The following is a 123,384-nucleotide window of genomic DNA, read 5'->3' as shown; positions in this document are numbered from 1 at the left end:
CGTCCACTTCCAAATATTTTGTTAGAGCTAGGGGCTGTACTTAAACGCCGAAGCGGTGATACGCAAGCTGTCACTATTTCGAGCAGAACTTCGTAATCCAAGTAAACTACTTTCATGTTGATTTCTGACACATATGAATATTAGAAATTTAAATAAGGATAGGTACAGTGAGGTAGTTCTGCGTGAATCGGATTGTCAATAACACAAGGGAACAAGATTTTTGTTGCATGAAATATTACGACTAATATTGTATATTTTTGGGCTGCTAATTGAAGATCTGAAGTCAGAATTTCTGTATCAGCTTTAGTTTTTGAGATATCAACAAAACGTGATTTTCAAGAAAAACACAATTTTATTAACAAAAAACAGCAGAAGAACAACAATTAAGCATCAAAAAACTTTCTTTTATAAGATTTTCTAGCTTGATTCGGTTCACTAGGGCTGTCTTTAATGCTGCAACAGTAGTTCGCCATCATGTTGGCATTCCAATGACCCTGGAACCGCTTATCCATAGTCCGAATATCTTGATGGAACCATTCATCTTGTTCTTCATTGAGATCAAATAGATTTTCAGGGAAATGGTCGAAATGGCTAAGGAAGAAGTATATCTTGATGCTCATATTACAACCAAGCCGACAACATCTGTTCAAAGTGATTTGAATAAGCTTTCATCCTTTTTGTTTGACAGAAAATTTTGTGCAATCCAAACGAATTCGTTTCAGGCATTTTTCGATATATTTCATGTAATTATGAAACTTACACTTACATCAACCACCTTATTTGTGGACCATCAGGAATTCCAGCTTTTAGTTTATCTATACTCAAATTATGGGACTTTTTAGATATGTATTGAGCATTTTTGTTCAGAGCTTTTACAAATTGTTTCATGAGCCCTAGTTTGATGTGCAAAGGTGGTAGCACCTTTATTAAGGTAAAGTAGTAGATAACAAGTTAGGGTAAATCCATTTGGACCGTTTTTTTTTTGTTAGTACCGTTCATATCAACCACGCAGAAAAACTACTTAATGATTCGAGAGTTCTCGCCAGATCATCGGTGTTTGTTACTTGAAATGGGGTATTTTCTTATTTTTCCATAACCTTAAAGACTCGACGCATGTTTTACATACCATTTTAGACACCCAGTAGGTACCTGTCGCAGGTGTCCAAAGAAAATCCAAAGAACTCAAAGTACACCCATTTCAAGAACTCCGACACGCTTAGTCTACAATCTTTAAATGTATATTCACCACAAATATTACAGAAATAGTTAGTATAATTTTTACAATATTTTGCAACATAGAAATAGTAAAAATTATATACTTTTTAAATAAAATGCTCTGTTTTATGAAATTTAAGTGTAACTAGTTCGAAAATACGGTCTATAGCTGTATATATCTCCAAAACTAAAGCTGTTAGAAAAAAAATGTGGGTAGATTTGAAATCAGCGACCTCGAATTAGTAAACAGAAGTCATAAAATTTCATGCAACAAAAAAAAAGTATTATTTTGTTCCCTTGTGTAATCAACAAAATGTAGGGTAGCTGTTTGTAACTTAAACTTCATTCAAATTCGGGTTCAAAAGATTTAATTCATTCGCATAATCACAATTAAAATTGACATAAGATACATATTATTGTCGTCAATGGTGGCCATGGTTTACGAAGACTTGGCGCCCTGACGCGACCATCAGCGGAGCCACCATCATCGCCTTCTGTTTATAGGTCTGTATCACTTGCTGAAATACAGAAATAATGTGTTGTTACTTTACAGTTGTTTACACCATTTTCAGGTAGTAAAGTTTATTTATTTATTTAATACTAGCTTTCGCCCGCGGTTTCACCCGCGTCCCGCAGCCGGATGGTGACAAAAACTATCCTAAAACCTTCTCCCGGGTCTAAGTTACCTTCCCTCTAATTTTCAGCTAAATCCGTCAAGCCGTTTTCATGTTATGTCGTGACAACGGAAAACGGGTTTCATTTTTATTATATATTTATTTAATATTTCGAGCACAATGGTGGACACCTTAGGCGTTCTCTACTAGTCTATCTATGGGTTGTGGAAAATAGGTACCTATACAAAGACGTTTTCTATAATTTAATAAGAATGGCTTTCTTTCCGATTTGGCAAAACATAAGGCTCGGATTAGTTCAAAGGTTTTCAACCTCCTAATACTACTTATATAACTTAACATATATAATACTAATATATTAATTTTATTGTTATTGTAAACTTAACTTAATAGAACCTATAGTAAGTCAATAGTTTAGAAATCTGATCCAACAGATAAACTGTGTATACAGTTTTGTTGGACATTTTATACCTTTTATAATATAAAATGTACCTTCTAAGCAATAATAAATAAATAATTCAACTATACTTACCAACACCAGTTTGATGAGGAACACAGCGAAGGTCAAGAAGGATATGGTCATGAGCGCACTCTCTGAAGACGGGAACTGCACGTGGCCGCGCGGCGACGCCTGCGCAGATCGCGAACGACGACGGGAGTTCGCACTGTCATCGTCTGGCCATGTTGAGTCTATGCGCTGCTCTAGAATTATAACGAAGTATCGTCGAAATATTATCGATCGTTTCCAATCAATATAGTAATCCAGAGGCCTAGGGCCTAGGATTGCTCACTACGAGTACGCATTAGATTTGTGCAGTGCCGAGGGGATTATTATGATTTAGGTACTTACTGGATACTAACTGGTACTATAAAATGTACACTCACCAATATTGGCCAAGATAGAGTCCTTCAGTTCATGTAAATACTGCATCTTGCCTCCGAAGCTTCGCCGAGAGTTCTTAGAGATAGTGTCTGCAACTACTCTCATGAATTTTATTAAATTTTCCATCGTGTTCACTTTAATCTTCTCTTTTTTCGTACCGTTTGTTGGTTCACCTTCCTTATCTGTAACATGTTTTATTTTTTCCGACTTTTTTTCGCCTTTAGCGAGGTCGTCTTTCAATTGAACGTTTTTCAAATTTGCTTTTATGTCCTGATCCTGCACCTTAACATTAGATTGTTTGCCCTTGTTTCCAGCGTCATGAACCTTAGTGGCAAATGATTCGGTTTCAAAATCATTAACGTTTCGGTGAACATTATAATCAAAGGTTGTTTCTGTTGTAGATTCTGTAAGCTTCGTATTTTGTTTAGAGACAATATTTTCATCGGTTTCAATGATATCTGTAGTTAAGGTGTTCATGTTTTCTGTGGCTTCGGAACTTTTACTATTCGTAATTTTTTGAAATCTATTCAATTGAGATTCATAGGTAGTAAAGTCTTCAGTTTCGGTGATAAAGGTTGGCTTTGCAGTTGAAGTATGATTTCTGTATCTCTGACTTGAGCTCGTATCAAAAGTATTGACTTCTGCAACAAATGTCCCCTCTTCTTCATCTTCTATGGATGTCCCCGGCCTTCCAGCATTTTGGGGATTCAGGTTAAATTTTCTTTTTATTGGTCCCGTAATCTTTTTGTCTTCGAATTCATTTCCTTTCATGTGATAGTTTTCATGTCTGGTTATTGAATATTTTTCTCTATCTCCCTTAAAATAGACAGCAGGCGATTTTACAGGGCTGCTATTCAATTGAACACGTTTGATATTTCCCACGTTCGACACTGTTTCTATCATACCTTTTTGTTTAACACGGTCATGTGTGTCTAAAGTTGCTCTCGTTGGTCCATAATTTGGTTTTATTTCATAATCTACCTCATCTGCATCAAAGTCAGCATCTTCATCTTCTAATTTGACAACATCAGTGGCTCTCACAGTATTTGCAATATGTTGAATGCGTTTCACGTTGCCGATGATAGGTCTCGCTGGGTTTTTGTTCCAGTTGTACTCCGTTAACGTGCGGTTGCTGTACGCCCAGAGTTTTGTGGAGTCTTCGACATCTTTTGACTTTTCTGTCGTGGTGTACGTGCTATGTGTCCGGAGTGGTTTCCTGTAGTGGTGCTGGGAGATCTCCACCCACTCTGCAGTGACTCGCGTGAGGAGCAGTAGTGTCAGTAGGCGCGTCATGGTCGCGTGTGCCTCTACACATGTTTGTCTCTCTGTGAACCGTCGTGTGACGTGTGACGCGCCTCGCTTCGTGAACTGTTGTACGGTTATGTCAGGGGTGCTCTACCGCATAAGATTTTTGTAGTTAATACTTACAACTCAAACCCACTGATGATATGAGTAAATAATAATGATCTTCAAATAATGATGATGATGAAAAATTATAAGAGTCACTGCTAACACGTGCATACTCTAATTAAGTACTTCGATGCAAAAATAATGATTGGATTGAAATGAAATGAAAATATTTATTCGCCGAGATATGGTTTACACAAAAGGTTGGAACCTAAGATGATTGGCTTACGTTTAAATTTTTTTCGTTATTACCTATGTAGCTGCGTTGCTTTCTTATAATGGTGTATTTCAATGTATTCAAATTCACAATATTATACATCTCTTCTTAGTTTTACCGGGAAGTATTTTCTAAAGTTGGTGATAATGGCAGCTATTATCCGGTGCGCGCGCGCAGTTGAACACTCAGCCACCGTGAAGTTTGTCTACCTCACGTGAGTAAGAGACATTTGTGTCAATCTCGGGACACTCGGTGACTGATCAACATTACTGTTTATAGATAACTTACTGTATGAATCTGTTTTGATCATATTTTTTTCGTAGGTGTTGGAACCAGAACTAATATCAATGAAAGATAACATTATATTCAAAACGGCATTTATTATTTAAATAATTAATAATAACACAATTTGTAAATCGATCTGTCACAATATTAATCTCTTAAGCTAAAACATCAACACTTGGGCCCGAAGGGTTGCACTCGCCTAGTTCAAAATCTAAAAAAAAAAAACAGTAAATGCAAGTTTCCCGCAGTATCTAACTGAGGTTCTATAGTCCACTTTTTTAAATGAAACTTTGACTTCCCATAGATCAATTTGTCACAATGAAGATTGACCTGTCAGTTGCCATTGTTATTATTAATTTATGAACAATTGTAACGAGTACTACCTACACCCGGACCCTCCCAGTATCAACAACCTCTCACCCAGTATTATGCTTGTAACAGCATGATGTGGCAATGCTGTGTTATTGCTGAAGTACACAATGGCTTTCCATGGCTCTCCGTTCTTTTATATTTTTATAGCTCCACTAAGCAAATTGTGCTATCCTCCATTCCAATGTGCATTAACAATTATTTAATCTTGCGAGAAAAGAACCTTTATATAGTTCTCCGCAAACTCGACGGCGGCTCGGAACCAATTTCCGAGCTCAAGTGCACGTAGGTATGTGGCCTAAATTATCCGTTCATATCTAAAGATGGTTTAGAACCATACACGGCGCTGATAAGCCATGCAAAAGCCACTGTGTATTCTCGCCATTTGTCACATTGACAACAATCATTCATTTTGACACTTGTTAGATGCTGAATATACATTTGCCACCGATGCGTCCGAATGTGTCAGCCAAACTTATCATGTACAATTCTTCCGCAGGACCTAGAAATATTCAAAAATTTGAAAAACCACTAATTTCCTCCCGCGGTTTATATATTAGTAAAATAGTAGGTTTAAGTACTAGGATTTGACACATATACCTTTTTGAAATACAAATTGAAACTATGAGGATTGACTTGTCAAAAATGTCTTCTAAAAATTATAATCACTATTATACTTGGCACAAAATTGGCGGCATGTCATATTCTTAATTTAATTATTTGTTGGAAGCAAATATTAAAATCTTGACTGTAGTGGCATATTCTCAGTTCACCCTGACACATTCGGATGCGACACATTTGGATGATATATAAATATGTTACAACTATACACTATACGATTACAATTTGGGGTTTGGTCCAAAATTCACCATTCATAACATAACATACAATTGAGTCAACTATATTGAACGAAATATACAACATTATCAGTTTTTGTCCGTTATTTTAAAAATATTAAATTACATACATTTGTAAAGTAAAATGATAAAATTGTATAAAGAACAGAACAGCATATTTTGCATACATTATTGTCTGTTATCGTAGAATTTATTTTATAAGTATTTTTGACTCAAAATAACAGACACAAACAAACAGAAGATACGACAATAATAATACTAATACAGCGAGCGTCACCCGGCGTCGCTCGCGCGGGAACACTCGTGTAACACAACGAGTACCTACAGTAACAGGCCAGAATTGACGATTGAAATGTATAGATAGTACGCAAACTTGCATATTAAGGGTCAATTCCCACTGAAAGAGCAGCGGCCGGCAGCGGCCGTAAGAGCACGGACAATGTAAGAGCGCGGCGCGGCGCGGCCCAGCGCGGCGCCGCGCTCAATCACTTGCATTTACGGCCGCTGCCGGCCGCTGCTCTTTCAGTGGGGATTGACCCTAAGCGACACACAATATGCTCACGTAATACTTGTACGAGCCCTCACTGGTGACACGTGTACCAGTAACGTGCTTCTGTCACTTAATACGCAAGTTTACAGAAGAAAAGTATTAAATATAGATTAATTACAAGATTAGCACATTAACGTTACATAGACAACATATACACCTAGATATATAATTAATTACAAATAATATTTCATGAGCTAGCTGCGAGTAACGTAACGCCGTAAAGAGATCACAGAAAATGGAAGCTTGTATTGCAAAATATTGTAAAATGTATAAAAAATAAAATAAATGTATAAAAATCACAGCTTTGTGTTATATGTGCTACCGGGGACAGCCATGAGGATCAACTCATGATCAGAATTGTTCAAAAGGAGATACGTAAACTCGATGTCCTGGTATCTATACTATACCAGGGCTCGGTTTCAATGTAAGTTTCAAGATTATCACGAGGACTATTAAACAATATTTGATCTGTAGAATAAATACCACATTTAAACAAAAAATAATGTTTGAGTTAAGCTAAGAGCCCGTGGGCCATCCCCGGGTCGCTTCTCTCTTGGAATGACGGCTCGACAAGAACAGTACAACAATAGTGACATGCAGACACACACACGACGTATACACTTAGCAAAGGTCCCTTCTGTCCACTATCCCTAGATTATAACCTATCTCCGATGAATTACTTCCAATTCTACCACCCCGCGTACAATACCCAACATATATGTCATACAATTTTTACTTGTTACATATATGTATTGCCAATTATGTTAGTCTGTAGGACACTTAATTTTAAACTCCATTTATTTATTCTAAGTATAACATCAATGTTCGCTCCTATCATTTTTAAAATTGGTTTATCGATAAAATGTTGTTAGAGAGATGAAATGAGAGCTTTATATCGATAGGGAGTTGTGACAACACTGTTTAATTCCTCATTAATATAATTTTATCGACTTCCGTCAGCACTATAAAAAGCAAGGACTGATCATGATTTATTAAAGCTAAATGTATTTTGTATCGAGTGTACTTATTCGTAAAATTAAGTAACAAAATGGGGGAAGACTGTTTTTCCATTTAAATGCATTTATAAGTTTTGTTAAAATATTTCATTAAACCATCTCTCATAAAAATGGCCTGTGTATAAAATAGCTAGCTTTTAGGGAAATTTTTAAAATGTTGGCACTTTTACTTCTTTTGCAACCTAGGTTGATAAAATAGGGTTAGAAATTGATTTCCTATTTAGTTTTTCATTTCTATAAAATTTCACATTTCGGTTTCTGGTAACAAGTCATCTTCAAACAAATTATTTTAGATAAGTTCTAGAGTTACCAAACACATATTATTAGGCCGAGTTTTAGACCTTGTCCTTCATTTTAGGACTAACAAGGAATCCCACAGCCGCACTAATTTCGTTGCTACTATATTTTCTAAAACCCAATCCCGTGATCATTTGACTTTGATATTTAGGCCGTCGGGAACGCTGTTTTTCATACAAATTATATGGGAATTATATTTAAGACTGTTTGAATTGATCTACAATTATTTCATTTTTATCAACTGTTACTATGTTTGGAAGAAAAGATAGGTATAGGAGAATAATTAAAGTTCATTAGAAACTATCTTTCTATGCATTTGTTCTGTCTTGTTCATGTAATAGGTTAAAATCTAGCGTTCACGTAGTATCTCTACAAAATCAACAGTAGTTTAGTTCGTAACTTAGAAGATAGAGTTAAAATCCTTATAGACTAGGAGTTCGCTTAACATTAAGAAGTGAGTTAGAAACAGTTAGGCTGAACCCACAGGCATAGACTCCACCAAAGTGGAGCGGACCGGAGTTTTTCATCAACCAATAGAATTCCATTATCTCTTCGCTGCCGGAAATTCTATTGGTTGTTGAAAAACTTCTCAGGTCCTCTTTAGTGGATTCTGGGCCTAAGAAAAGTCAGCTCTAGTTACACCTAAAATTAATTATAGGTAGGTACTTTAATACAAGAAGAATGTCTACTCAATTGCTAAGAGTTTGATGATTGTTATACTATTCACGTAAATGTATATTAAAATAAAAGCTGTGTTTGTAAAATGTACTTTTGTTTGATTACTCATGTTACATTACCCAGGTAGGTAAACTTCTCTAGCATATCTATTTGTGACATAAAAATATTAGGCAAAAGCCCTCTCTCTTCGTAACACTTAAAAATAATTAACTTAAAATAATATTTGTTCACAACACGTCAACGCAAATTTTAATAATTTTAATTTAAACTACGTAATGTGTAAACAAAAATAAATAAAAAAATAGCTAAGTAAAAGTAAAAACAATAAAGTTTTGTTTAAAAATATTTCGCTATTTAGGAATGCAGTTACTAGACAACCATTGGGTACCTCGACATGGTAGGCTTTGTGACAGTAGTAGCTTGTCAAATATTAAACATTACAGATTTTGTTTTATTTGCTCGCTTTCTCTCTTTTCATTTAATTTAATGATTTAAAATATAAAATACATCTTAACTATGTTTATACAGTACGAGTATTTGAAATACGAACAGTGAGAAACGTAACACTTTAATAATCATGTTGATTATAAGTTTATCGTCAACACATTTCTACTCACTTTAGTCCTATTTCAAATATCCATCCCGTATTTACTCAATGTACTTACGAGTCGAAATATCTCCAGTGCAATTATTTAATTCGCTTATAATTATATACCACACGGCAGTGACTGGTATTCATGTCTGACACCGTGACAGACCGCGTCTGACGTACTTAGGCGAGTCGGAACTGAGCCGAGCGGCGGCGCAGTATATGATTTTGTTCTTGTAGAACGTAGTGCGTATGTAGACAGCTTGTTTGAGGTTGGCGATGACTCGTCGCACGTGGTGTAGTAGTGTGGGCGTGGCGGGGGGACCGCTGCTGCAGCTCGCCGGGGCAGCTGCTTCGACGGTGCTGCTGCCGGCCGGGCTGCTACCATCTGTTAGTAGACAACGTTAATGAGGGTTTAGTTTATAAGAGTCTTTTCCAGTATTCATAATGGTTTTGTATATGTAATGGAGTGCATTAGACAATATGAAACTTATGGACACTCTCAGAGACATTTAATGGTTACTTAAACCGTTTCTTAGTGTAGAATTAAAGTAATCATTAAATATCTCTGAGTGCGGTAGTCAGTTACATTGCAATATTAAAGTAATCATTAAATATCTCTCAGTGCGGGAGTCAGTTACGTTGCAATATTAAAGTAATCATTAAATATCTCTCAGTGCGGGAGTCAGTTACGTTGCAATATTAAAGTAATCATTAAATATCTCTCAGTGCGGGAGTCAGTTACGTTGCAATATTAAAGTAATCATTAAATATCTCTGAGTGCGGGAGTCAGTTACGTTGCAATATTAAAGTAATCATTAAATATCTCTGAGTGCGGGAGTCAGTTACGTTGCAATATTAAAGTAATCATTAAATATCTCTCAGTGCGGGAGTCAGTTACGTTGCAATATTAAAGTAATCATTAAATATCTCTGAGTGCGGGAGTCAGTTACGTTGCAATATTAAAGTAATCATTAAATATCTCTCAGTGCGGGAGTCAGTTACGTTGCAATATTAAAGTAATCATTAAATATCTCTCAGTGCGGGAGTCAGTTACGTTGCAATATTAAAGTAATCATTAAATATCTCTGAGTGCGGGAGTCAGTTACGTTGCAATATTAAGTTGGAAATATGTATTTATTTATGACTAGCTTTCCGCCCGCGGCTTCGCCCGCGTGGAATTCGGTTATATTGCGGTATAAATCACAACTATAAGAAAACTCATTCCCACGGAAAAATCTAAGAAGCGCGATGTAACGCTGGATACGATGAGCTACAGGTTAAAGCGCGAGATATCATTGCACTTCTTACGTATCTTAAAAAAAACAACGTCACCACGTTTTAAAAAGCTATCATTCCACTTCTTACGTATTTAAAAACACATCGTTACCACGTTTTAAAAACACCCAGCGCCATCTATCGCATACCTCAAGAACTAAATAACTTAACTAATACTTATACCAATTAGTAATTCGTTGAATTATAGTTATTTCAGGATAAGTAGATGTAAAAAAAACAGTTAAGACGATAAAACAAATTGTACGTCATCCCTCGGGAATTCCTCATTTTCGGGGATTCATTATCGTATCATTTAGCTTCTAAATTTACATGTTTATATTCGTTTGCAATATATTACCTTGTTTTAAACGACACACAGCGCCATCTACAATCCATCCATCAAGCAAACAATATTTTTGTTTTCCCTCGGGAATATCTATTTTTTTCGGGATAAAAAGTACCCTATTATTTAATCCGGACTTCTAACTTTACGTCTGCAAAATTTCAAAGCAATCGGTTCAGTAGTTACGGCGTGAAAGCGGAACAAACAAACAAACAAACAAACAAACTCACTTTCCGATTTATAATATTAGTAAGGATAAATGTGTTATCATAGATTTAGTATTCTATTACTTGTTTAATAGATTGGAAATATGTGACATTATTATGAGTTGTGTGTGTTCATAATTACTTGATTGCCCATCACTGTAGTATTCTGAATCTACGGTATTATGTGTTTGCATTATTGGGTATGACTGTACCACGCGTAAATGACTTTAAAGAGAAATCAGCACAACTGAAGAGAATTTCTTAGGACACACGTTCGCCAGAGGGGTTCCTTCTATCTGGCAGAATTTTATTTGGCCGAATTTTATTTGGCATGCATTAACACACTTGGCATAATTTTTTTTCAACGAATGTTTTTAAGGCATAAAAAATATTTAGCATAATTATTGTTTCACCGAATATTTATATGCCCGAATTTACAGTTGCATACTTTTAAGATGGCAGAATTTTATTTCGCATAATTGCTTTTGGCATAGTTAGAGTTTCGCATTATTTCGTTTCGCATAATGTATATTTTGAGAAACTATTATTTGGTATAATCTCATTTGGCGTACTATGAAGATGGAAGAATTTAATTTAGATTCAATTTATTTAGCAAATTGTCATTTATAACCTTCAATTAAAAACATTGTATTAAAAATTGAAGCTAGTAACGAAAACGAATCGCTGCAAAACCGACACCACGTAGTCTTGTCTGTCCTACCCCTAGAGTGCAATTCAAAACCGCGTAGGCGCGGAGGGGCGAGGCGGCCTGCGAGCTGAGGCGCAGGTAGTTTTAACGCTTGCCGACGCGGCTGAGGCTGGCCGGCTCGCCGGCCAGTAAGCCGAAGCTGCGGTGGTGAGCGTGAAAACCATCTGCGACGATAAGCTCGCATGGTACCGCCGGAGCCCCGCAGCGCCGGAGCCGTGACAGAAGCCATGCTTGCTCCATGTTGCATGCTTACTTCCATACTGCATGCCTGCTTGCATTCTGCATGCTTGAAATTCTGACTGACAACTTTCTGCTAAATGATGTTTCTACTATTTAAGTATTATGAATATGAAATTTATGCCTAAAGATGATTCTGCTTGCCAAAATTATGCGTTTTTAAATTATGCGAAATGAGTGTATGCCACACGATTTTCTGCGAAATGAAGGTTATGCCAACTGTTGGTATGCAAAATAAGATTATGCCATAAAAAGTTCTGTCATAAAGGGGGGACCCTCGCCAGAGTTACTGATTAGTTCAGGGTGAATGAAAGATAACTCATCTTTCATTCACCTTTAACTTGATGTTTGATTTTAAAAATAAATAGTTTTTTTAAGCCGGACGTTTATATCGTAAAGGTCTCGTCACTACGTACACGCGGTGTGATGTCAGCGCTCGGCGGGCTGCCAGCGAGCGTCGTCGCTGGGGTGCGTGAGGTAGCGCGCGCCGACCCGCGCCTCCAGCGCGCGCAGGTCGCGCCACGCCGTGCGCGTCTGCAGCCACGCGTGCGACACCGACTTGTCCACGGACAGCCGCTTGCGCTGCTTCACTTGTAGCAAGTTGTTGATTAGGTCGATCGCTGTATGCAAAAAAAAAATGAAATTATATTATTTTTTAAATGAAAAAGTTACTACGGCCCTGGTACTTAAAAGGCCTACGAAGGAACATGATGGGCTTTAGTTAGTAACAGTCTGACACTCCTTTACCGCTACTAACCCACAGCAGGAGGAGTCACTTGATGATTTCCCATAAAAATGTGGTATCAACCATCTTAATTTTTCTTTATAATCATAAGTTTTACTTAAATTATATCACTAACCCTTAACACACAATTATTTAAAAATCAAAGGACAACTAAATTCTTTTCAAAAATCAAAGCTAACATCTCAAAAACCTAACCAGATTATCATTCACATTTCATGGTGATAAAAAATCTCTAATAAATCAGAATATGAGTCGTTACCCTCAGCAGAGATCTCCCGCCATGGCGTGGGCGGGTACATGAAGGCGGCGTTCTGTATCTGCTCGTTGATGTCCTCGTCCTCGTTGAAGGGGAAGGTGCCGGACAGCGACACGTAGATGATGACGCCCACCGACCACATGTCCAGCGAACGGTTGTAGCCCTTGTTGCGCAGCACTTCCGGGGCTGAATAACAAGGTTAGGTTTTATTTACTAAGAACTTTTGTTATTTTAATCATGTACGGGTTGTGTGACCACGATACATAAGATGTCAATCTCGCGATGAGATGATGTCAGCTAATCAGAGGTGGTTGTTGTCAAGAGGAAACGACCTTTTTTAGCGAGTGTCTTTAATTCACTGATCATACAAAATTAACATAAAATAAAGTAATATAAAATGTAGGTCGCGCATGAACAATGCTATGCGATGTCATCAAGATTAAATTATGTATATAAAATAAATGTACGTTCGTCCGTACATACTGCCAACACAAAAGAGAACCAACTTAATTTAAAAGTACAACTATGTCTAACACTACATAAGAATTAAGTATAAAAACAACAACACATGTATTTATGTAAGTAAAGTGCATTGATGAATATTGGTGCTATTGTTACTATTATTAGTTATCATTAACTACACTGAAGCTAACTGTTCTGTTCATAGTTGGCGATGTAGCCTTATTCACACTTGTCACACTATATGCTTTGCGCATCACTGGTGAGAACGTCTCACTATTGTTTGAGTTGTTCTTTTGCCCCGGAGATGAGATCGGCTGATCTCTGGTCACCCTGATATTCACATCACTCTCCTGTCTTGTCATCGATGCTGCTACTCCGACCCCAGGCTCAGGAACTGATATGGTGTCACCTGAAGGTTTCCGTGTCTGTGTATTGATTCGCCATTGGTTCACTTTGTACCCCATGACAATAAGAACGATCAGAAGTACAGTACCCAAGATGCCGTAAATTATATAGTAATGCGGAGTATCATCTAGTGGGCTTTCTTCCAATTTTTGTTTCTTCAAATTGGAAATCTGTCGCTTTATTTCATGGAATTCTGCCGTGTGGTTGGTAATCTGAATGATGTCTTGTGGAGTTACAGATGTATTCAAAATGTTGTTTAATTGAGATATGTTCGGAAGTCTTTCCACAGTGGGTTGAATGAACATCTGATTCATATAGTTATGATGACTATGTATTGTAAACATATCACCTTTCAAAACACAACCTTGCCCGATGGTAATGACCCCACTACCAATTAATTGTTTAGTCACTAGGCCGTCTGGGCATAAAATGCGGACTGAGCATTCCTCGCAACACGAGAATAGCCACGAGTCTCGGGTGTGTAATTTGATCCAGTTGTATGTGCATTCCTTGATTTCAGTATGACAGTACTTATTGTCACTATTTTGTGTATATTTGATTTTACAAATGGATTCTCCCATTTTTAATGTGTAAATGGGATGATTTAATGAACAGATAAATTCATTTTCAGCACGCATGGCGCACGATTGTACGTCTTGTTCTGTCATGGGTATAACTGTATCCTTATTAACATTGACTGCGATGTATTTTGATTCAGTTTGAGTATACACAGTACTGGTTCCTTTTTGCAGTGGAATAGTGATGATTCTGTCAAGTTCAAATTTATCATGGTTCAAGAGAGGAATTCTGATTTCCATTAGCAAAAGTTTGCTTGTCACCCTCGCTTTGATTTGCATTAGTCCATATAACTCTTTGCTGTTCGTCCCTGGTATTTTGAGTTCGCCGTGTATTTGACTGGCGATTATGGTGAGTTGTTGCTGAATCTGATCCGGAGACAGTAAATGTGAATTTATTCTGCCATGGTAAATGTCAGTTACGGTATCTATTAAGTCATCCTGTAAACGTTGTATGTGGGAAATTATAATATTAGCCGACATGAGTGCTGTCAACAAGGAAACTTTTTGTACCGTGGTTTGAATCTCGTTTCGAAACTGGTGCATGTCAGATGTGATACGTTGCATATGTTCAGTGATAGCGATAAAGTTTTTATTCATTACAGCTTCATTTCTTTTTATGATGTTGTTTTCTGCTTCCATTATTGACGTCTGATTTTTGAATAACGAAAATAAATGATCTTCTCTAATTTGTATAAGTTTGATGTCTTTTTCATACCTTTTGGCAAATCTTTCATCCAAGACTCCAAATAAACTATTTGCAACATACCCAACTCCATTAATCAGACCTCTTTTCTTCCTCGACGTTTGTATGTTCGTCAATAAATTGTTACGATGTGTTATTTCTTCCAACTGATGGTACAACTGTGCTGCAATAGATGTGAGCATAGGTTCCTCTCTACACGATTTGTTTATTTGCCGAAGGAAAGACTCTATGTCGACAATGCTCTGCCAATAGGAGGTCATATTATAGAAAACCACCATTTTCCATTGGTCTTGTACAATATTTATGTCAGCAATTTTGTCAAAATACAGAGAGTTCGAATTGTGCAATGACGTCACGTGTACTGTTTGTTGGAGAGAGGGAGTTACGAATGTGAGCAGTAATAGAAGAGTGGTTGCGAGAAAGTTCCGCTTGATTCTTCTCGCAGCTCTTGGTTTTATTTTGTCAGATTCTTGAGTGTTGTCAGATTCTTGAGTGTTGTCAGATTTACATATCGTCTCGTCTTCCTGTACGGGAAGAGGTGATAATTTAATAATTGGCCTTTTCACTGTGCCTGATTTTGTTTTTACAGTCACCACTCGCACATAACCATCTTTTCCGGGATGCAATTCCATTATTCGCCCGAGAACCCATTTTGAAGGTGGCAAGTTGTCTTCTTTTATGAGCACTATATCATTGATGCAAGGGGCCTTCTTAGGAATATTCCATTTGTATCTTGATTGCAATTGTTGTAAATAGTCTGAAGACCATTTTTTCCAGAATTGTTGATGCATATGTTCTGTTAATTGCCATCTTGTTTTTATTCCGCATGCATCATAAACTGTCAGGGGTGAAGACAAAATGTTTCCACCAGTTAAAAAATGTCCTGGTGTAAGATATTCATCTTCTGGATTTTCTGTCATAGCGTAGAGAGGTCTCGAATTTAAACAAGCTTCGATCTGAGTCAAAAGTGTCGAAAATTCCTCATACGTCAATTTTTGTTCTCCTAGAACTCTTTTAAGGTGATGCTTCATACTTTTTACGGCAGCTTCCCACAACCCACCTGCACTAGGCCACGCAGGTGAGTTGAAGTGCCAAGTTATGTTCATGTCAGCTATGTCATTTAAAAAGTGTTCATTGATCATCTGTAAGGCTTCTTGATATTCTTTCTTGATGACACGGGAAGCTCCAACAAAATTCGTCCCATTGTCACTATAAACATGTTTAGGAACGCCTCTTCTAGAACACATCCTCTTAAAGGCGGCGAGGAATGTTGGAGTGCTCAAGTCAGATACGAGCTCCAAATGTACAGCTTTGGTTGCAAAACACACAAACACTGCGATGTATCCTTTTGTCATTTTTATCCCTCTGCCTTTATTCGCTTTCACATCCACGTGTCCAGTGAAGTCAACACCCGTGTGAGTAAACGGACGTGAAGGTGTCACTCGAGGTTCTGGTAGATTCGCCATCAATTGATTTTTTTGTACGTTACTAAATCTACAACACGTTATACAACGACGAATATGTTTTTTGACTGTTACATATCCGCTTATAACCCAAAACTTCTGTCGTAAATACATCAAGGTAAGTCTAGGACCTCCATGAAGTGTCGTTTTATGTGCCTGGTTAATAAGTAATTCTGTCAGTCTTGATGTTTTCGGAAGTATGATGGGATGTTTGGTGTCGTTTGTCAAGTTTGAATATTCCAGTCTCCCACCAACTCTCAAAATACCTTTCTTATCCAAAAACGGACTCAGTTTAAGTAGACTACTACTGCTTTTTACCGATCCTGTTCGTTGTATTTGTGCAATGTCATCATGGTACTCTTTAACTTGTGTCATCCGAATAAGTATGTTATATGCATTTTCTATTTCAGACGATGTCAGGTAATTATTGTCGTTAATTGTTGGTGACTCATACCTTGCCTTTTTAGTTATACGATACCGAGTATTTGTTATGAAACGCGATACCCAAGACAAGACACGTGCCGCATGAGTAATAGAACTGTATTTTTCTAATATGTTTTCAATAACTTCATATTTTAATTGTGTAGTCATTACTTGGGGATTTCTTTTAATTTCAATCTCCGGGTCTTCTATATTTAGAGTATTTTCTTTAACGTCATCCTTTAGCCACGTAGGTCCCTTCCACCACAATGAGTGCTCTCTCAGCTGGGAAGGGGTAAGGCCTCTAGTTGCACAGTCTGCTGCATTGTCAGATGATTTTGTATGTCTCCATTGTACTGCGGGAATAACGGCTGTAATTTGTTGTGTACGATTTGCCACGAACACATTCCAACGTGACGGATTCCCATGCAACCATCCAATCACCACCATGGAATCTGTCCAAGCATAAGTCTGTGCATGAATTTTATTGATTGCAAAAGTTTGTAAGACCTTTGCAACAAGGTTTGTCAATAGTAGGGCTCCACAAAGTTCTAGCCGTGGTAATGTCAGTTTCTTCTTGGCAGGCGCTAATTTTGTTTTAGCTGCTATAAGTTGTATTGTTGTCTGTTGAAACTCATGTCGGGTTTTGGCATAAATAACACATGCGTATGCCTTTTCTGAAGCATCACAAAATCCATGTATTTCGATGTCAGTTTCTGTTGTACCAATCCATCTCGGTATCTCAAGGTAGTTGATATTGTCCAAGTCATCCCTCAGTAACTTCCACTCTTCCTGGATTTCTTGAGGAACTGTATCATTCCAGCCTATTTCGGTGGACCACACGCGTTGAAATATGAGCTTTGCTTTCAATGTGACAGGCGATAACCAACCAAGTGGGTCAAAAATCTTCGATATATCAGATAACATAGTACGTTTAGTGTATGTCTCGGTTGCGCGATCTATTTTGTTTTGATATGTAAATGTGTCGGTAACCGGATTCCATCTAAGTCCAAGTGTTTTAGTAGAGTCAGCGTTCTTGAAGTCCAATACCGATGGATTTAATTGGTGTTCTGTCAAATGCATTAGTAACTCCGGCGTGTTACTCGACCATTTTCTTAAGTTAAATCCTGCTCCTTTCAACATGTCAATTACTTCCGCTTGTATATTTTTAGCCTGCTCTATGGTATGAGCGCCACTAACTAGGTCATCAACAAATAGGTCATTTTCCAAAATTTTGCCTGCAAGGGGATATTTCTGTGCGTCATCACTTGCTAACTATGGCGCTGCTTTTGTACCATAGGTTACTGTACACAGTTGATATTCTTCCAGCGGTTTCATTAGTTGGTCCCGCCAGACAATTTTTTGCAGATGCTGCTGGTCTTCTTGAAGCATCACCATACGATACATTTTTTCGCAGTCTGCCGTGAATGCAATTTTATATATTCGCCATCTCAGAAGAAGAGACAGGATATCTTGTTGGAGCTTCGGACCACATTCCATCAGATCATTCAGACTGAACCCTGATGTATGTATATAATGTATATATGTATGTATATCTATAAGTCAATGTTGCCTCATTGTGAAAGATTAAATAAAAAATAAAAAATGTATGTTATATAAAAATATTGTTGACAATGATTCACACGTTGCGCAAAATGTGCGCAACTTTTGCGCAAATTGTTACTCTGAACAAAGGTCAATTAATATTTAATCAAATAGACATTTGTAAAACATCGCATTATTCGTATTATTAGCACAGTTGCCAAGAGTGAATAAATTAAATTTACATGATTTTTAGAGTAATTCTAAGCACAGATATCTTAAATAACAGACAACTCACCAAGATAAGCAGGTGTGCCAACAACGGACCGCCTGAACGACTTCTCCCCGATGATCCTGGCGAAGCCGAAGTCGCAGAGCTTGACCTGCGGGAACTCCTCGTCGGTGGACAGCAGCACGTTCTCCGGCTTCAGGTCGCAGTGCACTATGTTCTTCTCGTGCAGGTGCTTTAGGGCTACCAGGATCTGAAAAAAATATAAAATTCAGCATTGAGGCACAACCGTATAACCTTTTCTGCGGGCACATATACTACTGCGGTACTTTTAAATACTTTTGCGTATGAACGCGAAACTGTGATTTAATAATCACGTTACGTTTACGTTTTCACGATAAGACGACTGAATCGTTTGAGATCAAATTTGGCACAGCAATATATTCTATCAGGACGCGAATTATACTGTATCTGTAATTTTATTTCCCCAAGTCACCAAAATAAATTGTACAAAAAAAATGTATCCCTGTTACCAAATCATCAACATAAAAAAACATTTAAATTCATTTTTATGTTAAATACCTGTGCCACCAAGAACTTGGTAATCCTTTCCGTCAATCTCCCATTCTCGTGTGACAGAATCATCTCCAGCATATCTCCCTTCAGCTTCTCCATGACCACGAAGATCCTCTCGGGCGTCTCGAACATCCTCTCCAGGTTGACCACTCCTGGGTGCGACAGGTTCTGCAGGATGGCTACCTCGTTCTTCAGCTGGGCTTCTTGTTTGGTTGGGAAACGGAGTTTGTCTATCACCTGCAAGATAAGATTTTGATAGTGTAAATAAAGTGCAAAGTTATGTAGAAAGAAGCGCTGAAGTATCAGATAGTCCAAGAATTGAAAATATTTATGTTCATCCAAATGTTCATGAAGAGGCTTAGTGAATCATCTGATGTATTGTTGAATTTTGTATTTCCATTCATTATGGAATCGCTGGACTTTCATGGTAGTGTTTGGTTCATTGGCCACAGTATTCGTTTCGAAGAGGACATCATGTTGGACTGTTTTTGAAGACGGCCAATTTATTATTCAGGAACTAGTAGTTACAAGTGACATACTTCTTTGAGAGGTATATTTACCTTGATAGCGACGGGTCTCTTGGAGCGTCTGTGCAACCCGCCGTACACGATGCCGAACTGGCCGGAGCCCAGCACCTCGTCGGGGTAGATCTGGTAGAGCTGCGCCATGTCCGTGACCCGCGCCTCGCCCTCGCCGCCCGCGCCCGAGCCCTCCGCCTCCGCCGCCATGCCCCGCGACTCCGCTACACATTCAAATAAGGCGTTAGCGTTTTCAGATCTTGCCTTACTATATGCATATACTTTACCCAACTATACCCAGCAGTGGGACAATAAATAGGCTGTAACTATAGATATACTATATAATGTTTAGATATATTTGGTTATAAAAAATGAAAGTTAAGTATATTCTGATAGATCTCTGGAAACCATAACCATTATTATTTTCAATGAAAGTCAGTAGTTGGAATGAGAATATTGATTTTTTATTTTCACAAAAATGGTGGAATCCTGAATTCGTCGTCACCTTTTTTTCTGAAATTTTAAAGTAGAAAGTAGAACGTACCAGTATGATGTGTGACCGGCATGAGCGCATGCCTGAGGGCGGTCTCCCAGGACCTGGCAGCATGAGCACCCAGCCCGGAGTCACGCGGCGCAGCACAGGCCTCCTCTACTCCCACCAGGTAGTCCACATTCGCCGTGCGGACTTCGAAGCAGTGCATCACGTCTGCAAAGTGTAAATAAAAAAATAATAAATCATGTGAGAAATTATTGAAAATCAATAAAAGTCAAATTGACAAATTACCAAAATACAATACCCAAACTTATTATAATACTTTTTTTACACCACGTTCTGGTGGTGCTAACTAAGTGAGTGATCTGGATGCGAACGCGAAACGACGTAAGACGCAGTGCTTTTGGTAGGGAGAAATGGCAGAATGAACTTCCCTTTAGCACCATAATATTCTAAGTAAAAGTGAACCCATCTCACAATGTCCGAATAATGAATCAATTCCAAAGTAAACTGCTTAAATAACCCTGTTAATAAAAAAATCATAGCCTTGTCTGCTTTCCTTTACATTCATATCTAAACAGCACTTAGTTAATTTTTACAGAACATAAATTCCCACGAACAAACATCTACATCTACATACCTATCCCAGCATGCGGCTGCCTCGCAGTGTCGATGGCCAGGATCTCGTTGAGCGGGATCTCCTTGTAGTACTTGCTGCCCTGCTCCGACGTGAACAGCGTGATCGACTTGCTGTCCAGCCGCCAGTAGTGACGACGTAACTGAAATATATGGGTAAATGTCATGCACCACTTCTATGTACTTTAAGATCGCAGTTAATCAGCCTATATGTATAATGTCTCAATCTAGGGTACCCATTTTAATATTGTAAGCACCAAGTATGGCAGTTTTAATATTGAGTAAATAAAATGGTACATATTTTTTCAAATTAAGTGAAAGGCGCTAATGGTACATATTTTTTCAAATTAAGTAAAAGTAGCTAAAGTAATTAGCTATTTTCAGAATTCTAAAAAGTGTATCTTGCGAAATATAATCCTTTATGAAATTGTGCGCATCGGGACATATCCCAAAATATTGTAGAGTAATGATGTGCTTTCAGTAAATGTTTATCGACTATTTACCCCCTATAACAATGACATTGTTATTTAATTTTTTGTCTGTTAGTGTGTTATACTCACAGTTTTATCCTTATTAGTGAAGTGCACGAGCCAGCCCTCCTTGAGCCACTGTCCGTCTCTCTTCTTGGTGTGCTTGACGGACTGCACGATGCGCATGAGTGGAATGTTCGCGCTGGGGGACGATGATGAGCTGCAACGTGCACACGAGTCAGATCCAAAGGTACGGGGGATGGGGGTATAGGAGAGGGGGCGTGTGGTGGTGGGTGACTAGGTCTTTGTTATATTTTTGAAATTATTTTTACATATGTCGTTATGGTTTTAGGTATATAAAATTATTGGCAGGTTTCTGAGGACCTTTTTTGGTCATTATTCATGTTCGTAATTACATAAACTTCAAAATGTATCTTTACGACATTGACAGTTTAAACGGTAAGAAGCAATTATGAGTAGAGAGTTCATGCTGCACAATTTTCATAAGTAAATATGTAATTTTGTGAGTATTCTTTATATGGATTGCTAAAAAAATGCTATGATGCAACTTTGCCGTAATCTGTCCTAACTGGAATGGTTTGGCTGCGACCTCCCAGCGAGAGAGGTTAGCGAATCACGCGCTTTTTTGCAGCGAGACAAAATTATTTCCAAAAAAGATAAGAATTATAACGGAACCATTGAGTTTTTTCATGATTATTAAATTGTGTGTATTTTATCAGTTGTGATAATGAATTTGGTATTTTTTTGTCACTCAAGGCAATTTGAGTTATCAGGATCAAGAACTTTATGAAGTTATATAAAAAATATATAAATAGATGTGAAGGAAATTATTATTTCTGAAGTTTCAAGTCAAGTTAACTTAGCTATAACTACAGTGAAAACCAACACCAACGTAATAAACAGACCATATTTACATTACAACATATATAAACCCGCCCACATAATGATAATGATATAAATATATTCCATGTAATGCCTTCTCTTCGTTTTGCCCTCAGTTTTCTTCATTATACCTAGCTCTCGGCGTTTGTAATAATAATTTCGACCTTCTGAACGGGACATACCCCAGTGTAGAGCCGTTTGAGCAGACACAGAAGCATTTATCTTTCGATGAAACATAAATCTGACCCGAACGGAGGAAAGAAATCAGGCTTGACGTACTCTTCGAGACACTGGATTTTATATCACCTGTCTTGCCTTTTACCTACTATGTTGGAGTAAGCTTTCAGTACAACTGAATGCAACTGAGTAAAGTGTTTTGTAACAATACAGAATGTAAATATTATATGAATACAGATCACAAAGCGACTTGTACAGACAGAAACATGACAAAGACAAGGACAGAACAAAGATCCCTGGTACCACCACCACACAGTGAGCAGCATATAGCCTGACCTGCTGGGGCGGCTGGCGGAGCGCTCGGCCGCCGTGTCGCGCTGCGGGGGCTCCTCGCGGCGGCGCAGCTCCACCTGGCGTGTGAACAAGGGGTTTAGGTAACTATAACATTAATTAAAATGGTTCATAATTAAAAAGCCCACAAATGCCTGTAGAGTAGATAAAAGCAGTTCTTATAAAGTCTAAGTTTACGAGACCATTGACAATGTTCATGTCATCCTCATTGTGAATTAATCTTTAGTTAAAAAAGTAAATATACAAAATAATCAGTCAATTTTTTCCAGCAGTTACCGAAGCTCCGTGACGCAGCCCAGTTATTTTGGCGTTTTGATTCGGTATAATTGAGAACACTTAGGCAAGGCAGATGCTGAATTTATCAGCAGCTTGGTCTTCTGCCATAAGGACTCAGGTCCGTAAGGCACATTATTGGTTACCTCTCCATCATCCCCGGCGGCGCTCTCGGCGGCCTCGTTGCCGCCGTCGTCGGACTCGTCGTCCGGCAGCCGCGCCGTCTCCGACAGCTCGCTGCCCGTGCTGCAGCTGTCCTGGTACTCGCCTGTGTCATTAAGTCATCATATTATTTATTTTACCAATCTTGTAGGTAATGTCCCTTCTTTTTTACATTATATTGACATTATGGATGTTTAATGATTGAATGAAATTAAATGAAAATTAATAAAATATGTAGGTAACTAATATTTGCACGCCGAAATTACAGGCAGAATAAGAGAACCATTGTCAACAATTTACCAACCTTCTGTACCTTATTTGAGCAAATAAATGATTTTGATTTTTTTTTTTTTTTTTTTTTGTAAGTTTTTGTTTGTGTGTGATGGTGCTCATTCTATAACTTTATTGTGCGAGATAAAAAGTTTCTAGAGACGTCAGTCGTGGCTTAGTTGAGGACAGCCAACCGAACTGTCAATCAGAAGCATTGAACTGCGGTAATGATTTAAATAATCCTGTTGACCACAGGTTCAATATTGTGACAGAGTGTACCTACTATGTATTTTATCGTTTCGTTGGTAGGTATTCTATTTTTTATGTATCGATTCCACATGTCTTGATATTCTTACATAAATAAGCAATTGGACTGTTATATCACCTATTTATAATCAAAAGCTGTGTTATACTAACTGTGCGGATCCCGTATCTCAGCGCCACAATCTTTAGGCACGAAGGGCAGACACTTGCGGTGCGCGTTGTAGTGGCAGTCGCGGCACTGCAGGCCCTGCTTGAACAGGCCGCGCAGCAGGCGCTTGCAGTGGCGGCACACGGTGGGCCGCGTGTACGAGTGCACCTCGAACGTGTGCGGGATGGCCAGCGCCCAGCCCAGCGAGCCGGCCCGCGATGCTGAGCGGGACTGCTTGCCGCTTACCTGCTCAGGGGTATATGTCAGATACTAGCTGTTTGCCGTGTCCCGTGGAAAGAATATAACCTATGTCGACCTATAACATAGCTTCCCATAGGTTCAGTAATTTCAGAGCCTTTATGATACGAACAAACAAGTCTTTCCTCTTTATTTATTAGAATAAATAATATAAAAGGCCCATACGCTAGCGAAGCTCTGACACGACGAAAGGCAAAAATATAAATTGACCAAAAGACCAAAAAGTACCTCACTGGTCTGATTGAAATATCACTTTTGATTTTCTTTAGGCTACAGATTTACTAGTCCTTGATACATAAACCTGTTTCGCATTTGTATCAAAGGGCAAGGGAATGCTGGTGACACTGCGTATCAGTTCACAAAGGTTGTTTTCAGTTCCATACGTTATGAATAAATACTTTAGCACAACTTAATTTGTATATGAAGTGTATTCTCAAATTCTATTTAACTGAAAACTAAAACGGCAAATATTGATAGCCAGCAGATGATTTGCTTTGCCCAATTCTGGCCTAGTCTCACCAAGTTTCGAATTGGATGATGGGTAACATGGGAATTTCAAAATAAAACGAATTAAATCAAAATAAGTCATTTATTTTTTAAACAAAAATATATTTCCTCATAGCTACCCACCACCCGATTCGTGTTAGTTACAAAATAACGTAAACAATATTTGTTTAAAAATTAAAACATAATACTTTTAGTATTATAGAGAAAAAAAACTTTCAAAAATACAACATCTGTGTAAAACAATAATCTATGAAAATAGATAAGTATTTAATTTCTTTCAAAGTTGATTTGTGTTATAGTTCGGCCATTCAGAGAATGCGTTCCTGACACGTCGCGATTGAACTGACGACGTAACTTTGCAATGGCGTTGCAGTTACGATAAAAATATTTTTGCTGGTTGTTTACCGTTTTAACAATTGAGGAGCATTAAAACAACATTATTATATCAATAATCAATGAATGTTATTACGTCGTCAGTTCAATCGCGACGTGTCAGGAACGCATTCTCTGAATGGCCGAACTATAACAATACTACATAATTGGTAAATAATTGTGTGGAAAATTACTAGTTATGTTTTAGCCTAAACATTGAGAAAAATATCAACTTTTTCTTGCTTTTGTTCCATAAAATGTAAAAGTATCTATGTAAAAGACTCCTAAAAATTGTAAAGAGATTTTGTAAAATTGTAGTAAAAAAATATTTTGTTCAAAAATTACAACCATTATTATTTCAGGAATGTCAGTTTATCTTACATCAAAAATATAACTATAAAAATAAGCAGTTTTAAAGTACACTAAGTTAGAGCAAATATAACTATATAATGAAATAAACTAATGTTAATCTCGTGTATAACTATAACAATTGTAATTGCGTGTGTGACTATAATGATAGCATGTAAATGCAAAATATACTCGTTAAACACATAAATAATACTTTTGACACATCTGCTAATTACTGTTAATGTTCCTACATAGTGATTATAAAATGCTATTAGTATTGAATACTTATTGCTGCAATTAAATTGTCAGTTATTATTGATCAGATATTACGATACAAGTAATACGAAGATTAAGTACTTAAGCACGACTATAGGGATATGAGATTCTTTATAATATCATCGTTTGTTACTTAGAGATTCAACCTCTATTTATATCCCTTAAGCTCATTATTGTGTATATAAAAATAAAGATTTCAATTAATACATACTTAGCTGCCATTTGACTCTGTATACAGATCATGTTTCGTTGACTGAGAGATTCTATCCTCACTTTTTACTCCACAAAACCTAACAAAATTTAAATTTTGCATACATTTCATCTTTTTGAGCCCTGAATACAGTAATTGCCAATTTATTTTTTTTTGCCTGTCAATAGATTTTTATTCAAGAATTTCTCAACCCCCTTCCCTAAATCCCCTATTTCTGTAGACCCCTAATCCTTGTCAGTGACGAGCCTGGCGAGGCGCCTTACCAGCGAGTCGTCGTGCGAGGTGTGGCTGGCGGTAGACCCGCGCGAGGGGCTGCGCCCCCCGGTGCCGCCGGCGCTGGTGTTGCCGGACACGCGCCGCCCGCCGGCGCCGGCCGCGCCCGGCGTCACCGGGGACGTGCAGTTTGACGGGACCTTTACTGCGCAACGCTTGTGGTAGTTTAGGCCGCATCCTGGAAGTTTTATGGCGGTTTAGAACTGTTAGAAAGCTATGGCGGTAATTTCTGGATCTAGCAGCATCAGAAAACACCCATTTCGGCGCTCGAGCGAAAGGAATTGTATCGGACGTACACATAGAAAGAAGTTTCATCATGTATGGATTGGGACACATTGTCATAGTTAACTAATTTGGACGAGAATATACTGTAACAAGATGACGCGCGAAAAACATAACCGTTCTTGGCAGTCGGAAACAAAATAGACGAAACTTCTTATTTATAGACTTTTAATTACTATTATATTACTTTAGAATGTAAAGTACTTACCTTCACACTTGAGTCCCTGCCTCACTAATCCGAACAGCATTTCCCCGCAGAAGTCGCAGAAGGTGGGCGCCTTGTACGAGTGCACGGCCAGCGCGTGCGGCCGCGGCGCCGGCGCAGCCTCCGCACCGCCGTCGCATAGCAACGCTGTAACAAACCCATACATTTTAGTTGTATACAATTTCAGAAAATGCGCTAAACCCTAGTAACAGTTTCCTAAAATCTCGTTAGTTGTAGGTACAGGTGAATTTTTAGAGAAGAATTTTGGCAATGTAGCATCGCACTAGGACTATCAGGAGATATCCAAATTAAAGAAAGAATATGCCACGATGGATCTGTAACTAGTAGTGGCGAGTAAAATTGTCCTAGATATAAACATCAATCTGAAGCCCCTGCAAAAATATTATGACTGCACTACTGACATCCATACTCACGGTTGGCGGTGAGCACGATCTCGACGAGCGTCTCATCAGTGACGTCAGAGGCGGAGTTGATCAGCTGCAGCACGTTGGGCGAGCAGTAGTCGTGTCGGAACAGCAGGATCCGGTCTGAGAGACGGTTTAGGCCGTTATCTGGTATCTGTGGGTGTAAAAGGTTTGATGTTAGGGTTCGTTGATGTTTTATTTCAATTAACCTTTTGGTTGTCGACCTCCGTAATGTGCTGTTACGTGCAATGTTAACGCTTTTATGAATAAGGCAATAACGTTAGGTAGGCCTTCAGAAAAAGGAAGATTATACCATTAAATCGATAATAAGAAATTATAAATGATACCTTCCCGGAATCCTCATTAGTTTTTCTATCTAACAAAACGTAAACGTAGTGAAATAAAACTGACCTGACATTCCTGTGACGTGATATGTTTTCATTTTAATAATATTTATTCACATAACCTTCGCACTTTATCACAATACGTCGAATCCACAAATATATTCACTAAAATTACACTATAATACGATGGCACATATGTTTACACATTCATAACATACTAAATATCACTACTAAATACACTATTTGCACGACACAACAACTTATTCTGTCAACCGATAAAAATTCTGCGAACGCGGCGTGCGCCGGCGGCCATACACCTGGCGAGTAACGTTAACGTTTTTACAACTTTTTCTCTTTGACACACAATTATGATGTCAATACTTGATGGTTTAAGTATATATTGCTTTTATTTTTTTTTATAGGTAAAATGCTAACTACTTAAATGTATTTCAAACTATTTACGAGAATTTGTAGCAAAACATGTCATAACACGACGGCCATTATGGAAAAAAAATGTTAAGTCTAAACTTTCGTTACTTTTTTCGCCTATATAATCATCACTTTTTGAAAAACAATTACTAAATACGGAATCTACACTTATTTTTCAGTAATTCTATATAGATTTTTATAAGAAAACTTAGCGTCTACTGCCTCTATTCATTGTTTATTTCGCTGTTTGATTCGCACAAATTTACACTCTTTGACGTCGGCCGTGACTGGAATGTCAGATGAATTTATTTATTTTTTAGTTCGTTCAAAATTATGTTGCTGCTATTGAAAAATATAAAAATTAAGAGTGAATGAACCATTTCTTTCATATAAATACAGAACATATTGCTACTTGCAACACAACTACAGATATTTAGCGACCAATCCTGACAAAGCCCTTAAGTGTAACTGTCCGACTTAAGACATTTGGAGCATTTTTTTCTTATGTCGCACTGTGTAACATAAGACATTCAAGATCACTGTGTAACATAAGACATGATGATTTTGATAATGATGACATTATGTTATCCCTCATAATGGGACGTTTGATTCGCATTTTTCAGGCTTTTTCACTTGGAGCAGCAAGTAATCCTACATATCAATGATCATACATATGAGCTTACTTCTATAAAATCTAGTAAGCGAGAAAGCCGGTGTAGTCGCAATCCTTATCATTGAAGGTATCCACAGAAAGGTTGCTTGTAAAAGAAACTTCATGGTTGGGCATGGTCTTTTACTTAATACTGTAGGGAACTTAGATAACCTACGTCTTACCTTGTCATGCACGAACTTGACGGCGAGGTCCTTGAGGTGCGCGAGCGTGAGCAGGTGTGCGGGCGCCGCCACCGCGTCGCGCACGACGCCCAGCTGGAACAGGAACGTCACGTCGTCCTCCATGGCGCCACCCACCGCCGCTACCCTGCACAGGAGACGACATATTTGTTTTAGCACGAGGAATGTGACATTTTTCTCAAGATACCGAAGAATTTGAAAAGTAACTGTTGGGTCTGGTCTGTGAAGTGTATGTGATGAAGATTTTCGGAGATCAGAATAAGAACGAAAGCTTAATAATACTTTAGTAATTTCTTAGATGCGAGGTTATTTTTGATGAAAACTGTCATGGTTGGTATTGTGTTCCATTCAGAACAATTGAACATGATAATGTAAATGCGGAATCTCTTGCCCAAAATAAAAACATTGAAGGCCGCCTTATTATCATATCATTTACTTACTGATTGCCTCACAGGTAATTAATATAAAATGTGTTTCTTTAGATATGTTCGGGGAAGTACTTTTTAGAGGACAATCAGGGGTGTCTATTTAAGCCCGTGTGAAAAGTTATCACCTGCAGCTAACATAAACAATGACGTGTGAACTAGTTGAAAATATTAAAAACAATAACATTTCCTCAAGTTATCGTAGAGTCTCATTAACGAAAATATTTTTTGGCAATTATTTATAATTTGGATGAACCGGATCCTAGTCCGGTGACCTGGAGAAATGTCACTTTGTTGCATTTGCATAAACAATGATTGCACCTAGTATGTACACCTACTTTCTCTTTGTACATGCGTGTTATTTACTAAAGAAAGGTTAGAGAATATAGCACTAAGATATCTTGAAAGCAAAAAGGGACTCAAAGATACGCCCTCTGTTATAAGTGCAAGAAAGCTTCACTTGATTAATTGTAGGTACTAAGCGCAGCTAGTTAGTTTTACCTCATCTGATAATTTGATTAAAGGCGCATCTAATAAATGATCTTAAAGTGTCCATATTGGTCGACTAGACAAGATGTTGTCGCGCGAGGGAGCCGGGTCCACCCGTGTGCTCTATCGTGCGCCAATCATATCATCCGTTGATATTTCTATTATAGTGCGCTAATGATTAATTAATTATGGCTTATGTTTACCTTACCTTATTTGTAACAAATAGCAGACAAAAATAGTAAATGATCACCAAAATTAAACTCGCATTTTAATGTAAAAATTGTAACCAAAGTTTTAACACTTTGCTATCCTATTTAAGTAAAATTACTCCAAGTAAATCATGAGTAAGCCAAAAATAGAATATGATCACCAAAATTAAATCAACATTTTAAAGTAAAATTATAACCAAAGTTTTTATATTCTGCTATCCTATTTAAGCAAATGAGTCCAAATAAATCATTGTTATCCCAAACTTAATATATATGTTAGCAGGCATGCAGCATGGAAGCAAACATGCAACACGCAGCAAGCATGGCTTCTGTCTAGGTAATTGAGGTAGGGCAAACAAGACTACGTGGAGTCTACATACACATAACTGAATATAGACATCACTTAATTTGGCATCATAATACTTTATTTGATAATAAGCCTACATTTTATGGCAATAACAGTCATTTATTTAGGCAAAAATAATACACTAATTTGGTCGTCAAGATTTGGTGATCATTTACTTTTGGTGGTCGAATACACTTTAAAGTGGAGTCGTGACTAAAATAGCTGGTACTATTTTATTTTTAGACTTTATTTTTCTGATGTTAAGTAGATATTTTTGGTTACAAAACGAAGGGTATCAAAGCATTTTATGGTGGTCATTATATTTATTCCTATTAATTATCTATTCCTATTACGGAACATAGAAAAAGATCTCTATTTATACCATCATATGTTGAAGAAACCCTAAGTTTTAGGAGCTCAAGTTACGTGCAAAATTGAATTTGTAATGTACAGACTACCGTAACAAGAATCTCGCTCGTTAGAAAAATCACCCTTTTGCAGGTGTATAATTTCAATCAGTTTAATCTGCTTAGACAATTCCTGTAACCTGTGTACTGTAACCTGATCAAATGAACTTTCATTTGTCCGGCTTCGTCTGGTTTGTAGGGGAAATTCAAGTACTTTACGAAGTTGACCACCTTCATAGATCAGTAGTGAAATGTAGAAGCTCATGTTTACACATATGTTTGCACATATTATTATAAATACTCTTGGTATCACATGTTGTTTCTAAGATATTTACATTTCAAATAGATCGGTCCATCTTCCATTATAACTTATCAATTAATTAGAGTCTAATGAGGTCGTAAATGATCACTAATTGAGTCTGCGTGCTCATAGTAAAGGTAACTGAATCGAAGCCGTGTGATTGGTCACACAGTGATTAGGCTACTTCAATGTGAAAAGGTTAAATAGCTGGGGTATCGGATACCTTTGCTCTTTCCTTATATCTTGAGTAAATATTTTCATTCCATAGCTGATTAACTTTTTAATTTGCCTAATTGTCTTTATTTTCAGAACGATTATATACGATTGCTTTTCCAGGTTCTTAAGCGATTGGTTGGATAAAACTTCAAGTTTCCCTCCACTCCTCGAAAATCGTCATACGACAATACATTTACGACGAATTTTGAGTGCTAGTAAACATTAACAGCTGTACATAAGCCTGACGTCAGCTAATGTTTAGACGAGCGAGCCCATGAGCGACTCAGGCACAATTACATGGAGACTGTAGTGAGATACACGTGGCGCCACCAGCCCTGAACTCACGCCAATTGCTCTAGATAATGTGGACTGTAAACAGGACAGCTTACGCGATTCATTCAGTAGCTAAGACGGCCTGATAAAGGAATTGATGAGAAATGAGATTAGATAGTAGACATTGAGGAAGATAACGAAATTGGCGAAGAGGGTATAACAGTAAATAGAAGGAAGGTAATATATGTGCCCAAGTATGTAGGGAAGTTTTTCGGCTACCTACCGTACAGCCATCGGACTGGTGCACATTGCAATTTTCTTCCAAGGTTAGTTGTTTTGTCAAACACACCTATTGGTGTTCTGAAGTTAGTGTCTATTAAAGTTCTTGTATCTTCTGCTAAACTTACCAACTTTATCAAGGATTATGGAATTATTGGCACATGGCGGTATTATCATAATAACAATATCTATCTCAAAATAACTTATAATAATAGAATTGTGTCGATCAATATCAATTATATTTTCACTATGTTTGTTTACTATATAGCACATACACGTCACGTCACGGGTGACCCGGGAGCGCACAAACACGGGTTCGACTCCTGCGCATGTCACCGCGTCATCGGCAGATGTGGTCCTATCGTTGTTATTGTTTCTTGACGCACTGATTCGACAAGATTGGTATTATATTGATATCGAGGTTTAAGAGAATGGCTTAGTAAGTAATTTTATACAAGACTAGCTGTTACTCGCGGCGTATCCTAAAAGACTACCATAAGAAACCGTATAAAAAAGGTGACCATGCTAGGTGTACACAATTATCAGAAGCTTGATAGAATGTGTGCTTACGAAGTGTGCCGTGTCAGATAGTCACGAAACAAATGGCAAATCTCCATTGACTTGAAAAAGTGCCAAAAAGTAGCCTAGTTTTAAACGTTTTTGACTTTGCCTAGAAATTGGAAATCCCAGAAATTGTATCTTTCATTCAACAAATGTGGATTCTGATAAGAGTCTAATTCTAATCTAATTGTAAAACAACGAATTAGCAGCCTAGTAGAACTACCAAGGCTGTTGCTGGGCTTCCATTACCCCATATCTACGTAATTAATTACATGCGACATTTTCGGTATAATTAACCTAGATAGGTAAATGATTTAGACTACCGGATGGCGTATATTGACTTTTCAAATTCTCTTTAAGAACTCCAAAAATGGATTATGTACTTAGTGTCCTTGCAAAGGCTTCAATCTTTGCCTATTTAAGTGCAATTTCTTTATTGTCTGTAGTAAACAAAGGATACAATGGGTCGTGGATAATGAAGATAATTAGGTATTTATTTGTTGATGCACAAACACACAGATACCTCTCTGACGTATCCGCGCCAGATAATGCCTTAACGTTAATTACTTCACAGATAGCTAATTGCCAAATCACGTATTTGTTTATAAACTAATTTGTGCAATGTTTAAAATATTTATATTTAAACAACCTTGCCATTGCCAAATGTGATAGCTGAAAAGAGGGTAGTTTCGGTCGATAAAGAGCCTGAAATACCGCGAACACTCGATAAACAGTGACAGAAACAGTGAGAGATAAAGTGAGAACACTCTTTCTTAGCAACAATGAGACAATAGTTATAATATTTCACAGTATGTACTTGCAATTGATTGATAGCAATCACTGTTTGTCCTCGCAATTATATTATTAACATAGTGACCCAGCCCTGCAGGATCACGGAACCGACACAATGACCAGGTTACTGCAACAACCATGTAATGCTCAAGAGATAGTACTGAGTGATTGATGCACATTAGCAGTTCACTTCCTGATCCACTTTTATGTTGTACCTTTTTATCTGAGCAATAAACTGTACATGTAGTCTCTGTGTCTCCTCATTGAGTACTCAGTCAATGAAAAAGATTCTTGTATAATACAAATAGTCCTTTTAAATAGATAATTTAGTAAAGTCAACGATATTGACCAGTAACATTCCCTCTGCTCTCTTTCTTTGGGCATCAATCATAACTAATGCATTCATTCAGTAAACTTATAGTTTCAAGAACGTATAGAAATCAGTTCAGTAGTTGTAAAGATCACTTTACATCAAATTGCTTTGTCTGGGATAATATCGTCGGCTTCAAACGTCTCCGCCGCCTTTTCCGTCTAGAAACCAGATTTAGCAGACAGGGCATGTGCGATAACACCATTATGTCAGTAGCTCGTGCACCCTTCGAGTTGTTTTGTGCACTTCCTATGCACGTGCCCTCGATAAGGGAACATTTCGATAACCACTATTAGCGATATTCGGTCTGTTTTGCTTAAGATACTGCTGCGTGTGTAAGCTATTAAACTATATCTATCGGAAATTATCTTAACTATAAGTTATACATCCGACGTGTCCATTTATTTTATGTGGATGTCCTGATTTATTCATTAATCTTGAGGAAAAACTTTTTAGCATTTGAGTTTCAGCACAAGTTTACCCTGTTTGTTTCCAAGTTTACAAAGCTTACATCAGACATAAACAAGCTCATATGTTGATTTTTCCAACACATTTTGTTCACAAGCGTGTGTGTGCATGTAGGTTCAGACGTGAAGCAATAAGAATTGTATTTTTTTGGTGAGCTGATGACAACCCATCGTGTGGGAAGGATCAGTCATTCTGTGTTACCGGCTCGCTTCCCTCGCAGAATAAATGGTACAGCTACATGGCGTTAGGATTTATACGAATAGTGTAGGTATCCAGCTGGTGGCATATTGCAAATGTATGTAAAGAAGCCAGCTTTTGGATGTTTGTGTTGATGTGACCCATTTGCAGCGATCCCTGTCCGCCTCGTCATCTGGGCTACACACTGACCCTAGACCCCTAGGGTAAGGACGCACAACTACATAGAACAAATGTTTGTTTTAACTAAACCAATCTAGTTTATCGGCGAGCACATCATGTAAATATTAAATCATACCTAGTTGATAATATTTCGCACAAATATTAGGTACTATTTCTTGTTAGCCATTTTTTGTGCAAGTCTCTTTTTTATTTACTTATCGAGTAAAGTTTTTTACCACTTTTGACACTTATATGGAAGATCCTGAAGTTTAATTTTAAAATAACACATATTTGTCGAAATTTCGATATTTAATCTAGAAGACTATCTAGTAGTTTTGATACTAAATAGGTGTTTACAGAGACATCAAATCCCAGCTTACAGCTTCCATAGCAGTAATGTAATAACTCATCAAATCTTGTTTTATATCTGCCACGATGCCAGAAGAATGAGAATACACCAATAAACACACTAGCATCACCACGGAAACGTCGTAGAGAATCCTCCATATTGATTGATCTACGAACATTACGTAAGGGTTATCGTCCATTGTTGTTGTTTGCGGGCTGTGTGTTATGCAAGTGTACACGTGTGCCGTCGCTGTGTGCTGCCCACTGACAGCAATGAGGTTGCACGTGTCAGCTGGGGAAACTGTGCTAAGTCCATCTCTAGTTTTAATGTGTCTGTTGGTTTGTTGTAAGTTATTTTGAAGTACATCTATCATGCAGCAGTATTAATCGTGTCAAATATTTCCTCCGCATCCCGTGGAAACTAGTCACTGTAACCGGATAGAAAGTTATTCGTCATTCATTATATAACAGTTAAGTATATAATTTTTCACTAGAGAAGTTCCTGAGATTATCGCGTTCAGACAAACAACCTTTTCAGCTAGAATAGACTCGTAAAATGTTCTCAATATGGCAAAACTTTCCAGCATCGGGCAAGAAAAAGGAGCAAAAGTATTGTTAAATAGCAATACTTTTCCTTATAACGATATTTAGCATGATATAGTGGTTTTTAACCTGTAGAATCACGGGTGATTGACATGTCTTTGGGCTTAGAGTCACGCAATTTGCTTAACACTAGACATTAACATAATGTGTACATACGCATAAAATTTCGAGTGTACAGAAGAAAAACTTGTTTATGAGTACCAGGAAAAATGGCAATTTTTTTGGTCATAGTTATGGTACTTATTTAAAATTTTGTGACAAGCAGTCAGTTAGATGTCAAAGTTACACCCATTATGTCCACTCCCACAAGGTACAAAGTATATGCTTTACAAATATTGTGAAGAAATACAATTGTACGCATTTAACGCATTGTTTTATATTCAATATTTTGTCTACTTTGTCTCAACAGAGGTTGAGCACATCTTTGTCAGTAGGGATGAATTAATTTGAATGATTTTACGTACTTTTAGGTACTGGAGTTCAATCAAACTTTATTTTCAGGCTACTGTGCATATGAAGACAAGAAGGGAGAAAGTACGAACATAGAGAAGTTTAACAATAGCTGGTTTTCTTTTCAATAATATTCTCTGAACAAGCAAAATTACTCTAACAGCCAGTTTCTTCATCAAAAGTTAAAGCCAAAATAAAAGTCAAAGTAATGTCTAAAGTAAAAGTAACGGTCAAATTCAATTTTTCTATTAGTTTTGCTGTCACTTTAGCCTTGAAAAAACGTATTTGACCGTAACTTTTACTTTAGACATTACTTTAACTTTAACTTTTGATGAAGAAACTGGCCGTAAGACGCGAGTAAAACAGCTTTAAGGTAAACGTACCAATACTCGTCGGATTTCGGAAATCACCGACTTTGAAGCGCCACTGTGTGTTAAATATTCAATAGAAAATGAAAATTTTTGCATGACGTGATAGAGTATTTATTCGTTATTCTAAGTAACTAATGTTTTTTTAATAATTTTCATGGGTTTATGTACTTATTAAGGCAAAAGTAAAAAAAGAGCGATTTGTACCAATAGTCGTCTGATATGTACGGATACTCGTCAAATATTCCCAGTACTCGTCAACTTTTAATGCTAATGTAAACTCTCTGCTCTTGAACATAAGGTTCAAGTTATTTACATTTTTTTGTGCTTGAATTTGTTAAGCATACTTATGCCTTTGAAACATTAGGTAGATAGATAGAAAACCAAATCCCTATTTAGAATAGCAGGTCATAATCTGTTAGAAGAGCAGGTATTCAATAAAACAGATACATAGTTGCATTTTAATTAATATTCCTATCTATCAAACGCTTGGAATCACAAAATCAGTCTATAAATAAAATATATTTCGTAATCAATCATATAACCATGCAGTCATGTGCATATGTAGCACGAGTAAAATTATTACTATTAAAATATTTAAGAAAGAGTTTACTTATACTGTCCCCCACCTCCGGCCGGCCGGAGTGAAGCATGACGGGGGATAGGTCTCCCGCCTCTTGGCTTGCCTTCATTGGCCGACCAGAGTGGAGTCGCTAGAGCAGGGTTAGCAGCCCTGCTCGGAGATTAGGTGCCTCGTGGTAAGTGGCGAGTGGGCCGGTGGTGCTGGACCCACTGGGAGCGCGTGATCTGCATTTAAAGTCCGCCGCGGTATCCTCACCCTTCAGCCGCTCATGTACCTGTCGCCCTCTTGTTGCGATTTAGCAACTGATTCCCGGGGGCCCATTATGTGAGGTGGCGAGTCTCCACCTGCCATTTTTACATGTATTTAATACATTGTCATCGGCAGGTACCATAGTTCCCGTAGTTTCCCCATTCCTAGTCCATTATTAGCATCCCATCACAATAAAGGGCTTCAGCGTGTTGGCTTCGGCCCCACGTTCGCATTCCAAAAATCCGGAACTCTGTAGCCCCGAGGTCTGGAAGAGATATCTAATAATAATCTTTATTAGCCCCGCAGGACATCTGAGGTGGATGACGGGGAGTAGCGACCCCGAGGGGCTATATATACCGAGTACTCCAGGGAGAGCATACTGTCCCTGTCCTGCTTCACTCCGGCTGGCCGGAGTGAAACATGACGGGGGATGGGTCTTCCGCCTCTGGCTTGCCTTCATTGGCTGTCCAGAGTGGAGTCGCTAGAGCAGGGTTAGTAGCCCGGCTCGGTGGGTAGGTGCCTCGTGGTAAGTGACGATTGGGCCGGTGATGCTGGACCCGCAGAGAGCGCGTGATCTGCGTTTAAAGTCCGCCGAGGTATCCTCACCCTTCAGCCGCTCATGTATTGCCCTCTTGTCGCTATTCAGTGACTGATTCCCGGGGGCCCAGTAAGTGAGCTGGCGAGCCTCCACCTGCCTTTTAACATATATTTTATACATTGTCATCGGCAGGTGCCATAGTTCCTATAGTTTCCTATATCCTAATCCACTAACATCTCAACGCAATAGCCTTGTCCTTGGGTTCATTTCTATAGTATGTATATGTATACAGGGATAATCATCGGTTTTGTGTCACCATTTCATTAAAGTTGTCTTAAAAGGGCGTTTTAAATTTTCTTGCTGCATCTGATGTTGTGGCCCTTTGATTTACAGCTTCTATGACTTGTGAAAGGCCCTCTTGCTTGTATGTAGTTTCTTTCAGTCATGATCTGCTATTAAAATTACGATCATGCAATGACTAGGTACATACAATTTTAAATATAAAAATCTTACTTAAGATTACTCTTTACCCATCAATATCGAATACGACAAGCAAAGAAGTGACAGAGATGGAAGCTATATCTTAGTTTTAAAACTGATTTTAATATTTTTTGCGTCGAAACTAGTTGAATGACATAATTTTTATACAGGCGCTATTAAGGCACGTTAGGGAGACGCGGTACAATACGCGTGACGACATGCAGTTATTTCGAACGAAAAGCGTAGTGTAAGAACAGTCAATTTTTGCTTGCCACAAATTGTAATCCAAGCGTAGTAGAAACAAAGGCTAGTGGTAGTTGTACCCAAAGCGGTAGATGTGTATCGCGTGTCCTTAATCGAATGGCGGAGGCCTACAGCGGCCAATATATACCTAAAAAAAAACATGACTGTGTACTTGCATCTATTGTACAATACAATTTTGTAAAAGTCCCGATATTAGCTATTTATTCACATTTTGTACTGTAAAACACAAAATATCCTCATTATGACGAGTTTAGGTGCAATTTTTGAGCATGTCTCAGTAGTCGTCATAATAATTCTAAAATTGACGGGTTTTGGGTCAAATGGGAGTTTTAAAGTACCAATAGATGTCACATTAAAAAAATATATCTTCTATGTTAAAAGTATTCCAAATTGCATATTACATCGTTAGCAAATAAACTTAACTATCTAATTAAACAAAGAAACATACCACAGACCCCACTGGAGTTATGTAAATCAAAACACAAAACCACGTGCTGAGTTTCACTTTTGACAGCTGAACTTCACGAAAAAACTTTTTTGTTAGGGCACACACGTTTCGAATAACATATCTTGGACGCCATGACCGTTAAAACCCCGTATTGTCATTTCAATTGTGCAATATATTATCAACAATATGTTGACATATAAACCGGCCCATTTTAAGTTCAGTAGAAATAATAAATAAAAGTTTTTAGATTAATTGACGACTATTGGGGCATGACGACTTCACCCGCGTTTACCTTATTAGCTAGTACAAATGCAATCCTTACCAAAGTTCAACTATATTATACAAATGCGCCTTTCAAAACAAACACAACCTGTTCATTCTTTGTTGGAGTAACTCACGTAAGCGCGGGCGCATCTCGCGCCAACAGTTGGAGACAAAACATCATAGCAACGCTGGAGCCGTGCGCCTTGCAGCCAGTTATCATAACAGGTGCACTGTTGTGTCTGACTGTCTGCTTTGACTAGCCTCCGACCCTGGCGAGCCTGCCACGTGTCACAGATTTAAATGTGTTGATCTTATTATGAGAACTGTTCTTTATTTATTTTTTTACAGTATTATGACTTGTAGGTTGTCTTTATGAGACGGATCTGAGTGAGTCACTGCAGGACATTAAATACACCTATAAGTGCAAGGTAATAGAACTCCTGAAAAGTATCATCAGCACCCAAAATACAACGACCTAACGATTTGCTTTCTACTATATCGGAGGTCTGAAGGTATCACCTTTCTGAAGACCTCTGGTGACCCCAAGTGCAGACAAGACGACTAGAGCTGAGTGAATCACTTCTGCAGATCAGGCAGCATAAAATTCATTCCTATCAGTCTTCTAAGCTAATGTAACATGTAACGAAGCTGGAACATATTGCCAGCCACGTGACAAAGGTCATTTAGATGTTTACCGCAAGTTTGGTTAATGTCATCGTATACCTTAATTAACCGTTCACCCCTGACCTGATAAGCTATTATTGGCCATAACTCCCCGATAGTGCTACTACTAGAGCTACGATTAGTTTAATGACGTACCGGATCACTTCCCATAGACAAAAACATCGGGCCCTAATAACAAGTGATAATGGTGACATGACGATTAACAAATGATGCCAGGGGTACTTGTTGATGGTGGCCAATGTTACATGTACAATGAAGTTGGCTGAAGGACACCAAATTATTAGGAAAAATCCTAACTTTGCTGGGGAGTTCGTTGCGCAACTTCTTCTACTCAGCAAAAACACATAGGAAGTGGTGAAGGGTGGAAGGCTGTCTTAGGTTTTTTTGACGTTCGGAAAGTGCTGTTTTGCAGCCAAGTTTGAATAAATGATTTTTGATTTTTTTTATTGTTGGAAGCTGAAGTTATATGATTACTTGATTCCCGCTCGCGGGAGAAAATGAATACTTCATCATTTAGTTTGGGTGGTTACTAATCCGAAGATTGGATGTAAAGTAAATACAGTGTTAGGTTAAGGTACAGCTCCGGTTTTGATAAGTAGCCACGAGCCCGATGCATCAGATAGATCTGTTTCCGCATAGTAACGATCTCGGGTCATAAGTTAACATATCAAGCGATATATTTTAGCACAGCTTCATTGGTCTGATCGGTCGGTTATCGAAATGCAGTGGAATGTTTGTTGGCAAAATATTGCAGATTATAACAAGCAGTGTGATAGTGAAATAGGTACTATTTATTTCGGTCATCTTTTTGATAATGGAAAATTTTACGGCAGTTATATCTACATCCGGATTTTTTAAGATTACCGGACGCTGGATAAACTATATGCATTTAAATGCATCGCGAGTAGTTAATATTTCTTCAATCAGTAGTTTAGGTACAAACGTACGTCAGATGATGCAGTTGAGGTCACACAAACACATCAGACTAATAAATAATAGAAGTGAAATAATAACAAACTAGACGGTATGATAGAAGGCGTCCGGCCCAAGGTCAGGATAGCCTCGTGTGAATCACTTGACACGTGTACGCGAGTGGCGCTGCACCAGCACCGTGCCACCTTGAACATTGAGCTACCGAAACTATCTGATAAAAAAACTGCTATGACAACAACGCCTGCACTCAAATTGCATCAAATTAAGCCCTAAGTCTGAGCATTAAAGTACATAATTTCAGTGCACGATAATTTTTTGTCGATTTGTTTTGTATTTACAAATTGATTTCGTGGGTAATATTTCACCTAAGAAAGCCATATTTAATATTAATTGGTTGTGATAAAAACTTGGTCATCTCTTATTTTAGTGACAAGCGGTTCTCAAATCAGCTGTTTCATTGCGAGACAGATTGCGCAAAGCAATGCAGTTGATCACTAGGTAAACTTTTCTACATAAAAAGTCTTCAGTATCTACATAAATGATAGATAATAGTTAATTAACAGTTTTAAAAATATTGATAACAAATCTCCTACTAGCGTGAAATATCTGAATTAACGAAATGAAAGAGCAGAAACATAGTGAACTGAGCTGAAAAACACTACCTAAGTGGTACCTCGTTGGGAAGTCCCCAACTGCGTTTGTTTAAATATATTTTTTGCCTCAATATACATAATTACGGCGTCCCAGTCACCAATGTTTGCTATTTTGTCAACATCTAAGTACACTTGGAAAGTTGCGACGACCACAACGATACCCGGTTTCTATCGATACGTCATTCGTTTGGTCGTTTCGAAGACATGAGGTAATAAAGAATACTAGATACATGCGGACTATTGCGGACACACATACGAAAAACATAGCCCTTATTAACAGTCGAGTAGAAAAGACTAGTACATTTTAATTTGAATAACAATATTTTCTCAAAACTGCTAATACTTATTTAGGGCAGCTCTATTCCCTCTGTACCATAGACGAACATAAAATATTCAATTCCAGAATAACTTAGCAATAGAAACCTTCCTGGAACTGAAACTGAAAACCTACTTTCTGGAAATCTAGTCCTTCGACGAAATGGAAATGGGTAAAGGTTCCGAAAATTAACAACAACCAAACCTTTACGGAACCTGAAGGTCGAACAAGCACTTAATTTCAAGTTATTTTTGGACTCAAGTATAAAATAATTTTGGAATTCAATATTACGCGTTGTGATGTGAATCGAGCCATATGTCCTTCTGCAACCTTTTTGTAATCTTTGGATGAGGCGCAAAAGATTCCTGTTTGTTTAAAAAAACAGTATACAAAGCGCCACAGTGTGACAAACAGACGAACACACCCATCTGTGTGTCACTAACGTTCTTGATATTGACCTAAATAATTTGCCCAATATTTATGATAATGACAACGTAACGACCCACGGCGTGCGTAAGCGCACGCAACGAGAGCGCGCGTGTACAACCTTCCGCTAAGATACATGATATAATGAACCAGTAAAGAAATATTTTTAAGGGTTTTTAAAATGCAGTTTTAAATAGTAGAGCAAACCATCCAATCCGTGCTACATGCACTTTCCACACCATCTTTACTTGGTTAGTTCAATCAAGCGCGGATCCAGCCCTCAAAAAAGGTTGTGGTCACAGCTACTAGAAAATCGGAACTAGAAGCGGCTACTAGAAAAGTAAAAGTCGGAGCATGAACATACTCATTAAAAATTATGCAAGTCGTTTATGAACTTTTGAATGAAATTATTTCCTTTTTTCTGAGCATCAGGACTTTGGCATTAGAAATGAAAATAAACTTATCAGGAAGTTGGACCCGATAAAAAAAAATAGTTTCGATCCAAACCTATTTCAATCAATAACTTCTAGTAGCCAGTAAGCCAATATAGCGAGGGTTTGACGCATTTGGTGCACTTCTCAACTACCAGTGGCGGCATAGCATCGGGTGGCACCCCGGGCTGCTACCTATTGAGCACCCCAAAAAAAAAAACGACAAAATAAAATTACGAACCAATCTAATAATGCTAAAAAAACGTTTTTTTTTTAATATATCTAAACTCATATTATGCTCACTATCAGTTCCGTCTCTAGCTTATGTACCGAGTGCAATCATTACTAAAGCACCTCTATGTATGGAAAGATTGTGAGTAGTTTTGTTTTTTGCGCGAGCGTAGCAAGCCGGAACATTTTGTAGATTTCGTCGTAAGTTAAAAAACCAAAAGCAAAGACGTGGTATAAAACCGCGAGCGCAAAATTTTGGAGTCTTGGGACACGAAATCACAGAAACAAGTAAAAATAAAAGCCACTGCTAAGTGAAAAAACCGCGAGCGTAGCGAGCGTGAGATTTTTTGAGGTTTGGTACTGTTTTGTACAAAAAAATGAAAAATAGTGACTATTGTAAATAATAATAATTTTATTGTAATAGACAGCTGTGTTGCTGGGAAGTTTGTTTTGTTCTTCACCGCTTCTTGTTAACCAGAAAGTCCTGAAAGAGGGCGTTATGGGGGTGCTATCCTTTTCTACTTTCAATTTTAACTTAAACTAATCTAACGTTTTCGACATTGGACTTAAACCACCGCAAAGTGGAAAAGCCGCGAGCGTAGCGAGCGCGAATTTTTTTGGGTTTTGGGACACAAAAGTACCTCAAAAACTAAAGCTGTAAGAAAAAAAATATGGTGATCTCGAATTAGTAAACAACAGTCATAAAATTAAATGCAACAAAAAAAAGTATTATTTTGTTCCCTAGTGTTATCATCAGCCTATCGATTTAAAAAAAACGTAAAAGTGTGATGTCACAAGTCTAGGTAATAAGGTTGTGGGCATGCCCATCGTGCCCACAACGGTGGATCCGCCCTTGAGTTCAATCTATTGTTTGGGAGCAAAATCGTGTCATTTTTGATAGGATCTAATCTTTACTTACTTGTTTTCTATTCAGCGACATCTTCGTTTATTTATTATGTAAGCACCAATTGCTTGGGTACCGCTAATTAGCCGTATAATTTGGTTGTTTTCGTATCGGCGGGAGTCTGGGCTGGTTATCGGCTGCATCATATGGCACCTATCTGCGTCAGTGCGTTGGTCAAGGCCGCACGGCACGCATTGCCCCGCATTTTTCGGCCACGTAATCGTCAAAGATGCGGCTTTGTTTTATATCAATATTATTATGATAATCTATCTTTAAACTTTTGCTTGAACGCGCTAATTTTAGGAACTACTGGCCTGATTTGTCTTTTTTTCAAAGGTTTTAGATAGCCCGTTTTATCGAGGAAGGTTATTAGGCTATTCTTTATCAGTGTTCCCACGCGACATGGATGAAACTGGATGAAGCTAGACTTTTAATTTTTTTCTAAGCATTTCAAATAGGCTACAAACAGCAGAAACGCATCAGATCAGCAACAGAACGTGCCCTTCCAAGGTTCACGCAGATTTACGCGTGACAATGTTACTCACAGAGGAAATACGTACTAGTATGTTACTATGTAACATCTTCCGATAAGAATGTGCATAGCAAAGGCACAAGTAAGTATTCAATACTGCTGTCATGGGCTAAAAGTACCTACATTGTTACGTCTTTATATCTCGTTGCTAGTTCTAAGAGGTTAAAAAAAAATGTTAAAACGAGTCGCATACAGTGTTTTTTTCTCTTTGATTTAAAATACATTAACAAATTATGAAACAATAAATTCAGAAACGTTTTTTCGTAAGATTTTACATTTACGGTAACAATACACGAAAACTTTATAAATAAATATAAAACTTTATCATTTTGTATTAAAACCTTCTCAAGATTTTCACAATAGGTACTACATCATACCCGCCTTAAGCTAAACCGATAATGAATTATAACAATTAAGTCATTACGTAAAAATACATAAAAAAGGTGGCGTGTTAAGTGGCCCACTCCGCTTTCACCGGTATCCACGTGCAGATAGATAACAGTAATCTGCCGGATTTCAGGTCATCACACAATTGATTATTATTTATTATTAAATTATATTGTTTTCCTCTTATCTTATTTTTTTTATAATTAGCTTTTGTCCGCGACGATAAATATGCTTTCCATAATTTTCTAATTTTAGTATACCTACCATTTGCATCGTCTCGGTTTTATCAATATGTCTAAAATTAGTGCTATGGTTTTTTTATGTTCACTCTGACTCATTTTGGTGTTGCCTAATTTTCAGAACAGCAGGACAACAAGTTAGGCTCAACTTATTAAGACCATGTTTTTTGAAACTCTTTCTGAATAATGCATTATTTAGTTGAAAGATAGATGATGTCCTTTAAAAAAACTAACATACAACTATTGAAGCAATTATTTTGACGCTAATTCTGTGTTGGCACATTCAACGTCTGTAGATATGAATTAACCTTAAAGTTAAGTTAATTTAACCTGAAATCGATGTAGACTTCAAGATTTTCACTTTTGGAAGTTTTCAAGGCTACTTCATCACTGCCATGTTATTACCTAATTTTTGTCCTTCCTTTATTTAATTTTTTCCTCTGAATTTTTGTAAAATACCTTCGGTCGTTTGTGGATTCTGCAGCAGAGGATATACAAAGGCATCAACAATTACCTGAAAAGAAGAATAACAGTCAGTATATATTGCTGAATATTTTGTTCGAGTACTAAAATACTTCGACACTTGACAAAACGACTGCACTCCTATTTTGTGAAGTATGAAAAGAATTATGAAATAATTATTTCAATGGTACTCTATACATTAAATCTTTATTCATAAGCCGGAAAATGTCATGTTTTATTGCGATACTGGCTTATACAGTTTAATTAGCGAAGGAAGACATGATTAGCACCAGTACTACTTCTCATACATGGAAACAAATTAGTTTCCTAATGTTTCTTTTATGAGAGTACAGATCAGATAATAATGTGTTTATTAAACGGTTTTATTTTTAAATTAGATTTGACAGAACCAGTTTAAACTGGTTATGATTAGACATCGATAGGCGTGGGAATAAATTAAAATATCTTATGAATAATTACTGAGTCCAAGGATTAAAAGTACGTCAATATGACAGGGTTAGGACATAGTACAGACGTATGCACTCAGCTATTTTGGTACTTTCAATATAGTATTGCAGGTGAAAGTTAAATATTTCATGAGTTTTTATGAGTTGCTAAATCTACCAGTCCAAACCAGTGAAAAATATTGTTTCTTTCAGCTACCAGTATGCTGCGTGAAAAAGCTCAGATTGAGTAAAAGGGAGTATGAAGTTTTGTAACAAAAGGCTTTTCTTTGAATAATTACTAATTATAACATAAGTGATCATCAGCCTACATTGCTAAGCAGTAAACACGAGTGAGTGAGTGAGTGCAGACACGAGTACACATAAAAATAGTTGTAGCCTTCAATTTACTTCCGCCATTTTGATCAGTTTCCATGAATAAACAGAAATAAGTGCAAGTGCACGTGTGAGGCTACACGCTTGGGAAATCCACGTGGGCGCCGCAGCGTCACGCCGCAGACAATACCAGCGACCTTTTAGCTGTGACGTCACTAGGTGCCCTAACCTAGCTGTGAGGACTAGGTGACAAACCGATTGCTAATTTTAGAGGCAACTGGATGATTTTCGCAAATGATAAGACTTTTCAGGCTTTTTAAAGATAAAAGGTAATTTAAAGTGGTGAAAATCAGCTCTTTTTGAAACTACAGCTTACCTTTTGTAAACTTTACAAAAGGTAAGCCCCCAAAAACGTTCGCACTTCATCACATGCTATGTGTTTTGATAGTTTGTATCACTACCAAAAGAACAAACTAATTCAAGTGATTTATGAGTTGTTAACTTCTAACGTTCTGCAATTTTTGGTTTCGGAGGCTGAAACCTTAGACTGAAGGTATTTTTTAATAGTGGATTTGAAATTTGAATTGAACCAAACAACGCAAATGAGAACTCTTCGTTACGAGAATCTTAACGTATGTTAAGTAGCAGAGCTATACTTCGGCCGTTCAGAGAATGCGTTCCTGACACCTATCAGTTAGTCACGACTAGTGATGGGCACAACATAACACTGAGTTCGTTACCGTTCCTTCAAAATGAACCGCCGCATTATTTTAAGATTATTTTCGTTTTAAATTGGCGGAATCATTTGTTTTATATTTTAGTTATTTAAGTGGAAACCAAAAAAAGGTAATATTCATATAATAAAATTGTTTTATTTATTCTTTGTTACAAGTACATTGAATTGAATGTGCGAACAGAATATTAATCAGACTCCGATTTGCTTGAGGAGGTGGTGTCTTCATCATCATCTTCGCCTACATGTATAATTATATTATTATCAATAACAGAATCAATCCTGATATCTCGGTCTAACAAAAGCCGGGTAATCAAATAAAAACAGATCGAAAACACTTGAAAAACGTGGTCTATGCGCACGAAACGACAACGGACGACTGTTTTAGCGTCACAAAATGGCGGCCCATAACGCCATTTGGGGTTACCATTTTTAATCTAAGTATAAAAATGCGGTTTGGTCATAGTTTTATTTTTATATTTCATAAAAGTAAAAAGAAAATCAAAAGGTATTATTTTATATTATAACTGTATAAGAACAGATTACGATACTTGCCTGTTATTTTTAGCACAGCACTACAAAATATAAACCGCTGACATAACCTTGTAATAGCGCAGTATAGATTTAGAAAAATATTGTTTACCAAGTTATTTGACACTCAGTTTGGCACAAAATTATAACATTCATTGATTATTGATATAATAATGTTGTTTTAATGCTCCTCAATTGTTAAAACGGTAAACAACCAGCAAAAATATTTTTATCGTAACTGCAACGCCATTGCAAAGTTACGTCGTCAGTTCAATCGCGACGTGTCAGGAACGCATTCTCTGAATGGCCGAACTATAATACATAAACCATATAAATACTTACCTACCTCACGCACGAGAAAAGCTTCAGGGATACGTTCAAGCGAGTGCTCAAAGTCAAAGGGCAGTTTCAGTACAAAATTTTCTTCCATTTTCAAAGTGTGCGGTTGTGCGCATGCCTGGACGCGTGCCGCCGGCATAAATAGCGCGCGGCGGCCCTCGCCGGCCAGTCAGGTGCCCGACACCGCACAGACATGACATCACACGTACTCGCGCTCGCCTTCCTACTGCACGGTGAGTTACTTACGAAAGTGATTGGAAAACACGAAAACTTTGTGCTTTTTAAGTTAGTTTTTCGTTCTCGTAGTTCAATTTTCAGGAGAAATGAATATTGTTTATAGAATTTTCTTACGTTTCTGTGAATTTTGGTGGGTTTCTATTTTTGAATGTGAAAATTAAAATTAATTTTTTGTCAGTTTTAAAATATTCTGCTACACGTAAATACATTTTCATAAGCCGAAAAACCGCTAGAAGGACGATGCAGTGGCAAAAATATTTTTTTACGTTTACCTTCTTATTTTCAAGTTTAAAAAATGTCTAATGTAGGTAAATATATAAAGTAACAGATTACATAATTTTTCAAAGAGATAAATTAAAAATAAAATCAAAGGCAGTTTCGATAAGGTTGCAATAAATTCATCGTTACGGTAACAGCAGTGCATACGTATGTAGATAAGTGATAATATTCCACTCGGACTTGTAAACAAACGACACCTCGACCCCTGCTGACCCTGCTTGAGAAAAAGCGACCAAGCAAATTCATATCTTACAACAATTGTAACATTGTATGACATTACTGTGACGTCACGACCCACTGGGTACGCACCTCCTCTGCAGTTAATTATATGCAAAAAATAAAAAATATCATATACTGGCAAGTAAAGTAGAATACGTAGGTACTTCTGTAAAAATGTATGTCACCTTATCATTTTATGACTGTAAAAAATCGGTTATTGTTGCTGGCTATTATTACTACATGGCAACATTTATTCATAAAGTATTCAATGTATTTGCGGACGCGAAATATGATTTGCCAACCACAAAATGTCCTCGTAGGTTTTTCGTTATAAATCCAAACGTACTATTTTATTTTTTTCGTAAATCATCTTCTTATTTAAATACACTGTTATTTTTTACAAAACGAATTAAAATATTTTGTCAATAATAATACGTAGTTAAACCTAATTACTACTGAAAAAAAAAAAAACTCGGTGAGTTCGTTTCTAAGCGACGCGTCGCTCGTAGCATTCGTAGCGATGGCTACGGCTACGGCCTACGATCTGCGCTACGTCCTATACAGATAAATTATATCAGGTGCTTGGAACATGTATTTGTGTTATTAATTTAATATTTATGTATGTATGAAATATTATAATTTAATGTAAAATTATGTTTTTTTTTTTAAAAATTTGAAGTTATTTATACGATTTTTTGCGAATTCATATTTAGCGGCGAACAGTTCGAAAAACACTGTGCATGTTTTTTCACCATAAAGCTAATGAACAGGTCTTCAATAATATTTAATGATTTGGTCATTATGTTAATTATATTCACCACGTGTATTTTTTCCATTACTAAGCAAGCAGTCAGTGGCTTCTATTTTTAGTTTTTAATAAGGGTTTTTTAAATAATATTCTTGGTACAGTTCAAAAAGGAGCGATTTCCTCGAGGAGATTAGATCGGCAGTCGCTCCTTGTAAAACACTCAGCTGCAACCGGTTAGACTGGAAGGCGACCTCCACATATTTGGGAAAAGGCTCGGCAGATGATATGTACAGCTTCACGAATAAGCACAATTAGTGAAGATGATGAACGTTCGTAATAACGTGACCACATATTTGTACACACTGCATTAGTTCTGTAGACAGTATGAACCGGGGTTATCGAATAGAGTCAGCCTAGTGAGCCGTTTATGATATCATAACACATGTAATTACTCAATCACCTGTAAACACGGGTAATTAGCTCCAAGTTTAACTTAGGTTTATATTTGTTTAATTGGATTCTATTTTTGCCTATAAAAATACTTTTAAAATTACTGTCCAAAATTCTTAATGCGAAAGTTTGTAAGGATGTGTGTTCCTCTTTCACACAAAAACTACTAGATAGATTTTGATGAATCTTGGCAGTAATATAGCGTATACATATGTATATTAGAATATAATATATAGAATATATGTATATAGTCTAGTTGTCAAAAAAAGGGTCCAGCCATGCATGAACACGTGTAAGACTAAGACATTCGGTTACACGAGCCTGTCATAACAGCCAAGGTCGTTTTGTGGAATAATGCTCATGTTTGTGACTGACAAAAACTTGCCATTCCGTAGTGTTCCGAGATTAATGCCAGTGTTTATGGACCATCCTAGTCACATAACTACATAATATTATGTTATTTATTTAAAGGTCGCCATATTTAACGTGGATTTCTTTATGTTAAGGGTGATCCAGTTTTCACATAACATTTGAATTCATAACAGTCGAATTTAATCGTTTTATTTTTTATTCTACTGAATAAAACTTTCACTTTTCATAGTTTTTAAGTGACATCGAAAATTATATCGTATAATATATCGTTTGTCACCGATGACCATAGTCGTAATAAAAAACTTACATTCACATTTAATTCGGCTGTCAACGCTCTATCACTACATCCGTTTTTTTAACATGGCAACATCTAAACATAGTGTGCTTAAATCAAACATGGAGTACAATAGATACGTTTTTAGTGCATAGAAACAGCGTCCACGAGCATGGTCCGTAACCTCTAGACATTAATAAATAATATATTACCTATCGAATACTCAAGTACGGCAGAAGCTACTGTGTGCAGAATATAAACTATTCAGTTTTTATGCGCGTGCGCCAAATATGCGGAAACCGGATGGCGAGGTAACGCTACACTTAGCGGGATCGCAGGCGCAGGCTAATACTTTCATCGTATATGATTATCCTTTGAAGACATACAAAGTGTTTTCGTCAACAATTAGGTAGCCACTAAAATGCCTTATTTCCAAGAGAATAGTTTAAAATACCTACATAATATATGCGTTTTCTATCCGCAAACAGTCACCAAAACAAACCCGCGGCGTATTAACCAGTTTTAGAATTGTCTAATTCAAAGTGAGGTCGTCAAGTGAAGCTATAAATAACTATAGTCGCATGTATAATATCATATGTTATGTAATTCATAGGAACTTGATGAAAGCCAGTTTCGAATGGGTTTGACTCTTTTTTTGCCGATGACACGTGTATCTTTAATAACAGGAAAAACAAATCTTCAATTTGCTAACAAGAAACGACCTTACCTACTTCGAAAGTCGTCGTGAATAGACAAAAAATGTATCGTTAGTTTTGCTTTTTGCAGTAGGTGTAGCTAAGTATGTAAGTGAGAATAGAATATTAGGGAATGTGTGGAACACGAGGCACAAAATATTCATAACATTTTGGCAGATCGAACCACGCAGCTTCGCAAAAACACGTCCTTTAAACAAATACAATGAAGAACGTTTTATTCAATATGGGCTCAGTAACGCACAGGACATACACTTTTACATCGACGCATCAATCTTATCGAAATGGACCAGCAGTTTATGATCATTCTAAAACGAGCTTACAACGATCTTTATCTTTCAACGGATTAAAATACTTTTTTATGCTGTTTGCGGCTTGTTACTTTGAATATGTTTAAATGGCATTTGTTGTAAATATAGCACACTAAACGCAATATGTTGTGCCTTCCAGCGTGCACGGCGCTGGCGTGGCCGGGAGCGGCGTCGCGCAGCGTGGACGCCTATCTGGACTGCGGCAGAGTCAGAGGCGTGCAGCGCTCCGCTCATGGCTTCAAGTTCGCCAGCTTCCTAGGAGTGCCCTACGCTAAGCAGCCCGTTGGAGACCTAAGGTTTAAGGTACTTAATGTTTTATCTAAACACCTGCAAATCATGCAAAAATTAATGGCAAATGTTATTGATTCAATTGATTTGGGAGTATGTACATTGCTAATGGTCAAATTCTAACACAAAACCATTTCGTTAAGTGTTAATGAAATATTCAATTTATTAATCTACATATATCTGCCTGTTACAGGAGCTCGAACCTCTTGAACATTGGGATGATGTGTTCAACGCCACAAGTGAAGGACCCATCTGCTTCCAAACAGACATATTATACGGGAGGATCATGGCGCCCAGCAAGATGAGCGAAGCGTGCATATACGCTAACATTCATGTTCCACTGCACGCCCTCCCAGAGTTCACAGACCGACAGAGGGACTGGACACCCGGACTGCCAATCTTAGTATTCATACATGGTGGAGGATTTGCCTTCGGCTCGGGCCATCAAGATCTACACGGACCAGAATATTTGGTCAGCAAGAACACCATCGTCATCACATTTAATTACAGGTAAACCTAACTAAATATGATTCGTAAACGCTTACTCAGTTGTTATGTATTTTCAATGAAACGGTCAACAATGTAAGAAGAGGCAATAAGCTCAGCTTAACATATGGATTAGATAGACAATTAATGGGTAATAAGCTATAATAGCGGACAAGACTGACATAAGACACTCCAACGCAGTTTAATTTATATGTATAGACCACTATCCGTTAATAATTAACTAACTGTGCATTCCAGATTGAACGTCTTCGGTTTCTTGTCCATGAATACGACAAAAATCCCCGGCAACGCTGGTCTCCGAGACCAGGTGACCCTGTTGCGCTGGGTGCAAAGAAATGCTAAGCATTTCGGAGGAGACCCCAACAACGTCACCGTAGCGGGGCAGAGCGCTGGTGCAGCATCCGCGCATCTATTGACTCTGTCTAAAGCTGCTAAAGGTCTTTTCAAAAGGTTAGTTCGCAATTTTAAGTTGAACGTTTGGAAAAAGCCTCGTAATGATGGAAGTCAGATAGATTATCATGTTTTAAACAATGTAGCATTGTATGTATATCTAATGAACCTAGTAAAGATAGTAATGTATCGTACTCTCTCGTTACAGAGCAATTTTGATGAGCGGAACAGGAATAAGCTCATTCTTCAGCATGTCTCCAGCTTACGCGGCTCACATTTCGAATCAATTGCTGTTTGTCCTTGGCATCAAAGATACGGACCCTGAGGGAATACATAGGAAGCTCATCGACCTACCAGCAGAGAAACTCAGCGATGCTAACGCCGCTCTACTGGAACAATTTGGCCTGACAACCTTCGTGCCTACTGTGGAATCCCCACTACCTGGAGTTACAACCATTATTGACGATGATCCAGAAATTTTAATAGCTAAAGGACGCGGCAAGAACATTCCTCTCTTAGTAGGATTTACCAGCACAGAATGCGAGACATTCCGCAATCGACTAATCAACTTTGGTTTCGTCAATAAGATTAAGGACAATCCTGCAATCATAATACCGCCCAGAGTTTTATTAATGACACCACCACAGCTAGTGATGGATTTGAAAGAGTCTATTGAGAGAAGGTACTATAACGATTCAATAAGTATAGATAACTTTGTGAAATCATGTTCGGATGGCTTCTATGAGTACCCTGCATTGAAACTGGCGCAAAAACGTGCTGAGACTGGTGGAGCTCCACTGTACTTGTACCGGTTCGCGTACGAGGGTCAGAGCAGCATCATCAAGGAAGTAATGGAGCTGGACTACGATGGCGCTGGCCACATTGAGGACCTGACCTATGTATTCAGGACGAACTCTGTAGTTGAAGCGCCGGGCGCAACTGCGCCATCTAAGGATGACGTGAAAATGAAGAATCTAATGACGAGCTACTTCGTCAACTTTATGAAGTGCAGGTAATTTTCCTATACAACTAATATGTTCTAGCGTATAAATCATAAAACGGCACTACAACAGCTTAACCCTATCAGTAAAAGATCTACGTTAAGCAAACCAAATAATAATTACATAATTTAAAAAATAACATTATTTATGTTTCAGTAAACCGATCTGCGAAGACAATAACTCACTGGAGAAGTGGCCGGCGGGCGACGGCATGCAATACGAAGACATCGTGTCCCCTGACATGGTCAGATCCAAGGAGTTCTCCTCTAGACAGCAGGACATCATCGAGTTCTTCGACAGCTTGACCAGTGGGAGCCAGCTTTAATCATAAGACTGAACTTTTGTCCTTCGTGTAAATATGTTGTTAATAGTTAAGGGTTCAAAGTGCAGTGAGTGTTTGAAATAAGATCTTAGACGATCTAAGTTTGAACCTACGACATAAGTGTACAATATTTTCAGATAAGTGTTGCTGTTGATACTTTAATTTGCATTAATTTATTTAGAGTAAGGTTGAGGTCACAAATCTAGTCGGTTACTTAAGTAATTTCTTGCCAACATTGGTCTAACGCCTTTTTCGTAGAACTGCATAAAATATTATTTTTTCTATATATTTTGAACTGTAATTGTAATTTTCATCATAATACCTACATGATTAGCATTGCTGCTCTGTATGAGAAGAGGCCAATGCCCAGGAATATGAAAGTACAAAGGCCGATGATGTTGAATAAGCTTAGAAATTACTGTACTATTACTACACCGATGACATACTCGTACTTATATAGAAATCTTTGTGAGATTCGATTTCAGCGAGAACAAGATAACTTTAGTTTTACGATACGGATTTACCGTTAGGAACAGCTAGACTTTCTTTAGACCTAGTAATGTTTTACGAAGCAATTGTAATAAAACTTGGGCCTTAATAAAGATTACTCGTAGATCCAGTATTACGACTAAGCTTTGTTAGTGCCAGGAAGATTGATCTCATAAAACTACACTAGGCTATAGATAACAATCCGCCCGCAATTTACTTTTAAGTTAATATAAGTTATTTTGAAAATGATAAGTTTGTACAAACAGCTGCAGATCACGAGACATTCAAATGACTTTTCTGTCTCCGAATTAAATAGTTAATTTACTATCGTGAGTCATGTGTCTTCACGAGCGTCCATATTTTTTTACGAATTTCTGTAAATAAGGAATTCGTTCTTAGTCAAAGTCAAAATAGTCGACACTAGATAAGATGCACGGTGCTACTATCTAGATACATACATATCAGCTGTATAAATGAACTTTTTAATACTAAACCATCCTTATTCGTTACCTATTATAAGGAATGTCTCGTGATCGAAGCACTCAAGATGCGTAATGAAGCGACTGATGTAATGTATGTATTATAATTTAAGTCAATTTACTATTAGTTTTCAACGCCTTTGTAAATATTTCACTTTCTAATATAATTTTTGCATTCCGCACAATGACGCCAGAGTACAATGATCGGACGCGATCGCGTGGCGTTGCATTCAATGATTCAAATAAATAATTGCGACGGACGGACGTGGATATTGTATTTTCATTTCAATACATTCCTATTACATGATAATTTTAGGTGTTTTAAAGGTTTCTACATAATATCTAAGTTATAATAATATTGTGAGACCACTTTTTTTATTTGACAGAATGCATTTATGCATGATTCACTTCCACTAATATTATCAAAACAGTAAAAGTACTGGACAGAGATAATTGAGACGATGTATTTAATCGACTCGGATTTGTTAATAAAGAAGATGAACTAAGCATGTGAAATGCTCGTTAAAGGCGATTTTTGTAACACTGTATTATGTATGACACAAGTTTAGATGTGTGAAGACCCTAAACAGAATCAGCGATGCGGATAAACGAGAGAGGCCTAAACGATACTGAACATTACAGTTAGTGTCACATTATAATGTTGCAACTATAACGCAACAAACGCATTGCGTGAAATAGCTGGGGTTTTCCAGCACACATAAAATGTTTCGAGAAATAAAAGGCCAAAAGAGAAAATCGCAGTTTGGATCCTCACTTTGAGAGACATTGTTTACCTATCGTGTAATAGTTAATAATTCTTGTCAATGAATTGTGTTTACGGAAGATGGTAACATACACATTGTTGGTGATACTACAAATGACGATGGTGACAAGTCAGGATGTGATCAGCATTGCTCAGGGAATGCTGAGAGGGATTGCGAGAGACGGGTACATGTCGTACACTGGAATACCTTACGCCAATGTTACAAGCTCAATGGGGAGATTTAAGGTAAGTTGGACTTTAAATACGAGTACCCTTCCAAAACTTAAGTTTATGAATAAGTTTGTTACAAGCACATTCATACGCATTAACGCATAACATACAAATTAACTCTTTGTTATGTTCAGAGAGCAGGCCTCGCTCCTCGTTGGTCTGACATTAGAAACCCTAGAACATTGACCTGTTCCACGGTCTCGGCTGCCGAAGATTGTCTACAACTGGACGTCCACGTGCCGTCAGTAGTTGGTGGCAACTGGCCTGTTCTGGTGTGGATCACGGGCGGCAGTGGGCCTTATAATCCCGGCAAGTTAGTGCAAGAGGGGATCATAGTCGTGATTGTCTATCACAGGTGGGTGAAGTAATTGAGTCGTTAAGAATGATTTTTGAAGCTTTAAAAACTTATATCTTATTCTTCAGATTGGGCCCCGCGGGATTCTTATGCCTGGGTAACGACAAAATACCAGGCAATGCTGGTGTGAAAGATGTAGTACTTGCATTAAGATGGGTGCGCGATAACATTGTCGCCTTTAAAGGGAATCCAGCTAAAGTTGTAATAGCTGGACAAAGCTTTGGAGCAGCTATGGTTGAGGCTGTAACATTGTCTCCCATGGCTAACGGTCTTTACCATGGTGTAATACTGCAGAGTGGAAGTGCGTTATGCCCATGGTCTTTTAATTATGATGCAAAAGAAAGAGCTAGAGCTTTGGGAGATACGAGTGAGATTAGTGATGATTATATCAAAAGCTTACAAGATTCTAAAATTGAAGATTTAGTAGCGAAAGCGAATAAATTAGACGTGTCCTATTTTCCCTTCGGAATATGCGTTGAAGATCCGTCAAAAAAAGAAGAGAGACTGTTATTTGCAGCACCGTACGACTTACTGTCAAGTAAGAAAGATAACTCCGTACCCATGATAGTAGGATATAACGACAATGAAGCATACGTTTTTGTTTCAATATTGAAAGAAGCAAATGTTATGAAACGATTACGAATAGGAGCGAGTTTTTTGTTACCAGATGATTTAAAGTTTTTGAACGAAAGGGAACATAGACAAACTGGACGTCAGATTGCAGATATGTATTTTAAGGACAACATTACCATGGCATCTGTGTTGGCTTACCATAGGTAATATTGCGAATGTATTTATTTTCACAACAAAATATATTGATGTTATCCACAGCACATTAAAATTTATGATCGCTAGGGACGCGTTCTTCACGAACCATATACACCGGAGTGTCCGTCACCACGTATCAACATCCGCAGTCTTCTACTACCAGTTCTCATTCTCTGGTGACCTTGGAGTTCACCAAGAGCCAGGGGTTCGTAAGATAGGTGCAGCACATTCTGATGAACTGGCCTACTTGTTCTATGACGGCACTTTGGAGGGAGAAGAGGGTGCTATGCAGAGACGTCTTGTGAAGCTATGGACTAATTTTGTTAAACATTTGTAAGTTAAACCATAATCCACCAAATTAGGTCACAAAATATTAGGGAAATTGGCAAACGATAGTTATTGAGTTATTTACTTGGATTTTCAGAAACCCATCCTATCAGAGCGAAGTTACATGGGAGCAGACCAGACCTGACTCCTTCCGACTGCTGGACATTGGAGCCGAACTGAAGATGATCGACTACCCTCACTCGAGGACAGCTCGCATGTGGGATGATATCTACGAGAAATACTACTACACGAGGAACAAGATCGCTAATTAATTAATTATATATTTACTGATTTATGATATTTTCGACAATAAACGAAGTACAATTACTGTACATAATTCACAGCATGTTTAATTTGTAAATTGCTTCGCGCTGCATACAATCTGAACGAGCGGTTTCCTCAGAACAATTAGTTTATTACTGGAATAAATTAATGCAGTAAATACCTGGCTACACGATATGTTTGCCAGTTGATTAATGGTATCTATAAATAGTGAGTACTGCTGTCAGATTCTGATCAGATTTCAATAGTCGGGTCTGCACGGAACATAGACATAATATTAGTAAACAGGACTGCGCATATAAACCTAAAAAACGAGCCGAGTGAAACAGTTAGTACGGAGGCTGTCTGTCCCTTTCTAATAGGGTGACTATGAGATTAAGCTATGTGAGACAAATCCGAATTTGCTAAGATTATTAAACACAGATTAGTATTGAAGTTTTAACTTACGCAGTTTGTGACCTTAAGATACTAATAAAGGCTTTTAATAATTAGCGGAAATTAGCAGTATAAAAGCAGGAAGATTCGAAGTGAAGACTGTTTTTTTTGTATTTCTACTTCATATATAGACTGCTGAGCCATTTATGTCGCCTTTCTTCATTTTTTGGGAAGCTATAACAATAGTACAACAGTTTTAAAATCCATCACCCATATTTTGACTCGTTACAAGAATTCATGGGCACCCTAGTTGTTTGGTTTACGAAAATGTTATTATTAGCTAACCTGTGGAACGATATATTGCAACCACCATAGGATTCACTTTTGCAAGTAGAAACGCAACACTTTTTCACCATTTTAATAGTTTAAATTGATTGAATACAAAAAAATATAAACAAAATTTTAAATGCTGATTACGCGCCAAGAATGTTCAGGGTTACCGCTAGAAAATAAAAAAAAGCAAAATAAAAATTTATGTTGTTTATGTTTTAATAATAAATACGAATAAATTAATGCGATTGTTATTAATTTGTTGACTTACAATTGTTAAAATAAGATAAAAATATAAGTGATTCAATTGTTTTTAGGAAGACAAAACTTTTGATCACAACATTTTTTTATGCTGGCAATGTGTTAGAAAGAGACAAACAGCCTCCGTTCGAACTATCCCTCTCGGCTCGGATTTGCCTCTGTGTATTATGCAACCAATTTAGTACCTTATTGCGTTAGAATAGAGTTCATTTTCGTAAATATATATTTTGAGCGTGCGCAATCTTGTTTAGTAATATTATATCTATGGCACGGAACGATACAGCGCGCGGCAAGATCCAAGTCAGATCGCAGTCAAATGTTTGTATTTCAAATAGGACTTTGCAGGCTCTTATGAACCGCAACAATAGTTGCACGGTTCCAAAAACTTGGACTCAAAGAGAAGAGCCGGCAAGACATTCCATGGACACTCTTTATTTATAAGTAAATGTTCACAAGGACTAAGATATATAACGATAGTAAGCCGATAAAGTTATACATTTAATGCAAATGCAAGATGAACTACAATTCAATATAATGCTAATAAGCTAAATAAAACCGTTTAATAAAAACTAGACGTAGATGTGCCGCGGAACTCTAGACAGTTTTACTACCAAAACAAGAAATGTAGTCTAATCGTTTAAAAAGTTTAATTCGGACATATTTGCAATGTAATCAAGAACAAATTGGAATTTCGTTAAACAAGTATTGTGCCACTTCGAGTCTACTCTCAGCCTAATACATAGCGCAACATAGTATTTATATAGCTCGCCGGAATCAAGTGTATTAGTGTATTCATGTTATAATTGATCATACAATGATGTATAGCCGCGATTTAGTGCTGTTCATTTTGTTTTTAACGATTCGTGGTAAGTTTCAAATGAAGCCCTACCTACAGTGAAGTTTTATTCGCAAAAATATAAATGTGACTTGAAAAAAAGTAACCTGAGTTTAAATTCAGAAATTATGAAAACAGTGTCAGTACACTATGGGATGGGATAGTGAAATTGGTTAAAGTACTTCCTAATGTTCGTGCAGTTGCAGCTGTCGCCACAAACCCATCAACTGATGGGTTGAGATGCGAGGTGCGCGCGCACATCGACTCCGGCTGGCTGTGTGGTCTGCGCCTGCCGGGGGAGTATGACAAGGAGTACGCCAGCTTCAGAGGCATCCCGTATGCTCAGCAACCAGTGGGCGCATTGCGGTTCAAGGTAGGTTCGTGAAAACAGTAACTCGTCATCGTGTTAGTACAGTTATCGGCACGGATATTGAGCCCTGACCTTCACCTGTGCAGAAGCGATTTACTGCCTTATTGCCTTATGCGTACGGGTGCGCAAAGCGATCCCCACTCTTCCGCTGAGAGCTCAATATCCGTGCCGGTAACTATAATTAACTTGCAAGTGAGCCATCTAAGCAGTATCTGTGATATGTACAATCATTTAAAATGATGAGTGTTTGACATAGGCTTTGTCGAAACAGATAGCACTATGAATTAATTTACTTAGACTATTATATCAGTTAGTTCCACTTAACATTGTTGTATTGTATTAGTTCAGTTTTATTTGTAAAGTATTAGGGTTTGAATATGTTAAAAAGTTTATGTTTAGTAGAAATAAGTAGCAACAAAGTTGCAATATAATATATTAGACCTGTAATAATAGTCGTATGTTTTGGTAACATTCAAATAAAATTGCCACGTAGTTCACAGCAGGAGAAACACCGAAGAGAAAGCTTTAGTTATCATCCACGGGCTGAGTTACAAAAACATTTAATGAGACTTAATTTCGTAAGCTGCATGTTACATACTCTTTTGGCTTCCTTCTAGGAGCTCCAGCCAGTGAGGCCGTGGCCTCTCCACCTGGACGCTACACGGGAGGGTCCTATCTGTCCGCAACATGACGAGCTCTACGCGCGAATGGTGCAACCACAAGTGGGCATGAGTGAATCCTGCATCTACGCCAATGTACATGTACCCATGGAAGCTCTCCCTGTAGTGGAAAGAGTTCATGACCAAGACTATCATGTACATCATTTAAACAATAGGACCAAGAAAGGTGTTCCAATCTTAGTGTTTATTCATGGTGGAGGATTCCAGTCGGGATCAGGAGACACTGATCTTCAAGGTCCAGAGTATCTAGTTAGCAAGGGGATTATGGTCGTTACTTTTAACTACAGGTATATATCAAAATAAAGATTTAAGCTTTATTTTGATAAGAGAAAGGGATAAGAGTTCATCATTATTTAACAGGATCAACGTTTTCGGGTTTCTTTCGCTAAACTCTCCAATAATCCCTGGCAACACTGGTCTTCGGGATCAGGTGACGCTGCTACGATGGGTGCAAAGAAACGCGAGAGCTTTTGGCGGAGACCCCGATGACGTCACGTTGGCAGGGCAGAGCGCCGGCTCAGCCTGCGCACATCTGTTGTCCTTGTCTAAAGTAACGAAGGGACTTTTTAAAAGGTAAAACAGATAAAATCGTTTTTAAGCCAATTAAAGGAAAATGTTGGATTGACTTTATTTGATCATTTTTTAGGGTGATCCTTATGAGCGGTACGGCAATACCTGCATTTTTTACTGCCTCTCCAATTTATTCCACCTTTGCTGCCACCAGATTCCTATCAATCTTAGGGATTAACTCTACAGATCCCGACGTCATCCACGATCAACTCATTAACACTCCACTGGAGGATATCGTAAATGCTAATAGTCAGTTCCAATACGAGACAGGGTTGGTAAGCTTCTCTCCTGTCGTTGAAGGAGTGTACCCAGGAGTCGAGCGAATCATAGACGACGATCCAATAAGACTTATAAAGCAAGGCCGAGGAAAGGACTATCCACTGATTGTCGGATTCACAAATGCAGAGTGCGAGTTTTTTAAGAAGAGATTACTATATTTACGAATGATAAGGCGCATTGAGGCAAATCCTCTTCTAGTTTTACCTGTTCGCATACCATTCTCAACTGCTCCAAATGTAGCCTTTGAACTGGCCCAAAAAGTGATACACCGGTACTTCCATGGAAAATTAAATATAGATGATTATTTAGAAGTATGCAGAGATACGTTTTTCTCGTATCCTGCGTTCAAGGTAGTTGAATGGAGAGCCGAGATGGATGCGGCACCGGCTTTCCTATACAAGTTTTCATATGAGAGTATATTTAGCGCCGTGAAGGCAGGTGTGAACCTCAACTACCGCCGCACTGCTCACGTTGAAGACTTGACTTACATCTTCCGCGAAAATGCTATTCTTGGTGACGAGAAGTCGTTTCCGCCTAAAAATCAAGACGATCTTATGAAAGACTGGATGACAGATTTCTTTGTCAACTTTATGCGATGCGGGTAAGTAGATACACCAGATGAAATATAATGTCAAACAAGACACAATGAAATTCATTACCTGATATAATTTGATTTCAGTAAGCCAACTTGTGGATTCAGAGGCTGGCTTTCAGTTCGAGCGAACGTCTTAAACTACCAAGCCATCGACAAACCAGCTATTCTCGAAAATACGATACCTACCAAATACGAGCATGACATGATCGAGTTCTTCGACAAGATCGAACAGATAGCCAGGTGATTAAACATGACAAATGTAAATAAGGACAAATAAGAATAAAAATAAGGACAGTGACAAATTAACATCGTGTAAATACTGTCCTAAAGTAAATACGGCTGGTAATGAAATTTAAATTGTTTTCAAGGGCAGAAAGTAAGGCTCAATATACACCAATAAAATATCTGCCACCATTTATCTACTTAATTAAAATATAGCCGTGCTATGGTGGTTGCTGAAATACGAGTTCGAACTGAGCCTTACATATGTTCTAAGACCTCTAAGATCCTCTAAGATCCTCTAAGAAGCCATCACCAGTTAATGTTTAGAAAAAAAGTAGAACCTCTGTTTTTATTATTTCAGAAATGCTTCGTTGAACGTCCTCCTCGACCCTGTAATTACGCCAACGTGATGGAAACGAGACGAACTACCTTCGATGGTCACTGCTAATATTGAGGCAGGTCCTTTAAAAGATATAACTTCAGATTGGCAATTTTTTGTACAATTTATTTAAGTACAGTATTTAAGTACCTAAATGGAAATGTCAAAAATAACTTTCAGTGGCTTTACTATAAATAGCATATATACATAAGACATGTTTTGTGGTTGCAAACCAGTTTGGAGTTGAATGTGTAACTAGTTTCTACATATTGATCAATCTGTAACTGTTTAAATAGCGCTATATTTAAATGTAATTAAAATAATAGTATATCCAAATTGTTTCAGATGCGGTGCACGTTATATCAATTACAAATGTAATTATATTAGAAGCGTACAGCAGTAGTATTATTTCTCCTCCCACATAATGAGATAGCGGACCTTGGCACGTCACTGGTCTTGCATAATTAGGGTATTCATGTACTTGCCTTCTAAAAGTTTGTAAGATGTTTGTTCCACTTTCACGCAAGAGTACTCTGCTACTGAATATACTTTGATGACACTCGTCAGTATTAAAGCTTATATATTCGGATAACATATAGGCTACTTTTGTACCCTTCCATAAGCTATCAGGCCAAACAGATTTTGGAAAAGCATTGTAATGCTGTCACGAATTTAGGTATCAAATACGTTTTCAAGGATTACGCCATTTGGACGCATAAGACACTGACGAACAATAATTAGTTTTATTACACATAATATAACTTATCTGCACCTTTATCCGTCAAATAAATGCAGGCAAAAACTCGTCGGATAACCTCATAACTTATAATATAATTAAAGATCACAAAAAACATCTAACCCAGGAGGCCAATAATAAAAACTATTGTCTGACTTTTGACTGAAATGAAATTATTAGCCTTAAACACTGGAGCATAATCCCTATGTCTTCTAAAAAGTTCAACTTAAAGATTAATTTGTTATTTTAGTTTGAATATTTTAAATTGAAGATTCAGTTTTTAGAAGGCAATTTTAGGTCACGTAGCAGTTTTTTGTGGCAAAGATTAGACTTAAATCGAAAAAATAAGAAATGGCTGAACATATTTGATTACAAAAAAGTGCACACATTTGCTGAAATAAATATAATTAACCTAGTTAATTCAGAAAATGAGCCAAAATATTTTATTAAATACTGCAAACTTTTGTACTGTGGATAATACAGGAAGAGTAACTGAGTTTTTGTTTTTTTTTTTTTTAACTAAAGGTACGAACTTCTTGCATATTGCATGAATACTGCACTAAATTAATCAAAACTGTGTCCATGCCGCCGCCATGCGTAGGTCACGCGACCCTGCGCTTCCATGGCCTTTGATTATTTTTACTCAAGATGCAAAAAATCACAATTTACGATAGCATGCGACTAACGTACAGTCCACGTGGACAATGGCCCATAATAAACCAACTCCATAAATAATGTCAGTGTGAAGTAGTCTTAATGCTTTTCCGTACACATCAGCTATCCGTATAAAAGGTTTACAGCGGTTCACTTCTAATGCAGACGTTATCTTCAAGTTACTAACTAATATGTTAACTTGCATATTATATTTATTTATTTTTATTCAAGCAACGTGTTTTTGTTGCGGTAAGTGAAATATAATTTCGATATTCAATCGGTAATCGTTAATATTCTGTCAATGTGTCTTGTCATTGCTATTAATTAATTTTTTTCGGCTAATTAAGCTAAAGGTGAATATTGTTGTATGCACAAGTTTGACATTCCCAGAACTGTAATAGGTACCTATACGGTTTTCAATTTTTTATCACACGCCAGCGACCCAATTTACCGCATTTAATATAATTACCACAATTTTTTTATCAGACATAGTATTTCCACATATAGACAGATATACAAAACAAATTGCATAAGTACCTAACCTAACATATACTGCACTTCTACATCTCTATCTATACAACTACACCTAGATCATTATTATTACACTTCCTATATATTTTTTACTACTGCGTTCGTGTAACGAACATTCCAGAAAGTCCGTCGTTCTCTCTGAACGATGACGAGAGCTTGCAGTGTGACGTGCTGACGAGGATAGACTCGGGAGAGGTCTGCGGCCGCGTCAGGACCGCGGAGGAGCACGTCAAGTATGCCAGCTTTAGAGGCATTCCCTACGCTCAGCAGCCTCTAGCTGAACTAAGGTTCAAGGTATAAGCCGTACCCAGTTAGGGAACACAACCTTTTTCCATGTTTTTTTGCGATGATTATAATTTTTTACATAATATCATCAAAAAAGCCCTCAATTCCTACAAATCAGCGACAACTGTTTTTTGTGCATTCAAATATTATAATTTATCCTTAATCAGATAACAGTCATTAATATCATTAGATGTCAAAGTTCTATTCTAAATAGCAGCGATGAGATGGCAGAAAGCTAACGCAACGTAAAGATAACTCAAAATATCTCAAAATAACTGGCAACGCCGATAAGAGCTACCATTGAAAGTGTTCCATTTTCCTGTTTATATTTTCGTGCAAATCTGGTGATATAATGAATCAATTGCACTTTGATGATTTCTACCGGTAGAACTTTTTTCCTCTAAAAATCTTTCATTAAATTGATTAAACCTTTATTTACTTGTATTATCAGGAACTACAGCCTTTAGAGCCCTGGAATAAAACTCTGATTGCTACAGAAGAGGGTCCAATATGTCCGCAATATGACGAAATATACGGGCGGATGGCCAGGCCTGTAGGCATGAGCGAGTCCTGCATCTTCGCCAACGTCCACGTTCCTTTGCAAGCCTACTGCGATGAATGCAAGCTCATCTGCCAAGAAACAGGGCTCCCTATCATGGTGTTTGTACACGGCGGAGGTTTTCAAACGGGCTCGGGTAATTCGGATATCCACGGTCCGGAGTATTTAGTCAGCAAAGGTGTCATTGTTATCACATTTAATTACAGGTAATTGTACTGTTGCGTAATTGCATCATGACACGGTTGTACGAAGTTCTTTATAATGTTTACAATGCATGTACATCTAACTTTATAGGCTTAACGTTTTCGGCTATCTTTCCCTGAACTCTTCGGCCATTCCCGGTAACAATGGTCTCCGTGACGTCATCACATTGCTGAAATGGGTGCAGAGAAATGCGCGAGCTTTCGGCGGGGACCCTGACAATGTCACCCTAGGCGGCCAGAGCTGCGGTTCAGTGGCCGCGCATTTAGTCACGCTATCTCAAGCCTCTGCAGGATTGATGAAACGGTACTGATCCTTACTTTATAAATCTAATAAGATCTCTTGTTGACTGTTCAATAACCTGATAACAACTTTTCAGAATCATATTGATGAGCGGTGTAGGTGACGGAGGTTTCTATACAGCTTCACCTGCTTACGCCGAAACCGTAGCTACGATGTTCCTGACACAATTAGGTATTAACTCTACTGATGCCGATGAAATTCATGCTCAACTGATACAAATGCCGCTTGAGAGGATCATGGAAGCTAACCGGATCATTCAATTCAACACTGGGCTCGTATCATTCGTTCCTGTTGTAGAATCTGAGCATCCTAATGTGACAAGGATCTTAGACGACTATCCTTCTAATCTTGTGAAACAAGGCCGTGGAAACTTGCCTACCATTGTAGGCACAACAAGCAAAGAATGCGCTTTTTTCGAGCGAAGAATTAGATATATAAACTTACTCACACGAATCAAAGAAGATCCGACAATTATCCTACCCGTGAACATTACTTTTTCTGTGTCTAGCACGGAAGCACTAAAGTTGTCCGAGACGGTTGAAAATAAGTATTTCCAAGGGAATTCGACAGTGGAAAAGTTCTTAGATTATTGTACGAATTCATTTTTCGTATATCCCGCGTTCAAGCTGGCGCAGTGGAGGGCGTCGCTAGGCCAGCAGCCGGTCTTCATGTACAAGTTCATGTTCGACAGCGACTACAACGTCGTGAAGGATGCTCTGATGCTCAACTACACAGGAGGAGGCGCCCACGTGGAAGACCAGACCTTTGTGTTGCGAGTAAACTCTATGATGGACCCCGATCAAAGGTCTTTCCCTCCCCTGTCTAGGGACGATCTGATGAAACATTGGATGACAACGTACATGATCAATTTTATGACATGCAGGTGACGCATATTGTCCTTTCACCATATTCTTCTGTTTTTCTATTTTATTCTTGTTTTGTTTTTGTTTTTTTTTTTTGTGTGCTTTTATATGTATATTCGTTTTTGTTTGTGCGTCACGAACGCGAATAACTGTTTTTGATTTTGATTGTGATTATACGAATTTTCTTTTGATGTTGTTTTTGAGAATAATAATTGTTCTACACAAATCCGAACTCGTATTCTGTTTCAGTCACCCGCTATGTGAGAAACAGTCGGATTGGCCTCCAGTAGACGAAGAGCGGCTTAACTACCAGCTGCTCAACGAGCCGCTCTTCATCAGCAACATCAACATCACCGATGACCAGCGAGAAATGTTCCAATTCCACGATAATCTCTACGTCATGGCCGGGTAATGCCACGATAACTAAGACTTCATGATTTTAATCAAAATTCTTATTAATATCATGACTTTAACGTGGGAACTTTTTTTTCAGGAGTAGCTGAAAAGAGCGAACGTAGACGCAATACTTATGACGCATTCACATCATTTACGTAAGCAAAAGACGACGTACTACATGATTTATTTATTTATTTATAAGGTTGTATAATTCAGCGACTTGTTTACTAGTTATGTACAATAGAACGTTAGTTATAAAACATGCATCATTCACTATGGTGAGTAAATCGCTTACATACAAATGTTGAAGTAAAACTTAAATGATGACTACGAGAACTATAATAATTGTTATATATGATATTACTGTTAACAGAATTAAAAATATATTTCCAGTTCGTTGTAGTTTGATTTAGCCTAACTTACCGAATCCTTGGATCGATGAACATGTCGATATTCAGTAGTGGCAACAAGATTGCTTACCTGCAACAAAAGAGATCAGATATTGTAACGACAGTTTCAACAGCTAGAATCGATTTTGGACACGTGGCAACGATCAATACGAACTTTGATTCAAATTGTTTCAGGCTTTCCTGTTCTGTTTTTTGTGGTGTACAATGTTTGCATTACTATATGCGTCCCTATCTTTTTTGCGTACTTTGCGCGTTCTGAGTTAGTCTGTACTCGTATATTAAAAGCATGTCTGGCTTTTGCAAGTTGTGATGCAATGGCTAGTTTTCCTTATAAAATGAATAATCTCTACATTACCAAATTATTGTTATGTTATCAGTGACCTTTTGCAAAAACATTAGAGTGTCGACATTTTGAGCACGTAGAGAATTCTCTCTGCCTTTCATATAATAAAGGTGATATAGGACAAAATAAACAGCAAAGCTTTTGTTATCAAAAGCTCGAGGGCCTGATAACGCCATGGTATTACTGAACTCTGATAAGTACCCTAATCGGAGTACTGCCAAAAACAAAATAATAACTCCAAAAATATATATAACCTTGGACTGAAACAGGAAGTGTTATTTGCAATTAATAGAGTAGAAGCAATTCCAGTTTCGTAGAGCTTAAGAATAAAGGATAAGCTTATGAAAAAAGTCCTGTAAATATCATATGCACACATTACATGAGATTCAGCTTTCACTGTACCTAAAGATGACACGAAATATTCTAAACTACAGGGCAGATAAAAATCAAGTTAAAAAGTAAATCTGGTTGCAAGTGAATCCACATCAGCGAACACAAAAAGGGCAGACATTTCGTCTGTCTGAAATTTAATTAAAACATGGCACCGTCCACTTCATCCCATTAACGTGATTGGCTGTTGAGTACACAACACGCCGGGGACAGTTAATCCGATGGACTGTATTGTAAACACTAACTTTAATTACATTATTAATTACCACTGTTTGTTCGAGGCAAATGACATTTCAGTAGCTCATTTCCAAATTAGGCCAGTATGAAGGATTTAGAAATGAGCTGTGAATAAGGACTGCTTTAAAGACTTCTGACAAGAAGAACTTCTGTTCCTGGAAACATATGGATATTGCAATATTTAATGTAAAGTTTTAATTAAGGTTCAGATTTAGGGGTTTTTAATGCCATAAAGAGTCAGGTGGTAGTTACTACAGTAACAGCCAATTTCTTCATCAAAAGTAAAATCCAAAGTAAAAATCAAAGTAATGTCTTAAGTAAAAGTAACGGCCAAATTCGCTTTTTCTATTAGTTTTGCTGTCAAAGTAACGGTCAAATTCGTTTTTTCAAGGTTAGCCTTGAAAAAACGAATTTTTACTTTAGACATTACTTTGACTTTTGTGTTTGATGAAGAAACTGGCCGTAAATATAAATGAGGTTTTGTTAGTGATAGTACCGCGTGATTGGGGTAACAGCTTATGCGGTGCCGCCGCCAGTGCGCCGTCCGAGACTCATTTGGAAAGAGCCAGCGACGAATCACATATTAACACTGAAAGGTTAGTTGGTCACTTTTTATCACCTTCACCTCATTTAGAAACGTTGAGATATATTGCAATTTTTGACAATTAGTAAATGATACGGTCCAATACATAAAAAAAAAAAACTTTTGGTTTCAATAAAAATCAGAACCTCGCACTAGAGGAAGTTAACGCTAAAATATTAGTTAGTAAAATTATTAGAATAACTAATTATTTATTTATTGTTTTTGTCATACGCGAATTTATATAATAATTTTAAATTGAACCTACGACTGCATACATGAATTAAATAAAATTTATTGTCATTGAATTGAATTGGCTATTGCCAATTAGTTGTTTCATACATTTGTCAAATATTTATACAAAGACCTCACGTTTTACATGTTGCATGACTTATTTGAAGTATTGCGCAAGAAGTGATCAGTCAGGATAGCAATATTGTACTATCGCACCTGAAACACGAAACGGCGATAACGCGACCCAAACCTATTATTAGATCAGATAGGCTATGCAACCTGTTGCTAGTATTTGCAGATAGTGGCTCTAATAAACAAAAATACATAGGTTATTGAGTACAAACACGCACTTAGCAATTGATAACTTTATAGAACAGTTAGTAAATAAAGTGCTTTTCTTCTAGGAATGATCTTCACCACCCCGCAAAATACTTAAACAATGCGGTGGCAGACTACAATATGGATCAGTGCGGCGCTAGTGGTGACCTCTTCAGCTCTTCACCTCACCATAGAACACGACCTTCTAAGTGATCACTCGAGTACCAGCTCTCCTGGCCTACAGCAATCCACAAGACACGATACAGTTCACGTAGTCAGTCAAGAGCAACTTGCTAGAGCATCAAACGAAAACCCTTCACTGAATATGCCAAATGCACTTGACACAAATGCCAATGGACATAGAGAATCGAGAAGTAATGAAAATGGGGGATCTGCCAATGTTAATCCCGACTCTGGTAATAATTCTGAGGGTAGCGGAGATGGTAACCCAGAAGGCAACGGTAACGAAAACGATGGCAACGGTAATGGAAACGATGGCAACGGCAACGGAAACGATGGCAACGGTTCAGACGATAACGCATCAGGAAACAGCAATGACCCCGAAACCGATGATAACGGAGGAAACGGGGGTAATGGCAATGGATCTGACGACAACTCGGGCGAGAATGATGGTGATGGTAATGGCAATGGCTCTGATAACAACGGAGTAGGAGGAGCTGGCAATGAAAATGATGACGACAACGAAGTTGGGGATGAAGGCAACGAAGGCATAGAGCAAGTATACGAAGTGGAAACCACATCGGGTCGAGTGCGTGGACACCATTGGCGAGAAAACAAAAATATTATTGGCTACATTGATATAAAGTACGGAACCATCAATAATCCTTTACAAGTAAGTATGGTACTTATCAATTAAGACTTATGCCATTTGTTGTTTTTATAATGTGTTTTATATTTTTCTTTTTAGGCCCCGGTATTAGCAGACAGTTCGGAAACTATTCATGATGAAAAAGATCATAACAAACGCTGTCCTCAGCTTCAGGGCGATCAATACGTCGGAAATATCGACTGTCTTACACTGAGTATTTTTAGACCATCTGATGCTTCCAATGCTGCTGTTCTGGTTCACATCCATGAAGGAAATTTCATCAATGGAAGCGGAAACCCTGAAATTTATGGGCCAGAATATTTGGTTCCAAAGGGAATAATTCTGGTTTTACCAAATTATAGACTAGGACCACTTGGTTTTCTGTGTCTACAAAATGAAACGGCTCCGGGAAATGCAGCTTTGAAGGATTTATCTTTGGCTTTGAGATGGCTAAAGCAAAACATTGCAAAATTTGGTGGAAATCATGATAATATCGCAGTTAGTGGGGACGGGACAGCAGGCGCTCTCGCTGGCTATTTAGCTTTGTCTCCAATGTCTAGAAACAATATAAGTAAAGTTATTACAGAGAGTGGCTCGGTTCTTTCATACTGGGCAATAGACAGGAACCCTATTAATTCTGCTACTAATGTAGCTAGAAATATTAATGGATTTCAAACATGGCAGAATGTAGATGCAGAACAACTAGTTAGAGCAGCAAGAGATATAGTCTTGAGACCATGCTTGGAAAGAAACACGGACAACATATCACATTTCATGGAATTCACACCCTCTGCGATGTTAAGAAACCAAGAAATTAAGATATCATTCATGATCGGTTCAGCACAGTACGCAGGTGTACACGAATTTTTAAATCATACGAGAGATAGTATACATCAATTTAATGTAAACTCCAGTCTTATGCTACCCAAGGACTTACACTTTAAAACAAGTGAAGAAAGAACTAGAGCAGGGAACCGGGTAAGGGCGGCATATTTTGGGGACACTGCTATCGGCATATGCGATGTCGAAAATCTAACACTGTATTTTACGGATGCCGCGTATCTTGGTCCTGGGATACGCACAGCACGGCCGCTGGTAGACTCGGGAGCGACGGTATACTTGTATGAGTTTGCATTTGTGGGTAGCCTGAACAGGGAGTTGGAAGCTATTCATAGGCCGTTGGACGGCGCCGTGAGGGGAGACATAATAGGGTATTTGTTCACTCAAGATGGAAAAGTACTAAGTGAAGGGTCGAAAGAAATTGGAATGATTAACACACTGACTGAGTTGTGGACTACTTTCCTCAAGACTGGGTGAGTCGCTATTGTTGTTAACAATGATTCTCATAAAAAAAAAAAACTTTTTTCTTGGCCTGTTTGTGATCATAACAACGATTACATGATTTCACATATAATTCATTCTTCACTACTAACTTAGGCCCGCGGTTAAACTCTAGGGTACGCAGTGATGGGAACGAATTCCAGCACGCGGATAAAACGTGTTCATATTAGTTGCAGTAGTTTTTTATAGTAGTTTGGCCCCAATCTACAGAACCTTAAGCATGTTTGAGGAAAAACATCCAAACTTTCACATTAATCGGTAGGATTTCTGGATTTATTCTCAAGAATGAGAGTGGAGGTAGGATAATGCATTTCAAATACCATAAATAAATTACAGAACGCCTTCAGCCGGGAACATCGAGTGGAAAAAGTTGGAGAAAGAGGTGGAGCCGGGGGAAGAGCAGTGGTTGTCGATCGAGACAGAGCCAAGCTTGAAGAAGGGCTTTCACGTGGAGCGCCTCAACGTCTGGAGCGACATCTACGACGCGCACTTCATCGAGAAGAGTCGCGCCTGCGGGACCTCCGCCAGCGTCTACACCCTCATCGTCTTACAGATAGTCTTCTTCATCACCTTCTTTAAACACGCTTGGCATTTCTTCTAAACTATTCACCGTATCTTACGTTTAACAGTAGCTAGTCACTAGTATAACAGCCATGTACTTTATCAAGAATGTGAGTGGTATATTTGAAATAAACTATGAACACAATATTATTGTTTGTATCATTAATACTTTTTGCATTGTATGTATTTGTATTATGTTATCTACGATAGTGATTTAAAACAAAAATCTTACTCTAACCTCTGAGTACACAAGCTTACAAGCTGCAGAAACTGAACTGTTTAGGAAAACTGAAGTGAGTCACAATCACAAATAGTTAAACATTTCACGTGTCAATGTTTTGATTAGTCGCCGTGTGTTTTGATAACCGCGTCTGGCGACACGTAAACTGGGCCACTGGACACGGCACGAGGAGTGCAAGCGGACGGGCGGCGCGGAATGCTCGGCGCTGCTTGGGCCGCGTTGGCGGCGAGCGCGGCGCTGTGCGCGCTGGTGGCGCGGGCCGAGCCCCGGCCGCACCGCGACGTGCCCAGCTCGCAGGGCGTCGTGCGCGGCTACCTCACCCCCCAGCCGCCCCACTTCGCGTACTACGGCCTCCCCTACGCGAGCCCGCCCACGCGCGCCGCCCGCTTTAAGGTCAGCTGGTCCATTTGTTTATACACGTAGATCCCATTTGCTAATATGTTGATTAGATTGCTATCGCGCGAGAAATTTACGGCTGTTGATAATGTAATTACTTAGTTTGGTAAAGGTCCCGGTCTACTTCACTATAATCGGTGAACGTGCATGATAGTTTCTCAATTTAATTTGGGTATCTTTTTGCGAAGCATATTCTAGATTTGTAAGTGAAATAAAAAATAATTAACAACACCAGTTTTCCAATAATTTTTTTACAAAATTCGAGAAAACCATGTCTGTGAGAAAATCGAAGATGTAAAAGTGATCGTCCATTGATTCAGGATCCAACCCCGCCTCCGAAGTGGGATGGGATCTTCGAAGCCACTCATGAAGTCAAATGCCCTCAAGTGAACGCTGATGGCGAGGAAAACTGTCTAGTGGTGAATGTGTTCACTCCGGAGGACGCTACATCGCTGCCAGTGCTCGTGTTCGTGCACGACGGATACTATCAGAGCGGGTAATGTATACAGGGTGTTTGGCGCATGGACCGACAAAAATTTTTGGGGGATTCGTGAGGCCATGTACTAGTTTTCACTCATAGACCCAATGTCCTATATGTCACTGTATTCGAGATACGATTTTTTTTGTTTGTTTTTAAAAATTACCGGAACTATCACCTTTAAAACGCTATAACTTTTCAGTCTGTTGTCGAATTTACACCAAATCACTTTCATTGCGTTCTCTGATGTATTATTATTCCAAATAAAACATAAATTCATAGCACTAGATGGAAAAAAAATACTTGTTGAGCTTCCAAACTCTTAAAAATGAAAAAACGTATGAAAAATGTCAAATTCAAAATTAATTATAAAAAAAAGTAAAAGCTTTTATGAACTTCGTTTAATAAAAAAAAATTGCCTACTTAATACCCTTTCCAACGATATGCCACATGGGTGTGAAATCATTAATAATGTCGTCAAAATCAGAGCAGGAACGAACACGCACTCTAACGTCTCTAACAACGAACCCGTTTGATAGAACAATGGTAAGCAGGTAATTGGCAGGTAAACTGCCTGTCTCTTTCTTACGCATGAAAAATATCTCTTGTCTTTGTCTATCATTGGGTTGGAGTTTGTTATGTGATCCTTGTTTAGTCGAGATTTGACTATCTCTGCTATCGGAAGTGTCCGTGTATTTCACGTTTTCCTATTTCGTTGTTTTTTGTTAAAGTTTGTTTTTGTTAAGTTTTGTTTGTTGAACTTTTCTGTTAAACTGTTGGTGTATTCACCGTGCTTGTTACAATGCCTAACTTCAGCAACGAAGAGTATGCTGACATGTTGTTGGCATATGGCAGCGCTAATTGTAACGCTCGTGAAGCGCGTAGAATTTACCAGCAGCGTTATCCTAACCGGCGTATACCACACCACGAGACGTTTGCTACAACCTATCGACGTCTGAGGGAGACTGGAAACATAAATTTCCAAGAGCCTCGCGTTAATGTGAGGCAACATAATGTTGTAATTGATGAAAGCATTTTGCAAGCTTTTGATGAGGATCCAACGACAAGTATTCGAGTTGTAGCTGAAAGACTTCACTTGTCGGTTTGGAAAGTTTGGTCAGTTCTTCGGGAAAATGGAAAGCATGCGTATCACTACACTTCTGTTCAAGGTACGTTAAGTACTTTATTTATTTTATCAGGCGAAATCGTAAAACTAAATTTTGAACCAGTTATCTTCGACCTTATTGTGCTGAAATTTTGCACCCAAAAAACTTGTATTTTAAAATGGTTTTAACCATACACTTATTTTAAACGTTTACAAATATCCTTGTAGCTTTACTGGTTCGTTTTTCAAATAAATACCTAGTAACTTTTATTTTTTCTAATTTTATCTTTTAAATTTATGTTAGTTTTTGCCATTCAAAAAGTGAATTTTTACCAGTCTTTAATGGATTGTTCTAGGTCTCATAGATGATGATCACAGGAGACGGCTCGATTTTTGCCGATTTATGATGCATACGGACGTAGATGATACAAATTTTTTAAAAAGAATTTTGTGGACTGATGAATCCAATTTTAATCACGAGGGAATTGTGAATCTCCACAACCTTCACCATTGGGCGCAAAAAAGACAAAATCCCCGCAAGAAAAGACAAAGTTCCTTTCAAACTAAGTTTAGTGTAAACGTTTGGGCGGGGGTTATTGGAAGACACCTGATCGGTCCACATTTCTTACCAGAGCGCCTGACCGGAGAAAATTATTTGAATTTTTTACTCGAAGATTTACCTGAATTGGTATTACCAGTATTAGATGGAGAACCAATTATTTTCCAAAATGATGGCTGTCCAGCACATTACCAGCGAGACGTGCGAGAACATTTGGACAACTGTTTTCCAAATTCATGGATCGGAAGAGGCGGCCCAATTCCTTGGCCTGCACGTTCACCAGACCTGACGCCCTTGGATTTTTATGTCTGGGGCCGTGCAAAAGAAATTGTGTATGCGACTGAAGTACCCACAAGAGAAATTTTAATCGAAAGAATAAATTGCGCCTTTGAAATTATGAAAGCAGAAATGCGACTGAGGACGACGACTGTAGAAATTAGAAAAAGATGCCGTGCATGCATTCGCAACAGAGGCAGTCATTTTGAACATAATTTATAACTTAAATTTAATTAAAACATTTTAAAACATTTTTGTGTTTTCATTACCCTGGCACTGGTTAATGTGTACCTTTAGGTTTGTGACGACATTATTAATGATTTCACACCCATGTGGCATATCGTTGGAAAGGGTATTAAGTAGGCATTTTTTTTTTATTAAATGAAGTTCATAAAAGCTTTTACTTTTTTTTATAATTAATTTTGAATTTGACATTTTTCATACGTTTTTTCATTTTTAAGAGTTTGGAAGCTCAACAAGTATTTTTTTTCCATCTAGTGCTATGAATTTATGTTTTATTTGGAATAATAATACATCAGAGAACGCAATGAAAGTGATTTGGTGTAAATTCGACAACGGACTGAAAAGTTATAGCGTTTTAAAGGTGATAGTTCCGGTAATTTTTAAAAACAAACAAAAAAAATCGTATCTCGAATACAGTGACATATAGGACATTGGGTCTATGAGTGAAAACTAGTACATGGCCTCACGAATCCCCCAAAAAATTGTGTCGGTCCATGCGCCAAACACCCTGTATATAAAATTATTCAGCAAAGATGTGCGATTTCATGTTGCTTATACAAATACAGAATTTGTTGATGCTAGTCTCAATACGTTACTATTTATATCAAATGATATGATTCCCGAGACTATGCGCATCTTTTAATCTTACGATGAAGGAATTTCGGTGTTTAGATTACAAAATGAAGGCAGATTTTTGTTAGTATGTAATAATGAGTTGTTTATATTCTTAAGGACAAGAATCCTTCAAAACTAAACGGAATATTCTTTCGGATATTTGGAAGACGATACATAACCTAATCAGGAAAGATTCGATTGGTTCCGAATTCTTGATAATGAAATAAAACACTGTAGTTTTTTATAAAAAACGCATTTTTTTTCGAATATCTTTGAAATAAGTCGCTTAAAGCTGTAGGCTGTCTCAGACAGCGGGCTTGATGACTAACTGGGGATTTCACAAAGTAAAACATATTAGATAAAATGTGGTCTAACAATATTTGCGGTTGGGACACAGATACTCAATATACCTAGGTTAGGATATAAATTGTCACACGAGGTATAATAATTTTAATATGATATATTATGTATTACGAAAAATTACAAATGTGATAAAGATAATTCCCGGATCTTTAGTGCTTAATGATGCCTGCATGCATCCCTTTGACAAAACTATTTCATTGCAGCTGGGGAGCATATCAGCCTCTAAATGGACTAATCGAGGAAGGTTTTGTGATCGTCACCTTCAACTACCGACTCGGAGCTCTAGGCTTCCTCTGCCTGAGAATTCCAGAAGCCCCCGGGAACGCCGGGTTGAAGGACCAGATCGCAATGCTTTACTGGGTACACATGAACATCGCAGAGTTTGGCGGGAACCCGCGCGACGTCACCGTGTACGGCACTGGTGCTGGCGCCGAAGCAGTACAGCTTCTCCTACTGTCAGGACTAGAGCAAGGACTTCTGCATAAAGTCATTCTTGAGTCAGGTTCTGTGCTGTCTCCTATTTCCATGGCATATGACCCTCTTACTGTAGCTTACAATGGAGCTACTTCTTTGGGTTATGACGGCTCAAACGAGCCAGAAGAACTGTACAACTTCTATGTAAAAGCCTCAGCCGACGACTTGGCCAGGATTACTGAAATGTTTCTACCATGCGTTGAGAACTCATCTGACTCTATTCATAATATTATAGACATGGATCCCCTAACAAAACTTAAAGATGGGCGTTTCCACAATGTGCCAATGCTAATAACATTCACAGAAAAAGAGATTGTATCAGTTATACAAGAAATGGAGAAATTTCAAAATCCACCTGCTATTTTTGAGTTTTTGCTACCAAATAATTTAGAGTTTGATGACCATAAAACGAAACATAGAGTAGGGGAAATTATTAAACAGTTTTATTTCTCCAAGGACTTCACACGAGCCAACATGGCTCAGAGCTATGCTGACTATATTTATGACATATTGACTGCATACCCTATTATAAAAATGGCAATGGTATTTGCAGACAAAAATTCATATCCTGTTTATGTTATGAAATTTAATTTGACGAAAACAATTGTGACACTGGAGGGATCATTAACTGGTAACTTTGACACACTGCTGGATTATTTTTATAAAGATGAAGAGCATACTGAAATAGTTCTAGAAAAGTTGATGGTTTTGCTGAGAAACTTTATAAGGATAGGGTAGGTGTTAAGTAGCCAGTATATTCTTTCTAAGCTGATTAAGTAATAAGATGTATTAGATTTGCCTTTTAAGGAACTTTAATGTACTCAATCGTGATGCAACAAATTCTACGATCTATATAATGTCTATACATTACAAAAATACTGCATTTTCTAAACACATACTTTAAAAAAATTGGTGAGTTTTTACTTAATGTAAAATGAAGAGCAATATTATAATGTGAATGTTTGTTTTAGTGATCCAACTCCACTGACAAGCACACTGATCCCGCTCATTTGGCAACCTCTACAAAAGCCCCTACACATTGCTGAAGTTCCGCTGCTACAGTTTGATGACACCGTCAAGATCATCGTGCCGCCCAATCACCAACGCCTGCTGTTCTTAGAGAACATCTACACCAGGTTCTACAAGCCACTCGCTCAGGTGCAACAAGATGCTGAAGGCTCTGGTGAAGATCAATAAACTCATGTCAAAAGGTTACGGCCAGGTCTAATTTAGCAAGTACTTGATTTGTAAGTTACAACTAATAAGGTCAATGCGTGCTCACTTGCTCAATGTAAATAATGTTGTAAAATATCGTTGTTGGCAAATGGAAATATATGTACTTCGCCTAACTTAAATTCAAGAGAATAAAGAAATTTAATTTATTTACAATTCAAAGTCGAGAATTATTCAAATAGCAGTCGAGCGCCCGCCGTGCACTTGTCATTAGATACAAGTTCCGCTTCGCGAAATCCCAAGTGTTGCCCAAATATTTGACCACGCAATCGCTACATACACAAACATGATTATTTGCAACTACAGCGACTAATTAACGTGTCAAAGGTCACATAATGAGATTACAATCAATAAAAACCAAACAAGTATAAGATTCCGAGAAAATATCGACGTTGTCATAAGTAAATACCGTTACCTGAACAATCGGCGGCCGTGAAAGCGTTACGTCGACTTGCCAACACTGTGTGCACTTGTAAAACTATAACATAGCTGTCCTCGCTGTGATATAACAATTGTTCACTAAATTCTCATTAAATTCTTATAATAAAATCAACAAGTAAATTACAAAAGGCAAAACATGGGGCACCCGTCACATTTTACTTGACTTGACTGACATTAGTTACGTTCGGAAACTCGGCGCAGAAATTCACTTATGCGATAAAAATATGTTTTTTCTCGGCTTTCGGGTTTATTGACCGAAAAACCCAGGTTGTTTAATTTTAAATACATTTTAATACACCACTATTCAAAATTACATTAACATTTCAATGATTATTATGCCTTAGTTGGCTTATTTTATGTCCACGGTCAACAAAAATCCAATGAAAGTTTTTGAACTGAGAAAAGCGTGCACAACACACACATGCGTACTTAAAGGCGCGGCTCCACCGCAGTGCACGCTGTGCACGGACACGCGGCGCATTTTAGCTGCGTGTATTCATTTGTTTGACAACGTGGGTCTACGTTTCCACTGAAGTACACGAATATGACCCACGACTATGTATAGCGTGGCACGGCGCACGGGTAGACCCACGCTCACAGCGTTGAGCTACGTAACCGCTTACAACAACTGCTCTGCGATAAAGGCGCGGCTCCACCGCGGTGCACGGAGAGGCTACGCACGTGTATTAAGTTTCGCTTTGTAGGAAAATGTATGTGGTTGTGTCCACTGCAACCCACGGAGAGGCTACGCATGAATTGACGTCATTGATACACGCGTGGCTTGCTCGAATAGGCGGTTACATAGCTCAACGCTGTCAACGTGGGTCTACGTTTCCACTGGAGTACACGAATAAGACCCACGACTATGTACAGCTCGGTTATCGCAGAGCAGTTTTCAGTCATTCACGTTGTGGAACGGACGCGTTTCGTGTTTCTCGTATACATATATCGTATCGAGGTACTCATAGAATGGCATTGGTACTGACTTTGCTAGACAGTTCTTCTGACGATGAATCCGAAAGTGAGATTGATGATCATTGACACACGCATAGCTTGCTCGAATAAGCGGTTACGTAGCTCAACGCTGTCAGCGTGGGTCTACCCGTGCGCCGTGCCACGCTATACATAGTCGTGGGTCATATTCGTGTACTTCAGTGGAAACGTAGACCCACGTTGTCAAACAAATGAATACACGCAGCTAAAATGCGCCGCGTGTCCGTGCACAGCGTGCACTGCGGTGGAACCGCGCCTTAACCGAGCTGTACATAGTCGTGGGTCTTATTCGAGTACTCCAGTGGAAACGTAGACTCACGTTGACAGCGTTGAGCTATGTAACCGCCTATTCGAGCAAGCCACGCGTGTATCAATGACGTCAATTCATGCGTAGCCTCTCCGTGGGTTGCAGTGGACACAACCACATACATTTTCTTACAAAGCGAAGCTTAATACACGTGCGTAGCCTCTCCGTGCACCGCGGTGGAGCCGCGCCTTGAGGCTCGTACAACAAGACACCAAGTACCAACAAACACGACTGTAGGACTGTACGTAACTTTCATTCATTACGTTGATGATAAGCTACTATTTTAGTATTTATTGATGAGTTAATCGATTAATCATTTTCTTATGTCCGCTATCCGTTATCTAATAATAAACAGTTATCTCAAACAGGACTTAAAATTTGAATTTGGTGTTATATTTACTGATTATACACAACTACTATCATCATCATATGACGCCAGAACCGGACGCCAGATGTTTTTGGCGACCCCATTTATAAACAATAATGTTTACCTATCAGATTAGATGGCGAAGTTCCTGGTGTATTCCTTCAGTTATGTCATCATGACCCACTGTTAACATAATCTCTACCACGCAAATATGTAGGTCGGTATTATTATAGTGGGTACCTAATACTATCTGTTTTCCTTATGGGTTTTGCTGTAGAGGTGATTTCGTAAAAAAAGCTATTTTTGCACGACCCGCCTTGAATCAAACCCAAGATTCCGTGCACAGCGTAGTCACGCCATGCGACATGCGATTACTAGACCGACGCAGTTACTTTTAAAAATTTGTTTTAAGATTTATTAAAATACAGAGATTATAGAGAATTATAGCAAAAATAAAGTATGTATCATTAAAAAAATCGGAGCAGTACTTTCCAAATTCCCTGAGAATTTATTCATACTTTACTAGTACGAGCGACATGTAACTCTGCTTTTTTCATCAGGCTCTTAATATCTAGTGTATTCTTGGTTGAATGAAATTGGGTATCAAGGTTCTTCATAGTTATTTTTCTTTGTGTTTTAATTGTTTTACAAGTTATTATCATAACATAGAGTTGGTACCTATGTCTTTAGATATGCACTTGGGTTTGAGTTACAAACGAGTCCTCTTGCTCTACGAGTCAACTATGTATAGTTAAAAGTTCCTTACCTTAATAAATATCACTTCCAAGTTTTTATACGGATTTTATGTGGAAGTATTATAAAGCATGCATGCATGCAAGCATCTTATATTATACATATAGGTGGCGTACACTGGAGGTGTACCTACATAGGTACATGGCGTCCGTAGGTAGGGGGTGTACACAGGTGGTGCGAGGGGAAGCACATTATGTGGAGTCCGTATTATAGTTATGTTCACAGTGCCCACTCTGCTATATCCGCGACTAGGATGCGGGCGAAATTTCTGACTGAAGCTGTTCTATAAAACAGTAGGCGTAGTCGGTTTTTGGTATAGTTATCGGCACGGATAATGAGCTCTCGGCGGAAGAGTGGGGATCGCTCCAATAAATCACTTCTGCGCAGGTGAAGGTCAGGGCTCAATATCCTATAATCCTAATAAGTACTACACTGTTTAAAAAAAATACAGAAAATGTAGGTACGAGTAAGTAGTTAGTAGGTGCAACATTAACCCTCAAACACATTTTTGTAAGTGCGGGATATTTAATAACAGGCACTGTGATTACCTATCGGTAAAAGTATAGTCATAATAAGGAAAATAAGTAAACAGTTGTTCTTTATGTAATTATTTATATTTCAATGTTTAACCAGACATGGCAAGAAACTATTGATGCTTAAATAGTAATTATAACTTACGTAATTGTCTTATTTTTATTTTCTAAAATACAATCAATACCTCTTAGGTACTTACACGAAAGTCAAGCTAAGTAGATTACGAGATTTTCTTGCATATTTTTGAAGAATAAGTAAAATACATATCCCCAGGAATCGGTTTACGTGGATAAATATAAAAATTTTGAGCATCACTAAACTTAACTTTTACTAAACATATCACAATATTATAAAATAACTATAAATTAACTGAATATCACATACCTACAAACATTTTTATATATCCCTATTTTATTTTGTACAAAAACATCAAATAAGCTGCTTTAAGGGAGTTTTCTCGATAACTTTTCGTTTATTTTCCTATGTCATGTCATACATAAGATGTCCTAATATTATTATGAAATATGTGAAATCCTACTTTAGCATTATTTACTTAGATACTAAAATAGCGAATACAAAAAAATGGCTACAAAGAGCAGCCATATTGAGTAGGAAAGGTCGTATGATAGCGATATTTTCAAAACTATTGCGACACAATAATCGTTTTTTAACTTGTGTTGGACACGAAACACATTCGTCAAGGGCCGAAGTCAATTAAATTCATATCTCTAACAAAACTTAATCTAATGGACCGTACACAATGTCATTTTAACGATTTCAGCTATGCCGTACTCTGCACGCGGCCATAGAGCTCAGAATACATAGACAGTATAGACAAACGCAGGTAAAGAAAACATCTCCTGTTAAATATAACATTGAACAAAGTTGAATAGCCAAATCTTATTCTGTTTTCATTCAATTTCTTTCAGACACACATAATACGTTATCCTGTAGGCAGGTACTGTAATATATTCACCCTCATGTTTTGAAGAAATATGTACTTAAATAGAGTAAACACAGACCAATACTAAGGCCGGCTACACGTTTGCGACTAAATCGCACGCGACTGACTTTAGTTATACGACGGACTTCACGGGGGATGTCGAGTGCAACCAGCTTTTGATAGAATCTCTTGATGTGGGAAGGTCTGGGGCCACTCCTGGGTGGTGGGCATCATTGGCAGTGCTCGTTGACGTCGACGACGGTGTTCTTCCTCCAGCCGAAGAAGAAGTAGCCGACAGCCAGGCCGAGCACCAGCGCCAGGCACAGCCACACGTTGTAGGTCATGAACACCAGCATGAGGGTGTAGGAGGCGGTGGACTGCAGGAAGTGGAGCAGCGTTTGTATCACGTGGCCTGATGACAGCATCGTGTACCTGGAACAGGGAATATGACGGTTAAATGAGGTTCAGGTACTGATACTTATATAAAGTACGTCTCTTGTTTATAATGATGGTATACCCAAACATCAGAAATTGACTCAGAAATACTCAAAATTTTATACAGATTTACATTTACCTGCACGAATGGAATCTGCATTTAATTTAAATATATTATAATCACAGATAAATGTGCAGTGAGGTATGATGAATTGGTACGTTCGTCAGTAACCCAGTGAAGAGTGGCTCGAAACTGGAGCACTTTGAATAAAACCTGTTAAATCAATTGGAACACGCGCGAGATCAGATCAGGCGTAATTAACTCGTCTCGACTATAACGTAAGCCTTTTTGATTTACTCTCACTACTGGCAATTGAGCCATTAGCTACCCAAACTACTTACTGGCATTTTCAATAAATGGTTTGACATAGTCACAATGATTTTGTTGATCAAAGATTGTATCATATATTCAGATATCAGATAGCATTATCTACCTATTATGAATCAGAATTTAAGATGTTTCGTTTCTAATAGGAAAATAATTGCAATGCTAAGACCTAGACATTGAAAGTCTAGTTTTTTTTTAAGGTAGCATCTATTTATAGTGAACAATAATAGGATCTTTACTTGACAACAGCAGTTCCTCCACAAGGCCCGTTGGCTCCGCACTCGCTCTTCGTGATGTTAACCCTGGAGTCTCCAGTAGACGCCGAGGCTCTCGCGTGCAGGGCCTCTCGGAAGTACTTCAGACCCTCGTACAGCACTCCTGCGAAGAAGATGGCCAGCGCGGAGCCGAACAGCTCCAGCGCGTTTGTGGTCATCCACCCGCTGAACAGGATCTCTTGGCAGACCCCCGAATGGAACTGGAAAATAGTGGTGAATGGTTAATTTTATAACGATTATCATGTTAGGATTTTTTTCGACAGTTTTATGGCATGGTTATGTGACCTTTTAAACAGGTCTCTGGTTTCCGTAGTTACCTAAGATTATTCCTACAGACATCATGATTGTGTAGGTATTCGTATATCAAATGCTAAGTTCGTTCACACCGTTTTTAAGGGTTTTGCTCCTAGCTACAGGCGAGCACGTCTTTTCTTCACGAAGTAGATACAATATTGTACATAATAAGTGTTTTCTGACGCACGTACAAAGTCGTGTTTCTTTACAAGTCAGTTATTCAGTAGTTGGTCATTTGTTTTACTTTCTATGGCCCGCTTATTGAGAGTCCGAACTCAAAGTAACATTAATCAACGTTCGCGTGGACGTTTCCTTTTACGATTTTAGCATATCAAGGTGTTTCCCACGATATGAGGTTACTTCAAGCTACACAGGATATCGCGTTTATTTTGAAAGCAACAATGCATGCATGCTTAAATATTAGTTAGAACTTAGTTTTAGGGTACCTCTGTGGAAGTTGGTTTTAAATCCCTAAAATCCTAAATAAGAGATTCTCATTTCAAGATCAAAATAGGTCGGCTAGGTACTTATTAATTTATGGAAACTCTCATAAAACTTTCAACAAAAGCGATTCTTCACCCAATTCTCTGCATTCCTCTAACTTGAAGAATGCAATTGTTGACAGTTGTATAACCTGAATGACAAACAGTGCATCGGAGACAGGCATCACCGGGTGCCAAACAATATCGCAGGAAGCGCAGCGACAAGCAAACACGCTGACACACAGACACAAATGTCGCGGTTTCGGTATCTACAACCGTGAAGGAATGCACCTGTTTATCATATTCCGACTTCTTTCACCGCGCCGGGAAATTCGCGATAGTTAACACTTGTAAACGAATAAATTACAATCGGTTTGCAATACTTGAAACAGGAAAATATTAATGAATATGTGCGCTAAGAGTTTTCCTTCTCAGATTTACGTGTGAAAAGGGGAAAGTGGGACGTAAACAGAGCATGTTTGTTATGAACCAAATTGAATCATTTTGCACTTATTTAGTGTTGATTCACACGAGGTTGTTATTGCTCTACCGTTATTTTGTTTGTGCAAACATTATTTTCTTTCCTCAATGTGTCTATTTGAAGATGAACTAATAGGTACCAAGGTTACTTTGTTTAGTTTATTAATCTTTTTTTATGAGTTTAAAGGCACACTCTACACGTGTTGAACTCAAAGTTAAAATAGGTTAAATAACTTAACTATGTATTTTCCAACAACAACACGTAAACGTGATTTTTATCATAATAAACACTTGGTGAGTTCCGGTCACCGCAAACCATTGGCTATGGTTATCACACGTCGTGTGTTCCGACGAGCATAGGAAAGCGGTGGCAGACCGCAGGTGATAAGGAACTGATAGCAACACTGTCCACTTATCGACTGTGTAACGATAGGTAATGGATCATGTTCATGTCGCAAAAGCTAGGAAGCTATCTACAGGAAATAAAGCGTTATATTTTTGTTGACTCTTTGTAAACTTCACCAGTTGTGCATTCCCGAGTATTCAACGTGACCTATCTAATTCTACATAAGTCTGTACATTTAGGGTCAATTCCCACTGAAAGAGCAGCGGCCGACAGCGGCCGTAAGAGCAAGTGAGTACGAGCCCGGCGCGCCGCGCGGCGCCCGCCGCACCGCGCTGCGCTCTTACATTGTCCGTGCTCTTACGGCCGCTGCCGGCCGCTGCTCTTTCAGTGGGAATTGACCCTTATTGCCCACATAGGTACGGATGGACAGTCTTAGCACAATAGCACGAGCTTCAAAAAAATCTTGACCAACATTTTGGCAAGTCATGAATTTAGGTCAAATCAAGAACTATCATTATAGAAGCTACTCACCACCATGGCGTGTCCGTGTCCTGCGTGCGCGCAGGGGTCGTCGTGCCCGGCGTCGTCAGGCACGTGGTGGTGCGCGCTGTGATCCATGTGCTCCATGTGATCCATGTGGGCCATCTCTTACGTATCACTGGAACAGGGAAATGGACTTATAAATTTTAGCTATGTACTTATAACATGTAGGTGTAGGCATTACAAGTTCCCAAGATACAGGCAGCGTCTAGTTTGAGGACCACAGAACCTATAAAAATGTCTCCCGTATCTCTCTCCGAGTGGAGACAGCAAACATTTGTACCAATTTACCTTAGAAAGAGATTTATTAATTGAACTGTGAATCAATAAACTTTAATAATTATTACTGCTGTTGACAAGTTTAAATAGGCATATAATTGATTTATACAATTGTCCTGATGTACATAGGTGGTTATTAACGCTCAATCTCTACCCAGCAGTGGGACGATGAAGATGATGAGAAAAATATAATTTTAGTACTGTTCGGTTCGCCAATTTTTTTTCAGTAAGTAAATAAAATATACAGTATGCTCAAATGAAAACTTGTAATAGGAACAGTATAAATTGCGTAGTTTCTGTATACAAACAAAACAACAGCACACTCAACTTTTTACCAACTTTACATACACTATTTTGTTCGTTTTTCAGTGTAGTTGGAGAACAGTGTGACAATGTGTTATTACGTACATTCAGCATAATGCTGCGCTCGTCAAGTTAAAAACAAGCATTATGTTGTTCACGAGACTCGCTATTTTCCTCCAATTGGCTTGTTGTTCTAGGGGTTTTCTAGAGGTAGTAGTGTGGTTAGTGCTAACTTAATAAAGAACAAGTTGTTAATGTTTTGTAAATAAAGATTTTTTTGAAGTTTATTAAAATGGCTCAAAAACTTTGTGTTGTTATAACTAAAGTTCACATTAATTTATTCCCTCCTTTTAAAAGAGTTACCATTACCAGTAGATATGGGATATGATAAAGCCGAAATATGTTTATTGATTTGCAACTTTGTGTGGTATTTTTTTATTTACCCTTAGTTTCCAGGAAAACTGGCGATTGTGCAAAACCGCAATATTTGGTTATTGTATTCATGAAAAAACCGTAGTCGTCAAGGTGACTGTTATGAACGGCCACTATAGGTACCTACTTACTACTATACATATATCGTCACTGCGTTAAGGAAAACTGCATGAGAATAATGTTTTCAATTTCAGATTTTATGTGGTTTCCGTTTGCCAACAATGTTAGCTATCAATGGCTGTAATATTGTTGATTTAACTGACTCACTAACAATTGGTTAAACTAATTATTAGGATATATACTCGATTGTATTTGATAGAATGGTATGAACGACAGTGATTATCAATGTTGGTGGCTCGTATGAATATCCCATATAAACTATAGTAAATTGTTATTTTATTTTAATTTGTCACTGACATAAGGCGAAAACAGCAGCAGTTTGAAACTAATATCGGGGAATTACCTGTCGAAAGGACATTTCCAAATAACTTTATGACTTAAAATCGATAACTCAATGGCAATGTAGGTTATCGTTATAAAATTATATTATACTAATGCGCGTGAGTACAACATTAGCTAGCTTAAACATTCTTATCAGTCGATAGTTTGAAGACGACTAATATACAAGTATTTGTTTACTATACTGACAGTTTATCTTAATTACGAAATAGAAAATTAAATAGTGTTAATTTCACAATTTATTAGCAAGAGTCATTGTACTCGGGTACACTACTTATTGTTACCGAAATATTATACTATCAGAAAGATTACCATATTGTTCAGATTGTACGTAATACGTATATGGACCTTACCAGCCCACCTGCAATTTTCCAATAAGTAAGCATTTCCCGTTGTCTAAGACGATCATATTAATTGCTGTATGAGGTAGCAAACAGTAGCTTTGTATGAATCATCTACTTCATGTGACGCGAAACACATTCACAACGTATGTAGGTAATAATATAATACATTACAAACATACATACACATGGTGTAGTTGTTTCTCTTTATAATTTGAAGCTAAACCTACTTGTGGACACAGATGTTCAGGAGAACAATAATTCGAACACAATTCCTATAGCAACACCTAAGACGCGCCTTGTTTGGAAATCAAACAAAAAGAAATACGGACAAGTGTGTTTATGAAGAAAATATTTGTACTTTATTTCAATCAAATAATAATTCTGTGTCAGAATTAATTAATTTCTAATTATTCTACTGAAGTTTTACACATAACTTTTTCGTAAAAAAGAAAATGCTACGAGCTACTGGGCCTCTACCTTCATTTTTGAAGTTTTTAAAGCGTTTCTTTAATGACATTCATCATTACCCTCGCTCGGCAGTCGGTCAATAAAGATAAGGAAATTATACAATAGTGCAAACAGTTGCTTAATTAAATGTTTAGTTTGTTCAGCATCTGACTGAAGGTCTTCATGATTTAAAGTAGTCTCTTGGGAGTTCTGAGGCTATTGACTAAAACATAAACTTATTGTCTGGTTTTTCTAAATTATAGAACCGTTCAAGAAGGCTTCAAATTTAACCTGAGGCAGCTAAAACCAGTATTATACATAGAGCGACTGACTGTCTGACCTCCCCAACCTAATAAAGCAGTACTGACTTCTGATACATAAATTAAATAAATGACCAATAATTATGCATGAAGTGCAATTCCTACTTTAAGAGAACGTTCACTGAGATCTATGGTTGTGCAAGATCGGCTTTCACTGCGCTCGCGCAGGGCTGCGCGCAGCCGTTGCGCAAACCATTGCCTTGACTCCGATAGATCATGCTATGTACTTCCCAGATCCCAAATTTCCAATTAGCATTATCTTGAAAATTAAGCTGGGAGTGTACTGTCTGGTGATGCAGAGGTTAACGACCTTGTGACATGGAGAAGTGTCACATTTAAATATTTAGCATCAAACTCACACTAGTATTTTTGTCCAAGATCACTCTACACAGTATTCTAGTGTCTGACTGGTGATTAACTATTAGATTGTGTATCCTGTCCTGAATAAAAGCCGTACGTGTTCAAAACAGTCTTTAGAAAAGTATACTCATAAAAAAAATGTCAAATAAAACAATTTAATGTCGGCGATTACAAGCATTGGACGTCACTCCAGTGATCTGGGTTTTACCTATTAAGGTTTATTACCTGCATGAAGCTGATTTTCCTCGACCAGACCGGTAACATTATTTAATTTGCTTCGTTTTAATACAGTACGTTTTAAGTGTATATTTTTGCCATTTAAAGAAGACGGATCAAAATTGCCCCACGTCCTATAACAATGTGACGTATCTCAAAAAAAAGATAAAAATGTTTAAAAAAATATGGCATACTCTCCAATTCATTTTTTTTACACCTTCATACGAAAAAAATGCTTTAAAAATTGTTCAGGCGCTGTTATGAAAACATCGTTCATAGGACTATTTATGGACTATTTTATTACATTATTTTTTGTTTTGATAGGGTATACCTCACAGGTGGTCCCATAATCATCAGGTCAGGATCTGATGATGGAAACCCTGAGAAATCCAGGGCAACTTTTGAAAGTTGTAGGCATGCGCAGGATAAAAACTTGACTATAAGGTGTGCGTCTTATAACAATATGCAACAGTGAAGGTTTGAAGCTGACTTGATGATGGAGACCAGAGAAGGGCGAGGGAACTGGACAACTGAATATGTGAACTGCCTCGTGTTTGGGTTTATATTATTCGTATTGATAAGAACTTTACACTTATGCGGATAGTGACAACTGTGCTTGTCACTGAAAAGCCAAAAATAAAAAAAAAACTTTTTACGATAAAAAAACTTCCAAAAACATTGAAAAGCAAAAAAAAACTAGTCTTAGGAGCATCGGCCTAGAAGTCGTTGGGGAAATAAACTTAGGTACATCCATTAGACACCGACTTCTGAGGTAGTTTAAATATTTTGCTGTCGATTTCCCTCGACCTTCTCTGGTCTCCATCGTCGGGTCAGCTCCAAACCTTTACTGTTGCATATTGTTATAAGACATACACCTTATAGTCAAGTTTTTATCCTGCGCATGCCTACAACTTTCAAAAGTTGCCCTGGATTTCTCAGGGTTTCCATCATCAGATCCGGACCTGATGAATATGGGACCACCTGTGAGGTATACCCTATCAAACAAAAAAATAATTTAATAAAATAGTCCATAAATAGTCCTATGAACGATGTTTTCATAATAGCGCCTGAACAATTTTTAAAGCATTTTTTTCGTATGAAGGTGTAAAAAAAATGAATTGGAGAGTATGCCATATTTTTTTAAACATTTTTATCTTTTTTTTGAGATACGTCACATTGTTATAGGACGTGGGGCAATTTTGTATGGATTGTGATCCGTCTTCTTAATGAATTAAACAATGAAATTCATCGCAGGTTGTCAATGACAATAAATATATTTGCAGTTATTTACATAAACAAATACAACAAATTAACACTCACCGACCCAGTTAAGGTAAACGCGGGTGAAGTCGTCATGCCCCAATAGTCGTCAATTAATCTAAAAACTTTTATTTATTATTTCTATTGAACTTAAAATGGCCCGGTTTATATGTCAACATATTGTTGATAATATATTGCACAATTGAAATTACAATACGGGGTTTTAACATTCATGGCGTCTGAGATATGTTATTCGAAAAGTGTGTGCCATAACAAAATAGTTTTTTCGTGAAGTTCAGCTGTCAAAAGTAAAACTCAGCACGTGGTTTTGTGCTTTGATTTACATAACTCCAGTGGGGTCTGTGGTATGTTTCTTTGTTTAATTAGATAGTTAAGTTTATTTGCTAACGATGTAATATGCAATTTGTAATACTTTTAACATAGAAGATATATTTTTTTAATGTGACATCTATTGGTACTTTAAAACTCCTATTTGACCCAAAAACCGTCAATTTTAGAATTATTATGACGACTACTGGGACGTGCTCAAAAGTTGCACCTAAACTCGTCATAATGAGGATATTTTGTGTTTTACAGTACAAAATGCGAATAAATAGCTAATATCGGGACTTTTACAAAATTGTTATCTCTCTAGAACAAACATATTTAAGGTTTAGACTACATTTGTTGATAAAACTGCGTTTCTTTAAAGCTTTTTCTTAGGGGTACATTTTACTCTCCTGGTTCTAGATGCACGTACACAGTCATGTTATTCGATTCAATTAATATGTTTCTTAATGGTTAAATCCCCTGTTTCCTATAAGTATGCATTTTCTACGAGTGTTTTTTAGGTATATATTGGCCGCTGTAGGCCTCCGCCATTCGATTAAAGACACACGATACATATCTACCGCTTTGGGTACAACTACCCCTAGCCTTTGTTTCTACTACGCTTGGATTACAATTTGTGGCAAGCAAAAATTGACTGTTCTTACACTATGCTTTTTGTTTGAAATAACTGCATGTCGTCACGCGTATTGTACCGCGTCTCCCTAACTTGCTTTAATAGCGCCTGTATAAAAATTATGTCAAAAAATATTAAAATCAGTTTTAAAACTAAGATGACGTAGCTTCCATCGCTGTCACTGCTTTGCTTGTCGTATTCGATATTGATGGGTAAAGAGTAATCTTATAGTTATCGGCACGAATCTTGAGCTCTGTCTGTCTGAAAACTAATACAGTGCATCAAAAAATTGTTCCTCATCGCTGTCACTGGGTAATGTACCCAAAAGGCTGGCAGAATTGCCATGTTGGATGGCAATGCTCAACCTCTGTGCGAAATAAAAGCCAGCCTTTGGGTCCCGTGAAGTGTCAACCAGGCGCTGGGAAATATCCTTGGCAAGAAGGCGGGCTCTCGGACCCCACGGCCCAAGAGATTCAACCCCAAACGGCTTGAACATGTACTTAAATATAAGGTTACTATATTTGCGCCGCTTGAGGTTCTCTGCTTGTGCAGCAGCGGAGCCAGCACAACATGCAGTTCCGGGATGGGAGAGTTCCGGGAGATGGCGCAAGAGTGTCGATGCATGTCGCGTCCCACACTAAAGTCCTACCCAACTTCCACGGAAATAGCGTAATGCCGTCTGGTCTCTTGCCATTGTCGCGTACCAAGCCATTTGGTTCGAGTACGGCTGGTACGCCGACGGCAACAAGAGCGCGACGGATCACGTCGTTGATGTTAGCATGTCGTGGTATACGGCACTGCGGCTGCACGACTTTCCAAGCATTTAAAGCCTCGGTCAGACATGGCACCTCAAAATTGACCAGTGTGGTGGTCTCACAGACTTTCATATTTACAAAAATAATAAAGGGGGAAATATTAAAACTAAGTATCAAAAAATTCATCCGCATCGCTGTCAGCGGGGATCGTGCCTAAAAGGCTGGCTGCATTGCCACGCTGGATGGCAATGCATATCCTTTGGCCGAAGTATAGGCCAGCCTTTTGGTCACGAGTGGACTCCACATTTTCATGTCATTTATGCTGGCGTGTCGTGCCATGCGACCAGCACTTTTGCCACAGGAAAGACCATGGTGCCCAAGGCAGTCCACAGATTCGCCGCACTGACAGCGATGCGGAGCCCCAGTGGGAGCGCCGAGGCGTAGGCATGTAGCGAGCCGGAATGTTGTGTCACCCAGCATGGTCCCAACGCTGGGTGACAGCAGTGCGTGAAGCCATAGCCTGACTCCCACTCTCCCACAGCCAGTAGGCGGGCAAGCTCAGCAGTATTGACAGATGTTTCAATTAGTCTCGTCAATCTGCAGAGCGGCTCGTCCCACTGTCTCTGGGAAGCCGGGTTGTCAGGGAAGGCTGTATTTGGGTAAGCCACTTTCCAGGCGTTCATACCATGCACCTCAGAATCGACCAGTGAAGGGGCTAAAATTTTGCTGGTCAACTCCTTAGTGCCGCAGACCGAGGATAGGAACGCCGGTAGACTTAAACTGGAAATTTTGCGGACGCCGAGGCCACCGAATCTGATCGGAAGGGTGGCTTCGCGCCCGTGTCGACGGCGCGCGTTGTTCCACGCGCTCCTCAAAGAGATGTCAGCAACCCCAGCGGGGCCCAGCAGGGCCAAGGCCTGCCGGGGCTGCGGGTTGTTCGAAGGAGATACCGCGGCCCTGGTACATAAAATGCCTATGACGGAACACGACGGTTTTTAGTCAGTAAGTGTCTGACACTCCCTCACCGCTGCTAACCCACAGCGGGAGGAGTCATTTGATGATTTTTGACGTCGTTAAAAAAAAAAAAAAAAGGGTGCCTTGAAGCCACGCTCGGTCGTCCAAGGCCAAATTAAAAACAGATGAAGGATAGTACGGATAATTTGGTCAATTCTGTCTAAAAGATGTGGCTGCTTCCATAAGGGAGAGGAGCGAAGGTTGTATATAAATTTTGGGAAAACACAATATTGGTTTTACAATTTAAATATTTTAATAGTAATAATTTTACTCGTGCTACATATGCACATGACTGCATGGTTATATGATTGATTACGAAATATAACATATATTTTATAGACTGATTTTGTGATTCCTAGCGTTTGATAGATAGGAATATAAATTAAAATGTAAATATGTATCTGTTTTATTGAATACCTGCTCTTCTAACAGATTATGACCTGCTATTCTAAATAGGGATTTGGTTTTCTATCTATCTACCTAATGTTTCAAAGGCACAAGTATGCTTAACAAAGTCAAGCACAAAAAAAATGTACATAACTTGAACTTTATGTTCAAGAGCAGAGAGTTCACATTAGCATTAAAAGTTGACGAGTACTGGGAATATTTGACGAGTATCCGTACAAATCAGACGACTATTGGTACAAATCGCCCTTTTTTTACTTTTGCCTTAATAAGTACATAAACCCATGAAAATGATTAAAAAAACATTAATTACTTAGAATAACGAATAAATACTCTATCACGTCATGCAAAAATTTTCATTTTATATTGAATATTTTACACACAGTAGCGCTTCAAAGAAGGTGATTTCCGAAATCCGACGAGTATTGGTACGTTTACCTTATATGAAATGTTGGTGAGCCGTGCGCGGGCGCATTGCCGATTTTGTCGATAAGCGAAATGTATGTAAAGTATAGCAATTTCAGTTATTTTACGATTGTTCAGCATTGTTGGGATTTGTTGCGAAACGCTTGGGTAACGTGTAACGGTCATGTAATATTTATTAAGGCATGCAGCACACTAAGTTGTGAAGAAAAAAATGTACTTGGTAAGGTTAATTTAAATGTTTGTGATAGTATCACAAACATTTATTTAACCTATAATCATATAAGTAGTACAAAAAAAAATCCAACGTTATAATGAGTACTTGATATAATAATAAATTCAATTCTCCTTTTCTGCAACTTTACAGGAAGGATCCGCTTTAAAACGTCTAAATTGAACATTGATTCAAAAAAGTAAATAGCTTTATCTGAAGGTGATCAATACCCGGCAGTAGTACGTTCAGACATATACACAAACTGTTTGTACATGCATAGTTAGAAGTGGTTAAACTGTGGCGGCTATCACGTCTCAGCGGAGTTAGAACAATCAGTCGAGTGCACCGGGTGTGCAGTCGCACTCACAGCGGGTATAATATGCTCTTATTCAGCTATATTAAGGACTTATTAATTGAAGTAAAAGATTTTGTGTGAGTACCTATCTGAGAAATGACATACGGATTCCAATACTTTATCACATAGAAGATAAGTGAAATTTAGTTTAAATTAGGTGATTAATGAAATGTTTTATGCAAAGTCGTGATGATTTTAATTTTTGATAATAATATAGAAGACAATTCTTGGTCTTTTGTGTTAAAGACGACCATAATGTTTCCTTTTCAATTTGAATTATACCAAAGATGATTTTTTAGAACACAATTGCAACAGTTAGGTACAGTTAGAGATCACAACAAGATCATATGATAATCAAGATGATTAATCCCGCTGTGTCTGAGGCCACACCCTGTCCGGATACATGCAATTGTGTGGAGGCGAGTCGCGAATGTTCCCGCAGCGGGGCGACTGTGCTGTGCTGATTAATATTCTAGCCTAACATGGAGACTATGATATCTGATAGAAAGGCTATAAATATGGGCTGGACAATTTGGTTTATTGTGATAGCTTTGCCTGGATCATTGGAAGGGCGTTTCGATTAAAAGCTTTTGAAACTAACATTAAGCTCTCACTTTGGCAGTTTCGTAATTATTTTATTTATTATACTTTTTGCACACATTTTACAAAAAAACAATGTACAAAGGCGGACTTAACGCCTTAGGCGTTCTCTTAATCTTAAATTCTCTTAAAAATTATGAAATGAAAAAGAAAACACTCAATAACAACAATTACCTAAGGACAGTTTGGATATGAGAATTTCAAATAAACCTGATAAGTACCTTACCCGTCATCGCGATATTCAATAGGATGATATAGTTGTCTAAGAAAAAATCCTCTAAACCTCACTGTTTGTGAGCAAGCTAAATACTAGAGATGGTTTTAGTACATATTATCCTTACCTGTTGTAGATAACATTCCTTTCGACCTAGTGACCACAGTGTTACCTACTCAGTTCACGACTCGGTCATACATAACAGTACAGGACCTGATCTATTACCATAAACGGCATGATTTTGAACCTGAACGTGGACCACCTCTGGTTTAATGACTACTTTAACTCTATGCTCTATCTACCTGTGTATGTTATGTCGGCTTTGCTCCTAGCTACTGGCGAGAGGTTTCTTTATTATCATAAAAATTTACATTTACGAATGGCATAGTTAAGTAGCTTGCTTCATTTGTAGACTTGTAGTCTAAGATACATATACATTCAAGTATGTTCACTGACAATGGTTCTTCTTATCAACTGCTAGCAACTAAGATCTGGATTTTAGCAAACCTGACTAGCTGGTCGGTCTTACACGATTTCTACTATTCTATACCCTAACAAAGTAAGTAAGGAGAGTAAGTTAACTCTAGATCTAGAGCAAGTTAACAGTTACCCTCTAATTTGTGGTACAGCTAGCGAACCTAAAAGCAGGCTATCGGCTTGTATTGACACCTGCGCACACGCATGTGAATTAGTATTGTTAGACACGTGCGCAGTGGCCGATATTACATGCAACAATGAGTGCACTTCTCAGAAGTTTGTCAGCATACCTACGAATATTTGGAAAAATGCAGTGATCTAACTTTGAAGGTGCTGACAGCCTGCTGCCGACACGGTTATTGACTTCTGCAAATCTGTCATATTTCATGTAAATAATGATATTATTTTGTATTTAATTGTGCGTTCAATTTACAACCCGGATTTTTTTTTTGTTAGGCGGCTTTCTAAACGATTATGTCTTAATTCCTCTTCCTTTTGTTCTAAGAGATTTTGGCTTGTACAAAATAGGTAAAGCAGCCGTAAAAGTTAAAGGTTACATGCATATGAGATCATCGAGTTAGTCTCCGGGTGAAAGGCTCCGTGCAACGACCCGTATAATGCTAGCACCATAGACTAAAGTATATTTCTAGACTAGGATATTGACATGACATGTTGGTGAACAAAACCTCCTGAAAATATATGTACCTACTAGACGCAACTTAGTTACATAGATTAAGGATGTATTAAGGGTGTTCCTATATGCAAACTATAAATCGGACAGTAAGAAAAAAATCCCTAACACGATGAGAATCAAACCCAACACCCCAAAAGCTTGCATAGGCACTTGCCTACCAAATCAGACCAAAAATGCAAACAATCTTATCTAATAACCATACATTATGCAAACAACAGCTGTTTTAGAAGTCCAAAACAATCGAATCAAAGAAGGTACCTCCTAGTACAAGTCCGCGTGCGCCCGCGCATCCAACGCTCAAGGTGATCCACGTTAGGCATGCGGCACTTACATAACCACCTTGAAGTCAAACAATAATATTTTTACTAAGGCCCGCGGCTCGTGGAAACCAAACATATTACTCAAACTTATTGCGTACGGTACAAGTAGCTAATATTTATATTTTACTCGCCTCTAATTTATTAAAAATATTTATGTACCTACCGTTTATTATATTTGGGCATTAAAATAATCATTTTTGATCTCCATTTATAACTTAATTTCAGCCTAGTTTTACATAGCAAACTAGAAAATGATTCATTTATGCATTATCTAATAATAACTGATTATTATAAATCAAATTGCAAATGTCTATCGGTCGTGCAGTGTCAAGGATGCGCGGGCGCATGACGGGATGAGCTGCGCACGCGTTGAATGTAAACACACATTAATTCGTGATTGTTGTTATTATGGCGGTTGTCCACAGGTGCTAAACTAGAAAATTGCTGTGATTTAGGTAATACCTGTCAAAACTATGCAAAAAATTCTACTCTAGATTATGATGTCGTGAAAATTGCTTATGATGGCGAAAATTGTTATCCTATCTAAATGGAGTCCATACGTTTTAAACAATAATTTTAGTTCTTTGGGCCTCTATGTCTTGGAAATCCAAGAAGGAAAGGGTTTAGGGTCACAAGTCCATAACAAGAATGTCTCTTTTCCCGATAAGGACGACCACACCGTTACCTTTTGTATCTATGCAAATAGAAAGATAGCTTTCTGAAAATAAATACCAAGTAATCGTTCAGAAACTTTTTTCACAAAATGTCAAACTTAAGTTATGTACATGGTATGATCATTTTTTCTTTTGGAGTATGAAGTGATCCATGGTCGTTCACAGCCGATGGGTTCGGCAGTTAGTTTCATGCACTAGTAACGATCGCAAGCAAACAGTTAATTTGTTACTGATCATGTTTTCTAACACATCGCATAACACGCCAGTTGAACTTGTACAAGAAGCTGGTTTTTGCAGGCGGATAGTTTAGTTATTTGTATCGGTTTTTCCGAAGAGTTTTAATTAATCCGGATTTGTTATTTTAGACTAAGAGCACGCGCACACAAAGAGTATAGAGATATTTTTGATAAGTACAGACATGTAGAGTACCCGCACGCTGAAAACTTTTAATCGGCCGATAGTTTGTTTTTGCTCATAAATTAGTATACAGACGTATGGTAGTACGGACATTATGCCATATTTTTAAGAGATCTTTATGCTTTTCAAATAAAACAAAAACACAAATGATTTACTTTTTATATCGCTCACCGGAGCAATAACAGCGAACAATTAGAGACGCTGCGCCCGCGCAGCTGATTGGGTTTCAGTTTATAACTGAGAGGTTTTGTTTTTATACAAAATCCGAGAAAATGTTATGAAATGCTACACTTCCACTGGAAGTAGATTGTTAAATGAAAATAATGTCACGGTTTATGATATGGGTAGATACTTATTATTGTTATAAAATTCCATTCATAATTATTTTGGTTATGGGTTTACGGAAAGATTATATGATTTTGTGATAGTATCCGAGCTTAATTTACACAATGACGTTTACCTAAGTGTCGGGTTTAGTTTAGCATGTCGTATAGGTACCTATATTAATTTTTTGCTGAAAACAGCTACCATTCCTGCGATTCTATAAAATTCGATCAACAACTCGCATTTCACTTCGATTCGTAATGTCATTTCATACTTTAGGGGAGGTAGGGGAGGGATGGGCACTTTTTCACATTTATTGCATAAAAAATTCAGATTTTACAGATAATCAACTTTTATTGTCATTTCTTATGTTTGGCTAGATAAAATCAAAGAGCTATCCTAAAAATTACAATCAGTTTCAACATTACGAGATATTTAAACGGTTTCAATAAAACCGTCGACACGTCAAAATTTTGTTTAGTCTGACATGCTTTAGTTGGTACTTACGTAGTGTTTAAAGTTACTTTTTGCTTTTTATAGGGTTTATCGTTTATAACATTTTGTCATAATAATTGCGTACTTTTTTGGGTCGGGGGTTTTTTTAAATTTATAATTTTATTTTACTGGACGCCTACTGTCGAGACTGGTGGACTCGATCGAAGGATCGAGAAGTGTGGAAGCGGGATGGGGAGGCCTTTGCCCAGCAGTGGGACATTATAGGCTAGTAATAATAAGGCAGTGTTACCATCATACCTATAGTACTGTCAACAACAGGCGTCATACCGAAACAATTACATCAGTCTCTAAAAACCTTAGACTTACCACCGAATACCTATCAAACCCTACAGAAAGCTGCTATTCTGAACACTTGTAGAATTGTCAGGAAATTCCTACAAAACGAGACAAACGATACACGTACAACAGCATCACACACAGCACACATTCAATCGCACAGCCAACACACACACAATCATACCACATTAAACACACATACAACCCGCAATCAAGACACATAGGCTAGCACTTGGCTTCGGCCCGTGCTAACCTACAAAACCCGGTAGATAACTGCCGAGATACAAAAATGTATAACAACAAATAATAATAATAATTTTATTTTATTTCATGGTTTTTTAAAGGAGCTCCTTAATTTTTCCTTCTTTTTATGATGGGTTCGCTATATGCGATCTCAGCCAAAGGAAGCTGTTTAACAATCCTCATGACAAACTGGCTCTGGGAGAATTGCACAGATTGAGAAACAATAAAGATGGACCTTTGTTGATCCAGGATTATATATCATTCTAGGGTTTCATCCGCCACATCCCATTTCCAGCATTAGGTTCTCGTCAATTAGAAACATGAAGAAAACTAGTCAAGACAAATTAAACGAGCCCAAACTCGATGGGTTTACTAAAAGGCAGTTCAGGGTTACGTCTCCTATCTTCGTGTCCTAACAGCAGACCAGCTCAGTGGTTCCAGAAGACATTAGTATTTCAAATTTTAGATCCCACATATGCTTGCAAGTAAACTGAGCGTGTAACATTCCTATCACACCTAACAAACGAGCTGATGACCTTGAAGACCTGAACCGATTTCCACCAAACATAGCTAAGAACACTCCCGAATGACATTCCTTTTAAACAAAAAAAACCGCATTACAATCGGATCATCCGTTTGGGAGCTACGATGCCACATACACACACACACACAGACACGTCAAACTTATAACACCCCGTCGTTTTTGCGTCGGGGGTTAAAAATAATGGTTTGCGACGGGAAATTCTTAAAGATTTAATATAACGAGCAATACAAGAGGTATCAAAAGGTTAAAAAATAAAATTAACAGCTGATAAATATGGAGTCCCTAGATCAAGTTGGCAACGGTACCTGAAACAAGATTCTATAAAGGATTTTTAGCGCAGATTTATAACCTCACAAATTTTCACTGAAGAAGAAGAACAAAAATTTACAAATTATACATTACATGGTATGTCCAAGCCTCCCTACCATAGGGAGCATTGGACACTTTTGACTTAGTTTATAAAAAAAAAATCGGTAAAAAAACTTAACTAAAACGGTTTTATCTTATGTGCACTGAAAACTAGAAAATAAAAAATAGTTACTTACCTGTCAACCTACGGTGGTCCCGGTCATATTAGACTAAAATAAAAACGTGGGGCCCATAAACTATTGCTGTAGTACCTCTTCTAGAGGTATAATAGGTGTGGATTGCATCGACTTACTATAATCGTAACTGGAGATTTTGACAATCAATCATTAATAATAGAAAATACACATACCTTTCATTAGTTTTCTCTTTATAACGATCCGAAACCGCAACAAAATATTTAAGTACTTTTACGAGTGTTTGTTCTTGACAACTCACAGAAATGACAGAAAGTCTATGGATGAACACCGTTACCAGTCGGTAACGTAAACTACCCAATAAAAAAAAAACTATGATCAAATCAGAATAAAAGGACCCCCCTTTTATTCTGATTTCATCATGTCTCCCAACTGCCCATCTCTCCCCTACCTCCCCTATAGATAGACAGATTTTGGCAGATCTGTCAAAATCTCGACTTTAATTTAGTTCAACTTGTCAACACGCTCTCTCGATAGTGAAGCGCTAGTGTAGTTTGACAATGTCAATCACGAAACTTTAAGGTAGAATTCCGTGGGTCGCGATTGTCGCAGCCGCGCGCGACAAAAGTCAACCTATGAAAATGTATGGCACCGCTGCCGAGGGCCGCGACAGTCGCGCGCGGACGACGAATTTCGTGAGCCGCTCGCGGCCGTACGCTTCTCAACATGGTCTAGCGCTTAATAACATCTATAGAATTTTAGTAAAACCAGAATTAAATTGTTGACAATGCCGCGAGCAGCTTACGAAATTCGTCGGCCGCGCGCGACTGTCACGGGCCTCGGCAACGGTGCCATACATTTTCATAGGTTGACTATTGTCGCGTCCACGGAATTCCACCTTTAGATCGAAGTCGAAGTGAGAGTGATGTCGAAGTGAGTTGTGATATTTTATAGAATCGACATGCATATCGGCCTACTCATAATATTTTAAGAGATCACTGATGCAGCCAAACTTAACTCGCTGTTAAGTAATTGGACTTATCTGCACAATGACTCGTACCGATGTTGGGCAATGACCCATTGTGAGACAATGAAAAAACTTCATTTAATATAGCAAGGTCGCGATCATCAATTGTTTCTTTCATTGAAAGGAAAAGTGTAGGTAAAATATAGAACTCAATAACTCATCAATGATCCATGGTGTAAAGATAAAGATAAAGATTCATTTATTGCATAACTGTGTACATATTGATGTTTATTAAATACAATAGATTAGATCAACAGTCTATCCAAGTCGGACATGCAATATTAAAATAAAGTAGAGAAGAAAAAGAAAAGAGATTCACTGACATTACAAAAGTGACACTTCTAAATTACTTTCCAAAATATTCATTTAAATTATAAAAAACATTATCAATTAAAAAAAATTTTAACTTTGCTTTAAACATATTTCCATTTAATTGTTTAATTGCTGATGGCAGTTTGTTGTATACACGTGTGATGGGTCCATAATAATATATATTAGGTAGGTGTACCCAAAGTTAGTCCTTTAATGCAAGAGACGGCTGACTCCGAGCTTCTGAATACAATTTCAGGTCAGTCAAGTTGTAATTGAGTTTTTTATCACGACAAGCTTCTTTATAGTTTTACTTGCTTCGTTTTTTTAAACAACCAACAACTTACATAGGTATTCCTCAAGTAGCTATTTAGGTAGTAGGTACTCGTACTTTGTTTCTAAAAACAAGCTTAGGTGCGGGACTAACCTACGAGTCGCGATTTCCACAACACCTGTCACCCACAGTTTACCAAACTACTAGTTACTAGTAGAGCGGATGTTTACTACTGCGCCCCGCGGGTTCGCTAGATATTGTCCGTGTTTGTTTTATTGTTGCCGGCGATCGCTTTGTAAATACTAGTGACCTTTGACGGCCACCTGTTGCGGTGTGCCACTCATAACATGAACAATGTCAACATGACTTACTTTCTTTTATAAGTGACTAATGCTGTCAAAAGTAGTTGTGTTACGGTTAAGAGACAGAAAAAAGATTGTCGATTTTCAAGATTTAGGGCGTTGCGTTTGGAATTGATACTGAAACAGTGTTTTTCTTTTGTGATGTGCTAGAATTAAAAAAATATGAAATCCGTCAAATTACCAAGTCTCTACCATTTATGTAAGACTATTTATCACTAAAAGAAAATTTCGGCTATGTCACGCTCGTTACACACCTGCTGATGACACAGCGAGTAAGACGTCGGGAGGCGTAGCTAATGTGTTGTATTGTTCCGACATTACGACAACTGCGGGTGAAAACTAACCGGTTTCTAACTAAGTAGGTGTTAGGTACTCTTCCGGATTTCTTGAAACACTATTTAGATAACAAAAATAAGATTTTTAAGAACTTTATTATATGCTGCCACTGCAAAATCGTCAAGTCCCCTAGTAACAGGCAATTATTCCGGTTACCAGTTGAATCTGGACAGAGCGACAATTGACCTCAGCCAATTGACAGACATAATTTTATTTCTTTGACGTTGGGACCGATCGATGGCTTAATGTAATCGAAGTTTTAAACTACCTGTAGCGGTAGATATTAAGTAAACGGATCAGTAATATAATATTTTCTATAAAATAAAATATAGGAGATTTGATTCTCATAGTACGATATCAAGGACATATTGCAAACACAGCCTACTTTTAAATACAACACCGTTTTTTTGAGTAATTTGATCAGAAGCCCTGCCGGGCCAGCAGTGGACTACAAGTGAAAAGTAGTCAATACTCCAATGTCTCAACTCTCAAGGTCAGTTTCACAACCGATCCGGTTAAGTGCTGTTGACCTTTATTTTAATTTACTACTGGCGCTTCTGGTTGACACAGTGTTTGGTAATGTTTTACTGAATTATAGTCTAGACTTATAGCAGTGTAAGTGACTATAATATGGGGGTTTGATGAACAAATCAGTCTTATGTACTTATAGGTTGGTTGATTTACAGTAATTGGAAAATGCGATGAATTTATGAATGAAAATAGAGCCTGCACTAGGCAAATAGAAATTATTATTCCTGAGATGTGGATTATAACATAAAGGGAAAAATAAAACTCTACAATAAATAAGTTTTACTACCGCTTGAAGGGGAGCAGGCAACTACACAACACATTACATTAATCAACTGAAACAAGTCAAAGTTAATAAGCATTATAAAATTAACACTAAGTACAATAAGATGTTAGTAATTGGCGTTTCTGTGACGAACGCATTGCACCGTGCACCGTGACTGCACCGCGACTGCAGGTGCTGCACTGATAGGCATGCAAGTGATAACGTGACAACATTAGTCACCGCGTAAGACAATGTAACATACCAATCAATTTCCAACTTTATGGTTAATTTCAATTTCCTTAACCAATCTGACAATCAGTCTTACTTGGGGGTATTGAGTTGCCCGAGTAACTGGGTTAAAGAGGTCAGATGGGGCAGTCGCTCCTTGTAAAACACTGGTGCTCAGCCGCATCCGGGTAGACTGAAAGCTGACCCAAACGTTTTTGACATCTTCAGGCGTTTTGAAATACTAAGACTACTTTTAAGAACGTTTTGCAATTTAGCTCTCAAATGACTTTAAAATTCAGGCGTAACTAAAGTGACTGTAACTGATCTGATGTGATGCACTCAGTAGATAACAGTACTATCAATAAGACATACTGTTTGATGAAACGGTCCACCAGTTTTTTATCACATCTTAGAAGAATTTAAATGTATTTTAAGCAACTATTTCCTAACAGCCGTTGCGGTTTTATCAAATGAAACATTTTATTTTTAAGGAGACAAAGCTTCAATTACTTCTGCTGTAATTTAAATTAAAATGTGTTGAAACGTCCGTGCCGCAATACAGATGAACTTAATACTAAGTGCATAGCTAAGCTGAGTGCACAACAATTGCACGCTGCATCGGAGCGCAGTCGTAGATGTAACAGGGAAAACTATCTGCAAACCTGTTTGTGAACCGGAATCTTGGGTTTATGGCGAGCCTGCAGCCTGCACTATTCTCTCGGCTTACCAACTAGATTAGAACTAGATAGATTGAAGATCCTTCCTTGTATGTAGACAAAATATTACTTATTTTTCTTGGAGATTTTTCAGTGTTTGTCTTCAGTGTTGTTTTCCTACTGAGATCCTTCCGTTTTAAAATGTTGTTTGATAAAATCTTATGAAAAAACCTGGTCAACAAATATTAAATGCAATGAAAATCCTTACTTCGAAAAAACTATACTACGACTACGATGCAAATTGATCAACATGATTATCGTAAACTAATTGGAAGATTTGTACTATTGAACGAGTTTTGTAAACAGAGGTGATACCTGATGAACTGACCATAGGGGCAAATATTTTTAGAGACATAATCCTTTATTTTGTAAGTATATTAATTACCTACTGGAATAAATGTTATTATCACAGAAAATCGTGTACCTAAATTGGTTCGCATTAACCGTTAACCATGTTCAGCCCACCCCAGTCTCTGTTGGAAGCTCGGTACTCGAAGTTGTTGACTCATATATCTACCTAGGACAAGTAGTCCAATTAGGTAGGTCCAACTTCGAGAAAGAGGTCAACCGCCGAATCCAACTCGGCTGGGCAGCGTTCGGGAAACTACGCAATGTCTTTTCGTCCGACATACCTCAGTGCCTCAAGACGAAAGTCTTCAACCAATGTGTGTTACCAGTGATGACTTACGGCACCGAAACGTGGTCTCTCACTATCGGCCTCATCTCAAAGCTCAAAGTCGCTCAACGAGCTATGGAGAGGGCTATGCTTGGAGTTTCTCTACGTGATCGAATCCGAAACGAGGAGATCCGTAGACGAACCAAAGTCACCGATATAGCCCACCGGATTAGCAAGTTGAAGTGGCAATGGGCAGGCCATATTGCTCGCAGAGCAGATGGCAGATGGGGCCGAAAAGTGCTGGAGTGGAGACCACGGACTAGCAAGCGCAGCGTAGGACGTCCACCAATGAGGTGGACAGACGACCTTATAAAGGTCGCCGGAAGACGCTGGATGCAGGTCGCTTCCAACAGGTATCTGTGGAGATCAAAGGGGGAGGCCTATGTTCAGCAGTGGACGTCCTATGGCTGAGATGATGATGATGATGATGATGAACCGTTAACCGTTGTGTTTACCTTAAACAGAAGACACACGATAAGCTTCGATGTATATTCTTGCGGGAATAAATAAGTTTTTTTTTTAAGTGTATAGTTCACTGATTTTTGCGGGATCTATTCACATACTCAATGTGTGGATTATTACAACACGATTACAACACTGCACAATCTTGTATGTTGTACTTAGTATATCTACATGCAATCAGATGTTATCAGTTACCTATAGTCATATTTTATCAATTTTAGAAAAACTGTGTAGCCTCCTAAAATAAAAGATCGTGTGAAAACCTTTATAAGATATGATCTGCAAGTTATCACCGGGTGCAAATTGACTCTTGGGCAGAAAACTAAAAATAAATAATTGTATTATATATAATCGTTGCAGATAAAACAATTCTATACGAAATCAACCAAAGCGTTAATATTTTTGAGTTGACCGTCCTTACAAAAATTTGGATACAGTTATGTCATAAAGCGATACTGTTTCATTTAAACGCTGTAAGGATTATTTGCTATAATTTATGTTATTGTTATATTTGTATTTAACTATTTATCTTATATGTTTAGAAAATTGTCATAGATAGGCACTTGTTTCCCGAAATCATAAGGCTGTGCTTTACCTTAAGCCTGCCAATCTATAATATAAAAATGAATCGCAAAATGTGTTGGTAAGCGCATAACTCAACAACGCCTGGACCAATTTGGCTAATTCTTTTTTTGTTGTGTTTGTTATTGTCAGGAGAAGGTTCTTATGAAAAAAAATAGGGTAAAGTAGAGAAGTCAGTTGACGGGAGCGAAGCCGCGGGCAAAAGCTAGTGCCTTATAAAAATCTCTTTTATACATTTGTGATAATATTCTATCCGTTAGTGTCCAAGTGCGAGTTGAGTGCGCATGATTACCGTGCCCCATTTTGTTTAATTTGAAACAATAAAGCTTCCCGATCCCGGTCGGCGGTCGTCGGCAATCTTCGTGTCACAGATTTGTGACATCGCTCGCGGATATCTGCACTTAGCCTGGGAGATCATTCTGGAAATTCTAGATCGCAGAACGAAGCTGAAGTCGGAATAGGGAAAACTTATACAAGATTAATCATCTGACTAGCCTTTTCCCAAACTATGTGCGGGTTAGCTTTCAGTCTCAACTGGGTGCAGCTGAGTTCCTACCAATGTTTTACATGGCGCGACTGCCTATCTGACCTCCTCCACTCAGTTAAGTAGGTTGCCCTATCCTTACCCCTTGGTAAGATTAATACGATAGACATAATACAGGCAATAAATATAGCCGTCAAATAAATATAAGATGGAAAGTTCATAAGATCACAAAAGTAACATATTGAAATACATTGCCGCTTTGTTATCATTCCGACGCCAGACTAAGGAATTCCTAGATCTAGGAATTGCGTGGGAAGTGATCGAAAAACAAAAGAATGTGCAGATCCTGTTTATGAAAATATCAGGCGTGTTTATGAGGCTGGCCGTGCACGTGAAACATAATGGAAGTCATGTAACATGTTGATAAAGACTCTATAAGCCATGGTGTTACGTGGGAACCTTTACCAGGCATTTCCTATAAAATGTGCTTTCTTACACAAATCTCCGCAATAGTATGCACTTGTTTTATAAGTATGTTTAATTATAGATGAGAATAACTTTCAGACAATTTTCATATACAAAAAACAATCTATACTTGTTCTTTTTTAGATACAAGATATTGATTTAAGTCCTAGATAACTAAAAGAAATATAAAAATCTACATACAGACGAGTATAACAATGTACCTATGTAGATTAACCAATTTTAGGTAAGGATTTACATTGACACATACTACGATTATGTAAAGTGTAGTTGCAAAATGGTGAGTCATGTCACCGGACACGACGCACAAATTGAGCGATTTTATATAGTAAGGTACCTGTACCTACTTAAAGTAAATAAACACGAACTAGACCTTTAGGTTTCCTTTATCGATCAACAGAGATTTGCGATAAGTTTGACAGCTAAAGGTATTTTTCTTCGGATAACACATGAACTTTGCAGTGCGAGTGCAAAAATATATGCCTGAGATGATCGAGTGCAAAGTGTCGAGCGCAAGATTAAGATGCTTTTAGGCCAAAAGATAATCATATTCAGGATTTTTTGTAACTTTAGAGAAGTTGCACTGTTACTTGGTAAATTGGTACTATTTGTGGAGAAAATATACGGAATCTGGAGACAGCTGTTTTGGGTTATTGACGCTGGTGTTCAGTGTATGAATAGTTTTTTTCATTGTTCTATTCATATCAGTATTTCACGTATTTTCGTAAAGAACGTTGACCTTTATTTTGACAGCTTCAAATCTAATCTTATCTTCTTGCTTCTTATGTAGCTTAGACATCCATGGCCACTAACGGGATTTCAATATTCTATTTGTGTTTTTTTACTAAATATAAAATTTTATCTAAACCCCATATGGGTAATGTCCATCTCTAGTAAGCAAACTAACAAATGTATACATATAGGTTATTGAAATCCGCAGTTACGCACAGCACAGTGAAATGTTTCAGATGAGTCACGAATGTATAATTTCTGACAATGGCTCACCTCATTTCTAACCTGTGTCACCTAGGTATACGAGTACCTGCGACTATATGGTTTACTAAAAGTTGTTATTTGTTCTTCTCTTTCGTTATCGAATAAAAAATGAATTTGGTTTTGTCTTGAACGTATTCAATAACATTGCCATACTGAATTTAGAAGCGAGAAATATAGCAACTATTTATCCTAAACTTTTTGCGGAAAAAAATCTTTTAATTCTTATAATATATGTAACATAACATGGCATTAAAAGATCAATCAATCTCATCCCAGAAACAATGCACTGACCTACACATTATTAATTAATGAAATTGTAATCAACGCAAAAATACGTACTGTGGTATCATTGGGACGTCATTTACCGATTTATATTAAGTTTTGCTTTAGTTTGAACAGCTATCGAATAAATTTATTGTATTATGTAGACAAAGAATAATAAGTAAGTAGAACGTCAGAACATTTGCATATTAATAGCGCTATTAAACGTATTATAAAGAAAACCCCTGTCTTTGTCGAAATGGACTTTTATATAGAGAAATAATGAATAATATTGTCCTGTTATCTATTTAAATACCTATATAAGGGCTTAGTTATTTAAATGGAAATTTTTGACGATGACTCTAGTTGTAATTTGAGTTTGGAAAAAACATTCAGATTTTTTTACTTCATTCTAAAACCACTTAATTCGAACATGGCTGTAAATCAGGCTCTCACGTGTTCAGTTTTAAGCTGAGCTGTAATTTAGCTAGCTCTACAAATATTTACAGCTAGGTACTTAATATCTCATCTGCAGCAACACGCAAACTTGTGGTTACAGTTCTTTGTTCTATTCGCTACTGACCTGCCACAAGGTTAACACCAGCTTACATTAGCAACAAGGTTTTAAATATCTCGTATATAAATATAAATAGCTCGTATGACTATTATAAAACATAAAATATCTTCTAATATAATAAATCAACAAAAATGGTAAATATGTGAAAAACATCTTTAAATACGATGTGTTGATATAATGTTTATTGTTCTAATATATTAGGTAATTTATTTAGACGACATGTTAATTTTTTGCTGATTATTTGTCTGCTATATTTATTTCTTAGTAGATAACTAAACGACTATTAAAAGGTAATTTTAGGTAATAAATTAGGATCGACCTCGTCTCGAACAGTAGTATTTATACAAACATGTAAATTAATCAGACTATTTGGATGTAGTTTAGTCACGCGATGCAAATAATACTTAAATATGCATTTTGCATAGTTACGTTATTTTAAGTTGTGATAACGTTACGTTATTTACTAGATATTCAGCAAAACGTTAGAGGTAAAGGGATCTTGTAAGTTTCGTAATAGGCGCATTGATAGAGTAAGTAAAATACTTTTTTTTGGATTATAAATTAATCCACAACATAATGTCTCTAATTATTTTAGGTTTCCTATATGCAAAACGCAGTCGCAGTCGCATGTTTTGTGTATTTAGGTTAGTTAATTTACAGATGAGTGGATTAAGTTATCATAGGATTGAATTTAGATTAAGTAGTTGTATTGATTTTTGATTAGATACTTATTATCGTTTTTTTTACAAACGGGTTTAGAATATTTCGGATTTTTACAAAAAAATATGCCGTCCAGTACTAATTGTGGCCATACCCTAACTAGTCAGGAAATTGCAACTTTTTGCAAACGTGACTCTGAAGGTCTCTTATCGTTACGATCTTAAAATATCCATTCACCCACTGATTCAATGGTCAATTTTGGTGTACATGTGTGTGTGTTTGTAAACAAACTCGTGTACCTGTAGTAGTGTCCATCGCACCGGTATAGTATGTTAGCTAACAACTAGCGAGTACCGCGAGTTGCCCCCAAAGGTCACGCTACGTTCACTAGTCGCCGCTAACTCCGACATTGTGTAATGCACTTTATGTAATTTCACACGTCGTGTTACTTGTTCGATTTTCGAGTGGACGTAACCATCTCTCTATGAAATCGATTGGTTTTGGAAAGCTTTAATTTAAGTAGAATAGTTGCTTCGGCTGATTGTTTATTATCGCTAATATTGGCTGAAGCGAATTGAAAACCTCAAGGACTAATATTTACTTGTATGGCTATTATACTCAGTATGTAAACAATAAAAGAGGAACTTAAAAATTCAACGTAGATGTACAAAATTAATTTATTGTAACAAAGTATATGAGTACAAATATTTTTAAGTATTGATTTACCAAAAAAAAAAGAACTTCCAGGATCATAACCTACACAAAAGTTATTTAATATAGAGGTTGATGCTTGAAACTGCAATTCAAATTTGATTCCATAAATTATACCGTACAAAAAGTCAATCATTTTCGTACAGGTGGAACATAAAACCCGCGCTCGCTGTCAAAATTACAGCAACAATTTTAGCAAGGACACCAGAGATTAAAATGATACAATTAGATTTGTATGTAACTCACCAAAAAATCTCCAAACAATCAACAAACTTGATATCACAGATAATAGAGATTCAAAAAATGTCAATACAATACACTCGCGATAACAAGTTGCGGTAAAATTGACAGCTGTCAAAAAGTGGCGCAAACGTCCGCGGTTGGCGGGCAGCGGTGGCTGAATGGCGCGGGCGCAGCTCGGCGCGAGTTGTGCCTGCGATTGCAAGTTACGACACCAACTTGTTATCTGTTCCACCTCATTGCGTATGCGACCAAACGTAGTGGTTTCTGTGGTGGAAGCAAAGGGCGTAGGTATGGACAGTGCTGACTTCAACGAAGTCACCGACGACCTTGCACCAGAAAATATACAGCCACTATTATCCAGGCAATTAGCGATCAATTGATAAGATATATAGTATTTATTTTTGATAGCAAGACAATTAAAAATATTTGTAAACGATAAATCAAAGTAAAACTTTAGTCACAACCGAGGTAGAGGCGTGTAATGAGCTGAGCGAGATCCAGGAAGGAAGGAAACCGAATTGTTGCGCGGAATCTCACGACTCATAGACTAGCACTAGTGTTCCCACGAACGAAGTTATCAACGTCAAACATTTTGTTTTTTAGAATAATCACATAGCATCAGCAGCATGTTTTTGATATCTAAAACAAAAGAAATATCTCTAGGATGTGAGAGAGTTGAAATCAGTTGCAACCTTGGTGCATGCAGCAAGCATGGCGATCAAACCGTCGCTTATCACATATCTATTAAAATTGAAACTGAGTGTGGTTCAAAAGGGATTCGACAATTCCACATTCTATGTTATCAATTTTGGTTGTGTAATTAAAAAATCCCCGAGTTATCATATCCTTGTAAATACAATAATCTTTACTTATAATCGTCATCCCGCCCTCTCCCGTTAGTTATCCTCCACCGTTACTGATAACAATATCAGCTCCACTAAAGTTAGGCGCATTGAGGCGCAGGCTGCGCCCGCGCATGCTAACGAGCCGCGCTGTAGGAAGTGACGTAACTCGCCGTGTAGCATTATGCGAGATCTAGATTATGTCACAATCAAGACGTTACCAAAATTAATGGCATTTGATTTGTATTTATTTTGAATTTTAGCGCATTGCTATGGATTTATATGTAAGTTACTAGGTAGGTACTCGGTCAGAATAATAATATTTTTTAGTTATATTGTACCTAAATGAATCAAGTTGATAAAATGCAAAATAGCCAGACAATAAAAAATGGACCTATTCGGTTATTTGAAAGACAATTCCATAATATAACAGAAGAGGATAATTATTAAAAATATTTGAATAATCCTGATAAATACTATTTTTGTTTTATCGAATTGATGAATTAAATATTTTATGATCATTGTAAACACAATAAGAGGCACTATCTCTCATATAATGTTAATATTTGTCCAAGTTGGCTCGTCACGTCAAGCATCTATCGTAACTCAGGACTTATCGATCGAGGTGCAGTCTCTAGTCGTCAATCAACCGGCGCACACGCTTTGATCATCAAATGCCATGCTCGCTGCAAATGGATCATGACTTCAACTGCATACCTAATATGGAAGATTCTTTTCAAATACCTGCATTTCGTATCAATCGACCTATCATTTTAAGATCTAGAATAGCCAATAATTAAACAGGTTAACTTTTACATCGATTAATATTTTGTCATCTGTACGAATTTAACCGTCCTTCAAGAAGATAAGGTAATTTATGGCCGACTTATCGCATAATCAATTATTAAAAAGGTTGTAATTCTTAGTATTTAAATTGAATATTTCAACAGGTAACTGTAGGTGTCAGATAGCTTATCATGAGATTACAATGAACCCTGGACTGGTTGCTAAACTTGTGTCAACTATTTCAAGCAGTGTCGCACCAACTTAATGTTACTATTGTAAACTTAGGAAGACGTGGACACAATCTAGGACAAGCAGTTTATTGTTCCTAGCTGTTAGCCGTAGGAGGAAGACAAAGAGAATATTAGATGCTTCAGTGTTTGATGGAAGAATAGTTCCATATTAGGCAGTTGTGTTACTGGTTGCTTTCTAACTGTACCGTAGAGCACAGGTATTTCGTCTTCCCATTATGGTTTGAATATCCTAAATGCCACTTCTGAATCTTTGTCAAAGAAGAAGTACTTCATCAAAATTCTGTCAGCCACCGACATGGATGTTAAGAGTTCAGCAAAACATTTGATAGAAATCAATCATTTGAACATTGACAAAGATAGAGCGATAAAGTTTTAGCATGACGGGTCAGGTTCAGGTAAAGATGTGTAATAATATTGCAGATTCTACTCATCGACAAAATCGTACAGTTAAGGTATAAGACGAAGTATTAGTAATATAAATAATTACTATATGAAATGACGGGCCACTTAATTCCAGTCATTTTGGTCCACTAAACCACTAACTATTCCGACATATAGTAATCTGTGATTCTTACCTTCCGTCTAGTAGGTAGTTCTCTCGTCCACTCTCCGTGGTCTCCGGCCTGACACTGCTGAGCACTGTACCCGACTTCTGCCAATCTGCTAATATATCGAACACCACTATCTATACCAGTCAAGCGTTACTGAGCACAAACGACTCGTACTCAACTTCCTTCAGTAGGTACAGCGGGACACTCAATTCTGAAGATTTGACAGTGTACTGTGAGTGGCTGGTCATGTGATTGTTACGCTTAATTAAATAGATTAAAGTGGCTATAAAAGTGGATTGCATGTTCCAGATTTGATATTTGAATAAATGTTCGAAAGATTGACAGTAGGTACAAAATGCTTGTCCTAATTAATACTAGGTGTATTTCTAAACTGTTTGTGCTTATGAAGTCTGATTGACCGGATAATCATAAAAACTGTAAGAAAATAGTGGATAGGGAGCATGGATATCAAAATAAAGCTCTCCAATATAAACTTCTACAGTTGTTTGTTCTAGACTTCTACGGCAAGAAATTATCTCCAAATACCAGTGACAGAATCTACAATTCGTCCACGTCGACTTTGTTAGAAAACACAAATTATCTAACAAATGAGCCTGGACGAGCAATATTAACTTTTCTTTCTAATTTTAAATTCGTTTCACGTTCTCGCTGTTTTATTTTATTCCAACAGGACAGCAGAGCGAAGTTTTTCAAATATATTTAAGTACTGCTTACAGACCACCCGTGACCATGAGTATCTGCCATAAACTAGAAAACATACAATAAATTGATAGAAAACAAAGAACAACCGAAAACTCAGAATCAACCATTTATAATGAGCTAAAATAGTCAGCTAAGATAAATCTAGGTTAAAATATGCCTCGTACTGATGCACACGCGTGACTTGACTCCTAACAGATAATCAGCTGAACTTGGACTAGTGTTTATTCATTATACTTTATTTATAGGCCAAAAAACCCATGAAACATACATTAATATGTATCGATCTCTTTGTATTCAGATTAATTGAATTCGTTATGTAATGTGGTGCAATTTACAAAAATAGATTCGTCGAAATTAAAATTCAACATTGGTGCTTAAATAGGTACAGACGTTGCGTTATTGTCTTAGTTTTAGTCAGTAAGGACTTTTGAAAACTATGAATAGGTATAGTAAACCCCTCCAAAACTTATTTTCCGTAGACATTTGGCATACATTTGTATTGTTTTATAGTGTGCCACAAGATAAGAGATAGGTCTGACGCACGCGAGCTTTTCAGACGCAGATCACGTCTCTCTCAACGATGTGATACGATTGTAATAAGATAGTAAGCTAACTCAGTATGGCATTCTATTCTAAAATCGTCTCATAAGAAATCGTTATATATGTATAAAATTATACCTATCAATTAATTTTGTAAGATAAGAAACTTTTAAGCACTGGATGGGAAAGTTACTACCTAGAGTGTGACTGGTCTAATTGATCATTGTCTTTTATTATAATTATTCAAGTAGGCATCAGAGAAGCATAGAATCCGATGAAACAGGTGCACATGCATAATTCTACGCATACATTATATGATGATATTTAGCATAATTATATCAATTGTGCAGATGCCGACAGTTCGCAAGACTTACTGGCGCGTCCAGCCTCTGACTAACAATAGTCACGTGTCACGGGCTACGGCTCTTTAATTTTGTGCTTTATTAACTGCACTTTTGTCAAAATTTTATTATTTATGAAATCATCAAAACACTTTGAGTTATTACATTTTAGAGCAGTTCACAGAGAATCAGTAGGTATGGTCAAAGATCAAACAAACCATTTACGAATGGCTGATTGATGTAGATATTCTAATGTACCTATTACTAAACGACATTACTTTAGCCAATCCTAATGAACAAATCAATCTAATAATTTGATTGAATTATACCATAAACTGCGAACCTTTACCTCTAGTGTACAACCGCTGCGTTGATCGGAACGCCCGTAAAATTTGATGTGAGTGCAATCAGATAGTGCATGAGTATGAGACAACGAGTTATGTTGTCTCGACGTCGTTAAACTTTAACTGTGCCTACGTGACGGTGCGGGGTGCATGGACAATCAGCTCTTCTGTGATGAACGAGCAAATTATAATGATACCATACAGATTGATACAAAAAATAGCATAGCAACTCTATTGATGACTTCATCATCATCATCATCATTAGCCTATCGCAGTCCACTGCTGGACATAGGCCTCTCCAAGTGCACGCCACTGAGATCGATTTTCGGCTGCTCGCATCCAGCTCCTGCCAGCCGTCTTGCGCAAGTCATCACTCCACCGTGCCTGAGGACGTCCTACACTACGTTTGCCGAGGCGTGGTCTCCACTCTAGAACTCGTTTACCCCAACGGTTATCGATGACTTGCTCGCCAAGAATCAAAGCACTCACATTTCTGTTGATTAAAAAAATAATCCCGTAATATCTATCATATCCATTATTGCTTCTTTTGTTCGGGACCCACTGAAAGGGATCAAAACTTTTGACAAGGCGCTAGAGAAGTCATTGACAAAATAAATACATACAGTCAAAGCTACTTGGCGAGTAAGTCGTTAGTAGAACTGCTAAGTGAAAAGAACGAGAAAAGTGTGAGCGTTTATGTAAAAATTTGAAAAACGCTTAATTACTGTCATATCTTTACCAAAAAGGTACCTATTTATCCATGTTGCAATATTTGTTAGGTTTAGGTGGTTCAAACCCCGCACTAACCGCACTCCCCGGTAGGAAGTGATAACTATGAGAACTTTATCAAACTGATATGCAACTGCAACACTATGATACTAAACTAATAAAAGAAAGCCTGCTGATCTAATATTTTCCACAAAGTAGGAAAATACCTATTAACATAATTTTCAGCAACACAAATGAATGTACATAATAAAAGTACGCAGATATTATTTTTAATCGTTAAAGGTTATCTTAAAGTCAAGGCAGGTGACGGCTGACGTCACAACAGTCACTCAAGGACAGCGGGGATTTGAGGGACCTCTACCAGCCACCCTGGGCACGGACTGGCTCGAAGAGGAAAGCCCAGTTGTCTTTAAAGGATGTCAGCATTTAACTGATGATGATAACCGCTAGCGGCAGTGCCTCATGGAATGAAAGAATAAAAGTACGGTTTTTTGACAACAAGTTTCTGTCAGTAAGAGAGACAATTCCTTTTGCTCTGGCCACGTAGGGGAGTTATTCATGGTTTGATTTAAATTCGATATTTAACACAAACAGTGTCGTAAGTTCGATCGACTGTTCTATGACGCGCTACGACTTTCTGAACCCAAAAGCTTTGTACGGAGTGATGGTGTGCCTGTCACCTTTATGTTCATCATGCCACTTAGGTCTTAAGTTAACTGTATGTATGGATTGATGTTATCTTATGTCACTTATTTATGAGATGCTAGAATAATAAGTAGACGTTACCTTGGTATATGGTTAGTGGTGGGAATGAGTAGTAAAGTTACTACTTACCGTTCAAATATGTTCGTAGATTCAAAGTAGCAGTAGTAAGTCCTGGATTTATAATAAGATTGAATTAAGTATTGATCTAATATGTACACTATATATAAACAATCTTAATCTACTTTTAAGTGTAAGTCCTTATTTAATAGGATTGAAGTGTTAACTGGTTCGCACTGGCAATTGATTCCAATTGACGCGTTTAATTTCGGTAAAATCAGACAACGCATTGGCAACTAAAGCTAGGTTCACACTGCGACATCGTAAACACAATATATTCAGTGTATACAGCGAGAGTTTTCTATTAAAACAGTACTGTCACACTCATTTTGACACTAAGTTTTGGCTACAAAAGCACCATGAAGAAATTATCAAAGAGTGAACGGCGTAGATTTTTTTTCAATATTATTCCACCGTGTAAACTAAGCTTTAAAATCCCACTTGTCACGTTGGCTGAGGTCAGGGGATATATCAGTCACGTGGCTAATACGTCACTAAAGTACCTACTTACTTCCTACGTACCAAAAATAGTTCACGTCTATGTAATTAACATAATAACCCTCTAAGCTTCCCTGTGAAATCCTGTGAAAGAAAGTTAAATAATACCTAGGTACAATTATACAAACCACTATTAGAACGTATTGCACAAATCATTTTCACACGCAATCCAGTTCACCTAACACTTTAGTTTTTTTTTAAACACAAAACTAGTTTGATTTGTCTGACTTCACATTCTCTTGCTTTTTCTTCTCATTTTATTTCAAGTGATATTATGTTCAGAAATCAATTAAGCACATTTTAAGTTTTTCAACTAAAGACCATACTAATAACAGTCCCATAGAAACTTAAAGGTATACTTTTCAAAAAAAGTTCTATCAAACATCATTATTAATTAATATGAAGTAATTAGTGAAACAATATGAGTGTACTGATACAGCTGAACGCTTGAGAGATAAGTCGATAGGATGCGCACGCGCAAATATCCGCGGTACCAGCCGTGCGCAATGTTTACAATGCACGCAGCTCTAACGACAATATCGATAAATGGGAACAGGAGAAGCGAACAAACATGCTATAATCAAACTTGTTTAGTTTTAAGTAATGAAATAGGTAGGTGAATAAAGTGTAAAATTCTCGCATCTTACTCCAATCAAAAGTTTCAGACGTACAGAGTTTCGTTGCATTATTTTAACGGCGTTTCACACAGGGAAACGTGCGGGTGGAGTCGTGAAGACAAATGACAATTCTTATGTGGCCTAAGAACACTATTATAAGTATACTATTAATATTAACTTACTACTACTAATACTAACAAGACAAGATCTGAATATTAAAATAACATAGGAGCTTTATGAGTGTGATCTACTTAAACTTGACATTCCAGAGCTCACAATTCCTAACTTTTTCACATCTTCCCTATTAACATAAATATAATATCAGGGTCAATTTTGGTATATACGAGTGTGGGCAACTGGGCTTCTGATGTTGGTCTTTCAGCATTACGAGAAGACTTAGCAATATAATCAATCGACTTCATAGAAATATTATCTTTATGATTAGATGCAAGGATGCATTAGTTATTTCAGTTGAGTTTAACATTATTTACGACAGTTGACTTATCAATTAAATGTAATTTTAAAGTAACATTGATTAGGTAATTCGAAATTGTTAGAAGTAAGCTTGAGAGACAAGTAGGACATTTAGGTACCAAGTACCCATTTTTGGATTTTCACAATCTTTCTTTGTTAAAATTTAATTTAATTTAGTCATAATCTGTTCAGCATGATTATAGCGGATTTGCGCAGATTACGGGCGATAGCCGCGCACGCAGGTTGCCGTGGCGACCCGCCGCGTCCCGAGTGGCGCGCGCGCACCTACTCCATCAATGATAATAATTGATACTAAAGCTACTGATAAATACAACGAATGGTGCCGCGCGCAAAACACTTAAGGAGATGGCTCTTTTGTGTTATTTTTGGAAGATTCATTCCCCGACAGCTGAATTATTGCCACGGATTTGGTTAAGGGAAATCTCAGTATAAACATCAAATAATTTATCATTTATCAGGTAGGTACATTACATTTTCCTTCATTTGGTCTTTTTTTTTCCAGTCACGAAAACTGACACTTAGGATCTTGCAACTCGTCCTTCCTTTGGTAATTGTGGTTGCAAAGGTTTCAAACACAGATACAGGTCTGATCCTTGGTTATTAGAATAATCATCACAACACCCCTTGAAGTCCCAGTTGATTATGTACTTAGCAGACTTGATTTGAGCTTGACTAAGCACGTTTCAGTGCGTGTCAACTGTCTAATAATGCAATTTCATTAATTTTGACAAAACCAAGAAGCTTCTCCTTAAGTTCTGTTCACACCGCACCAATATTTGAAGTGTCGTGTGCAAAAAGGCTTTCGTAAATGAATTGTAATCAACAACAATGATATCGCAAGATTGCTCCTCAATCGCATTTGACCGATAGACTCATACCTACGTGCTGCTCGTCCGGCTCGCTACTTTACTAAAGCCGATAGCGACTTGATAATAATTTGAAAACAATATACTTTAAACTGTTTCGATTATTGTGAAATAGTTTTCAATTAATTTTGAAATTTATTGTTTTGCAAAATAATAGCATCCATTTGTACCAGTGACGACATCTAGCGTCGAGTAGCAACAGCGCGCTGCGCGATAAGCCACACACGGTCTACGATTTATCCGCTGAGCGCTAGATGGCGTTATGTTTCCTTAGTTAAGATGAAATACACAATTTTAGCAAACAAATCATCAACATTTACTACAGAAATAATTGAGAAAATCAAATAACGATTTTTACGAAAAAAAAATTCTAAAGACGGAAAATTGATTGAAAATGATGATAGCATAAGATAAGATAGAAGTTTCAGCTGAAATGGATTAAAAATAACAATTATCATGATGGGAATATAAATCTATTCTTAATAAACGTAATTATACCTCATTATTTCAATACTACTGTAGTTAAATGCTTGAATTAGGCAGATGCTCAATCTCGATATGAATGAAAAGTAACAGTCGTTTCAGGCTGAACCGATTTAGATGAAATTTTAAATACGTCATCATCATCCTCCGAGCCTTTTTCCCAAATTATGTTGGGGTCGGCTTCCAGTCTAACCGTATTTTTTTAAAATCACTTGTCATAGAATCACTTTTGTTTACGGTTTACCAACTAATCTTACTTGAAGATTCACTGTTCTGTTTATGCGCTTCCATCAACAAATTATTTTGCAGTTCCAATTTCAACCGTCTGAAACAGCCACATTATTATATTTCCACTTATACCTATTAACTTATTAGGCTTAATAAAATAACTTTACCAAAGTGTTTGAATTAAGTAGGTCGCTGCATACCTAATGCACTTCAAAATCCTCAATCTCATTTTAACTTTTTGGTTCGACTCTAACAATTCTCTCTACATTTTAATTCATTTTTATGAAACCTGCCGCATTTTTGATTTGTCGAATTTCTCCACCCTCATTCCGAAATTGTTGGATTTAACCAAACATTTGTACTTAGTGTCGTGTGCAAAAAGGTTTTACTACACTAGGTAGCTAATTGTAATCAACAACAATGCCAATTACGAAAGTCATCGTCATACCTATACCCAAATTAGAGCAAAAATTAGCAAAGATCTAACGCGACCGGCCTTACCCCTGACTGCTATTTCACCGACCGACATAATTTGGCGTGACCTCATGACCTTACGGTTTTTTGTCCTCGTCCCCCGAGGCGCCAGTGACCCTGCCGAGGGCGTGTCGTACCGCGTCGTGTTACAAACGCACCGCGCGGCGCAGCATCTGACCATTCGACACGCTCACTAGCGCAAAAATTATAACAAATATCCACAAATATGACCAGAATTAGGAAATTAAGAGTTTTAGATAAACTATGGCGTTAACAATTAAGTAGTCGGATTTCGGTAAGTATGGCATAAGAAAGTTTCAACAAACCTCGCTAGCCTCCTGGATGTTGAGCTGTTGTATTTACATAATATGTATTTATTTTATAGGTACATTATTTAAATAATAACTTGGTATTATTAGTCTAATCGATTTAATTTTATCAAACGCTAAGTTTGTATTGTGTTTTTTATTTTATTTAACGAACTACTGATTATTTTACCCAATATAGGTAATGCCATTCTATCCATCCACAAAGTTTCAATGTGCAACCAAACTCTTAATTAGGTAATCTGTGGTGCAAACTTCCCAACTAGCACACTAGTGGAAATAGCAGCCTATTTTGCAACTGTTAGCTGTACAGTAGTGCTTTAGGGGTTCCGAAAGTAACCCTAAGTTCTACTATTGCTTCCGTAGCTGCTCATAGCTGTAAATATCACTTAAGGCAGCAGAAACTGAACCAAATGGCACTCTAGGTTTTACAAGAGATCATTCTACAACCCATTTGCAGCCTACATCTTTAAAAGAGAGTTCAAACAATTATGTTAAAGGTTAAAGCTGCTAAAGAGTTTCTATTGCCGCTGATGTACGCGTTAGAACTGCATAAAGACTCTAATTGTAGACTTTTTAACGGAACTGTATAAAAGATATATTTATCACTTTTCTGCCACTAAAGGTTCCATTGCAGAAGTGATTTGTTCTTTTGTGCAGACTTAAGTAGGAATTTGATCCTCTGTTCTACTTATAGCTGCATTAAGGCTCCACAATAGAAGCAGGAGGTTAATAGACATTGCCTGCTCATTTGAATACATTCTGTAATTTTATTCATAAACACAAGCAAGGGTCCCGTAGATTTTGTTTTCTCAATTACTGATAACGAATCAGTTACAGAGGAAAAATAATGTTTGTTTTGAAGTAATAAAAAACTTATAACAAAAAATATGTATTTATTCAAGAATATAAAAAAAATCAGTAGCTCCATTTATTTACTCTCAAGTATAGTGAAACACTCCGTTTTTTCCATTTAGATGGACAGATGCAAAGTTCTTGTTTATTTTGTTGTGCATTAAAAGTTTGAATTATTTTGAACGGTACTCTGAAAACAAGGTAACACATGGTACTTAAGTGTTAAACAATTAACAATAATATATCATCGTATTATAGAGTTTCCAACGACTTCTACGGATCTCTAAACAAGTAGCCATTAATAGTGTGGTTTGATATCTGCAGTATCACAGTGCAGACTTGAACTGCAATAGAGGTACAGATATTACTTGGACCTTCAGAAGAGTGAAGCTTAGCGCTATGACGCGCAGAGAGGAGTTTTTAAGGTGGAAGTTGCAACTTAAAGCTGCTTTCAATGGACGCCATGTTTACAAGATAATTATTTATTAGTAGTCGAGAAAGTTATAGGTTTTTATAGCATTTGTAGTAAAATATATCTAAATATCGAACAAGCAACTTACTAAAAACGAATGTAGTCCAGTATGTAATTTCAATATCGTGTAGGTATGTGATACAAAAATATTTATGTAATAATAATTTATATATTTTACGATATTCTGAGGTAATTATTGAGGCGCGTTAAAAATACATCAACAATATCAACTATATTCACGATAAACTGATCTGCGTTTGTAGCTACTTACCATATAATACAAAATATAGTTCAAAAACACTTACCTTCACTTAATATTTATTTGTATTCAGTAATGTCTGACTCAGGAACAACAAATATATTTTATAAATGAGAGACAAGGTGAACGATCAGTGAAGTTTTCTTCATTCGGCTAAATTTGTCATTCATTCAATCATCGCCATAAGAGCTTTAGTATGGTGTTAATTATTAGTTGGCGCTCCTGTATCGCTCTTATGCCTCTACTATGAAGTTCTAATGGAACTATAGACTGCAAAAAGTTGTGCCCCTTTGGCTGCAAAGCTGCTGCATAAGGTCTGTAGAGCACGCTCTGGCGCTTGATCTTGGCACCTTTGGTAATAATCGGATTGGCTCTAAAGCTCTTAAGCAACAGTTTTGTACTACTTGGGTTATTACCCGCTTAATATGGTCCTGATAAAGCAATTCAATAAGAAAACATATGAAAAAATATATATAGCAATATAATAAGGGTCATTATCAAGTTGTGGTAGGCCCCTTATCAGTGATATTATCTACAATGATTCAGCTGTAGGTGATCGCTAAACTAATCGTCTTGTTCGACAACGGATTAGCCGCCCAAGCAGCAAAATAGTCGAGTAAGAATTTGTTTACTTAGCCTTTAATTGTATAAGAGCCGAGTAACCGTTCTTAAAACACTCATTTATCGTATGATAGCGGTAATCTCGACTATTTGGCAACATTTGCTAATGTGTGCTTTATGGACGTTGAATAAACGTTTACAGCACTATGTTTTAGCACTTTTACTCCACCTTTTAGCAGATGCTGAATTAAAGTGTCTAAAATACTCGTTACTCGATCGTTTGATCTATAGCAGTCGTATAATAGCTGCAGAATAGCTGATTCGCTGAATTGGGTGCTTTTATACAGCCACTACTCAGCTCTCTTTTATGTTTCTATAAGAGCTCTATAAACGTAATCAAAATGCTTATGGCAAGATTGCTGCTGTTACTGCACACTTATAGATTACCTCGTATAAAAGCTTTTATACGATATTTACTCAGCTTAAAGTAGAATTGTAAAGTTCTGAGAAACAGTAACACCACAAGTCCGTCCATTGTGAATTTCCAAGCGCGAGTCCGAGTACTTTAAGTGGTTCCGTAGACTCAAGTAACAATAATTTACAATTTAAATGACGACGGACAACATTAAGAACTAGGGCCGAGTCATACAAGTGATGTTGGAATAAGTTCAGATATTGAATGTACTGAAATCAGTTCTGATTCAGAAAGCAGTGAAAATGACAGTGTCGAAGATAATAATTTTCAGATGAATTTAAGAGAATGGGCTCTTCAATTAAATATATCTCTTGCGACATTTAGACACCTGGCAACTGTTTTAAATAAACGCCTGCCACACGTTCTCCCTAAAGATCCACAAACCTTATTGACTGATTTTCTTCGGTTTGACTTATCGTTTGTGCTAAGGCCACATCCGTTAAATTTATCTGATAGTTTCCTTCCAAGCCCGTCCCAATTTTTCAAAAAAATAATCTTAATTAAAATGATTTTTTTGGTCTCGTACCAATAAGCGAACCCTAAATCCTGTTATCATGGCGATACCTTGTGCTATAAATGTGGTGACCAACATTCTTACTCGACTTTTAATCGAATAAGTTCGCTGTAATTACAACTGGATTACCAATATGGCCACAGCATTTAATATAATTAATTAAAATATATTTAATTTATTAAATTAGTCCTCCAAATTTAAGAAAATAGACAGCGCATGAATGTTTATGTAAAAATGCCTTTGGGTTTAACAATAAAGCTTGTTGCGCATGATGTTTTGAAGTAGCGACATGAACAGTAAAAATAAACATATTGATTGCTATATAAAAACTTAATATAAATGTAATATATTATTCCTTTTTCTTAGCCTTTGAAATGTAGTTTACAAATAATGATTTGACTTTGTAAATGATGACTTTGAAATTAGGTAAGAGCCTCCGTAAGATCATTAACAGCACTTATTGGTCGAGTAAAAGCATTTTATCTGCTGTTATAGAACTAAAATG

At 37.6% G+C, this 123,384-nt stretch overlaps 8 protein-coding genes across 13 annotated transcripts; 5 read left to right on the top strand and 3 right to left on the bottom strand.

Annotated features, from left to right (window-relative positions):
- Positions 1 to 1,566: 1,566 nt before the first annotated feature.
- Positions 1,567 to 4,231, bottom strand: LOC124640241. Its single transcript, XM_047177922.1, has 3 exons — positions 2,733 to 4,231; positions 2,380 to 2,549; positions 1,567 to 1,733 (listed from the first exon to the last, which is right to left on the bottom strand). Exons 1-3 carry the CDS (start codon positions 4,021 to 4,023, stop codon positions 1,638 to 1,640), a joined length of 1,557 nt encoding a protein of 518 aa, XP_047033878.1. The 5' UTR covers positions 4,024 to 4,231; the 3' UTR covers positions 1,567 to 1,637.
- A 4,619-nt stretch (positions 4,232 to 8,850) lies between these two features.
- Positions 8,851 to 78,354, bottom strand: LOC124640237 (serine/threonine-protein kinase D3). 4 transcript variants are annotated; one of them, XM_047177914.1, is made up of 18 exons: positions 78,133 to 78,354; positions 44,824 to 44,932; positions 28,577 to 28,721; positions 26,979 to 27,123; positions 26,548 to 26,691; positions 26,048 to 26,235; positions 23,818 to 24,058; positions 23,115 to 23,236; positions 22,681 to 22,754; positions 21,355 to 21,484; positions 20,799 to 20,937; positions 20,210 to 20,371; positions 19,708 to 19,889; positions 19,154 to 19,384; positions 18,641 to 18,824; positions 12,773 to 12,955; positions 12,185 to 12,388; positions 8,851 to 9,383 (listed from the first exon to the last, which is right to left on the bottom strand). In XM_047177914.1, exons 3-17 carry the CDS (start codon positions 28,697 to 28,699, stop codon positions 12,198 to 12,200), a joined length of 2,439 nt encoding a protein of 812 aa, XP_047033870.1. In that variant the 5' UTR covers positions 28,700 to 28,721; positions 44,824 to 44,932; positions 78,133 to 78,354; the 3' UTR covers positions 8,851 to 9,383; positions 12,185 to 12,197. The 4 variants fall into 4 exon arrangements, with proteins under 4 accessions (XP_047033870.1, XP_047033869.1, XP_047033871.1 ...); XM_047177913.1 differs by lacking the exon at positions 44,824 to 44,932 and having other exon boundaries at positions 78,133 to 78,353; XM_047177915.1 differs by lacking the exon at positions 44,824 to 44,932 and having other exon boundaries at positions 21,355 to 21,466; positions 78,133 to 78,353.
- LOC124640286 (juvenile hormone esterase-like) lies at positions 47,435 to 57,057 on the top strand. The gene is made up of 11 exons (XM_047177998.1): positions 47,435 to 47,495; positions 51,005 to 51,168; positions 51,347 to 51,663; positions 51,898 to 52,110; positions 52,259 to 53,062; positions 53,208 to 53,373; positions 55,186 to 55,350; positions 55,470 to 55,690; positions 55,759 to 56,466; positions 56,546 to 56,791; positions 56,883 to 57,057. Exons 1-11 carry the CDS (start codon positions 47,456 to 47,458, stop codon positions 57,055 to 57,057), a joined length of 3,219 nt encoding a protein of 1,072 aa, XP_047033954.1. The 5' UTR covers positions 47,435 to 47,455.
- On the top strand, positions 58,851 to 62,143 carry LOC124640285 (juvenile hormone esterase-like). The gene is made up of 7 exons (XM_047177997.1): positions 58,851 to 58,899; positions 59,069 to 59,241; positions 59,856 to 60,205; positions 60,279 to 60,491; positions 60,565 to 61,368; positions 61,447 to 61,602; positions 61,946 to 62,143. Exons 1-7 carry the CDS (start codon positions 58,851 to 58,853, stop codon positions 61,992 to 61,994), a joined length of 1,794 nt encoding a protein of 597 aa, XP_047033953.1. The 3' UTR covers positions 61,995 to 62,143.
- Positions 63,471 to 66,886, top strand: LOC124640239 (juvenile hormone esterase-like). The gene is made up of 7 exons (XM_047177920.1): positions 63,471 to 63,602; positions 64,006 to 64,178; positions 64,621 to 64,934; positions 65,023 to 65,235; positions 65,309 to 66,115; positions 66,345 to 66,503; positions 66,589 to 66,886. Exons 1-7 carry the CDS (start codon positions 63,545 to 63,547, stop codon positions 66,596 to 66,598), a joined length of 1,734 nt encoding a protein of 577 aa, XP_047033876.1. The 5' UTR covers positions 63,471 to 63,544; the 3' UTR covers positions 66,599 to 66,886.
- Positions 68,363 to 71,879, top strand: LOC124640238 (esterase E4-like). 2 transcript variants are annotated; one of them, XM_047177919.1, is made up of 5 exons: positions 68,363 to 68,467; positions 69,090 to 69,593; positions 69,642 to 69,856; positions 69,932 to 71,145; positions 71,510 to 71,879. In XM_047177919.1, the coding sequence occupies exons 2-5, from the start codon at positions 69,125 to 69,127 to the stop codon at positions 71,772 to 71,774; spliced, it is 2,163 nt and encodes a 720-aa protein (XP_047033875.1). In that variant the 5' UTR covers positions 68,363 to 68,467; positions 69,090 to 69,124; the 3' UTR covers positions 71,775 to 71,879. The 2 variants fall into 2 exon arrangements, with proteins under 2 accessions (XP_047033875.1, XP_047033874.1); XM_047177918.1 differs by having other exon boundaries at positions 69,090 to 69,856.
- Positions 72,171 to 77,879, top strand: LOC124640240 (juvenile hormone esterase-like). Its single transcript, XM_047177921.1, has 4 exons — positions 72,171 to 72,368; positions 72,692 to 72,867; positions 76,214 to 77,218; positions 77,456 to 77,879. Exons 1-4 carry the CDS (start codon positions 72,171 to 72,173, stop codon positions 77,679 to 77,681), a joined length of 1,605 nt encoding a protein of 534 aa, XP_047033877.1. The 3' UTR covers positions 77,682 to 77,879.
- Positions 78,355 to 81,173: 2,819 nt separating the features above from the next.
- On the bottom strand, positions 81,174 to 116,659 carry LOC124640305 (high affinity copper uptake protein 1-like). Of its 2 annotated transcripts, XM_047178019.1 has the most exons (5): positions 109,831 to 110,015; positions 85,287 to 85,413; positions 83,118 to 83,353; positions 82,256 to 82,487; positions 81,174 to 82,212 (listed from the first exon to the last, which is right to left on the bottom strand). In XM_047178019.1, exons 2-4 carry the CDS (start codon positions 85,398 to 85,400, stop codon positions 82,286 to 82,288), a joined length of 552 nt encoding a protein of 183 aa, XP_047033975.1. In that variant the 5' UTR covers positions 85,401 to 85,413; positions 109,831 to 110,015; the 3' UTR covers positions 81,174 to 82,212; positions 82,256 to 82,285. The 2 variants fall into 2 exon arrangements, with proteins under 2 accessions (XP_047033975.1, XP_047033974.1); XM_047178018.1 differs by lacking the exon at positions 109,831 to 110,015 and adding an exon at positions 116,383 to 116,659 and having other exon boundaries at positions 81,174 to 82,487.
- Between the last annotated feature and the right edge of the window lie 6,725 nt (positions 116,660 to 123,384).

The sequence above is a fragment of the Helicoverpa zea genome, chromosome 20 (genome assembly GCF_022581195.2).
Source record: "Helicoverpa zea isolate HzStark_Cry1AcR chromosome 20, ilHelZeax1.1, whole genome shotgun sequence".
NCBI classification, from domain to species: Eukaryota; Metazoa; Arthropoda; class Insecta; order Lepidoptera; family Noctuidae; genus Helicoverpa; species Helicoverpa zea.
This window is presented reverse-complemented; position numbering and strand designations above follow the sequence as displayed.

Bases quoted from the DNA above. Each gene is read 5' to 3' on its own strand.
- LOC124640305 (XM_047178018.1), bottom strand. From the start codon at position 85,400: ATGGCCCACATGGATCACATGGAGCACATGGATCACAGCGCGCACCAC. The intron at 83,354-85,286 runs GTGAGTAGCTTC...ACTATTTTCCAG, and splicing joins GACACGGACACGCCATGGTG to TTCCATTCGGGGGTCTGCCA. The intron at 82,488-83,117 runs GTAAAGATCCTA...TCCCTGTTCCAG, and splicing joins GGAGGAACTGCTGTTGTCAA to GTACACGATGCTGTCATCAG.
- LOC124640239 (XM_047177920.1), top strand. From the start codon at position 63,545: ATGTTAACTTGCATATTATATTTATTTATTTTTATTCAAGCAACGTGT. The intron at 64,935-65,022 runs GTAATTGTACTG...CTAACTTTATAG, and splicing joins GTTATCACATTTAATTACAG to GCTTAACGTTTTCGGCTATC. The intron at 66,116-66,344 runs GTGACGCATATT...ATTCTGTTTCAG, and splicing joins ATCAATTTTATGACATGCAG to TCACCCGCTATGTGAGAAAC.
- LOC124640286 (XM_047177998.1), top strand. From the start codon at position 47,456: ATGACATCACACGTACTCGCGCTCGCCTTCCTACTGCACG. The intron at 51,664-51,897 runs GTAAACCTAACT...TGTGCATTCCAG, and splicing joins GTCATCACATTTAATTACAG to ATTGAACGTCTTCGGTTTCT. The intron at 53,063-53,207 runs GTAATTTTCCTA...TTTATGTTTCAG, and splicing joins GTCAACTTTATGAAGTGCAG to TAAACCGATCTGCGAAGACA.
- LOC124640238 (XM_047177918.1), top strand. From the start codon at position 69,125: ATGCGGTGGCAGACTACAATATGGATCAGTGCGGCGCTAGTGGTGACC. The intron at 69,857-69,931 runs GTAAGTATGGTA...TTTTCTTTTTAG, and splicing joins CCATCAATAATCCTTTACAA to GCCCCGGTATTAGCAGACAG. The intron at 71,146-71,509 runs GTGAGTCGCTAT...AATAAATTACAG, and splicing joins ACTACTTTCCTCAAGACTGG to AACGCCTTCAGCCGGGAACA.
- LOC124640237 (XM_047177914.1), bottom strand. From the start codon at position 28,699: ATGGAGGACGACGTGACGTTCCTGTTCCAGCTGGGCGTCGTGCGCGAC. The intron at 26,236-26,547 runs GTAAGTACTTTA...TAAAACTTCCAG, and splicing joins GCAGGGACTCAAGTGTGAAG to GATGCGGCCTAAACTACCAC. The intron at 24,059-26,047 runs GTAAGGCGCCTC...ACCCCTGAGCAG, and splicing joins CCTCGCACGACGACTCGCTG to GTAAGCGGCAAGCAGTCCCG.
- LOC124640241 (XM_047177922.1), bottom strand. From the start codon at position 4,023: ATGACGCGCCTACTGACACTACTGCTCCTCACGCGAGTCACTGCAGAG. The intron at 2,550-2,732 runs GTGAGTGTACAT...TTATAATTCTAG, and splicing joins CTCTATCTTGGCCAATATTG to AGCAGCGCATAGACTCAACA. The intron at 1,734-2,379 runs GTAAGTATAGTT...TCTGTATTTCAG, and splicing joins TCCTCATCAAACTGGTGTTG to CAAGTGATACAGACCTATAA.
- LOC124640285 (XM_047177997.1), top strand. From the start codon at position 58,851: ATGTATAGCCGCGATTTAGTGCTGTTCATTTTGTTTTTAACGATTCGT. The intron at 58,900-59,068 runs GTAAGTTTCAAA...ATGTTCGTGCAG, and splicing joins TTTGTTTTTAACGATTCGTG to TTGCAGCTGTCGCCACAAAC. The intron at 59,242-59,855 runs GTAGGTTCGTGA...GCTTCCTTCTAG, and splicing joins TGGGCGCATTGCGGTTCAAG to GAGCTCCAGCCAGTGAGGCC.
- LOC124640240 (XM_047177921.1), top strand. From the start codon at position 72,171: ATGCTCGGCGCTGCTTGGGCCGCGTTGGCGGCGAGCGCGGCGCTGTGC. The intron at 72,369-72,691 runs GTCAGCTGGTCC...CCATTGATTCAG, and splicing joins CGCGCGCCGCCCGCTTTAAG to GATCCAACCCCGCCTCCGAA. The intron at 77,219-77,455 runs GTAGGTGTTAAG...TGTTTGTTTTAG, and splicing joins AGAAACTTTATAAGGATAGG to TGATCCAACTCCACTGACAA.